Source organism: Nomascus leucogenys, chromosome 6 (assembly GCF_006542625.1).
Source record: "Nomascus leucogenys isolate Asia chromosome 6, Asia_NLE_v1, whole genome shotgun sequence".
Lineage (NCBI taxonomy): Eukaryota > Metazoa > Chordata > Mammalia > Primates > Hylobatidae > Nomascus > Nomascus leucogenys.
In genome coordinates this window covers 66620321-66764499 of record NC_044386.1, presented here as the reverse complement: position 1 = coordinate 66764499, position 144179 = coordinate 66620321, and the positions used below count along the sequence as shown (strand labels likewise).

The window sequence follows — 144179 nt, the reverse complement described above, 5'->3', positions numbered from 1 at the left end:
GAGAGGATAAGCACATTTCTTCTAGGACAGGAAGAAAAACCGAAGGTATCCAACAGGTGAGACACATGAACATGCCATGATATACAGAAAACTCTTTAGAAACAATTGAAATGTAGATGTGGGAGTCAGATAGATGGACATGAAAATATCACCTGTGTTTCTGCTACAGGGTGAGCTGGACTTGAAGGCCATGATTTACATGTGCAGCAACAATGGATTCCCAAATATGCCCGCTGCAAAAAACTTAGCTCCCCAATCAGTCAGGGCAGCGTCAAGTATGCAGGTTTCTCCTCTGGGTGCTGCGGAAGAGCAGAGTGAGATGTGCTTTTTGTAGGTGGCAAATCCCCAAAGAGGAAGGAGGAAAGGACTGGGACAAGCACCTTCAGCTTCTTCCAAGCTTACCGTCCTGTAAGCTACTCCTCTTTCCTGGAAGAGGAGGGCTTCCCGGTGGAGCCAGAAGCTGTAGACCCTTCCACTTGTAACATCAAAGTAGAGAAAAGAAATCCCCCTGACGCCACACATGCTTTTAAATAAGATGCAATAAACTCTTTGCTTATGATCACAACATATGCCCTAGTATTTTCCCGATAACCTCGGCCAAGAATTGGTTCTTTTTTTTTTAATTATTATTATACTTTTAAGTTTTAGGGTACATGTGCATAATGTGCAGGTTTGTTACATATATATCCATGTGCCATGTTGGTGTGCTGCACCCATTAACTCGTCATTTAGCATTAGGTATATCTCCTAATACTGTCCCTCCCCCCTCCTCCCACCCCACAACAGCCCTCGGAGTGTGATGTTCCCCTTCCTGTGTCCATGTGTTCTCATTGTTCAATTCCCACCTATGAGAGAGAACATGCGGTGTTTGGTTTTTTGTCCTTGCGATAGTTTGCTGAGAATGATGTTTTCCAGTTTCATCCATGTCCCTACAAAGGACACGAACTCATCATTTTTTATGGCTGCATAGTATTCCATGGTGTATACGTGCCACATTTTCTTAATCCAGTCTATCGTTGTTGGACATTTGGGTTGGTTCCAAGTCTTTGCTATTGTGAATAGCGCCGCAATAAACATACGTGTACATGTGTCTTTATAGCAGCATGATTTACAGTCCTTTGGGTATATATCCAGTAATGGGATGGCTGGGTCAAATGGTATTTCTAGTTCTAGATCCCTGAGGAATCATCACACTGACTTCCACAATGGTTGGACTAAAGAATTGGTTCTTATGGCCTATTCCAAGACACATTGTTGCTGTGGCCCTTCCCACATCTATTTCTCAGGCAGTGTCGCTTCCTTCTAACCCTAATATTGCTTTTAGCCTGAAATATAAATTCTGTTTTGTAACTGTAAACGCTATTTGATATAGCTTTGAGATTATACCTTCCCAATTAAATGATTTGACATGTGAAAGCACTTAGCAGAGGAGCTGCACGCCCCATAAATATTTGTGACCTCTCCAGCCCAATTTCCCCAAGCCTGCTTTTCCTTTTTAGGTCCTTGGCCTTCGCCTGCTCCTCTGCAACTTCTTTCCAACATCATTTTGTAGGCTGAGCTATTCTGTTTTTGGAAACTTTGCTCTTCAGTATAGCAGTCCTTTCTCATCAACCTTTCAACATTGGCAGATGAAATCTGAACTGAGTACACTTTGCTGTCATCTTCTGCCTTAAAAGTTGAAACTACAAACTATTTGACTATGGAGCTCTTCCAGAGGCTGCTGGTGAGATGCCTTCTGACTGTTTTTACCCTGTTACTCCATTACATTGTCATCATCGCATCATAAGAGGAGGATCTATCAGCTTTGCCACACCTCTTATACTTTTGAAAAACAGAAATTATCTATGAGAAAGTTGACATTGGAGGTATTCTCTTGGTCAGATTTCCTTGTTTTCTATTGTATAAATTATCTCACATTGACTTTATTTTACCTTTCCCTTATTTTCAATCCCTAACTTTATATAATATATATATATATATGTGTGTGTGTGTGTGTGTATATGTATGTGTATATATATGTGTATGTATATATATATGTGTATGTATGTATATATATATGTGTGTGTGTGTATGTATGTATATATATATATATGTATGTTTTGAGATGGGGGTCTCACTCTGTCACCAGGGCTGGAGTGCAGTGGCATGATGTTGGCTCACTGCAACCTCTGCCTCCAGGGCTCAAGCAATCCTCCCACCTCAGCCTCCTGAGTAGCTGGGACTGCACGTGCACACCACCACGCCTGACTAATTTTTGTATTTTTTATAGAGACAGGGTTTTGCCATGTTGCCCAGGCTGCTCTTGAACTCCTGAGCTCAGGTGATCTGCCAGCCTTGGCTTCCCAAAGTGCTGGGATTACAGGTGTGAGCCATTGCGCCCAGCCTATTCTTTTAGATTTCTTTTCCTCCAAAATGCATGCCAAGGACTCATGAAATATATTTCCTGATACTCGGGAACATTATTTGCATGGGGGCTTACCATTTACCAAATGCTTTTGCGATTCAGAAATGAACCTCTATAAGACAGAGTTCTTAAATTCTGCTCACTTTGATTCTTAGAATCAATCTGAGCTAGAAACAGGTCTCACCTAGTCTAGATACTTCTAAATACAAAACCCTGAAGTGTTTTTATCACTCAGATATGAGGATAACAATAGGATTTTTGAGAATTGGTTGACCATACACTCAACATACCTCTTTTCTAAGGCCCCATGTGACAGTCAATCACATAATCCACTAGGGAACTGATGATAAACTTTTACCATCTCTGTGTCTTCTCTGGGTCCACAGTGCTCTTGGCCCCAGCCATGTGTATCAGGACACTTCTTGCATTGGGATTAGCTTGAAGAGCAGTCCTCCCAGGGGTGTGGCTTCCCTCCGGCATCCTCAGTTTAACACCAGCTGTGTACTTGCTCATGGCAGCTTCGTCTTCCTCAACCTAAGTGCCTTGTGTCTGTGTTGGCTTTGCCTAGTTCACTCCTTAGATGGCAGTGGACTCAAGAAATGTTTCAAATGTTTTCTAGCAGGAAGCTTCAGTTTCTTCTTGGAGTCTAAGGAGATGTCTTGCTAGTAACATGGTTGGCTTCTTCAACCACTCATTGCTGAGAGCCCTGATGAGAACCCAGTGTTCAGTCTCAGCACTCTCATATCAGCCGTCACCTCCTGTGCTGCAGTCTGCATCCTGGAACTGTGCTGGTCACCTCGGGGTGTAGGAGGGTAATTTAGCACATTGAGGATGGCAAAGCAGGAAAAAAACCTTGCATCCTTGATGATGTTGAGTCACTGAATTAACCAACAATGGAATTGTTCTACCTCTGGACTTCTGTTATGTGCTTTAATACATTTCTTTGTTTTGCTACTTTTAGTTGAGTCTTCCGTTACTTGCAGCTGACAACATCTTAACTGATCATCTTCCCTGAATGAACATCAATATTGGAAATAATCTCTGCCTACTTTAATTTCTATAACATGTTAGCTATATTTCTATTACGCAAAGCTTTAACCTTATGCTACCATGATTTGCATAAACATAATTTTCCCTTCATAAATTTGTACCTCTGATCTTAGTTAATAGTACTAGTCTCTATAAAATGTGCTCCAAGTACCACTTATCCCATGAGATACTCCATAAACACAAGGTTCTGTGGTCACTTAAGTTTGGGAGACACTGAGTGCTATATGCTTCCCTGGCAGAGTCACAATATATCTTGGCACGTGGAAATTGTTAAGGATGATATTCTACCCCTCGTTAGATGTGGGATGAGCTTTGGTTAGTTGTTTAGTGAGTTAGCTTATGAGACCCAGTTTCCCTACTTGTAAAACAGGTACAAAATATGTACCACACAGCATTGCTATGGGAACCTGAAATAATGAATATAAAATATTTAGCCCCCTACTTGGCCATTTCCCACAATGCCTTTGGCTTGAACCATGTGTACTTGAAGCTTCTTGCTTCATTAACCCATATTACTACATTATTAATTTGTGTCTATATACTTGCTCACATATCACTTTCAGTTCCAGAAGTTTTCTCAAGGACTTTGCTTCCTTCCAATTTGCTAAGAGCTCTGAATGCATAGTAAGTGAGGCTCATATAAGTGCTTAATATCAGTTATTATGATTTCGATACTACTATTTGCATATTAAAGGCTCTGAGAAGTCCTGTAGAAGAGAGATCTATTACTACTTTAGTTCTGTTTAAGCCAGAACTTCCCAAAATTATCTGAGGATACAGCCACTTTTCACACAATACCTCCTCACATTCAGCAGGAGCATTTTATAAGATACATAATTTGAGAAATGTAGCCTTGTCCACATCACCCAGGCAATAAGCCTGGCAGTCATTCTATGCAAATCCCTCTGCTTCACCATCTCACCTGCCATATCCAGTCCATCATCAAGTTCTTCTAGTTCTTCTGATCTACTTCTTAAATACCTCTAAGATTCAACCACTCCTTTCTACCCCTACTACCACTGCTCTGGAACTCCCATATCTTTGCACAAACCTAATGGATCTGCTTGCCTTTAGTCTTGCTCTCCTTAAACCCCACCTCTCCCTGCACCAGAGGGATCTATCTATGCAAATAGGTCATTCACTTCCTTACTCAAAATCCTTCAACAGCTCCCAAACCCCTACAGAGTAAAGTCCAGTTTCGTCCCAAGGCACTGGGGTCCTTTTCTGACCTGCATGCTGCCTCCCTCTCCAGCTCTGTATCTCCCAAGCCCTGCCTTCTACTTTACACTCTTTCTACACCAATCCCATCATGCCCTGCTGTTTACGATTTGTGAAGTTCTTTTGTCACAGAACTCTCTTTCTAACTTGCTTCATCTGGCTCTTCCTCATCCTTCACAACAGCTCAAGTAACACCTCCTTGTGGTCTAAGATCACACCTCTAGTCTCCCACAGCAACCTGTGCATATTTTTATATTGTTACTTGTCCTGTTTCACTCAAAGTATTTTGCATGTAAAATCTCACACATTTGAGTGTGAACTCTTCAGATGCAGAAACTGTGTCTTTATTCCCCTTAGCCCACCTCACTTGCCTTTATACCCTTAGTGCAGAAACTCATTAAATATACAGTGAACTGAGCCATCCTAACCACCAGATTTTTACTGTCTTCATCCTGCAACTGAAAAAAATTAAGAGATTCAGGCCAAAACAAATGTCTAGTTGTCCTCTGGGGTAGCCCTGACCCCCATTTTCTGCCATGGCTGCAGCCAACTGGGCTGGGGCACTATAGACTCAAAGACTTGAGCCTTGCCTCTGTTTGAACCACATGTCAACACGGCTTCCTGCAGCAATGCAGAGTGACAGCTGGGCTGTGCTGACTGGAGAAAAGATGTCAGGCTAGCTCCCTGCTACACTGCAGCTTCAGGCTGGCTTGGGATGAGTGGACTTAAGGAGCCAATCTAGCATCAGCTTTTTCTGCCTTGAGGGATGTGGGGGAAGCATGGAAGGAGAGGGAAAAGGTGGCCTTGAGAGCCCAGAACCAGCCCTACTGGGGGATTCTATAGGCAACTTGGAGCAGGTCCCTTCAGTAGACATCGGCCTTTTGCCACACTTAGCATCATCAGAAGCATTGTATTCTATTTAACTGTAATGTGAAAAAATCAATGTAATTGAAATGCATGCAGCTGGACTGCTATTCAGATTAGGCAAAGGAGTCAGCCTGTATCCTAAGTCAGGATGGATGGTAGACCAGCTCTGACAAGGCTTCTAGGCACAGGGGATATACAGCAGCATCAGCTTTATCAAGTCTGATTTGATTAGTTTCTCCAGTCAATTTTATGCAGTCTGGCCACAGGATATATCATCTTTCCAACTTTCTGCTCTGCTCTTTTTCTGTTGATTTAAAAATGGTGACATTATTTCCCTGTCAAGTGGTCACAGAATTTACCTAGTGGTGTTCTTGAGGAAAACCCCTTGTATCTGCCATCCTCAGATGCTGAATGTCTTCTTCGGCTAAAAGAAAACTTACCTGACTCTGTAGCAAGAGGATCATTTTACTTCTTTCTTTTATCCCCACAGAGAGTCCCCAACAGTCTTTTGATCAAAGGAAGAGACATTTCAGAATGGTGTGTCCTGGCCTTCTTCTTAGACACACTTAGAAATATGGTTCACATGTCTAACCATTGAGAACCATGCGATTTTTCTGAGCTCTAAAGCACCTTAGAGATGATCAAGTTGGACCATTTTATTTCACAAATATAGAGACAGAGGGTCAGAGATAAGGGAAGTCTTTAACTTGCCAGGGCATCCAACAGGTAGCAATGTGCCTGAGAGGATGTAGTAGAGATGTATATGGCTTCCATGAACTTATTCAAGAAAAACTTAAATCTGAAAAACAGAGGAAGATTACCCTTTAAACACCATCTTTTTCAAATAGGACTCACCTTAAGAATTCTAAGATTTCCAGTTTCTTCATTTAAAAAATATGATTCAATTTACCAAAATTACATTGAAGAAGAGCAAGTCAAGAGCAACTCTTTCCAACTAAGACACTTTCCCCTCCTTCTTCCCACTTCCATTGTAACTACAGTTATTCTAACTCATGAGTGGCCCCACGTTCTTACTGCTCCTCTATCAAGATTGCCCTCTGTGGTCCTTTCTAGCTACAGAATAGATCTTCTCCATCCATCAGTCTCAGAGTTGGTTTCACTCTCTGAATGTCCACTGATACCTAATCCAGCCTATAACGATCTTGTCCTTTTCTGATCATGGATGCATTCACACTGAACAGCTATACCCTAATGCTCCCTGATTCTTGATGTATATCATGTTTCCTAAACTAGACTGGAAACTTCCCCTGGACGGGGAATACAACTTATTTTTTACAGTGGTTCCATTATACTTAACATGGCATTGGTATATAGTAGACACAAGTAGTGTGCTGGTAAACTAACTCTCCAAAGGAAAAGAAAAGCCCTGATTTGTAATATTTGCTACCAACATGATATCTTTGAACATTAAATTGTAAGAGATGCCCAGAATTGACTCTATCAAGCTTATACAAGCCCACTCTGGCACACAACTGGTAGACATTAATAAACAGGTGTTTAGCCGATTGTGCACACATAATTGTGTGAAGTATATTTGTCAGCAAGCTTCATGTTGAAAAAGAGACCATTTTTCAATATTTAGCATATAATTTAAACAACTAATGAACATATTTCTCATTCACTCATTTAAAAGTTGCAGAGCATTTACAAATGCTGCCAATTCTGGTCCAGGCACTAGCCTCATGGAACTTGAAGTTAAATGGGAAAAACAGGTATTAAGCAAGCAAGCAAACAAACAAAAACCACAGAGGAAATTATGTAATTATAAATTGTAGTATTCATTATGAAGAAATTTCAGCATGCTAACAGAGTTCTTCTCTATCCATCAAAGGTGATTGAGTTAGATTGAGGAAGTGAGAATGGAATATTTGGTGTAGGCTTCCCTAAAGAATTAACATTTCAACTGCCACTGGAAGGAAAGATGAGCAGGAGTTATGCAGGTGAAGTGGAAGGGAGGCAATTCCAGAAGTGTGGACAGGGTGTACAAAGAATCTGAGGCAGGAAGGATCTTAACCTAAAACAAATTAAAAGCAGGACAGTGTGGTGGGAGAGCAGTGTGTGAAAGACAGAATGGAAGGAGAGAAGGCTGGAGAGGTGGGCAGGGGCTGATCACACAGGGCCTAGGAGACCGTGTTCATGAGCTTGCATTCTATTATAAGTTCTATGGGAAAGGATTTGTTATTTTTGAAGAAGGAAGTGATAAAATGTGAATAATGTTTTAGAAATATGACTGTGGTTGCTGTATGAATTAATGGGTGGGGTGGAGGTAGGCGGCAAAAGTGGAAACAGGGAGAGCTACAAGAAAACTTTCAGAGTAGAGAAGAACGATGATAGTGGCTTGGCCTTAAGCGATAGCAATGCAGACAGAGTAAAGTGAACTGGCTTAGGGAGCTACCATGTGGATAGAGTTGCCATTTACTTGGGTGGGGAATACTAAGGGGGTATCTTTTTCTTGATAGGAGGGAGACTATCTCCGAACAGGTAAAGATCAGTTAGAGGATGGTAAGCCAGTCAAGAAGCTAAAGGAGCAATGGTGGAAAGATTGGAGGAACAGCCAAAAAGGTAGGTGTATTATCCAGAGAAGCCAAGATCAAAGAGTGTTTCAAGGACAAGGGGGTGAGCAACTGTGTCTAAAGCAGCTAAAAGATTGAGGAAGATGAAAATCAAAAAACCTCCTTTAGAGTTGGCAGTGTGGAAGTCATTGGCGACTTCTGTAACAAGTGTGTTTTGGGCACAGTGGTGGGTGCTGAAGGCAGACTAATACAATGAAGACGGCAACTCTTTAGAGAAACTAATCTGTGAAGAATAGAGGGTGCAGTAACAGGAGGGGATGTGGGATAAACAAAGGCATTTTTTAAAAAGATAGACATACCTCAGCATATTAGAATGCTTGGGAAAGGCTCTGGTAGAGAGGGAATGATTGATGATGCGAGAGAGAAAGACCTGAAGGGTTAAGTGCCTGAAACATCAGGCGGAATAGGATCTGATCACAAATGAGAGGATTGGCATTTGATAGTTTTCTACCAACCAATATGATATAGAGACAACTTTTGAAGAGTGGCTAAAATATTTATGTACTTAAAGAGAGATAGGGCCTTGTGATTTCATGTTCTGAATTTCTTCTCACATGCAGAGATTTAGAGTGCAATTAGAATAAGGCTGTTTAGCAGCCAAAATGGACCTATTTTTTTAAGTGTTGCTTGCTTGTCTTTTCGCTTGCCATTGAACACAGCAATGTAATCCAGAGTTTGCATACAAAATGTAAGGGAGTGTATGCCCCCATTGTTGGGGTAATGGAAGTTTTCATCATTCCCCTTGTCAACACACAGTATATAATTTGGGAAGGGAGGTTGAGAGTAGCGCTGATAGACTGGTAGGTTTGGTAAAGAAAAGATGAAGGAACTCCCTTCTGATGGCTTCTGTTCTCTCTGTGAAGTGCAAGTTGAGGTCATTAAACTGGAGTGAGAAGACCAGATGAAGGAACTGGCGATATGAGGAGAAAGGAGAGGGTTTGACATAGACATTACAGAGAGTGAGAGACAGAGTTTACTTTTTTCAGGGTAAGAGTAACCAATTTAATTCTTCGCAGTCAAATCTTCATATTTTCACTGATCCTTTCCTCTGCGTGCAGGAATTACATTTCTGTTGTTGTGCAGGTTGTCTGAGAGGAACTTCCTTCTCAAGTAATGTAGGACCCCTGGAAACGTGTCTATAGCTTCCCCAAAGAAGGCCCCTGGGTCTCAGGAATGAGTCTTCTTGGGCATTACAAGTGTCACTCATCATTTGCTCTTTTGTGCTGCTTGGACCCTCACTCCATGGGTTTGTCTCATCTCTTCTGTGGCGTGCTGCAGTGCACACTGCTTCTCAAAGGGTCATCTGAGGACTGGTGCCCACCTGCAAACTGTTTGTTACCCATCCTGACAGGATAAAGAACTGACACCAGAACAGAAATCAGCTATGTCACTAAGCATGCTGTTTAGCTGAGATTGTTTTCAGAGCAAGATTTTTCTCGATGAAGGAAGCAGCTCATGAATTTTCATCATGATGCAAGCTCCTTTTCTATTGGAGAGCACCTTAGCCAGTTCCCTGAGAAGTTACTTCAAGTAGTGCTCCTCTAGTGCAGTGTTTTTTAAACCAATACTGATGTGCTACTTGGCTGTGAAATCAATTGAGTGCAATCAATTCTTTTGTTTTTAATGAAATAGAATAGAAAAATCAGTGGGCATTACGTATAGTAATTGTATGTGAAGTAATGGTAAATGTTTAATGAAACTTTTCTTTCAATCACATGTATACAGATGTGTGTATTGGGTCACTGTGGAAAATTATTTCTTGCTGGAGGTTGGGACCCAAAACAATTGAGAAACACTAAGTATGTATTATCTCCTATCTCAACCAAAATCCCCTTGGGCCACCATGCTCTCCTTCCTCACTAGATGTTGCTTGTATGAAGCCATTTACTGTGCCTCCTTTCCAAAAACACATGTCCCATGCTGGACCCCAACATGAAGCACAACAGTGACATGTCACAGTTCACTTGTCTCTCACTAGAGAACAAGCAGAGTTTCTCATTTTCCTACAAAGCTGGGAAATTATTTTGATCTGTGTTTCTGCAGCAAAAATAAGCCAAAAATAAGGTTGCGTAAGATCAGTCAGCAGGGATGTTTCCAAGTCTCAAATTACAGTCTTAGAAGAATTTGTAATATGAAATTCAAAGACATCTTTATCTGGCTCAGGATCAGCAAGGCTTACCTTGCTATTCAGTGTCTAAACAGGGAGAATCCTGGTTTGGATGGGTGGAGGGCTGCTGATAGACAAACTCCAGGATTCTCAGTTACATTTAAATTTCAGATTAACAGCAAATGATTTTTTGTGTGTAAGTATGTCCCATGCAATATTTGCAGTAATGAAGAATTCTTTGTTGTCTAATTAATATTTTTTAAAAGTAAAGTATGTCCCAAGTAATATTTGGAATAATAAAAAATTATTGTTTATCTGAAATTTAAATTTAACAAGGCATCTTGAATATTTATTTGCTAAATCTGGAAACCCTAAAGGGATGGGAAGCTTACACAATTTGCGAGAGGAGTCCTCTTTAAGTAAGAGAATACCAAAATACCTTTCATTGAAAAATTTTCAAGAATATATAGCATTGTAAACACATCTCCTGGAAGAAATGTTTAGACCTTGGAAGAGGCTATGAAAGTGAGGGACTCTGACACTTCTGCTTCATGAGCTCGATCGTAAATTCACCTGCATCATGCCTCAATGCAAGGAGGAAATCTGTATGTCAGCCTAAGTATGGCAGATAGGGAATGACTTCTTCCCTCTTTGTTGGGGGAGGGTTTTTTAATGGCTGTAGGAGCATCAAGTAGTAAAGGAGAGGAAGAGGTAATCCTCTTTCTCCTATCAGCCGAGGAAGGGAAGAAGGAAAAAGGAAAGAAGGGAGGAAGAACTGAGGAAAAATGCTCTGCCCAAGAATCCCCTCTCCTTTTGCATCTCCACTTCCACCGCAGACCTTCTCCCACTGTAAAAAGAAAGGCACACAGCTAACCATTGTCAACCCTAGCAAGGCCCATTGCTCTAGGGAGCAAAAACAGATTCAAATAAGAAACACATTCCTGAGAGAGAGCCTGAAAGAAAGCCAAGAAAGGCTGGCTGAGGAATATTGAAGAAGGTGGCAGCTTCATGCCATCCTGGTGGCACACCCTTTTCTCTCGAGCTCTTTCTCTTTCTCACAGTTGGGAATCAGAGGGAGAATATTGTCAAGAGGAAATGTATATTCAATAATTTATTTGAATTTTTTAAACTACTTTTACTCTGACACAAAATAGTGCTGATTTCCATATTAGTTTGACAGTGAAGATTTGGTTTGTCAATTAGATTATATGGTGGATATTTTCAGTGCATTGAATGTACTTAATCTTTAGTTTCTAGGTTTTAGTGAAAAGATCTTGAAAGCACATGCACCATATGCGGTATGGCGGAAACCACATGCTTTGCAACTGTAAAGGTGTGTTCAAACTTGTAAATTTAAAAGTTACAGGGGGCCAGGCTTGGTGGCTCAGGACTGTAATCCCAGCATTTTGGGAGGCCAAGGCAGGCGGATCGCTTGAGCCCAGGAGTTGACACCAGCCTGGGCAGCATAGGAAGATCCTCAATCTCAAAAAAAAAAAAATTAGCCAGGCATGGTGGTGCATGCCTGTAGACCTAGCTGCTCAGGAAGCTGAGGTAGGAGGACTGCTGAAAAAAAAAAAAAAAGAGAGAAAAAAGAAAAAAAGAAAAATAAGTTACAGGGATCAGGGGCATATAGTTTTTCATCATTCTTTTGGCAGGTACATGAGGAAAACATCTTGACACACTGCCTTAGGCTTTGTTGCCTGTTAGGATATTTCTGTTATTTTAAGGCTACCTCTATTGATCATTTCAATAGCCTGATAAAGGGACTGGAGAGATACCTCTTGGATGAGACATCTCTGAGGAGCATCTCAATTGTGATAAAACGCATTTCTTCATAAGCTTTTGATTCTGATATTTAGAAGCAAACTAAGGAAGTAAAAGGATGCCAGCAATAGCTTCCCTCTCTCTAGGGGTAATGCCACTTAGTTGTGTATGTCAGGAGTTGCAGTAGTCCTGTGCTTAGGCGGTGGTCCTTTTCATTTCTTCTGACTGCATGATGAAGAGATTTAGAGCAAAGATGTTATGTAACAGTAAAGGATTGTTTTGTTGAAGGGCTGCTTGCTCCTTACCTGGTTGGTCTTACACTGAATGCATCCCTTTTCTGGCCCTAAGGCTGGGATTCCACCAGGAAAACAAAATATATCCACATCACACAGGGCACATTTCATTTCTAGTACTGCTGGATATCTACAGGATGCCACCTACACACGAAAACCTATGGGATATTTTATAAGTTTGAAGCCAGCATACTTTCTGGACCTCAAATACCAGCAGTCAATGAAACAGAAGGCTCTGTGTCCTTGTGTGCTCAGATAGTCACTGGGTTTTCATGAAGTTTCTCTGAACACTTATTGCCCTGGCTCTACCTGATCTTGGTGAGGACACCAAAAGCACATTGACTATCAATGCCATTAAGGAATTCATTAGCAAAGGGTCAAGCTTAAAGTAAGAAGGTCCCAATGCGGATTCTTGGCTAATATGACTCAAATGCAACTTTTGCAGTTTCTCATCATTCAACATGTTCCTCCAACAGGATTCAGTCCTAATGAGTTATTGATGGAAGAGAAAAATCCTACTACAGTGGAAAAAATGGGAGTTTTGGAGTCAGGCTCTGGTTAAAACCTTGGTTATTAAATATCTTTGGATTTCAATTTTCTTCTTTTTAAAGAAAAATGATTATCAGCATAGTTGTTCTGGGGGTTAGAGAAGTTATAAGTATTTGGTCTAGTGCTTGACGCATAGCAAAGGATCAATAAATAACTGTTATTACCCTTGTAGTAATAATTATCATCAATATAACAATAACTATCATAAAAATAACCATAGATGAAATGTCAAGATTTGTTTAACCATGTTGAGAACTAGAAGAGAAGCACTATTGTGATAAGCAATAAAGAGAAATAAGATTATGGAGAAAGTCATACTGACTGATTTTCATTCCCCATTTTATTCTTTTTATTCCCCATTTCAACACGTATCACATTTACTGAGAAAAGAAACCATCATTCAGAAATAAAGCCCAGAGGGCCACTTACCCAAGGAGAGCTCATGCCCAAATCATGTCTGGCCGGGGAAGAGAATAAAATTTTAACATGCATTCCCAGGGGCCAAAAGCTGATCTCTCCTCCCACCGCTGGGTAAGATGATAAAGGTATGGAACAGCAGGCGAATGTGTATCTGTTCTCCAGCAGAAAGCAAGTCAAAAAGGAAGCAGAAACAGTCTACGAATGAAATTTCTCATTTCCCTTAGGGTGAGCTCAGAACTGAGCACATTCCTTATTGAACACTCACCTCTCAGCGGGGGTCAACATGTTCAGATGTGCCATACCCAGGATGATTCATCGTGATCAAAGAGAACAATGTGATTGTGGTAAATCCCTTTATCACTGTAGCTTATTATTACCAAGAACTTGAATTGATTCAAGCTACAGACTTGAATAAACCTCATGATTAAATAAAATAAACCTCACTGATTTTCCGAGGTCTCCAGTGAATTAAACCAAAGCAAAGTTGTCCATTCAGATCCCTGCCCCCACATAAATAAACTTGGTGCACCATTTTGAATCTACCTTTTAACTTATTAAGGAAATCTAAAATCAGATCACTATATTTTCTAAAGGACATCCAAACAAAATTAGCTTAAATTACTACAGAGATGTCGTAGTAAATATATTGGTAGTCTCAGTGTTGTGCTGGCGAATGTTTAATAGCTGGCTCACTGGGGAAAAAAGTGTATATTACACATGTATACATATATACGTATATATAATTTTATATGCCATATATAGTGTATATACTAATATATATTAGCATTTATATATAAGATATAAATTTAACTGATACAAAGGACATGCAACATATAATTTATGAATAATAAAGTGTACAATACTTTTTATTATAAATTCCATAAAGCCAATTGACTCTACAGAATGCTTTTGTTGATTTTCGTCTGAACACTTGTATTCATAACCATTCTGTGGTTGCAGTAAACAAATGAGTGTGGTTCTGATCTGAATGTTGGTCAATATTTTTATTTATGTTATTAAATACTATGAACATTAAATAAGGAAGACTTATGTCAAACCTTCACTCATTTGTCAATAATGTGAGCCATTGCTGGTTCAGATAATGACTTTTGAAAACTGAAAGAATAATTTTTGTGCCATTCACAATTTAATGGCTACAGGCACAATATACTTACATATTTTAATCTGCATTAGTATCATTTTCTCTATCAATACCTTAAATCTAGACAATCAGCAAAACAATAAATCAGGCCATGATTTGTATTATCTGACCATTTCCATGGTGTAAATATTTGCACTATAACCTTTTTCAAAAGGCCAATGTAGACAGGAGAATTGCTTGAATCCAGGAGGCGGAGGTTGCAGTGAGCCAAGATCACACCACTGCACTTCAGCCTGCCAATAGAGCGAGACTCCATCTCAAAAGAAAAAAAAAAGGCCAATGTGATGTCACTGAACACAGAGTTGGAAGAGATGTGCAATAGCTCACTATTCTACAGTATTTTCCCAACACATATACACAACTATAAATAGCATCAAGAGCATAGATAATAGTATGTGTAAAAATCATTAGGAAGTGATGACTTTTGAGTGTTATCTTTAGCATACTTTATTATAAGTAATTAATTTAAATATAATTTAAATTTTCTTTTTTTTGTATTTTTGAGACAGGGTCTTGGCTCCGTCACCCTGGCTGGAGTGCAGTGATGCATACTTGGCCAATTTGCAAATTTTCGTGGAGATGAAATCTCACTGTATTGCCCAGGCTGGTTTCAAACTCCTTAGGCTCAAGCGATCTGTCCACCTCGGCCTTCCAAAGTGCTGGGATTACAGGTGTGGGTCACTGCACCCGGCCTAATTTAAGTTTTGATGACGACTATGTTTATCTACCAGCATTAAAAATTTCTGAATTTAACAACAGGGACTTACAAGCCTGCACAAGAACTTCCAGAACAACACTGGCTGTTTATACAATATTTGTTCTCCCTTCTTCCTTTTTTTTTTTTATGCTTGAAGATCTCACCTCCTTCATCATCACCACTGATGACTTGGAAGATGACCTCACTGCCAGTTCTGCAGCCCACCATTGTAATTCCAGTTCCCTTGTATGATTTGAGAAAGGCCATTTAACTCAATTCTGCCTAATAAGGTGTGAGGTAAAGTCCATTGGAGGAGTTACAAAAGAAGTTTCCTCATTTCTAGAAAAGAGGCACAGGAAGAGGTGGCCTCTTTCCTTTCTCCAGATATTGTCATGACTTGGTGGGATCAAGGAATACCAGTTTGTGGGTAGCTCAAGTCCTGTTTGGGAGATGAGGCTAACTCACAAGAAACGAAGACAAACACAATACAGGTTATACATGTCTGTTTTTACACTGAGTAGTAACGTACTCTCTGAATTTAACAGGATTTCAGACGAAAGTTTGATGAGCAAGGCCAGAGTCACCAGAGAAGGCTCATGGAAGGAGTGTGATTTGGTTCAGGTCATAAAGCATAAGTGAGGTTTGAGAAAAAAGGGAATAACAATTCATGTGAAGAAAAAATATGGGGACCAGTCATGGTGGCTTACATTTATAATCCCAGCACTTTGGGAGGCCAAGGTGGGTGGATCACCTGAAGTCAGGAGTTTGAGACCAGCCTGGCCATCATGGAGAAACCCAGTCTCTACTAAAAGTACAAAAATTGGCTGGATGTGGTGGTGTGCACCTGTAATCCCAGCTACTCCAGAGGCTGAGGCAGGAGAATCACTTGAACCCTGGAGGTTGAGATTGCAGTGAGCCAAGATTGTGTCACTGCACTCCAGCCTGGGCAACAGAGACTCTGTCTCAAAAAAAAAAAAAAAAAAATGGGGAAAGGCATGGTAAGAATCACTACAATATGGTGAAAAGTTTGGTCCTTGGAGACAGATCTGAGTTAGAATTCCTGGACTACCACCAATTATGTTACCCAGAGCAGTTTATTCAGCTTAGCAAAGCTCAGTTTCCTCACCTGGAAATGAGAAATAATATTAGTACTTACACCATAGCATCGTTTTAAAGAATGAACAAGGTAATGCATGTAAAGTGCTAAGAACAGTGGCTGGCATACAATAAATATTCATTAAGTGATAGTCTTTATCACTGGTTTTGAAACTCATGTTATTATAAGTTTTACTCCTCATAAGCTATTACTAGGAGTTCAATGTATTGATGGGACAGTAAAGAGGACAACTGAACTAGATGAGGGTAAGTATGCTGTGGAATAGTAGGAAATAATATTGAGAAGTAGGATGGGGCCAGATTATAGCTAGCTTTAGCATCTCTAGTGTTTTGTTTTTTTTTTTTTCCAAGATTTGGGTCCCTAAGCGAAAAGCCAGTTAGTGAAAGTGAAATATGACACCATCAGCCTGCCCAACAGCAGTGCTAAAAGGATTCTATTGCATTGCCATGACTGTCCATATGAAGCTGCCTGCAGCTGCCCTTTTGGAGGTTGTATAATGGATTTCTAAAAGAATGCTGCCAAGGAAACTTATTGAAATTTTCTTTTTGTATATACAGATCAATTCTATAGGTAGAACCTTGACATTGAGAGCTGAGATTTCACATATGTTATTCTAAGTCTGTGTGCCAGCCTCTGTGGTCAGATGAATATAAGACATATAGAGCAGGGCAATGAAATGTTTCTGATTAACAACAATATGTTGTAGAGATATGTAAGTACCTCCAGTACACATCCTGAATCTGTCTACTTCTCTCCTCTCCATCTGGTGCTACCACCTTACTCCAAGCCACCATCATCTCTTAGCTGGACTGGTTTTCCAGCCTCTGTTCTTCCCCCACTAAAACTCATTTTCCATTTTCCAGTGATATTTTCAGAATTTTAACAAGGTCACACTTTTCCCCTCATCTAAAACTTTGTAATGACTTCTTATCACGCTTGAAATGAAACTCAAACTTCTTACCCTGGCTTATAAAACCCTTCCTGCTCTTGCCCTTGCCTTTCTTTCCATCCAGTTATGGGAATGATTACAACATAGTTGCAGTCATACTTCCCGTCACTTTATTTACTATACTTCAGTGATGCTGGCATTTTCCTTGTCAAGCTTATTTTCACCTGAGGGCCTTTGTACTGATTATTTCCTTGCCTGACATGCTTTTCCCCAAATCTTTACATGACTGACTCTTTGTTGTTCAAGTCCCCACTTAAATGTCGACTGATTTATTTGATTATATTTTTCTCTAATTTTTCCAACCACTATCCCTACCCTCTATTAAAATATAAGCTCTGTGAGAGAAATGATCTCATATATCTTGTCCTGTGACTATCTCAGCATCTGGAACAGAGATTGGTACATGATATATTCTTAGAATAAAATTGTTGATCGATTGGATGAACGAGTTGATGGATAGATGGTTCAGTCTAGGTAGATACAACTTGTCTTCCAAGGATTCTCACACACATACATACACACACTCGTACACACACACACACATGCACGCGCGTGCACACACACACACGCTGTCTCTTATTTTTAAAGTCTAGATTTTTCTCCCTCCATGCCACCACCCTCTTTCTTCCTTCCTGCCTCCTTTATTTCCCTAATAAGTCTGAGTAGAGATTTATCTATTCTATTGATATCTCAAAGAATCACTTTTGGTTTTATTAAATTTTGCTATTAATTTTTTGGTTATTTTATATTCCATTAATTTCTAGTTTAATTTTTTATTATATCTGTACTTCAATCTACTTTGGGTGTAATTTGCCCTCTATTTTCTATTTTCTTAAGGTGGAAAGTGGGGGCATTGATTTAACACATTTCTTCTTTTCAGAGTTGTGTTTTCCCCTGAGTTTTATTTTTAGGGACATCCTACGGATTTTTATATGCTGTGTTTTCATTTTTAGCCAATTAAAAATACTTTCGAATTTCCCTTTTGATGTCTTCTTTAACCTGTGAGTTACTCAGAACTACATATTTATTTCCCAAATATTTGGGGATTTTCCAGAGATCTTCCTGATACTAATTTCTTTGTGTTCACAACATACTTCGTATGGTTTGAGCCATTTTAAATTTATTAAGACTTGCTTTATATCTCAGAATATGCACTACATTGGTAAATGTTCTATGCACTATTGTTAGGTGGTTGGCATATTCTATTAATATCAATTAGGTAAAGATGTTGATAGTGTTGTTTAAAATTTCTGTATCTTTACTGATTTTCTGCCTACTTATTCTATCAGTAATTGAGAGAGGGCTATACTTTCACAGAAGGCAGGTTTGCACAGACCTAGGAAGCAAAAAGGCTGAAGAAAGAGGCTAAGGAATGCAGTTTCTTAGAAAGACATATTTAAGGCCAGGTGCAGTGGCTCACGACTGCAATCCCAGCACTTTGGGAGGCCGAGGCAGGCGGATCACGAGGTCAGGAGATACAGACCATCCTGGCTAACACAGTGAAACCCAGTCTCTACTAAAAAAAAAAATTAAAAAAAAATTAGCCGGGTGTGGTGGCAGGTGCCTGTAGTCCCAGCTACTCGGGAGGCTGAGGCAGGAGAATGGCGTGAACCCGGGAGGCGGAGTTTGCAGTGAGCTGAGATCGTGTCACTGCACTCCAGCCTGGGCGACAGAGTGAGACTCCGTCTCAAAAAAAAAAAAAAGAAAAGAAAGTCATATTTAATAAGGACTTAAGAACAGAAGCCATGTCTGTGTCTAGGGTGGCAACAAAACAAGATGGGGGATCCCTAAACCAAGACCTCCCAGACCCAGGGCTTATATACAGGGAGTGGTTCAGAAGGGATGTGTAGGACAATTGAAGTATGATAGCATCAAGGTTACTTGACGTAAAGGCAGGATTTATGGTAAGTACCTGCTGTTACACAGGAACAATAGATTAACTGGAAGTCTTAGAGGCCTTCCTGGAACGGGTTAATCAGAACCCAACATAGTGGTTTACTTTTCAAGATGGAGTTTCTTTAGCATCCACAAACATAATTGTGAATTTATCTATTCCTCCTTGAAATTTTATCACATTTTTTGTTTCCTGTCTTTTGAAGCATTATTATTACATACATAAACATTTAGGACTGTGATGTCCTCTTGATTAAGTGATTCTTTTAAAATTATAAAATAATCTTTTCTCTGCAATCTGAATCTGAAATCTACTCTGTTTGATATTAATATGACCCTTCCAGATGTTTTTTAATAGGGAGAAGCATAGTATATTTTTCCCCTGTCTTTTACTTTTAGCTTATTTGTGTCTTTTTATTTAAGATAAGTTTCTCATAGGGAGCAAGTTAGATCTTGTTTCTTTTATTCAATTTGACAGTCTCTGCCTCTTAATTCGGGTGCTTAGATCATTTGTATTTAATGTGATTATTCATATGATTAGACTTAAATCTCCTACCTTGCTATTTTTTATTTGTCTGGTCTGCAATTTATTTCCTTTTTATTTGCTTTAGTTTGGAGTAGTTGAGTAGTTTTATGGCACCATTTATATCTTTGGTTGACTTAATAGCTACAATGTTTTGTTTGTTTTAGAGGTTGCTTTAGATTTTATAGTATGCATCTTATCATAGCCTACCTTTGAGTGGTATTATATAAAGTATAAGACCCTTTCAAGTGTATACTTTTTTTCTTACAGGCCCTTGTGCAATTTTATCATAGATTTTTCTTCTTTATATTTTTTAAACTCCATACTACATAGTTATTATTGTGTTTAAACATTTAATTATTGTTATAAACTGAATTGTGTACCTCCTTCCCCATAAAAAATGTATTTGCTGAAGCCCTAATCCTGCGTACCTCAGAATGTATCTGGAGAAAGGGTCTTTAAAGAAGTGATTAAAATAAAACAAGACCGTTAAAGTGGGTCCTAATCCAGTTGGACTGATGTCCTTATATGAAGAAAAAATTTGGACACAGAGACACTAGGGATGCATACATACACAGGAAACAGCAAGAAGGTGGCTGTCTGTAAGCAGAGAGGCTTCCGAAGAAACCAAACCTGCTGACACCTTCATCTTGGACTTCTATCCTCTAGAATTGTGAGAAAATAAATTGCTGTTGTTTAAGCCACCCAGCCTGTGGTATTTTGTTGGCAGCCCTAACAAACCAGTATGATTATCTTTTTAAAAGATTTAAATGATAAGAAACAAATTTTACATATTTACATATGTAGTTCTCATTTCCAGTGCTATTCATTTCTTTGTGTATTTTCATATTTCCATTAGGTAGCATTTTTCTTCTACTTGATGGATGATATGGTTTGGCTGTGTCTCCACTCAAATCTCATCTTGGATTGTAGCTCCCATAATCCCCACATGTCATAGGAGGGACCTGGTAGGAGGTAATTGAATCATGGGAATGGGTTTTACCTGTGCTGGTCTCATGATAGTGAATAAGTCTCACAAGGTCTGATGGTTTTATAAAGGTCAGTTCCCCTGCACAAGCTCTCTTGCCTGCTGCCATGTAAGACACGCCTCTGCTCCTCCCTTGCCTTCTGCCATGATTGTGAGGCCTCCCCAGCCATGTGGAACTGTGAGTCTATTAAACTTCTTTCCTTTATAAATTACCCAGTCTCGGGTATGTCTTTATTAGCAGCGTGAGAACAGACTAATAGAGTGGACTTTCATTACATTTCTTATAGACAGGTCTGCTGGTAATAATTATCTTCAGCTTTTATGTGTCTGAAAAGACCTTTATTTTACTTTCATTTTCAAAGAATATTTTCACTGGGTATAGAAGTCTAGGTTGAGAGCTTTCTACTTTCATTTCTTAAATGATGTTGCTCCACTGTTTTCTCACTTGTGTTGTTACTGAAAAGAAATCAGTTGTTATTCCTACCTTTGTTACTCTGCATGTAATTTGCCTTTCTTTCTTTCTTTCTTTCTTTTCTTTCTTTCTTTCTTTCTTTCTTTCTTTCTCTTTCTTTCTTTCTTTTCTTTCTTTCTTTCTCTCTTCTTTCTTTCTTTCTTTCTTCTTTCTTTCTTTCTTCTTCTTTCTTTCTTTCTTTCTTTCTTCTCTTTCTTTCTTTCTTTCTTTCTTTCTTTCTTTCTTTCTTTCTTTCTTTCTTCTTTCTTTCTTTCATTCCAGGATAGGGAATGCCCAAGCATGAAGGCAGAGAGAAGTGGTGGGGAGGGGGGATTTGCAAGAGAAGATAATGGGGAAAGATCTCTCTGGGGGTCAGGGGAAAAGAATGGTTAAGAGCATGTACAGCCTGGATTTGAATACCAGTTCCGCACTTACCAACTGAGTTATCTAAGGCAAACTAAGTATCCTCTCTGGACCTTGGTTTCCATTTGTATAAAATGGTGATAATATTTTCTACTCCAGAGACTTGGCATCTGAGTTGAATGAAATGATTAATATTTGTAAAGTGCTGTAACATAGAAAAAGGTATGTGTAAAATTAAGTAAACCATTAGAACACTAAATGACTCATAATAGATACAAACCCCTTTCAATTTAAGCAGAATTGGATTTTGTTAAGAGGATATTGGCTAGCTCATAAAATGTCTAGGAGGAATAGATGGGCAGACCACAGAGCTGGTCCCATGAAGACACCACAGGCACAAAGGGCACAGATACTATAGATGCTGCATTTTGCTGGTGCCATGATGTGGGACTCAGGATGTTGCCAATAGAAACTGGAGGTAGCTGCCTCCATTCTCCCCAGCAGGGATCCAGTACCCTCCCTGCTTTCTTGGGTAACCAGCCTCTAATTTCGTGGCTGGGGTGGGTGGAGACTCATCTGAGGTGGAGGCTCATGTCTGGGGTGGAGTAGGTTAGGGCTTACTCATAGCTACAAAGGAGCTTCTATAGTGGGAGGTAAGCTCTGCCTCACAAGTTTAGGGATTTCCCACTTTGAGAAATGAGACTTAAACACTGGGAAGCCTAAAAGAATGCTAAATGGGCAGAAGCCACCAAGGAAGAAGAACTAAAGAATATTAAATGAAAGAACCAGCAAACCCACATACAAAGTATAGGCTATTTATAAATACTTATGGATCAGATCTGGGTGAGAAGTTGTTATAAGGGATTACAAAATGGATTGAAAAGGAAATAATCTAGAATTCCTTAAGGAAGTCAGAAATAGTGCAGTAGAAATATTGTGTTTTCAATATTTCACAGGAAACTGTGATACTATTCTTAACCCATCATAAGGGTCATGGCCAATATTCCTATAAAAAAATACAGGTTAACCAGCGAAAATCATAACACATTTATTTAACCAAAGTTTTACATGACATGGGAGCCTTGAGAAATGAAGACCCAAAGGCTAGGAAGAACTTTCTGTTTTTATGCTTGGGTTTGATGAAGAATGGACAGCTGTATAAAAATGTGACTGGACAGAAAGGGTATAATCCGAGAGCAACAGACTGAGGGGGAAAGCAAGCAAGACCTGTCTGTTCAGCTTCTTCTTGGCCTCTCTGTGTAGCATTTCTTCCTCCTGGGAAGGGGACCCTCTGGAATGAGAGTCTTCAAGGGAGAAGGGAGAGAATGGCCTTTCTAGGTTTTATGGGTTGCCTTAAGAAAGAGGAGTTCCAGTTTCTATGACCCACCTTGGGGAAGGGGAAGTGTGGCTTCTATGACTTACTCTGGGGAAGAAAGAGAAGCAGGAGACAGGAGGATGGGAGAAGATGGGAAAGACCTTGGTTCTAAGGCCTTTCCAATTTTCTTCAGTTCAAAGTACTCAGCATGCTAAAGGGCCATGCTTTGGGGTATCGTGTTCTGAGCCCAACACAAACGTAAGTTTTCCATTGTTAATTTTTCTCTACTTTCTCAGGGTCTTCATTCCTACATTTTTACAGCCCAGGCCCTTCATCCATTGGAACTCTCCTCCCTTACTCCCACCCTAAGCATTATTCTACACCCCATTTTTGCTCTCAATCAACTATTGATTCATTTTCCTGCAAAGGTGTTCACCAATAATTGAGGTGGCCGCTGATAAACCATCAATGTGTGGAATTTCCGGGGGAACATTTACATTTCAAGAGAAAAACAAAGCCTTTAAGCTCTGAAGGAATGACAAAATGTAGGAATAGCATTTTGTGGCACACAGTTCTCCCTGGCTCTCTGGAAAATGGCTCCAGCTAAGACATCTGCCTACATTGCCAATTCAGCTCTCTAAAGTCTCCTTCCTTGTGGATGGCTGGTTGCAAATGAGGCATACCCATCTATACACAGAAGACTTCTGAGGGTCATGCACTGAGCAAATGCCCCTCTCAGGGTGCATGCACCGACCCCTACCTTTCTTTTCAGCCCCTGTTTACACGATTGCCTTTTGCCCTATGAAGACACAGTCTTCCCTAAAGCCTAGTTCACCCCATTCTTTCCTTTCTCAAAGGTTAAAAATAGCACTCTCTTCAATGACCTCAATAATTTAGAACCCATGAATAAGTCATTTGCCCAGGAGACTACATTGGGGCTTCTATTTTTACCTATAATCTCTCACCAAGCAAAATGACCTCTCTCATGGAGCCAACAATGACACCCGTTGCTCTTCTGGCTTCCCACAGAAAGGCACAGGCAGAGCCTGCAAAGTAGTCTTTCCTCAAGGACAAGATGGACTGATGGGTGTCAGTGACTTCAGAATGTGAGTAACTAAACATGAACTTAGCCATGTATGCCTTGCTCAGAACTCCTGGAACTGCCCAGAGCATATTCCAAGAGGAACACATTCTATTAAATGGGGCAGGCAATTTCTGCCTATACTGGCCCTCCTCTCCGGCCCTCCATCTTTGAACCTCAATAGAAGAGCAATATGAAAGCCCCTCAGGCCCTTAAGCCCATGCGATTGCTCCTGCATTCCAACAACACCTCTCTTCAACTTATATTCCCTTGCCCCGTCAACTCTTTACTCTGAGCCAATCCTGTGGTCACTGAGAAACACTCCACCTGAAGTATTTGGGCCACTAGTCTACAAAAATAAGGTTGACTTTCTTCCCTCCATATTTCCATACCCAGGGGTTGTCCTAGTTCCCCTTTTCTCAACTATCCATAGGATTCCCAGCCTAAGTATTCTGAAGGCACCTCTAGCCTCAGCCTCCAAGGGACCCATTCTCACTTTTCATTAGCCTTTTGCCCAAAGCCTTCCATGCTGTTTGTGCAGCACTGAGCTATCTCAGTGGGAAGCTACATGAAACCCTGTCATATGACCTCATGCCCTATGAGTCACAAAATCATTAATTCATTCTCACTATCTCCCTCTGGAAAAATACCCATTTCTCTTCCTAAACCTTACCCCCTGCCCCTGCCAAAAGGAAGATATATATATTTCAGAAAGTGAGAAACTGCTTCTTTTACAGCCTGTTGTTTTCCTTTATAAAATAAATAATTTTTTGTCTCACATTTCATGAAAAGTTACCATGTGGCAGGTACAGTGCTTAATGCTTTATTGAAGCGTCTCACTTACTTTTCTCTAAAAATCCTCTAAGGTAATGTTGTTTCCCTCATTCTATACAGGAGAAAACTGGGGCACAGCAGCTTGTTCACAGGGGCAGAGGCAGGATTTGAACCTAGGAAGTCTTTCTCCAGAAACTATTAATCACTAAGCTCTACAGGACATAAGATCGTACCCTCTTGTTGCCCTTAGTCCACAAAGAACCCTGTAAGTAAGTTCCCACTTTTTCCTTCGAGAAGACACAATGACTTCCTTTTAGTCACATCTTTGGTGGGCATTCCTTACTTCCTATCTGTCCTCTCTTTCTACCAATTTAGGCAATACCATCGTGGACATAGAAACGGGCAAAGATTTCATGACAAAGACACCAAAAGCAATTGCAACAAAAGCAAAAATTTGACAAGTGGGATCTAATTACACTAAAGAGCTTCTGCACAGCAAAAGAAACTATCAACAGAGTAAACAGCCTACAAAATGGGAGAAAATATTTGCAAACTATGCATTTGACAAAGGTCTAATATCCAGCATCTGTAAGGAACTTAAACAAATTTACAAGAGAAAAACAAACGACCCCATTAAAATGTGGGCAAAGGACACAAAAAGACACTTTTCTTTTTTTTGTTATTTTTATTTTTTTAATTTTATTACTATACTTTAGGTTTTAGGGTACATGTGCACAATGTGCAGGTTTGTTACATATGTATCCATGTGCCGTGTTGGTTTGCTGCACCCATTAACTCGTCATTTAGCATTAGGTATATCTCCTAATGCTATCCCTTCCCCCTCCCCCCACTCCACAACAGTCCCAAGAGTGTGATGTTCCCCTTCCTGTGTCCATGAGTTCTCATTGTTCAATTCCCACCTATGAGTGAGAACATGCGGTGTTTGGTTTTTTGTCCTTGCGACAGTTTACTGAGAATGATGTTTTCCAGTTTCATCCATGTCCCTACAAAGGACATGAACTCATCATTTTTTATGGCTGCATAGTATTCCATGGTGTATATGTGCCACATTTTCTTAATCACACTTTTCAAAAGAAGATATACATGTGGCCAACAAGCATATAAAAAAGCCAAATATCATTCATCATTAGAGAAATGCAAATCAAAACCACAGTGAGATACCATCTCACACCAGTCAGAATGGCTATTACATAAAAAGTCAAAGAATTGCAGATGCTGGCAAGGTGGTGGAGAAAAGGGAACACTTATACACTGTTGGTGGGAGTGTAATTAATTCAACCATTGTGGAAAGCAGTGTGGCGATTCCTCAAAGAGCTGAAAACAGAAATACCATTAGACCCAGCAATCACATTATTGGGTATATACCCAGACGAATGTAAATCATTCTACCATAAATACTCATGCATGCGAATGTTCACTGCAGCACTATTCACAATAGCAAAGATGTGGAATCAACCTAAATGCCCATCAATGATGGACTGGATAAAGAAAATGTGGTACATATACACCATGGAATACTATGCAGCTGTAAAAAAAGAACGAGAGCATGTCTTTTGTGGGAACATAGACGGAGCTGGAGGCTGTTATCCTTAGCAAACTAATGCAAGAAGAGGAAACCAAATACCACATGTTCTCACTTATAAGTGGGAGCTAAATGATAACTTATGAATACAAAGAAGGAAACATCACCAAGGTATTAGGCCCAGTAGTTATCTACCCATAGGAGGAGGGAGAAGAGCAGAAAAAACTATTGGGTACTGGACTTAATACTGGGTGGTGAAATAATAGGTACAACAAACCCCCATAACACATTAACCTATGTAAGAAATCTTCACATATACCCCTAAACCTAAAATCAAAGTTAAAAAAGATAAAAAAGCACAAGAAAAAAAAAAAGAATTAGCAGGAGTGAATGCTCTTAACTGAGAGGTCCCTGGTCTAAAATTCTTAATTAATTGCTGTGGGCCTCACTGAGCCAGAGTACCTTCCATTGCCAATTCTTTTTTTTTTTTTTTTTTTTTTTTGAGATGGAGTCTTGCTCTGTCGCCCAGGCTAGAGTGCAGTGGTGCAATCTCTGGTCACTGCAAGCTCCGCCTCCGGGGTTCACGCCATTCTCCTGCCTCAGCCTCCCAAGTAGAGTAGCTGGGACTACAGGCTCCCACCACCACACCCGGCTAATTTTTTGTATTTTTAGTAGAGATGGGGTTTCCCCGTGTTAGCCAGGATGGTCTTGATCTCCTGACCTCGTGATCCACTGGCCTCGGCCTCCCAAAGTGCTGGGATTACAGGCATGAGCCACCGAACCCACCTCCATTGCCAATTCTAACCATCTGAAACAATTGTTATACGTGTTCATACTTGGTGAATTATAATAATCAACACTACCCTTCAAATTGCTTTTCTTATTTCTTTGAAAAGTGGAACTGAAGTTTTTCCATAGTGAGTAGTTCAGGAGAGTCTAGCCTCTACTTTTGACACATGGATATATTTTCAGTAGGTATGATCAAAAAGAGAATCCCAGCTTGAGTTTGTCAGAGAAGTGTGGCTCATTAATTCATTCACAAATATTTATCAAGTGCCTGCTATAAGCTAGATGCTGGATTGAATAACCTTAAAAATCCCTTCTGATCTTGAGAATCTATAATTCCAGGAGAAAGGTGAAGTGAGCCTAGAAGAATTCATTGGATTTTGTAGAGTGGAGACAAGAAGGGATACCTTTCTATATCATGTTAGTGAAGGATAACAGTTGGACAGCACTGGCCTATCCTGGTGGGGGTGAGTAGATCTCTCTAGTACAACAAAAGAAACTCTCCAGAAAATTCTGGGGAAATGTGTTTGGATGGGTAGTCTGGGCTAGGTTATTGGATGCCCTTGGAAATCAGGCAGGAATCCCACCTTGGTGCTAGAGACAAGAGAAAGTCATTGTCATCATCCTGAGCTGGGGAATACTGTGAAGAACATAGTTCTTAGGGTGAGAAGTCAGTGGCCACTTGCGGTGAAAGCAAATCTTTCTTCTCATTATACAGCCAATTGAACGAAAATGAACATTCCCAATTAGAGAAGAAAAGTAACCTCCCGGTGGCCTAGATGCATAGCACAGAAACAGACACAAGAGGCATTTTTCTCCCCTTTCACAGTTCTTAATTTTCTGTGTAACCCTCCTGTCTCAGATCTGTGATGATGTGGTTTGCTAGATGTTCCCAGAGCTGCTAATAAGATGCGGCTATAATCTATTCACTGGATAGCCTTCGCTGGAAACCAGACTTCTCTCCTAAACCCCTGCATTTCCTGGGTGCCCGCGGGGGTTGTGCAGTGTGGTCTGAGAGTGCCACAGGGACAGGGCAGTCCCCACCCAGTCAAGTCATCACTCCCCATTAGGCCTTCAGGGAATGGAAAGGACCTAGGCTTCTCACTGACACATAGTCAGAATAAGCAAGAAAAAGCCATGCAGAAAAGGAGACAAGAATGCCTGCAGACAGAACTAGTTTGAAAACAAAGAAGAGAAAACCAAGGAGAGATTTAATTACATAAAGAGCACCTGACCAAAAGCGTAACCAAGCATTTCTGTTCAACAGCAACAAAAGACATAACAAGAACTAAACAGACTTAGAGGACAGCAGGACCGGAATATTATCTTCACAGGTGAGCTTGCTTCTTAGTGATGGAGTTTAGGATCCATCACCCCAAAATATAACTGTAGCAGACAAAAATATGCCACCCCAAAACATTCCTCTTTGGCCTAAGGATTATTTTGAGCAAGTGCAGACACAGGGGAAGCTCTGAAAACAGAGTAGAAGTTACCCTTTTGTATGATAAATTTACATCTATAAAGGAAATCTCCACTTCTCAGAATGTCTTCTCTCACCAGGAAGACAGGGACAACTAAATCACTAGACTCTTATCAATGGAGAAGGTACCACTACATCTGCATGACAAACCCTACCCTTTTACTGTCCTTTTCCTTGCCTTCTCCCAATAACCTGCCTTTCCTCACATCCTTTTTTCTTTATTTCAGCAAAGGATAGTACTTCTTTATTAAATAGTCTGAAGTCAAAGCCGCTTCTTTGAGATTTACTCTTGGAGATTTCCCTATCTCCTATGATACAGGAGGTATACATGTTATTGAACTTCGGATCATCTGTTTTGTTACTGTGAGTCCATGAAGAACTGTGAAAAGTAGAGAGAATATTATATTTCCTCTCTTCTGTTAGCAAGGCCCGTTAACAGGTAGGTGATCTAAGAGGCTGTGAGTGTGAAATCAACCTCTTTAGGTCATTAAAAGTAGCTCCGATTTATATTTGCCTAGAAGTGGACTAAGAAATGACTTATTGGAAGACAGCAGGGTAAACTAGTCAGGCTTTCCAGGTCTTTCCTAATAAAGTGTTAAAAAAACAAACAAACAAACAACCAAAAAACCTTCAGCTGAATTAAATGTAAAGTAGTTTAATTGAGCAATGAACAATTCGTGAACTGGGCAGGCTCCTGAGCCAGAGTAAGCTGAGAGACTCCAGCGCAGCCACATGGTGGAAAAGATTTATGGACAGAAAAAGGAAAGTGACGTACAGAAACAGAAGTGAGGTACAGAAACAGCTGGATTGGTTACAGATTGACGTTTGCCTTGTCCGAACATGGTTCAAACAGTTGGCTACATTTGATTGGCCAAAACTTGATAATTGACATAAGTGTAGGCTACAGTCTGTTTACACCTTCACTTCTTATAGTTTGCAATACACAGAGAAACCTTTAGGCCAAACCTAAAATACGTAAGGAGGCAGCTTTAGGCTAAACTTCATTTAACACAAGTAATTATGTCTTTTTCTTATTTGAATTGAATTCATTTAGCCCGAATTTATTGAGAATGGTTAAGGTGTGGGATGGTTTTTGTGTGAGCTCTTGTCCTTGTACCTCCACTTTCTTCCTCCCTATGCTTGAGATTTCCCCAGTTGCCCACCTGTCTGCCTCCGACTCATATTTGACCACTCCAGGTCTCAAGAAATCTGCCTTTCTTTCGTATTCTGCACACAGTCTTTGCTATACATTTATGCAATTAAGTAGAAACTGTTTTTTTTTTAATTGTTGGCCAAGTATGGGTTTTTAATCCCAATTTGTGGCCAATTCAGTAAAACAGAGGCAATATTTTCTGCTTTGTCATTTTCCCCAGTGTTCTACGCATGGTGCTGCATTCTAGTAAATTTTTACTGGTTGACAGCAAAAGAAATATCAAATACATTGTATATATGTAATTTAATATTTATTGAGCATCCACCATGTGTGAAGCACTTTAAAGTCTTTGTTTAGCAATGCTCTTGAACACTAGCACTTTTAGAAAACAGTTTATAGTGTAAATTAGGATTTTGTTAACCAAGTGTTTTGTCACAGGCAAGTTGATTTTTGGAGCATGAGCACACACAAGTAACTGGTAAACACAATTTAGAAAATAGACTCGGGCCAGGCGCGGTGGCTCATGCCTGTAATCCCAGCACTTTGGGAGGCCGAGGTGGGCGGATCATGAGGTCAGGAGATCGAGACCATCCTGGCTAACACGGTGAAACCCCGTCTCTACTAAAAATACAAAAGATTAGCCGGGTGTGGTGGCGGGCGCCTGTAGTCCCAGCTACTCAGGAGGTTGAGGCAGGAGAATGGTGTGAACCCAGGAGGCGGAGCTTGCAGTGAGCCGAGATCGTGCCACTGCACTCCAGCCTGGGCGACAGAGCAAGACTCCGTCTCAAAAAAAAAAAAAAAAAAAATAGACTCCTGAATATTGAAGGACTGAGTTGTAGGAGAAATTGTATTTGAAAATTGAGCAGAAGAAACCTTGATTTTAAAAGATAACATCCGAAAGTATTGTGTATGCAGTGCATGCATGACATATCTGTCCTGACACTTGCATTATGTAAATAAAGAAAAACTGGTGAACCCAAGAGGATGACAGTGTTGTTGGTTTAGGATCAACAGTCAAAGGAGCACAGAGGCTGGGAGCAGTGTCTCATTCCTGTAATCCCAGCACTTTGGGAGGCCAAAGCAGAAGGATCGCTTGAGCCCAGGAGTTCAAGGCCAGCCTGGGCAACATACAGAGACCCTGTCTCTACAAAAAATTTTTAAAAATTAGCCAGGCATGGTGGCGCACACCTGTAGTCTCAGCTACTTGGGAGGCTCAGGTGTGAGAATCACTTGAACCCAGAAAGTCAAGGCTGCAGTGAGCTGTGGTCACACCACTGCACTCCAGCCTGTGTGACAGAGTAAGACCCTATCTCAAAATGAAAAAAGGATACAGTGGTAGTTTGCCTTGTTGTCTAAGACTTTTGGTGCCAAATTGTTATGCAGAACTAGGAACCTACAAGTAAATTCTCAGAAACTGTTTTGTTTTTAGAACAAAGAATAAAAACATTTGATCGTGGTCTTGATTTTTAAAAATCTGTCTCCTTAGGTGTCATTCTTTGGAAATATGCCATAAAATTTGCCATTCTTATTTAAAGAAAAATATAATGACTATTGAGAAGAGCATGGCAGTCTCTCCATTAACCTTGTGAAGTAGCAAAGTTAGGAGGAGACTGGGGTGATAAGCTTAAGACTTCATAACCAAGGCATAATCATTGTTTTATTAGTGAGGATTTTGTAGCTTACCTTAATTGCAGTCAAATTGCCTCAGAAAGGCTAAGCTTACTGTGAAAAAACTGTAGAATATTCTAGTGTCACATTATAAATGGATTACAATTACATGATGAATTAGACTACAAATATCCTACAATGACAGGAAACACTTTCATCATCAATGATTCAGAGGCCTTTAAGAATTTCACAGTACTCTAGAGTTACACTGCTTCTGTTTGAATCTTGAAAACCTGGACATTTAAAACATTTTTTTCATTGAGGTAAAATATACATATATAATTTACCGTCTTTACCATTTTAACTGTACATTTCAGTGGTAATAAATACATTTACGTTCTTTTATCTCCCCCTCTTCATCCATTCCTCCCTCCTCCTCTCCCTTCTCCCCTTCCTGGCCTCTGGTAACCACCAGTCTACTCTCTGTCTTCTTGAGATCCACTTTTTTAGTTCCCGCATTTGAGTGAGAACAAGGCAATATTTGTCATTCTGTGCTTCGCTTATTTCACTTAACATAATGGCTTCCAGTTCCGTCTATGTTACTGTAAATGATAGAATCTCATTCTTTTTTGATGGTTGAATAGTACTCCACTGTGTATATATATATATATATATATCCTGTTTTCTTTATCCATTCATCCATTGATGAGCACTTAGGTTGATTTTATTTTAGCTATTGTGAATAGTGAATAGTGAACAGTGAATAGTGCTGCAATAATTATGAGAGTGCAAGTATCTCTTTGATATATCTATTTCCTTTATTTTGGATATATACACAGTAGTGAAATTGCTGGATCGCATAAATTTCTGTTTTTAGTTTTCTGAGGAACTTCCATACTGCTCTCCATAGTGGCTATATTAATTTACATTTCCACTAACAGTGTATGAGGTTTCCCCTTTCTCCACATCCTCGTCAGTATCTGTTATTGCCTGTCTTTTTGATACAAGCCATTTTAACTGGGGGTGAGATGATCTCTCATTGCGGCTTTGAGTTGCATTTTTCTGATGACTAGTGATAAAACCTGGACATTTGAACTTTCTGGTTATTTGGACATAATTACAGTCTTATAATAAATCACAAAATGGATGATTAAACGAAGTAGAATTTAGATATCTGATATGCTTTTCCTATTTTCCAGGAAACAAGGATTTAGCTTCCTTGAGGGTCTTTATGTGTTTACATTGTTGTTTTGTAATGATGTGTTGCTATGCATGTTGTTATGTATGTTGCGTAATGATATGTTGTTATGTAATGATAACAGTAATAATATTTGAGTCTTTCCAAACTACTTTATCAGTACTTCCCAAATTCTTTCACATCCCAGCACACATGGAAAGCGGTAACATGTAAATAGCACCCTAGAAAAATACAGGAGGTTGCTAGGGCTCTGGCCTCCCAGTTCCCCTTCTCGCTGTCTCAGAGGTGAAAGAGACCTGTCTATGTCTCTGCTCACCTAGAACCCATCGGAGTACCTTGGTAGAAAAGGCCTGGAAGTGCCAGTTTGGGACCACCTCATCCGTGGTCCTCTAACTATCATGCAAATTAGTTCTTCCGGTGTCCTTGCACTCACAGAACCCTGCCCCTTGGGTGAGGGAGGGACTCCAGGAGCAGAGAGAAGATGAGCAGCCTCACGGAAAGGAGGAGCTGGCATACATTCCCATGTGGAGTGAGCAGAAGTGCCAGCTGTTGTCTTCAGGGAATTTTGCTGACAGTATGAGAATGGGGCATGATGTCACAGGAACCTGGCTTGGCCAGCACAGCATGGTGTCCAAGGCAGCTGATCTGTTCATCCAGATTGAAATGATCTCTTCCCCTGCTGCTCCCACCCTCCCTTCTCCCTGCCAGTCTGAGTGATAATTGTAAAGCCATGCAGTTCCTTTCAGAAGTAGGCCATGGGAGCCAGGGCTGGGTGTTTCGTGGCTGGCATGTTGCAATTATCACCAAGGATGGCTCTGATGACAGCATAATACATGTGGTGTTTTGTGCTAAAAAAGTCAATGCCAGTGGCTGAAAGAGCAAATCTTTCCAGAGATGTGAGCACAGCTTCAACATGACATAGTATCTGTGTGGGCCTCGACTTCTGGTCATTTCTCTTCACCCTCAAGATTATTCCTACAAAATAGACCATTGACCCAGTCCTCGGGAAGCCATAAATAGAGAACATTCCTCTCTGTTCAGGAACTCTTCTTAACAGAGGGATGCTTTATAAGACTCTGCCTGTGTCAGAGTCCAGAATTTAAATTTATCTAAACTTGAGAGGAAAGTGTTATCCTCAGAAAAGAACTTTAAGGAAGTTCAAATCCTAAGTTTACCACTTAGTAGCTGTGTGACTTTGGGAATTTCAATGAACTTCTCTGACCCTTGGTATTAAAAAAAAAAGTACGATACTCACTTCAAGACTTGCTAGAATTACATAACTAAACAACCATAAGTAAAATACTTAGCACAAAGTCTGGTCCAAGGAAAATGACAAAAAAACAGCAGAAGTTGTTGCTATTGTCATATTTATAGTTATTGTTGTATCTACCACTTGTGTTTTTAGGAAGGAAGCTCTATAAAAACATTTTTACACATGCTTGCTAAATTCTTTTTAGGACTGACCAATCTCATGATTATCATACAGATAAGTAGAATTATGACAGCAGTTGTAACCTCTTCAAAAATCTTACTATGTCATGTTGGCGAGAAGATTGGACAAGAAATCCCAAGCAAGAAAAGGACAATTCAGGACACACACCCCCTCCACCACAGAAACCTATAGACTCAAACATTTCCTCAAGACACCAAGAAGTTTAAGTATTCTTTTGATGGAAAAGTTTTTAAAAAATGAATATAATATATATGTATTCTTGACATTTTTATACCAAAGGCTATAGCTTAACCTTTTATATTATTGAACCACATAAAATAAGTTAACTTTTCATATGGCATGACTATTTTTATTTATCTAACCATGAATTAGCAACCTCAAAAGCCTTTGCCTTATTCATTATTCAACAGTAAGTAGCCGCTTCTCACTTTGGTGTAGGTTATTAATTTATAGACTGCCTTTAGCTTAAGTCAACTGATGACAAAGCACAGTTCCAGAAGTAGATTTTGAAAATAAGCAGGTTACAGCAGGAGAATATTTGTCAGCTTTAATGTTTACTCAATAATTCAGTAAAAGGAAACAACGAAAAGGAAGTTACTGTTATGCAGAAAAATATCTTCTTTACAGTTCTATTCAATGATTAAGTTTTCATTAAGAAGTATAATTTCTGCAACTTAGCTGACAATGATGAAGACTTTGGTGTGCTGGCTATTACAGAAGGCAGATTCAAAATTTGTTTAGAAATCACAGAGCAACAGTTTTCCTGTTACAAACTCAGAGAACATCCACTCAAGGTACGAATGCATAAAACCAAGAGACCAGGCCTATGTTATCCCTCCAAATTAGCATTTATAAAATGGGTTTCAAGGATTTCCACTCTGTTATTATTATTCTTCCTCCTCCTTCCCCTCCTCCTTCCCCTCTTCCTGTTCTTCTTCTCTTTCTTTTTTATACTGAACACTAAGACCAAAAAAATTACAATGTATGTTAGCAATCATCTTGTCCAGTCATAATTTTACAGATAAATGGCAGTGAAGCCTAGTGGTTATGAGTGAAGGCTCAAGAGTCAGTCTTAGTCTGCCTGAGTTCAAATCCTGGCTCAGCTGCTTTCCAACTGTGTAACCTTTGGACAGGTGATTTACTTGTCTGTACTTTATTTATTTGAGCTGTAAAATCAATGTTACAGGCTCTTGAAAGTATTTACAGAATTGGGTTATTATGATAAATAAACGAGGCTGTACAGAAGTATTAGATGTGTTATTACAAATGGGAGAGCTGAGGTTGTGAGCAGTTAAGGAATTTGTGTAGGTTCCTCAGCTAGTCAGCAGTGGAGTCCAAGTCTTTTTATTCCCAACCGAGACTCCATATTCTACAAGTGAACAGTATGGGAGTGGACATAGATACTTTCTGCCTAAACAGCATCCATTCCTCCTTCTTCTGGTAATAGCAACCTAGCACTTTCTTTGGAGAGCCACCTGACCCCAACTTTTAGTGTATGTACATCAACTTTATGTGGGAAGAGTGTGAGGGTGTCACTCAACCCAAGCCTGGCCAATCAGAGGATTCCATCACCCTGGCCATAAAGTTTGGTTCAGGAGGGGAATGTAACTTCAGATCAGTGAGATGCCATCCAGGCTGTCTCCTGGAACAACTGGGAAAAAGATACCCTTTTTCCTTTGGGGATGTGACTGTTAAGATGTAAGTTCGGAGACTCCACTAGCCATCTTGCTGCTAAGAAGGGAAAGCCTAGGTAAAAAAGAAGCCAACAGAGAGGGAAAGATAGCTCATAATTGGAGAGAGAAATATTCCTGATGGCATCTCAAGTGTGCTTGGATTGAGCCATACCTTTGGACTTGTCAGTTAGTTCAGCCAATAAAGTGGCTGCTGTCACTTGCATTGAAAAATACTGACTTACGCAGGCATTTAAAAAATATACCACATAGTTCTCACTTCAGGAACCAGCTTGAGTATTTCCTTGTATGAAAACACTCTGAAACCCAAATCTTCCTGTTACAACATGAGAGTAATTCTGGCAGTCCTCCTTACTTCATGATATTTTGATATTGTCTTGGTTAGGTGAGAAATATTGGGAAGCAGTATAGGGTGGGCGTGGAGTCAGATTTGAGTTGGAATCCCAGACCTTCTCCTAGTCATCTCCCTTCTCCTTGGCTAACCACTTAATCTCTGTAAGCCTTAGTTACCTTTTCTGAATAGACTTATTGCAAGGGCTCAATAAGATAATGCATGCAAAATACTAACATTAAGAAGACAGTAATGATAATGATAAAATGACTAATGTTTTTTGATGTTAACTGGGTGCTAGACTCTGCTGAGCACTTTAAATGAGTACCTCATTTACTACTCATAATGACCTTGTGTGGTAAGAGCGCCATTCCTCATTTTGCAGTTGAGAAAACTGAGAGACAGAGAGGTTAAGCATTTTGCACAAATCTGGACAGCTAGTGAGTGATGGAGCCAGAACTCTTATTTCAGAAGCCAAGCTCATGACTACATTGTGAAATTGCATCTCATCTTATCCAATAACAATTAGATGTTTAAGTTGTTGCTACTGATGACTGACTCCTGACAAAAGTTCAAAAGTTGACTTTGATTCTGAACTAGTGATTTTATTAAGAGACAGAGTCTTGCTATGTTGCCTAGTCTGGAGTGCAGTGGCTATTCACAGGTCCAATCATAGTGCACCACAGCCTTGAGATCCTGGGCTCAAGTGATCCTCCTGCTTCCGCCTCATGAGTAGCTTGGTGAAGTAATGATTTTGAAACAACTAGGCTGAAAGGCTCAAGGATGAATAGTGTGGCCATAGGGTCTTCTCTAGAGGAGTTCAGAAAGTCAGGAGTGGAGTTGAGTGAGAAGAAACAAGTGTTATTTTGGGAAAGTTATGGTAACCTCTCTGAGTTTTGGCGTCCTCATCTATAAAATGGTTTTACCTGTGCCCCAGGTTTTTGTAAGGGTTAAAAGAGATCATTATGAAAAGCACTTAGCAGGTTGCCTGGGGATCATCATTACCATCATGATCATTATCACCAAGAATGCCTGTACAAAAGGGCAGATCTTGGTCTGAAGTTTACATATACTCACTGAATTTGGTTTTCCTTAGTGATCTTTCTTGGTGAACAGATCTCGTCTTCACAGTTTAAATGAAAAGCAAAGCAAAACAAAAACAAAAACGGAAATGAAAAATCTGCAACCTGAGAGATTCTGTTTATTAGCTGCCTCCTAACAGCAAGCAAAATAGCCCAGGAAGAGCTTCTGAAAAAAAAGACTGAGGCGGGTTCTGCGTAAGTGCCTTTCCCTATGCACTGCTCTACATCTCTGCGGTGGACACATCACATAGAGCCCTGAGAAATCACACGGGGAAGAGAGCAAAATGTCAGCACAAGAAAGCTACTCAGTAACTAAAGACCAACTGTGTCCCTCATACAGTAGTTCTTTCTAGACAAAGAGCTCACTGGGCCTTGACCCTCCCCAAATGTGCCTAAATGGCCATTTTTAGGCTCTTGCTTATATTTCAGTGAAATGGTCTACACTGGGGGCCAAATACAGCTCCATCTCCCTGTTTTGCTCATCCGACCTCTTCCAGGTGGCATGTTCATAAACAGACTCCTCCTCCCAGATGAATTGCTGTCCTTGTCCCCTCTTTTCCTTACCCCCTCCACTCAACAGCAGAACAGCAAGGGACAGTACCTTGGCACCCTGCTTGTGATAAGTGACCATCTCCTGGTGAGTGCTACTCAGGGACCAAAGCTCTGCCTGCCAGGAAAAGTGTGAAGATGAGCACCCTTGGTCTTGTTGGGTGGAGCAGAAAGGAGGACTATAGGACCCACTTTATGTGTAGTGTGCAGCATCTAACTGGGAGATTGAGAGAAAAGGGTGAATTGATTCTAGTTGTTTTCAGATGACTTTTTTCTATTCCCTCCTTTCTCCAGAGATTCACAGTTTATTTCTGGTCATCTGCTCCACCTGGGACAGGTTTATAACTCCCCTTGAAGATAACACCAAGAACAGAGGGTGGACAGTCTTGAAATTGGAGTTGTGCCTGCTTCTCTTGTTCACCTATCACGGGAAGACAAATCTTGTGGTCTGTCCTGCTTGCCTTGGTGACATACTTTCAAAATTTACAAGTACTTTATTAGTAAGAATAAACAACATAAACAAAAGTCCCTTACTGGGTGTCATGTGCCTTAGAATAAAACTTAACAGTTTTCATCTGTTGTCTTTTCGTCTTCTTGGTGATATAAGGATAGGAATGAAAATTTTAAGAAGCTTTACTGGTGATCCTTTTTATTGTGAAGTTATATGTAATTATTGTCAAAAATAAGTCAGACAATATATAAAGGCATAAAGAGTAAGAGACGACACAAACAATCCCACCTTTCAGTGTTGAGATTTTCAAACATATCAATATACATATAAATGCATATTACCCCCAAAATCTTATCTTTGTATCCTGCTTTTTATTCAAAGTATTCTCAACATGTTAAAATATTAAAAAACTGTCTTCCATAGTATTCCATTGTATAGAGGTACTTTAACCAATTCCCTATTGATAGACATTTAGATTGTCTTCAAATGTTTTTTAAATGAACAATTTATCAAAAAATCTTGGACCTGATGTTTAATTATGTTCTTAGGAGGTATTCCTAGACTCTGGATCAAAGAGTTTTTCCACTTGCAAACTGCTTTGTTAACTATAACTAAATTAACTTCCAGAAACTTTTTTTTCTTCTTAAGTTAGAATCTCACTCTGTCACCCAGGCTGGAGTGCAGTGGTGCAGTCATGGCTCACTGTGGCCTCAACATTTTGGGTTCAAGCAATCCTTCTGCCTCAGCCTCCTGAGTACCTGGGACTACAGGTGTGCCCCACCATGCTCAGCAAATTTTTTGTAGAGACAGGTTGTACAGGCTGGTCTTAAACTCTGGGCTTCAGGCAATCCCTCTGCCTCAGCCTCCCAAAGTGTTGAGATTACAGGTGTGAGGCACTGCACCCAGCCTCAGAAAGGTTTTAAGAGAATCGAATTACTTTTCACTTTTGCATGGACCAAGGCATGGAGACATTCCATGTCTTGCTGAAGGTAATTCAGTTACTCACCAAGGTGCTTACAGATCCATCTGTTAAAAATCTTAATGTTTTGGAACTAGAGAGACCCACTGAAATCGCTTAATCCAAATCTACCATTTGTGTAGACAATTGAGGAAGGAAGGTGTATAATTCTTTTTAAAAAAATTTTTTTTAGATGGAGCCTCACTCTGTCACCCAGGCTGGAGTGCAGTGGCATGATCTCAGCTCACTGCAACCTCCACCCTGCGGGTTCAAGCAATTCTCCTGCCTCAGCCTCCCCAGTAGCTGGGATTACAGGCAAGTGCCACAATGCCTGGCTAATTTTTGTATTTTTAGTAGACACAGGGTTTCACCATGTTAGCCAGGCTGGTCTCTAACTCCTGACCTCAGGTGATCCTCCCACCTCAGCCTCCCAAGGTGCTGGGATTACAGGCATGAGCCGCTGAACCCGGCCATGGAAGGGAGGTGTATAATTCTTGAACCCAGGGCTATCTGTCTTCAGTCCTCCTTTGAATTGGAGGATGGTGTCTGCAACTTGACATGATGCCATCCTACCAATATAATGCTTTAAGCTCTAGATTTTTCTTTAATGGGGTTATATTTTTCTGGCATCACAAATTCAACCAACCCTACCCTGTAGACCACAGACAGAATGCAGACAGAATCTCAGATCTGGTGCCTTAAAACAATTTTTTTTTAACCTGGAAATTTTTCTCTTCAAGCCCCTTCTGGATGTAAGATTCAAGAATGCTCTTTAGATAGTTTCCTTAGAATCCTATGTGGTTAGTAGCTGGCCCTTCCTAATGACCGCTAGGCGTCAGACTTTCCCATCTCTCCTCCAACTGTGCTGCTTACTCAGTAATTAACTCATTTGCTTGGAGTCATTAGCTCTTATCTAAGGGGACTTCTTTGTCGTCATGTGAACATGGTCATTATGATGCAGAATCCTAGCAGATACAGGACTGATTAGGTTTGCCTGTCTCCTAGTTACCGCTTTTCAACAGGGCTCTTCCTTGCAAATACCAAGCCTTAAACCAAGGGGAAAGTAGAAAGAACGACCAACAACCATGCCTTTCACCATTCCCAAGTGAAGCCACAGAATGCGACTTCCTGTCGCTGCACTGCACAGATATATGTACCCCCATTGCTAATGGGGTGCTGGTGTGCGCAGCTCTGAGCACTCTCCCTCATTCATCTTAAGGACAACGCAATGCCAATGCAGTTAACAACAGGCTCTGAATTCTGTATGTCAGGTAGGTTGAAATAGAACAGCATGTCATCAACCATATATTCAGTGTCTGTCACACACAGGGCACTACACTTGAAATCCAAAAAGGGATATTTTCATTCATTTGGTCAGTCAACTATTCAAAAAGTATTTTTTTAACATCTGCCAGGCGCTAGGGATCCTGTGATGAAGAAAATGACATGTGGCAAATACAACAGCAGCACAGCTTGAGTAATGCAAGACCACTTTCACACCACATCCAAGTCCAGGCTGCTTGGCCCCTCCTGCCTTAGAAGAGGCTGTATAGATGGGATTAAAGCCATGGCCCAGGTCTCCCACTCAAAGTGACTTTTTGCCTGCAAGCTATGTCATCTTCTTGGAGGAACTGAATGTTATAGACTCATCATTTCCCCACCTCCTTCTCTCCCTACCTGACAACATCCTTGAGAGAAAGAGACAAACAGCAACTTATCTCAGATAGGGAAGAACTGAGACAGAGAAAGTAGAAGAGGTTTTTTCAAGTCACATAGAAGAACAGAGGCCAAACTAGAATTCCAGACTCCATGAGCTACTTTATATGGAACGCATGGACATGGTTTTCAACCAAGACACAGATACACAGATAATAACACCAGGTAGGGTTTCTTTTTCCTTCCCTCCTTCCTTCCTTCCTTCCTTCCTTCCTTCCTCTCTCTCTTTCATTTTTTTTTTTTGACAGGGTCTCACCCTGTTACCCAGGCTGCAGTAGCAGGATCATGATTCATTGCAGTCATGATCTCCTGGGCTCAAGCGATTGTCCCACCTCAGCCTCCAAAATAGCTGGGACTACAGGCATGTGCCACCATGCTCAGTTATTTTTTTTTAATTTTTAAATGTTTAATTTTTTCTTTAGTAGAGACGAGATCTCACTGTATTGCTCCTGAGCTAAAACAATCTTCCTGCCTTGGCCTCTCAAACTGTTAGGATTACAAGCATAAGCCACTGTGCCTGGCCCTAAATAGAGTTTCTTAGCAAAAACAGCCACTTAGCAAATATTAGGAGACTGATGAATGAGAACGGAATGCTTCACTTTGTGAACTAGTTTCCATGAAACATAGTATCCTGCCTATAATGGCTCTGAGAAACTCTCATCCTGGAGACATCTTCTCACCTTCCTTTCCTAAAGAAAGACATAACATTTCTTGACAGGCACTGACTCACCCGGGCAAATGCATCAGTTGTGATTTCCCACAGCATATGTCAAGCCTTTGTTGAATCGCTTCAACCAGAACAACAGCCTAGTCCCTGTACCTGAAATTCATTTAGATCTACTTTAATTTGTCCAAAAAATCACCATTACCGGAGTGTGTCTCCCTGAAGAAAAAAAAGGATGTTTTCTGGTTATTTGGAACTTTTCTTAACACTTCCAGGGATTTTTTCTTGTTGTTAAATAATAACATCTCTACAAGATATGGCTAAAACAATGAGACAAATTTCCCAAGACCCACAAAAAATTCATTTATCTTAGATAAATCAACCTTTATATTCCCATTTTACAGATGAAGATGTATAACACAATATGGTCCCCACTAGGTATTAACAAAGGGCCTATCTGTACATAGAGATAGTCCAAATTGTAAATGAATTCAGTAGAATCAGAATTGGATTTCTTTATTTATTCACATAGTCACAAAATATTTGTCTCTTCAGTCCTTCCTCAAAAGAAGGATGCTCACAACTTGACATGGAGTTTGTCCACCTTGACATCAGCTTATATAGCATCTTGCAGGAGCCTTTTGTACCTAGATAATACCCAAATAACCCAGATAATGATAATCTGGGTTATTTTGGCATCTCTGCCTGGGGAATCCAATGGAGAAGGAGAAAGATTAAGCCAAGAAGAGAAAGAAAATATCCTAATTCCCTATTCAATTAATCTTCTCAGTAGCTTTAGACGTTACAAATTTACCTAAATGAAGAGCTATTCCGTGGTAACTATGAGAACCAGTTACACCTACAATAATGATATAAAGCTGTGATCTACAATAAAGAAGAGCTACAATGAACTAGACCTTAAACTTTAAGCATTTCTTGCTACATGTCTAGACCTCTGCATAATTTCCCCACTATGTCTGATAAGCTTATCAAACATAAGCAGTCTCTTTTTCTGATTTTTGTCATAAGATCACTTTTGAGTAAGTTCAGGTGGTAGTGTGTGATGATAGCACTTGGGCATAGCCACTGCACTCCAGCCTGTGTAACATAAGAGACCTCAGCACTGAAAAAAAAAAAAAGGCAGTAAAGTAAAAATTTATTAAAAGAAACGTAAGACATCCCAGGCCAACAGGCAACAATAACATTTCATTTGTGATAAATGCATTCTCCCTTTTCCTCTCTGTAAGCACACACTATAAATGAGAATTGCTCTTTTTTCTACACTTTACTTTGAAACAGTTAGCAAAAAAAGTTCTATTTCCAAAACAAACAAACAAGCGTAATAACAACAACAAGAACAAAAACATCAACTATCAGCATCTTGCTAGTTGATGAGTCTCAGGCCTTCCTTTTCAATGTGCACTGTCAGACGCCACCCAGCTCCACTCTAGAGTCTTCTTCCTCTTCCTAAGAAATGCTTAGAGTGGCTCTGGGAGCCACATTACTTTTATTTTTCTGTGACTCCTAACAAGGGAAATGACAGCAATGACTCACTCATCCAACCCAATGCCAGGGCAGCACCTCACCTAACAGCTTTGCACCCGGGCTGCCGGCTCCCTCTGGATAGTCCAGCTCTCATCACCTGAGTCACCCGAAAAACTGAACTGGGCAGCTCAGCTCCTGAGTAGCCATTCCACTCCTGTTCTGAATAACTACCCAGAAATCACATTAGCTTCCGTTGAAAAACAAGATATTTGCATTTTATTTAGAGGTAGAGACCAGCTTCTGAGGGTACAAGAAGAGAGCACCTGCAGCCAGGCAGGTACTTTAAACATGTGGGCATTGAGATATCCAAACTCTTAATTTCTCAACTAAAACCACATTTTGCCCTGGGAGCTGTGGAGGGTTTGGAGATGGGAGCTTGCATTCTTATTTGGGACACTAAGCTAAACTAGCAATAGGAGTTTCTAAAATATACTCCTACCCAGGACTCTACATCACCTACACCATCCCCACTTCTGTTAGGAAACTAAGTGGAAATCTGTGTATCTAATAAGTACCTAGAAATCGACTCAGATTATTGCTCGGCCTAGCTTATTGGCTCCTCCTGACCTTATAGGGCCAAAACCTCAACAGCTCATCACAATTAACTAATAAAAGTAGTTCACCAAATACAATTTTTTTTTTTGTGACAGCCACTTAATTGTCACTGGATTAGTTTATTGAGAGTTTGTTCCCTGGTGTTTAGAGAAGTCTATTCACTCATTCTGTTTTGCAACAAACTATACTCAGTATCACTCTGTACTCAGTGCTATGGGAGATAAAAAGAATTGTGGCCCATGGGGAGACCACAGTCCAGTACAGGCTGCATTCACTTATATAATATCCGCTATTCAAAATGATACCAACCATGGACAATTAGGTGACCTGGAATGTGTGAAATGTTTCTGTAGATGTATGTAAAAAAAAGTCTGGAAGTAGGCATAACAAGATGTTCTACTGAGATGAGGTTATGTTTGGGGAATGGGAGTATGAATAATTTTTATTTTTCAGAATAAATATATAATATTTTGAAAGTTATGTTTTAAAGCTCAAATATTAGCTAGGCATAGCAACTCACACCTGTAATTCCAACACTTTGAGAAGCCAAAGTGGGTGGATCACTTGAGCACAGGAGTTTGAGACCAGCCTGGGCAACATGTCAAAACCCCATCTCTACAAAAATACAAAAATTAGCTGGTCATGGTGGTGAGCGCCTGGAGTCCTAGCTACATGGGATGCTGAGGCAGGAGAATTGCTTGTGCCCAAGAGATTGAGGCTGCAGTGAGCCGTGAGCACACCACTGTACTCCAGGCTGGGTGACAGAGTGAGATAAACAAACAAACAAACAAATCTCAAATAAAAAATAAGATTTTGGTTGATGGAGCACTTTCTTACTGCTGGGACAACCAGGAAGGTTTTGTGGAGAAGGGGCACATGAACTCAACTGTGACTTCAGAGGACGTTAGAGGGTAGAAAAGGAGATGGGGAATTAGGTGTGTGGCAGGGACAGTATACTTTTTACTTGAAAATTGTGAATACCTCTGATGACAGTGTGGAGTAAAATGGGCATAAGCTGACATGAGCCTAGAAAAGGAAGTTGGAAATTTATTGGAAAGACTCTTAAGTGCCAGGCTCTGGAAACTGGATGTGAGTTAGTCGTCAATGGGATCACTGAAGGTTCTCTAATAGGGGAGAATGTGATCAAAAGAGTGCATTGGGGAGGTTAACATAGGAGGTGGCCAGGCTGCCTTCTGAGAGGACAGAGACTAGAGGCAGGGAGGCTGATGTGGAAGCTCCTCTTAGCATCTAGGACTAAGTTGACAGAAGCTAGAGCTCAGTGATGCTTGAAGGAATGGAAAAAAGGGAGGCTATTAAACACCAGGAAAAGGGCTTCACTCCAAGGCACTTACTTACGAGCCCCAAGGAGAGAAAAGACAAATGTAATTTCAATATACAATGTTTCGTAACAGTCATGAGACTAATTTTCAGATGTAGTTTATAGAATTACCCTCTTCATTATACAGGCACATATAAAAAAAGGCTATAATTCCATTGTTGATGGGCTATCATCTGTGAAGGCACGCACAGGAGTGGAAGAGCCAAACTGGTTCACAAATGTCATGAGCACATCAGAGCCCAGAGGAGAAAGTGTTCCTAACTCTCAGGTCTCAATGGAATGTCCTCATTAGGTCACAGCACAAGGTTTTCCAAGCTGGGGGAAGGTCACTTTCCCCTCAAATGATTGAAGTATTCTAAATGCTGAACCATGCAATGCCCTGAGCACATGTAGCAGATGGAGCAGAGGGGGCAGGAGGGGCTTTTGGAAAATCCACTTTTATTTCAGTAGTTTGATAATAATTGTTCCTATGAAGCATTTACAAGCTAGACTTTTCACCCATCCCAACACAGAGATGCAGGCAAGCAGTACTCACCTTGCTGGAAAGAGGCACAGACTTTCTGTAGCCTCCTTAAGAGGCTTATAAAATATTTATTCCAATAAGCTGGTGGTTAAAACTAAAATTCTTAAGCTTCTCAGAAATCATCACATTCAGATGCACATCACTTTAGGTGAATCTAGTCCGAATTTCTCCTTGCCTTTTGTCACCATTTTCATGTTACTTTCCCCCCTTCATTTTCTGATAATGCCCTTAAACTTGGAGTCTTTTCTGTTTACCCCAATCTCTACTTCTATGATCAGTTATCATTTACCTTAACAGAAGCTGGTGAATTTGGTAGCAACCAGAATAATTACTCCTTTAATACTAATTTCCATACAATGCATTTTTGTCAAATGAAAAGAGGAGACAGCATGGCCATACTTGCAACCAGATGCAGACATGAGGCAGTTTATGTATAAGGACTTCCTTGATAAGTGTTGGTCAAATATACATAAAAACTTGCAGATGAGAGATGACCAAAGGCACGGAACATCTCAGGTAAAGCACATGCGCGGTATGTGGACCTGCAGCCTCTGCCCCCTGCAGGTTCTGTGGAATCCTGGAGTTATACAGTAAATACGGTATGCTCCCTCACTGTGCAACCTGGAGAAAGACAGAAGCAAGTGTAAATGTGGTCCGAGTTTCCTGAATAAACACTGACGATTAGGACCTCAGTGAGAGTCTTGACTTGGTATAACTAGATATGGCTGTGTTAGGCTTATTTGCCTAACGATACATTGAAAGAATAGATCCATCCGTTCTTTAGAGTCAACAAGGACTGTCTAGCAACTTCCAGAAACTCTTGGGCTCCCCAAGTAAAGCCACAGAATGCCACTCCCTATCACTGCACTTTGTAGATATCTATACCCTCTTTGCTAATACGGTGCTGTTGTGGGTAGCCTTGAGCACCACCCCTTATTTATCTTAAGGACAATGCAATGCTAAATCAGTTGACAGCAGTCTCCAAATACTGTGCAAAGATGGTTAAATGTAATAGCACATCATCAAGCAAACATTTATTAAGTGTCTACTGCATATAGGGTGCTGCACTTGAAGTCCAGAAAAGGGTATTGACAATCTGTCAGTTGGCCAATTATTCCGCAAGTGTTTATTGAACACCTCCTCTCTGCCAGGCATTAGGGATCTTGTGATGAAAAAAAAAATAAGGAATCTACTGGCAGTATAGCTTGTGCAATACAAGAATACTTATATGTCACATCCATGTCCAGGCTGCTTGATCCCTCTAGCTTTAGGAAAGTCTATATAGATGGGATTAAATCCAGGACCCACGTCTCCTAATCAAAGTGACTTTCTCTGGCAACCAATGTCACCTTCTTGGAGGACCTTATTGTCATAGCCTCAGCACTTCTCTTCCTTCTCTCCTTACCTTGTAGCATCCCTGAGAGAGGAAGATAAATTACACTCTCATCTCAGACACAGAGGAACTGGGACAGAAAAATATGAAATAGATTTGCTCAAATCACATAGAAGGACAGAGGCCAAACCAGAATTTAGGTTCCATGAGCTGCATTATATGGGACCTCTTGAAAAATGGTTTTCAACCAACACAGAGTAACAGCAAACAATGCTCTCCAAGTTCTGCCATCTAAGTGATGTTAGATAAATAACAATTATGTGGGAAGGAAAGTGAAGGACAAACAGGTTAACCAGACAGAGTTAACTTGATAGATTAATCCATACAGAATACTTCATAGAAATGGCTTGAGTTCATTCAAAGAACCCAGGGGTAAAAAGAGTTTGAGTTAAACTACAGGGAAGGTGGCAAAGCCTGCATCCAACAAAATACCTCCAGTGAGAGCCTGAGACCTGTCCATCATTTTTTCAGACCAATAGTGCTGGTCAATGTTTTCCAGATCAAAACATGATCAGCAACATGAATTAATTCATACCTTAAAACCTGTTGTTCGGCACCTTGCTGCTCTCCCCCTGGATTGACTCAGTATAAAAACCAGCTCCAGCTTGAAAAGTTAAATGTGCATAACAATCATTTCTGAGAACTGTTTTTTGTAAATGAGTGATGGAAGTCACGTGTGTACAAACTGACACGTTTCCTCGCAACTGAACTGTTTCTATGGCTCAAGAGGTTCAGAGCTGGTGCACGGATGTGCCCTCGCTGCCTCCAGCCTTCTCTGCCCTGTCCAGCTGCCAGGACTGCTTGGACAGACACTGGAAAGTACATGGTGTTTTCTGCCCTTCAGCCCTCCCTGATGACCATGCTGTCCCTCGTCTTTCAAAACAGGACCCTGCTGTTCCTCAGGTAGAAACCTCACGGTCCCCAGCACATTGGAAGTTCTCACGTGCAGATCATTGTGCTGAGTGTACTTGCATGCATTTTCCCTTTAACGTGGAATGTTTAACTATTTGATCCAGATTGCCCAGGAGATGCAGTAATGTGATCGGCAGGACCAGGTAGGTTTCCTGGAGGACAATTGTTTTAAGAAAGAGTTAAAAAGAAAAACAAAAAAAAAACCAGAGCAGAAATGGGCTGCCCTGAGCAGAACTGCCAGAAACCCTGGAAAGGTTTACCAGACTGCTTGTTGCTAAAAGTATGTCTAATGTTTACCGATAAACATGTTTTCAAGCCTAGGAACAACTTCTGAGAAAGAATCAAGCAATATAAAATGAAACCTAGTTTTTTAAAACAATCAAATTGCCTTTCATTTGAATGGCCAAGCAGTGGCTTTCTAAGGAGAATAGAAGATGACACATAGAGTGTGTTTTTGAGGGTGCTGGAAAGAAGATGCCTCTCCTTCCAAAACAATCATATCCCTCTTCCTCCATCCCCATTCTGCCAAGGCACCTGCAATTCCAGCCTTAAAAATATAGCTCCTCTAAGTTTCACCTTTTTAGGCTTCTCTTTTAACATATATAACCTTTCAAAGGGCACCCCCCCCCACCCACAACTGACCCCTAAGATCTTACTGGTCATGACTTCTCCAGCTTGCTTTCAGCCCCAGTTCCATAAGGGAGCTCTGGGTATTTGGAATGGGGCCGTGGATAGCATGACCTGGGAGGAAAAGTGAGTAATGAGAGACAAGGAGACCCAGAAAGGAGATGAGGAAGGCTGAAAGAAACACCCTTCCTGGCTCCCTCTAGGGCAGCCCCATGCTAAGCTAGGCACGAATCGGCAAAAGTGGCTTGAAAAAATCCCTTTTTTTAGAATAAAGCACACAGCCTTATTTCTACATGAAGTCTTTGGATGTTTGATTCTGACGACTCTTCTGAATTTCTCTAAGTTATTATTATAAGGCAGCATAAACTTGAAGAAGGTGTTTGAATGATGTCTATGTCCCGTGTGTGCACACACGTGCATAAGCACTCGCATGCTTGTGCAACTGCTCCCTCTGAGGTGAGGTTGACTTCCCCATAGCCTCTGAAATAAATTGAGACCAAGTTTTGCAACAGTTAATTTACTATAAATAAATACTCTAAGCAACGTGAGTAACTTACCAGACTCTTCACCATAAATGTCCTGCATGAAAATTGAGCCCTGTTTGACACCTCAGCTATTTTAAAGATATGCATACAAATTCCTCAGCTCTGCTAATCTGTAAAGGCTCAAATGTCCTTGCTTTTAGGCTCTGTGGGCTCTCCTGACAAGGAAAGTTGGTGTCAGGGAATCAAGAGGGGGAGCTAAATGTCAAGAGATTATTATTTCTAGTGGTCACCTTGTTAGACATTTATATTAAAATCCTGAAGAAAATAACACATACATGCAGAATATTTACAAAATGGGAATAACTACAATGGCTGCGGAGAAATTAGCCCATTTCTTTTCAAAGCATCTAGCTGTGACGTTTTAGAGCATAGGCCCAAAGTAAACCAAAAACATACTAGATTAATCTCTCTGTAGAGCACCGAACAAAAAGGCTAGGTTTGATTCTATAAACAAATTGGCTAGCAGACACAGATGAAAATTTTATATAAGTGACACCCCTTATGCAACTCCTTGATAGAATTTATAGATCTTATACAAATCTTTCATCCTCTCTCTCACACCCCATCCCCACAAAGATCCAAATGTGTAAGCCATTAAGAAGAGATTCATAGATATGTTTTGGAATGAATTAAAGCTGGCTCGTAATGTACAATCCCCTTGAGTAGAATATGAGGCTCAGGAGAAACCATTATTTCTGCCTCTGTCAAGTGCAGAATAATTGAATATTTTCAGATCCAAATTCCAAAAGGTTAGTCCTTAGGTAAATTAAATGTCAATTAATAAAATAGTGAAATTTTTATTTTTATGCAGATACTGTAGTTGCGGGAGTATGAGGAGAGAAAAATCTCTAAGAAATCTGAGCAAAATAAGAAGCCTGAATCACAGATGTTTATGAATGATAATCCTGGACTCTTACCCCACAGGGTGTCCATCCTGAAGGCTTGCCTGATTAGCTGGAGCTGGGGCATGTGAGGTTGTGTGCTCTATTTCCTTACACCATTTTCACTGTGACAATCAGCACTGTGGGGTGTTCAGTGTTGAGGGTGGGTGTATCTCAGCTTGAATTAGTGAGAGCGCTTCGCCTGAAGGTATGGGATGGAGACAGGAAGTTACAATGTACGTATCCAAACGTCACTAAGAAGGCTTTATTGCATTCCTTACTTAACATTTTGTACTTTGTATATAGGCAAACAATTTTATTAACTTTCTCTTTCTCTCTCTCTCTCTTTTCCCCCAATTAAACTTTGTGTGGCTGGTTAGCTGGTCAGAATTATAGTTCTTGATTTAACCTTAGAGAAATGGAGAAACAGAGAGGTTAAATGATTTGTTCAAGGTCACCAACAGCAGAGCTGGATTTAGAAATGACTGCTTCTTGATTATCTGAGCACTGAGCCAGTCTGCCTCTCCTTGCTTTAGCTTAATTGTCAAATACCTTTATTTGGATTAGTTTTTCTTTCAGGTTTCTGTCTGCACACAAAGTGTACATGGATTTTGTACCTCAGCCCCATTGCTGAAAGCAGCAGCTTGCTATTTCTGGCAGGCAATTCCATCCTCCTCTGGAACAAAGCCCCATCAGGTCCCAGACCTGGCTTTGTAAGCTGGTCCCAGGTGCTGTGTGGGGGATGGATGTGTGCGTGTGTGTGTTATTTGTGCGTATAAAGATAATCTTGAGAGCCCAAATGGGTTCAGGACCCCTGTGAGGGCAGCGTCTTTGCATCTAATCCTATCCACAGGAGCTAAAGTCACAGCAGCTCAGATAAGGGTCACGTTCCAAGCTCTTACATACTGCCCTGCCCTTGTCCCTGCAGAGGCCCCATGGGGTATCTTCAAAGGGGAGCCTTTGGCTGACAAGGTGACTTGTCACCTGCTGCATTTGGGCCTACTCAGCAGAAAGTGCCTTCCCAAGGTGGCACAAAGGGTATAACCCTTTGGACGCAGTGACTCATCTGTAATCTCTAGCTGGCTGGGCATTTAAACCAAACCCACTTTATAAGACCAAAGTGTGTGTAGTGGGAGGTCAGTCTGGGGGCAGAGACTATTCAGGTCAATGGGAGCGTTGGGACTGGAGCCTAAACACACATTCTGTCCCCCTGACCTTCTCCAGCAGCACTAGATGCTCTCTCATAATCTTCAAGCCTTTGGCTCATCTTTTCTCACTGCCCTTTTCAGCCACCATTTTAATCATCTGCCTTGTGGCTTTTCATTCCTGCTGCCCAGTGTCACTCAACCCCTTCTCTTTCCCCAGCCTCCTGAGCCAGGGCCAAAGGTTGTTTAAGGTCCCCGAAAATTAACTTCAGTCTCCTACAAGGTGAACTGTTGCTTTCTGATGAAGCCTCACGGCCCCGATGAGCCTGTGAAAATATTCCACACAAAAATAGCCCAGTGCTTACCGTGAGAGACACGAGAGTTTCGGTGCACTCAGTCCCAGATGGATCCCTCTAGTTTTCTCCCTGCTTACAAGATGCATTCACTCATTTCCAGAGCTGTCCAGTTCTTTCAGGTGATTCCTGGGTCATTTTGATAATGTCTCTTAACTCAGCACAGTTAGGTTTGTAACATTTACTGAAGGCTACAGACTGGCTCTCTCCTGCTTGCTCACACCAGATGGGGTGAGACAGGACAGTGAGGAAAGGAGAAAGGGCTCTCTGCTGAAAGGATGTATGTTGTCATGAGTAGTAGGATGCACAACTCCCTGCTTCTTCCTCCAAAGCTCTGTCATTTAAGGGCCAGCCTTAGGAGCCTGGTATCAGTGAATATTGAATGGAACCTCAAGGCCACCCTGAGGTGAGCTCAAACTCTTGGGGGTACCTGCTGTTCGGACTCAGTCTCCAAACAGTCCTCCAAACACAAAATGACCCTAAGGTGGGTCCCTGAGCAGCTCTCCTAGGTTGAACTTGATCATCCCTAAGCTTCAGAACCAACCCACCAAGAAGAAAATCATAGAGCCAGCAATCAGCATCACTCTGTTGGAGGTTTTCCAAGTGTCTTGTCTGGGCTATTTTCAGGACTATCCACTGGTGGAGAGCACTGTCTCCTCGATCAGTCACAAGGTTAAGGGCTACATAAGTTACTTTGGGATATTCTATTTCCTGGTCCAACACATCCACTCACTCATTCATTCATTTATTCGTTTCTTGTGGATGGATTGGAGCTGCCCATGGTCAGATTGCTACGTTAAGTGAGGTACAGAAACTCTAATGCACGAACAAGAGGCTTTTTTGGGAGAAAAGATATAGACATAAAAACTTACCAAATGAGGTGGGAAATAATAAGTATCTAAAGTGAATAATAATAATAAACAATAGCCAACCTTTATATAGCACCTATTACATACCTGGCACATTGTGTGTGTATGTGTGTGTATTTGTTTTATTGGGAAAAAATACACATAACCTTTTAGCACCTTAACCATTTTTAAGTGTGCAGTTCAGTGACATTAAGTACATTCACCTTGTGGTGCAACCATCACCATTATCCATTTCCAAAACTTTTTATCTTCCCAAACTGAAACTCTGCGCCCATTTAACAATAATCCCTGTTTCCTTCTTCCCCCGGGACCCTTGCAAGCTCCTTTCTGTTTCTCTATGAATTTGACGACCCCAGAAACTTACATAAGTGGACTGGTACAATATTTGTCCTTTTGTGAAGTCGAAAGCACTTTGTATGTATTAACTCATTTAATCATAGTAATGGTCCTATGAGGTAAGTGAAATCATTACCCTCCCCTCTTACAGATGAGGAAATTAAAATAAATACAGAGAGGTTAAACAAGAAGTAGAAATTAAATATTCAGAGGGATCAGAGAAAGGAAAAGATCTCCCTTAATTTGGTTCTCTGCCCCCAGGAGTCCATGAACCAATTAAAAGGAAGCAAACAGTCTCCTTGTTGGAGGCGCCGCCACCTTGCAAGTCCATCTCCGTTTCTACACAAGGGCCGCGCAACTGGAGAGGGCCCTTCGGCAGGAGAGAAGAGGGAATGTGCTGAATGAGTTAAAGTGCCCTTTGTCCACCCCGCCAGCACTCGGCGGGCGCAGGCTGAGCTGGTGACCCGGGCAGGACCGGAGCCAAAGGATTAATCCATCACAATGAGACGTTCTATTCTGGGCAGGCGGCGCGAGCAGATGCTGGGCGCCGGCGGAGGCAGGGTGCAGGGCTGGCGCTCACGCAGGCCGCCCGCACCCTGCGCTCCACCCAACCCTGCTCCCTAATGAGGAGAGAGGAGCTGAACCCAGGCAGCCGCTCCCTGTTGACGCCTTAGGCGTTTCAAAACTAGACTGGCCGGAGCCGATGGAATGTCTTGGGTGGGCCATTCTGAGAAACCCAATTTTCTTGCTTAGGCTATGTTTAGAATCCAGAAAGTCACTTCAATTACCCCACTTTCCTTACAAATCCAATCCGCTTCTTACCTCTCACTCCACCCTCCAGCCTCCCCGCCACTCCACTTGCCCCAGAATTTTTCTGCTAAATCCACTCCCCAGTCCACTCCACGGTGGAACTGGGGACTGGAGTAAATTACCACCCCGGCCTCTCAATTAGGAAAAGGAAATCCACTCAGTCTCAGGGAATTTTAGGGGCCGGAAATCTAATTTTTTGATGTGAAAGCAGCACTTCTGTGACCTTATGGAGATTATGGCCTGGCCGGCCAGCCCCACTCCCATAATCTTTTGACTGTTTGATCTCCTGCTTACACTGGACTGGGACAGAGCAGCCCAGTGACTCATTCCCAGATTGTACCCTCTAGCTATGCCAGGGAGGAGAGGAAAAAGAAAGAAAAACAGTAGTTAGATACTGTGGGTTAGAAAGCCCAATTTTGCAGTTGCTCTTTAAAAATCAGACTCAGTGACATTACAACACTCCTTTGGAGGTATCAGTCCCTTCCAGAGACAGAAGTATATTTTGGGTCATGGAGAAGAGCATTTTGCAGGTTATATTAGAGATTCTGCCAGAATATTTAACAAATCTAAAGTCTGCTTGCTTAATTTTTAGGCTATGTTTTCCCCCTAGCTTTATTAGGGTACAATTAACAATACAAATTGTATCTATTTGCAGTATACAGTGTTTTGATATATTTATACCAAAGCTTTAAATATCCGAGAGGGATGTTACGATGACATTTAGAAGGGTAAAGGATTATCTCTATTTTTGTGGGTATTCTTGGCTTGGTTTTAAAAGTGGTTTGGATTATTTCCCCCAAATTTTCTAATTTCTTAATCCTTCTAACATGTCTGCCTAACCCGATTTCTTTTTTTTTCTTTTTTTTTTTTTTTTTTTTTGAGACAGAGTTTTTCTCTTGTCTCCCAGGCTGGGGTGCAGTGGTGCAATCTCGGCTCACTGCAACCTCCACCTCCTGGGTTCAAGCAATTCTCCAGCCTCAGCCACCCGAGAAGCTGGGATTACATTCACCCACCACCATGCCCGGCTAATTTTTGTATTTTTAGTAGAGACAGTGTTTCGCCATGTTGCCCAGGCTGGTCTCGAACTCCTGACTTCAGGGGATCCCCCACCTCAGTCTCCCAAAGTGCTGGGATTACAGACGTGAGCCACCTTGCCCAGCCCCAATTTCTACTTACTGTTTTTCTCTGCTTCTATCTAGACCATCCATTTCTCTAAGACTCAATGATATGTCATAGAAGATCTTTGGCCAAATGTCAGACTTATATCTTACAGATCCCAGAGTAGGGATAAGTACTAAAGCTTCTAAAATGCTCTCACTCACATGCTTCATCAATGCAAATGATAGTTTGAAAGACCAAGAGCTTTTGGATTCTACTTGGACTTCTTTTGAAGGGAGACTTGGGCTCATCCTGCTGGCCTCTGCCCTCTGCTAACCTCCCAGGACTCCTGACTGGGCCTATGCTGGAAACCAACCATACAAGATGAATGTCTTGCCAAGCTGGATGTGGAAGCATATTTGGTCCTTTGAAAGTTAATGATCAATCCAGACCACAAATGGATGACAGTCAAACACTGCCTTGGGTGGGCTAATGGCTTGTGTTTCAGGACTGAGAACTCATTAACAATCCCCTGCTGCCTTGTCTACTCCTAACGATTGGCCTCCACCTCCACTAACACTCCGCCCTTCCCTTGGCCCTTGGCTTTTTCTCTGCTTCAACTCCAGGCTTTCTCTCTCTCTCTCTCTCTCTCTCTGAGCCTCGGCTTCTCTTACAGACTCTATCCCACTCTTATTCCAAGACACAGAACCCCTTCTTATCTACCTGAAGCTATAGTTGGTCATTGGTATCATGGAAAACAGGAGCTGACTATGCCTTTAAAATCATTTATTGCAGTGATTTTTAAACAATGTTTAAAGGAGCCTTGAGATTCCTTGGTGGCAAGCAACAGAGGCCACCGAATATGTGTATGTATGTGTGATGAGTACTCATAGCAGTGAATATTTGGAAAGCAGAGCCTCCAAAAGTCCCTTATGCACACATGCATACTTATCAATCAGAACAAAGGACTGGTATTTGTTTTATATATTGGGGTACTTCATTGCTTGATTTTTTTTTAAAAAAAGATTCTGTTATTTAAAGAAAATAATTTAAATATCACAGTGATCCCATCCTGCCCCTTCGTTATCTGCAGGGGCGCCCCTGAGTGTCCCCAGGTGAGATCTCCATGCCTACATTACTCTACACAGAATAACTCTCTCCTGGTTCCAGTACCAAATAAAGAGGACAGAGCCTCATGAGTCTATCTGGGCCAAGGTGGGTTATTGCCAAGAATAACCTGGCATCAGGGGATTCAAACTCTTTGCCTTCAAGCTCTGGCATTCCAGTAAGGGCTGACTTGGAACTGTCACAGAGAAACTGAGCAGGCGGGGACAGTAAATGCAGTCTAGCACTTGTTTGGAACTAGAGCATGGCTCAAAAATGATCACAATGAATAAACCTTGCTATCAGCTTTCTTTAAACAAATATACACACAATGCTAAATCCTTTTGCATTAGGACTTGAATTTGATTGTACATTCTTGGATACCTAAGAATCTCCCAATACTGCTCTAGCTTGTAACTTTTTTTTCAGAAAGAGTATTTCCTCAGATGTCTAGATGTCTGTATATAAGTGAACATAATTACTATTTTTAAGAGGAGGGTGACTATGTTCTTCACGGTTATAATACCTCCAAGAAACTTACAGAGAACACTATGCATACTTACATGAGATTAAATTGCAATCCCTAAGGGAATCCCAGACTCACTCTGGATCAACAGTAGTTGCTAATATGTTTAATGCAGACTACGAGAATTACAATGATCATATTAATACTATTTATGGAGCACTTCTATGTACCAGATGCAATGCTATGTACTGTATATGTAATCTTCACAATATTTACATGAGACAGGTTCTCTGTTCTTATTCTACAGAAAATAACACTGATGCTAATGTTCAAGAATAAGCATATCTAAAGTTAAAGGCTTCAATGTGGCAGGAGTAGGAGTCAAGCAAAATTCATCTGACTCCAAAATGAATATTCTCAATTGCAATGCTAAATACTGTTATGCTGCTCCTATTGGAACATGGGACACAGACCTCACTAAATGGTGGTGATCAAGGTGAGAGAATATGAGAGGACAGACAATAACCTTATCTTGAGTTAAGCTTCCCTAGGCTTCTACTCTCAATGCCAAGAGATTCCTTTCTCAACTAATAATGATTCGATGAAGTGCAGCATGAGCTCAAGAGATTTATTTTGGATCAATGAGTCCGTTGACATGTCCTACTGAAACAGTCAAATATCTAAGGCATTGCTCAGACCCAGCTGCCAGTAACCTGCCTTTGAGCCACTAAGCCATAAAAGAAAAAGATCCCAACCAACACGCGCTAGGAGACACCCAAGCCAAATCAAGTAGAAACAAGAGACTCAAGAAATATGGATGGCATGTGAATAGCTCATATATTCAGCTGTTGTGCATTGAGTACATAATTTAGTGCTGAGCTCTGGCATTCCGATGCACCTCCTTCCCCTCCCCACACCCATCCGTCCCCATCAACCAGTTGTCTGACCAACTGCAGAGACAACTGGCTGGTCTCTCCTTCTCTCTCGCTCTCTCCCCATTTTTATATATGTATATATTTGACTCTGAATACACACTATATGTAATTTTTACTTAACTAACATGGAAGAGTAGCCTTTATGGTAGGTAACTAACGACCTCATTTCTTAGGAGATGAAAGAAGGAACAGATACACCTACCCCTCTGCACACTAACTGTCCTGGGGTCAGGGCATTATCCTAGTGGGGTCCATTTAGATGTGGTATAGATCAGTGAATCGCAAATTTTAAAGTACAAAAAAAGTCCCCTTGGGATTTTATTACAATGCAGAGTCTTATTTGGTGGGGCCTGGGATTCTGCATTTCAATCAGGCATCCAGGTAATGCCACTGGGGTTGTCTGAGGATCATACTTTGAATAGAAAAGGACAAACATAAGAAAAAGAAGATGACAGTGACCAGAGGAACGTGGGCGAAAAGAAAGAAAGAAAAGTCCTTAAAAAACACTCCTGACTCGCTACAAAAAAAGGGAGATTAAGAGAAGGGAGAATGGAGGCTCTGCCTATTTTGACAAAACTATGTCTAAGAGAACTGCAGGAATCTAAGCCTCAGAATTTGTAGGCTAATTCCAGAATGTCTTGATCCTATGTGGGTTATTGACATGGAATGGCCAGAGGAATGTTTCTCAATCCTGGCTGTGTTTTAGAATCACTAGAGTGTTAAAACCATATTCATGCTATGTTTCTATCAAAAGAAAATATCTGGAAGTGGAGTCCTGGCTTCAAGTTTGTTTGTTTGTTTGGATCTCTCCAGGTGGAGAACCCCTGGTCTAACTGTTCCATGTGGCAAAGGGTATTCTGCATTTTAAAAGCCTGAATTAAAGAAGTTCATAGCTGAATCATTCTCTAGCTGGGACAGGGCTAATCCAGAAGTTTGATTCAGTGGAACAAATTGCCCTACTTAGGTGAAAAACTGAAGCTTGCACATTTTTCAATTTGGGGATTGCTGTATTCTACTTGCAGATGGTTTTCAGAGTGATACCAGGTGGACTCACGAATAGAACATTCTCAGCCCAAGTCTGGTCACAAACCAGATATAGATGTTACATGATTTATTATAAGGAATTGGCTTATCCCATTATAGAGGCTGAGAAGTCCCAAGATCTGCAGAGGGCAAGCTGGTGACCCAGGACAAATATTGGTTGTTCCAGTCCCAGCCTGAAGGCCTGACAACCAGGAGAGCCAATGGTGTAACTTCCAGTCTGAATCTGAGTCTAAAGGCAGGAGAAGACCAATATCTCAGTGCAAAGAAAGGCAGAGAGAGCTTGAATCTCCCTTTCTCATCTTTTTGTTCCATTCCGGCCTCCAATGGATTGGATAAAGTCCTCTCATATTGGGGAGGGCAATCTGCTTTACTCAATCCACTGATTCGAATGTTAATCTCATCCAAAAACACCCTTGCAGACACACCCAGAATAACGTTTGACCAAATACCTGGACACCTTGTGGCCCAGTGAAGATGACACATCAAATTAACTATCACATCATAGGATCTCATGGAAAGATGATTTAGATCCAGCTCTACTACTTACTATTCATTAAGAGAGGCTGTCAGGGAAGACAGAGCAATTTGCAACTAGACTGAAATTTACGCATTATCTTGGGCTGGGCGTGTTGGCTCATGCCTGTAATCCTAGCACTTTGGGAGGCTGAGGCAGGTAGATCATCTGAGGTCAGGAGTTCGAGACCAGCCTGGCTAACATGGTGAAACCCCGTCTCTACTAAAAATACAAAAGTTAGCCAGGTGTGGTGGCAGGCACCTGTAATCCCAGCTACTTGGGAGGCTGAGGCAGGAGAATCACTGGAACCTGGGAGGTGAAGAGTGCAGTGAGCCGAGATCACGCCATTGCACTCCAGCCTGAGCAACAGAGCAAGACTCCGTCTCAACATAATAATAATTATTATTATTACCTCAAGCACTATCTTTAAAGATCTTCTGACAGCAATGTTATCAAATAACGTGTGTATGTATATATTCCACCAGCCCCTTAATTTGGTCTAGCTTCTAGAATATCATTATAAACCATGAACCCTCTGCTATAGCGAGAATCCCTGGATGTTGTTCCTGCCCTGTTTATTCTTTAATATTCTCCTCCCCATTCTCCACCTAAATCCTACCAGTCCTCTAAGGCCAGCTTATATTTCACCTTCTTCATAACAAATGTGCTACTAGTCACTCTAGCTCATGATAATCTCTGTTTCTTTGGGCTTCATGGCTCTTACTACTGTTATAAGGCTTTCTTGCCACTTTATTACAAACTATCTGATATTTCTTGTATTGAGGCTGGAAGTCAGAACAATTAAAAGCTGGAACATTGGTGTCATATATGCCTAGGTTCAAATCTGACTTTGTTATTTATTAGTTATATAGCCCTGGGTCTCACTTTGTTGCTCAGGCTGACCTTGTTGCTCAGGCTTGACATATATATATATATATATATATATATATATATATATATATATACCTTCTCTGACTTTCAAGCTGTGCATTAGTAGAATAAGAATGACAGTGCACAAGTCAAACTCATAGAAGCAGAGAGTAGAATGGTGGTTGCCAAGGGCCAAGGAATGGGGAAAATGGGGAGATGTTGGTCCAAGGGTTAAAAAAAAAAGAATGCGGCGGGGTGCGGTGGCTCACACCTGTAATCCCAGCACTTTGGGAGGCCAAGGTAGGCAGATCACGAGGTCAGGAGTTCGAGACCAGCTTGGCCAACATAGTGAAACCCTGTCTCTACTAAAAATACAAAAATTAGCTGGGCACGGTGATGCACACCTCTAGTCCCAGCTACACAGGAGGCTGAGGCAGGAGAATTGCTTGAACCTAGGAGGCGCAGGTTGCAGTGAGCCAAGATCGTGCCACTGCACTCCAGCCTAAGAGACAGGGAGAGACATTGTCTCAAAAAAAAAAAAAAAAAAGAATGCGCTGTCTTGCAGAGAAATAGTAAAGGTTAAATGAATGAGAATAATGAGAGAACAACTGTATTTCATCTGTGACTCACATGGTCCTATTTCAGAGTTGTGTGATGAACAATGAACACAGTCCAGTAAGAAAATATTAACTTCAAAATAACTCAAATTTTTAACTTACCTTTCTTTATACCTGGAAGGAATATATAGTTCACAACAAACCTTTTATAATCCTCTTTCTTTTTCCATACACTTCCCTTATGCCCCACAACTGCTCAGAACTTTCTTTTCTTGCCTTCCAAGTAACTTCTCTCCCAGCCCCAGAAGGCCAGAATCTTGCGTTCTTATCCCTACCCCTTTCTTTTCCCCTCTCGAGGTCTCTAAGTCTGGCCATTCCTGCAAATTTGCAGAACAATACAGTCAGATCTGGCAAAGGCTAATACTCTCCCACACACACTCAGAGGCTGAGAAAGAGGGAGAGACCAACAAACAGAGGGAAAAGACCAGACATGTATTATTTTTGTTCTGCCGTATGTGTAAAGAATTTAGAGGCACCTGGCACATAGTACAAGCCCCTCAAAGGGCAGCTACTACTATTTTATTACTGTATCATATTACAGAATGAAATCAGAATTACGTTTCCTTTCTTTACAAATATGTAGTCTGCTCACAGACTTACTGGACTGTGCTGGTTGTTCTTCATACAACTCTGAAATAGGACCATGTGAATCACAGATAAAATGCAGTTATGCTCTCATTATTGCAAGCTTTTTTAGGGAAAGAACTTTAGAACTTTTTCTTATACTTTTATACAACTCTCTACCAGTGCTGCCTAATATAACTTCCCGCAATGATGGAAATGGTCTACCATCTCTGCTGTCCAATATGGTAGCCACCAGCTACATGTGACTATTGCGTACTTGAAACGTAGCTAGTGCAAGTCAGAAACTGATTTTTCTATTTTATAGAATGTATTTAATTTACATTACAAGTTCCATGTGGCCAGTGACTACCATATTGGACAGAGCAGACAACACCTACCACAATACCTTGCACGAAGTAGATACTCAGTAACATTTATTGACTGGATGGATGAATTAGTGATTAAATGAACCAGACTATAAATAATACAGTTACAGTGCTGATACTTTTACAAGTAGATGATTTTGCAAGCTACTTCTCTGTTGCTATACACTCTAGAGTAGTTTTCTTGCCACAGGAAAGACTAGCAAATGCTGAAACAGATAAGCAAGATTCTATTTTTAGGTCTCATTTTTTTTTTGCTCAGTATAAATTCATTCTGACTCTGAGGTCAGCCTCTTTTGTTTTTCAAACATAAAAAAAATGTAATGTACATGTTTTATTTAATGGTGAGTTCTCGTTATGACATTTCCCTTCAGGAATGAAAGAGGAAGAGATCAGTTATTGTCAGTGCAGCCACAAGCAAATTCAGCCATCTTCTTCAACACTGAAGAGAAATGTCAAAAAAGATTAATCATGCATTAAAGACAAATGGACATGTTATATATCTCATATATTGAAGTACTGTGACATATTTAAACATTTGTAGACCATTATTAGATAGTCAAGAGCTTGGCAGCCTCTAAATAACGTTTATAGTAGTAGCTCTATGATCTCACCCATCTTAAAACAAAGACGGAAATATTTCATTGATAATTCATCTGAATGGTAGTTTGGTTCTTTGGGGGTTTTTTGTTTTGTGTGTTTTTGTTTTGTTTTCATCTTGTTTCTGACACAGGGTCTCACTCTGTCACACAGGCTGGAGTACAGTGACACAATCATGGCTCACTGCAGCCTCAACCTACCGGGGCTCAAGAGATCCTCCCACGTCAGCCTCTAGAGTAGCTGGGACTATAGGTGCACATTACCATGCCTGGCTAATTTTTGTGGGGTTTTTTGTTTGTTTGTTTTGTAGAGATGTGGTCTCACTATGTTGCCCAGGCTGGTCTTGAACTCTTGGGCTCAAGCAATCTTCTCCCCTCTGCTTCCTAAAGTGCTGGGATTGCAAGTGTGAGCCACCACACCTGACTGGCAGTTGTTTTTAAGAATATTGACCCTTAAAAAAAAATCTTTGTATTGTTGAATTTGCTTCTTCATCATTTTGTGTTTTTAAAGCATCACATTTGAACAAGGCCTTATTGTTTTAGATCCATGTCTTCTTCCTAGAGTGACAGTTAAAAAACCAAGATAGATGAAGTCATAAGGAGATGATGAAGGACAGGGAGAGAGGAGGAATGTGATCTTCAACCTGAACAGAGGAGTTTGGGATCTTAAACACAGTGTAACCCCACAACATTTTACTAAGTGAAATGGACACATATTGTGTGATTTCACTTAAATGAAGTATCTAGAATGGGCAAATTCATAGGCAGAAAGCAGATTGGAGGTTACCAGGGACCTAGGGTGAATGACAAACGAGGAGTTACTACTCCATGAGTAGAGTTTCTGCTTAGAGTGATTACAAAGTTTTGGAAATAGATAATGGTGATGGCTGCAGAATATTGTGAATGTAGTTAATGCCACTGAATTGTACACTTAAAGACGGCATATATGGCAAATTTTGTGTTGTATATATTTATCGTAATTTTCAAAAACAGAATTGGTAGTTCAGCAGATCTCACATAAAAGAAAAGTAACACTTGGAGAGGTCAACAGCCAAGTTTAACCCCAAGTATTTAGCCCAGCAAAGTAATAATAAAAACCTCTAACATCAGGACTTTGATTTTGACAACTAACATCCTGTAAGGAAATAAGGCTGTCCTCCAAACAACTGCAATGAAATAACCAATGGCATACATCGGAGGCAGAGGAAGGGATGGTAATAGGGTTTGAGGAAGGCTGCTGGAGGGCACACTTCACCTTTGGGTGATATACTAGATTACAACTATATCCTCCCACGAACATCTCATAGGGCCACTGGCAGAAAAAGAATGATGGGCTGGAATCAGTGAACTGACTTAATGTGGCATTTCTTGAGTGGTGTGTGGCTGTACTGTGATATTAGTACTAGAAAGGACTCTCAGCGCCATTTTTTCATCCCTTTAACTTGAAGCAGGACCACAGTTAAGCCATCTCAAGCTCAGAACTTACACATTTTCCGAAGACTTCCAAAGTGATACCGGGGGTATCTATTTTTTATTTTATTTTTTTGAGACAGAGTTCTTGCTATGTCGTCCGGGCTCGAGTGCAGTGGTGTGACCATGGCTCACTGCAGCTTCAGCCTCTTGGGTTAAATTGATCCTCCCACCTCAGCCTCCTGAGAAGTTGGAATTACGAGCATGCGTCACCTCCCTTGGCTAATTTTTGTATTTTTTGTAGAGATGGGGTTTCGCCATGTTGCCCAGGCTAATCTTGAACTCCTGGGCTCAAGCAATCTGCCCACCTCGACCTCCCAAAGCCCTGGGAATCCAGGCATGAGCACTGCTCCCGGCCCCACGGATGTCTAATCCACATCTCCTAGATGGGAATTTACTCTCCTCCTTTTGTCCTGACTAATTAGAAGTAGACAGGAAGCCACCATCAATTTGTTGCTAACCTCTTAAGTTTCCCATCTGTCTTTCACAACCCAGATCCTAGAAATGGCTAAAGTGCTTCAGGAAGGGGGTAGGAAGGGGGTACTCATAGTGCCTTGCATTTCCTGTAAGTAGCAACCAGGGTTCGGGCAGGAAAGCAGAGCCAAAATGATTATTACAGGAGTAACGAATTGAATATAGGAACGAGGTGATCCACAAGTTTGGGAGGATCTGAGTAAAGTCTGGAAGCAAGAGTCAGAGGAGCAGAGCAAGTGTCACCAACCGTGCAGCTGAAGCGCTGACATGGATGGACATGTCAGGACTTGCAGGGAAATCTGAGAAGCCAGGCACGTCTAGCTGGCAGAGTAAGGCCATAAAGGAGGAGCTCACGGAGAGGTCTAAGGGAGGCCGTGCTGCCTCCCTGCCACTATGTGGGCCACGGCCAAGAGCTGTGGAGGGCCTGGTGCCACTGTTGGTCAGCAAGGCCAGAGACAGAGAAAATGACCCAGAAGCAGAGCAGAAGAATGCAAAGACCAGCTGGAACCTGCCAGACATCTCTGATTCTACCCATTACCATAATGACCACACAACCTTCTATGAGTAACAGCTGCTGCTTTCCTTCTGTCTTCTAAATCTCACACCAATTTCTCCCTTGACTGACTCTAACTCTGAACCATGTAGGTGCCAGCGTAACCAAGTTGAAATGGCATAACGTAGCACAGTGTATCACCTTTCTATGTCTTGCAATTAATGTCTAGATTTAAGCTTAAATAAAGGCATTGAAAATGTTCCTTAAATCTAAATGAAAATAGTTCTTAGTCATCCTATTCTTACCCTATTCAGGTGAATAAAATATTGAAAACTGACTCTTAAAAATCATGGGTATTTCACTTTTTCCCTGCTGACACTGTTCATTTACTTCATGGTAATTGATGGTAGAAAAAGATAGCATTTTGTTACTCCCCATCACATCAGGCAGAGTTACAAGACTATCATTCCACATTTTCAGTTCAATTGTAAAGCATTATCTATCAACAAATTGAGCAGTTTCTAAATTGGCTGTCTTTACATAATGCCTAACATCCAGAAGTATTGTTTGCAGTGATAAAAGCTTGGAAACAACCAAAATATCTATCATTAGGAGAGTGGTTAAATAAATTATGGAACAAACATGCAGTGGAATACTATACAGCCTTTGGGAAAAAATAAGGCACAGCCCTGATTATGGAACCTTCACAGTGTTTTTTGTTAAGTGAAAAAGGCAACGTGAAAACAGTGTATGTGGTACCATTAAACAAAGCGGCACGTAAAATACATAGATGCATATATGTACATATAATGTGTATTCCCTCCAGGGAAAGTGAGTGGGAATGGAGGGGGAGAAAGAATGTATAATCTTTGAATTTTGTGCCATATGTTTGTGTTGCTTACTAGATAAATTGATAGATAGATGATAGATAGATAGATAGATAGATAGATAGATAGATAGATGATAAATAGACGATAGATAATTGATGGATAGATAGATAGATAGACAGACCCACATATTAGCAATGGTCTACTCTCTGATATAGTATGACCTGGCTTATTTTACCTTTAAATCCTCTGCTTTCAGCATCAAGAACGCCCAGGAGAAAAAAATGTTATCATAATCTGTATCATAATTAGAAAACCAAATTTACATATTGGATCAATGTGCCAAAGTACACACATAGAAAGACATGGAAAAAATATACTACTTCCTCTGTTCTGCTTCATTTCATTCCTCAATATAACCAATATTTTTGTATATGTTCGTACATTTTGTCACATGAATTTAGAGATGATGCAAATTACCTGTTATAAGTGATTCTTCTTTGAGACACCACCTATTCTGAACTACGGAAAGAACTTCCTTGCTCTCATCATCAGAACCAGTTATTATGGGGGGAGAATATTGTACTAATCTAGGTCCATTAAGAGGCTTATTCTGCCCCCTCTACTTTTCCTGGACCACCTGCTACAGAGGATTGGATTTGCTGTAATTCATTTCCTCTGTCTAAATTACATTTCCCTGTTTCATTCCACACAGATGTATTACAGGTGATCAACTTCTGAACTCCCTTGTCCAATAGCCACATGTTCTTCCTTGAATGTAGCTGTCCAAGGTTAGAAGCAAACTGTATTTTGCACAAGATCCTACTCTTGTGCAATATAAATCAGAGCTTCAAGAGAGGAGCGGGTCAGCATGGGCTTTAGGTTAGCACTGATTTCCTGGGAACTGAGAAGAGCTTCTCTCTTACACAGGCTCTGTCTCTCCCTTTCTATTTCCTTCTGGTCCTTTATTAGCTAATGTCCATGTTCAATATACTTGGCAGTGGTCATTACAAAAAGGGGTTTGGCACATGATCAGGGAACAAGGGCTTTCTCCTTTGGTACTACATCAACCATCTCTTGATTAATATGCAGAATTAAAGGCACTGAAAAATTGTTAGATTGGCATTTTAAAAAATAGTTATTAGATTTCTTTCTTACAAGAAATTCTGGCCTTTCCTTTGTTTCTTGCCATGGCCTGTCTGTACGCAAAAGGACACCCACTCTTCATGAACCCCATTCGTGGCTCTTCCACTAGCACTGCACAACCCTCTCAGTTGCTTGATGAAGAACAGCACCTTGGAGGTGAGGATTGTATTGGCATATCCATTCAGCTGCATCTTTGATTCTCAATCCAATCTATAGTTTCTGATTATTCGCAGTGTGAGAAGCTGACTTACTATAGCTGTCTCCATTAGGGATGGCTTATTTAGGGATCATTAAAAAATAGATGAGACTGATGCTCTGACCACCAGCATTAGTATTTTACCACACCTCTCTTCTTCCTCAGAAAGCTTTCGGAGACTAGGGTGAATGTCACTGGTTTTACACGTCTCTTATTATGATTTCTTTTTCTCAGCCTATTCCAGCTGCACTAGGTTTCTGGCTCTCCTTCTAACTCAGGGCTTTGGCACTTACTATTCCCTCTGCCTGGAATGTTCCTCCCCAAAAAAGCCACGTGACTCCCTCCTTCACTTTCTTCAGGCTGTTGTTCAAATCACTTTCCTATTGGCTGCCCTGTTTAATATGACCCCCTGCACTTCCTATCCCATGTAATGCCTTTTTTTTCCTCCAAGGTCCCTCACTTCATATGTTTTAATTTTTGTTATTGTGTCACTCCAAGTTCCAAGAGGGCAGGGATGTTTGTCTCCTTTGTTCACGGCTATATCCCCTTTGCCTGGCACACAGTAGGTACTCTGGAAGGAAGGAACAACTTAATTGTTGTAATTCCAGTTCTCCCCCCTTTTTTGATGAATGGGCTAACCTGATACAACGCCCTCAAGACCCAAAGATGGGTCAGCACCAATACTTCATGCCATTAAGACATGGGTCAGGTGCCCATACTTATCTATCAACTGCTAGTCTGTTCAAAGCATTTTGTATTTTGACTCTTATCATTTTGTCTATCCAGTAGCATCACCATTCCATCCCAACCATTTCTTGGAGACTTCCCTCCCTTCTTCTGAGAACTTCTCCTTGCCAACTCCATCCACACAGCCACCATAAGAGCCTCTGTGTTAACACAGAGTGGCTCCAGCTCTTGGGCCGCATTGTTGGGTACAGGAATAGACCTCTCACTCAAGCGAAACCAAAGACCTGCCTCAGAAAACTTGGAATCCCTACCAGGAGATCCAAACTCAGCCTGGTTGTTCTACTGATTTGAGAAAATATAAGTCTGGGAGCTGCTGTTGGCAAGCCACGTTTTCCTTCATGGAGACTGGCAAACAAGGAAAGCTGGTCTGCGGCAGAGACAGGAACAAGCCTGCAGAGAGGCACAGAGATGTGAGACCAAGTGTAGTCCTGAGGCCCTGGGAGTCCCTGATTTCAGTCCTCAGGAGAGTCATCTGTGCTTCTCTCCTTGAATTATTAAATGCCCGTGTAATCCTTATACTGCATTCTCCCTTTTTTCTTAAACAAATTAAAGCTAATTTTATATCACTTGTTAAGAAAACTTTACTAATTCATTTAATGCTGACAGAAGCCTGATGAGGCAGCTCATCTTTCTCTGACTTCAGAAATGAGGAAGACTTGGGAAGGTTACGTTTTCCTCCAGTTGCTGGAGGAAAGTGGCAGAGCTGGGATTTGATCTCAGGTCAGCCTGATTCCAGAGCATGTATTAAGACTTCCATTCTGTCATTCAGTCAAGTCCAACCATCCTGATGATTTGTCTGTTAAAAATGATTTATTGGCCGGGCACGGTGGCTCACGCTTGTAATCCCAGCACTTTAGGAGGCTGAGGTGGGTGGATCACGAGGTCAGGAGATCAAGACCACAGTGAAACCCCGTCCCTACTAAAAATACAAAAAAATTAGCCGGGCTTGGTGGCGGGCACCTGTAGTCCCAGCTACTCCGAGAGGTTAAGGCAGGAGAATGGCCTGAACCCGGGAGGCGGAAGTTGCAGTGAGCTGAGACTGTGCCACTGCACTCCAGCCTGGGCGACAGAGCAAGACTCCGTCTCAAAAAAAAAAAAAAAAAAAAAAAGACTTATTATGGAGTTTTTACACATACAAAATAGAGAGAATTGTACAATAATTCCCCATGTGCTTATCAATCAGCTTCAATCATTATCCACATTCAGCAGTCTTGTTTCTTGAAGGCCTTTTAAGTGGACCCTCAGAAATAAAAAATGAACTTTGTAGGATTTCAGGCATTGGAGTGGGGTCTATAGTATGGTTGTGCAAGGGTTCTCTTGTTCAGTCCATGGAGAATGAGGGAAAAAAAAAGAAGCACTGTGTTCAACAGGCCCAGCCATGGAGAGCTGTGCTGTCTACAGTTCTATCAAAGGCAGGAATGTGGACTGGATGCTGGTGGAATGGGGAGGCAGGTTTCCAGCCCCAGTGGAAAGTACAAAATATTGGAAGACCCTTTAGAGTTAAAAGAAATGCAAATTAGCACAGCCGACTTCTCCCACCAAAACAAATTGCACGTTTGTGATAGCCAAGTAAGATTAAAGCTCAGATGTCACCATCTGAGAAACAGCCTTGAATCAGGATTCATTTGTTTTGACCTCGCTCTGGTCCTCTCTGCTCCTAGTTAATGATTTACAAGTGACACCTTGGAAACAGCTAAGGGGTCCTCTCTCCCTGTCCTTTTTCAGGGCAGGAAGTAATCCTGTGCCTGGGGACAATCCCATCACCCCTTATTAGAGCTGCACCCAGGACACTGTTGGAGCTGACCAGAGCTTTGTTTAATGAGATGGCAGGTCCCCAGCCTGACACTCTGCTGACAGCTGCTGTTTCCTTTCTCTCTCTCCCTCATGCCAGAAGGACATTTATGTAAGCACCACTGGCTCAGGACTGAGTAGAACAAGTTAAGAAATGACAAGGCTAGACTCAGCAGGATGGTGGCGTGCATTCTCCCGTACTGAGGAAGCACAGCCCAGAACTGCCAAGATGAGCTTGAGTCACTCTCAGGAGATTCCCGTCCTGGGGGTTTCTTCTGTCATGCTCTTCGGTGCCCACGACTTTATTCCTGGGATGGAGGCAGCTGCCAGCCCTAATACCTAGCTCACAGGGGAGTTGTGAGCATCAGATGAGATTGTGAATGAGGAGGCATTTTGTTAACTGCAAAATGCCATGCAATTTTAAAGGACTGTCATTTCCACTACTCTTCTCCTTATACCTGGACACTTGCCTCCCACACCCAGTTGTGCCTCCTTTTAGCCTGAAGTTCAAGTCTTTTTACTGAAGAGGAAAGCTTCATTCAGGATCTATTTCTGAATGACAGCCACTCCTGCAAAGAATCTACCAATATTTATCATTCACATGCAAAAATGTGTCATACATATTTAGCAAGCACCCCATGAATTTCTTGTGCCTAGCAACCAAAACAGAAAAAGGAACATATGGAATCTGTGGTTGTTTGATACCAATTTGATCTGAATGAACAAACAAATTAGCCCATTTTTCCAAATATGAACCTGGTACCACTATTATTGCCTGTGAGTGGAGATAAATATGCTCTTGCTACTTGTATTTTATTAGCTATTTCTATTCTTTCAAAATGCAATATTTATTCTTGGGAAAGAGAAAGAACCACTGGATCTAATACATGTGTCTTTGGACACTCCAGAGCACTTCCCTATTCCCTGCCTTTTCCAAGTCAAAACATTTGAACTTCAAGATTCTTTCCTCCCTACTGAGCACATCATATCAGGCATCACAGCAGTCACAATTTTCTCCAGAGGAAAGCATACGGCCCTTAACTCCACCTCAGGCAGTGAACCCTGTGGGAGGGTGTGAATAGAAAGAAGCCAGAACAAAAAACATCTTTTCTGCTGGGCTCTTGTCTGAAAGGTACCTCTGCTCTGAGGAGGCAGGTTTCAGCTCTACATAAGGAAGAATTTTCAAGCAATCAGGGTGGCCAGAAGTTAGAATGGACTCTCTCAAAGAGAATCAGTTCCTCACCAGCGAGTGTGGGCAGCCACTTGGAATTGATACTGTACAGGGAGTTTGAAAGTACAAGATGCTGGGCTAGTTGCACAAAATGGCCCTGCCAACCCTAGGAGCCTATGGGTCTACAAGAGAGCTGAACAGTTTCAAAACAAAACACAGGAGGTCTCCTCTGTGATATTGTTTGAATGAAATGGAAAGATCCTGCTTCTTCATTGACACCTGAAATTCTGTCATCAGTAATTTCTTCCTTTGAGTCAAGCATTTCTCTTTTCCTGAGGTCTTTTCCTTTCTTTGGGAAGGCATAATAATTTTACAACTTCATCCTCGGAAGAAAAGTACTTACAAAGATCTTCTTCCCCTTCTTCTGAGAGAAAAAAGATGGAACCCCCTAAAAATTACTGGGTGGGAAGCAAAAGAAGAAAGAGGAAAAGGAAAAGGAAAAGGAAGGGAGGGAGGGAGCGAGTATCCTCTTGCAGAAAGAACTTTGATAAACTCAGTGTGCCAATGGCCACATCCGATCACCTAGGATATTATTGATACTGATAATCATTATTAAAATAAATAATGGTTTGAGCATTTAATAGGTATCAGGCACTGCGAGGAGCTCTTAACAAACAGAATCAAACAAAACTTCTAAGAACCCAGTGAGGTTTTATTATTCCCATTTTACAGATCTGTAAACTAAGGTTTAGCAAGGTTAGGTACCTACCTAGATCACATAGCTAGAAAATGGAAGAGTCAAGAAGCTAATTCAGTGTCTGATCCACAGTTGGGATTCAGTAAATACTTACAGAATGAATACATCAAATTTTAATCAGAGAGAGATGATCATGGGACACTCCTGTATCATAAATCACTACCATTTTTGTAGGGCAGTTTGACTCTAAAACCTGGGCTTATAACCACTCTCCAGCTGCCTGTCATCCTCCTATTTTTCTCATTTAATGACTTCAACCTTAGAGATCCCCCAAACACATGCTACATGTGAAATCTACCCTAAAAAAAGTATGCGAACAAATGAAATTAAAGTTTGCCTTCCACTTTTCTTAAGACATTACTTTTTCTACCCACTACTGACCTCCCTTTTCCTCATTCCTTAAAAAAGAAATTGTTACATCATTGTATTTTCTCACCTATGAAAGTCTTAGTAAGTAGCAGCCACCCTCATTTCAACACCCTGGGACCCCAGGAGCGCCAGAGAGAGGTGTGGTAAGGAGAGCAAATATATCAGAGTGAGGAATAAATGCCTGCCGAGCTCATTAGCACCCAGGCACAGAGAAGGAGCCTGCTATTTTTATCAAATGTACCTTCGCTTAAATAAATTGCAGAGAGACTTGACAGAAAAAGGGTTCCTTTGGAAATTTTTGTTCCTTCTAATAAAGACAGACTATCTTGTATGCCCTTTCTAGCCTGGTAGCTATCCTCACCTGTAACATGTGGGATTGGAAAGGCACCTGCGTACATTACATTTGCTCCCTCATGAAATCTCTGTCTCAGCCACTTGCTTTTCGGTTCTAGCCCAGGCACAACCCTGATGGGAAACATATAAAAGCTTTGTAGCTCAGGTGGAGTGCCACCTCCACGACCAGGAATTAGGGCTTTGCCTCTTCCCTGTGATTCACCAGTGGAGTTTTGATCACTCAGTGTAGTTCCAATGATATGATTCCTTTAGCCGAGACTAGTTCATGACCCAATGCATGAGCTGAATTCAATTTTATTAGATGAGAATTGAATTACACCCACTTGCTTTCTCATGCACAACTTTGCCAGCGTTTTAGGGATGTTCCAGGATTATTTCCTAGCCTGGTTGTGCATCATGCCCATCCTCAACCCTTGGGCCAAGATATTTGTCTTAAGCTCAGGAGTCATAGCCACCTAGAGCCTCTGTGCTGACAGCTTATACTTACAGAATTAGCTCCCATTACTTAAACACACACACGCATGCACATGTGTGTGTGATACTTACTGATTGTTTTCAATAAAAGACAAAAATGAGCCTAGGCCAGGCATGATGGCTCACGCCTATAATCCCAGCAATGTGCAAAGCAGAGGTGAGAGGATCACTTGAGCCTGGAGTTCTATGTTCTCCCTGGGCAACATAGGGAGACTCTGCCTCTATTTGTAAAAAAAAAAAAAAAAAAAAAAAAAAAAAAACAACTAAAAATACTTTTCCCTCCACTCTTCCTCCCAAAAGCAAATTTCAGGAGACGTTCTGTGACTTTTTGTCTCATAAGCTAGTTTTTCCAGAATCTCCAAAATTAGTTGCTTCTTGAACATTCTCATTAATTACTAACATTCTCATATTGACTTTTTGAAGATTTGGCAAAATATATCAACAAATTTTAAGACATGCCTACTCTGTAATCCACCTATTCTAAAGATGCAATCTGGTAAGTCTGCAAAGATTTTCACTCCTCTATTGGTATCATAGCAACAATTGATAACAACCAAAGTATCCAAAATTAGGGATGTGCTCTAGTAAGTTGTGGTACCACCATATCATAGGACATTTGTCTACTAGTTAAAACCATGTTGTTAAAGGTATTTGTTGGTATAGAAAATATTAACCATCTCTTTTTTTTTTTTGAGACAGGGTCTCACTCTCCCAGGTTGGGGGGACTGGCGCCATCTCGGCTCACTGCAACCTCCACCTCACACACTCAAGTGATTCTAGTGCCTCAGCCTCCCAAGTAGTTGGGATTACAGATGTGTGCCATCACACTCAGCTAATTTTTATATTTTTAGTAGAGCCAGGGTTTCACCATGTTGGCCCTACTTGTCTTGGGCTCCTGGCCTCAAGTGATCTGCCCACTTCGGCCTCCCAAATTGCTTGGATTACAGGTGTGAGCCACCACAGCCAGCCTTAACCATCTATTACTAAGTGGAAAAAAGGTGCAAAACAGTATGTACAGAGAGGAAACCTCTGGAAAAGTAACCTCTATGGTCCTATGTGTATCTGTCTATCTAGTAGAAATTCTTACAGGGGTATACATCAAAGGACAGACACAAGTTAACAATAGTTCTCTTTGGGTGATAGAATTTTGTTCATTGTACTTTTTCTCTGCTCTGAATATTCATTATTTTTTAATTAGTGGGAAACAAATGATCTTTTTAAAAGAAAAAAGTGCTGCTTTTTATTTCCTCTCTTGTCTCTGAAATCCTGGAAATTAGCTTAGAAGAGGATCACAGGTCAGACCCGGCTGCTGCTCCAAGATGTTCACTTCAGCTTCCACTTGGTTTTCACTCTGTTCTAACTGCACTGAACAAATCACAGTTCTCAGGAGACTAAGACCAAACTCCTTCCCTAAAGATTGGCCTGCAGTCTCTTTTTAGAATTTTGTTTCCTTGCAATCTCTTTAGAAGTATAGAAAACCACTATTTGAGAATATATGCATTTCCTTCCTAACATTTCTAGATTTCTCTCTTGACAATCTAAAGTTTAGCATTTGATGAGTCAAGAAACCATGTAGAATGGAAAGTATACCATACTAAAAGTCAGAGAATAAATACCGTAAGTCAGAGTCAAAGTATACCATACTATAAGTCTGTCTTATCTGTATTAAAACTAATTGTGGTTTTGGACGAGTTGCCCAAACTGAGACCCAGAGTTTCTGCTCCTCTAAAGAAAAATGAGTACCACCCACTCTGTCTACTCTATAGACAGAGGTTGCAAAAACCAAATAAGCTAATACATGAGGAGAAGGTACTAGATCTGTTCAAATATCTGCTATCACTATCATGATTGCTATTATTGTCATTCTTGTTACTATTACTGCTCTCTTAACTAAAGAAACAAATAGATGATATTGCAATTTGACTTTACTTTCTGGAAAAGGAGAAAGAATATTCTGGAAGTCCTGGCCACCAAGTTATCCTTGGCCTATGGCATCAATCGAGATCCTTTTTTTTGAGATGGAGTCTCACTCTGTCACCCAGGCTGGAGTGCAGTGGTGCAATCTCTGCTCATTGCAAGCTCCGCCTCCAGGGTTCACGCCACTCTCCTGCCTCAGCCTCCCAAGTAGCTGGGACTACAGGCGCCCACCACCACGCCCGCTAATTTTTTGTATTTTTAGTAGAGACGGGGTTTCACCATCTTAGGCAGGATGGTCTCGATCTCCTGACCTCGTGATCAGCCCACCTCAGCCTCCCAAAGTGCTGGGATTACAGGCATGAGCCACCACGCCTGGCCTGAGATCATATTTTTATACATTGTTATAAAAGACAAGACTTGCCTTTATAATGTCAGATGCATATAGTCTGCTTGCTTCTTAGGAAGAAGACCCTTGAACTCTATTGATCATGCTCTTTTTCATCTACTCTTAGCTGCCCCTCACCTCTGCCTCTTTTCCCTGTAAAGAAGGGCCATGCTCAAGCTATTTCCTTTGGTTTTCTCTTACATATCGTCTGTGCTGTTTGTGCTAGCTCAGAGCTAAACATGTAAAAGTACTATATTCAGTAGATATGTGCTAAAAGAATAAATACATTCGCTGAACACCTTTTAGGCAAAGCATAGTGATGGAAAAAAAGCAGGGGAAGAGAGAAATTTCTAAACAGCACTGGGAAACATTGACCAATAAGCATGCAGCACAGGACACCCGCAGGCTCCTGGAAGAGAGAGAAGACCCCACAGAGAAGCTGCAGTCAGGATGGGTGGGATTCATGGGTCCTCTTCAAGGTCTTGGGGATCCTGAGCTCTATCTAGGACCACCATGCTGGCCAGGGTTCCGGAAGAAGCAGTAAAGAACTTGGTTTCTCGGGGTGGTGACAGAGGGAGAGCTGCCCAAGGTGTTTCTAGAGATAAACACACACCCAGAGGTAATCCTCTGACCTAGACTAAGCCCAGGAACATAAGACCTCAGAGCTAATGAGCCACGTACCTACCCAAGGCGAAAGCTCCTTCTCTCGCACTGTGTAACTCATGATTCTCACCACCCCCGGTTGGAGAGATCTGGACTAGGAGCCAGGGGGCCTCTGATTTTGCCAGCCACTGCTAATAACCTCTTTCCAGCCCAGGTCAACCTTCCTGAGAATTTGAGAAGTCCTTTATCTTAATCCTACCCTCCCTCAACTTCCATCTAACCTGGAATTCCTTATTCCAGCTTACTTTCCAGATCTAAGTTGTAGCTACAAAATGAAGGTGTAAATGGGATGACCTTTCCTATCCATGTCAAGTTCCATGAGTGTATATTTTTAGTTACTTCTTCAGTCAATAAACTTGTGTGAAGCCGTGCTATGTGCCAGCAACTCTAGGTACAAAGATGACAATTATGTGGCACTGCCACAGAAAACCTCACTGTCTTATGCCTTGCAAAGACACAAGAAGAGAACCTTTGGTGGGGCAAAGGGGGCGGGGAAAAGTTCCTATGAAGGCAGTCCTGAGAGAGAGGTAGCGGACCAGTATTCCAGGTCTTCTGAGACCTCATCTAGCAGCTTCCTGAAGGCAATATCATGAAGTGTTAAACTTGGCTTCAACATCACACTGCATGGGCTGGAATCTGTCAAGTGTCTGGTGGCTGTGGCCAATGAGGTTGTGAGAAATGGACCAGTTCACAACATATACCTGTCAAGTTGATATCACATCTAGATATTTTGTTTTTCTCATCTGAAAAAAAAATCATATAATAGCAATTAGCATTCTCTTTCCAGGGCTATGTGTGGGGGTTGAGTGAGGTAATTCATGTAAAGCATGAGATCTGGAACATGGTAAATATTTAGCACATACTCGGCTGTTTTTGAGATAATGAACAGAATCTTTAGACTAGATTTCATATAAAAAGGCTTCAGATATTTCTTTTTAAAATTATCTTTCAGAAAATAAACATATGGAGGAAAGATAACATAAAACTGTACAAAAAGGAAGGAGTTCGTTGAAGAAAACAATCATTTGCAAAAAGCTTGGCCCCCACCTGGAGACAGGTACAACAGATAAAGCTCCCCAGATCAACTGTCTCAGAGGTATCAAAACTCACCAATTCTATATTTAGGCATCCATATGTTCCTGCTGCCAGAGTTGCCCATAAATACAAACATTTCAGGGCAGACAGCAGCAGTTTTCAGAAAGATTTCCCTTTTAGGAGAGGGAGATGCTACAAAGCTTAATCGGTTCTAAGTGATTCTCAAATATTGTATCAATTTACAGCAGAAAGGTCACCATGAATAAACATGAGGATTCTGTTCAGTGTCTGGGATTTAGCAGACTAACTCCCACTAATGTTAATGGGGCCGTGCTGCCAAATCCCCAACCATCACCCTGCATATTTGCTCCAATCCCTAACTTTTGAGATTGAAATGTCTTTTCCAAATCAAAGCTGATCCTGAAACAGGCCCAATGATCCTCTGCATGGTTAGACAGGGACAGTGTGGCTGAAGCCTGGGGACATGGCAGTGCTCAAAGAAATGGTATTAAGAGGGTTTGTTGGAGCCAGGCATGGTGGTGCATGCCGGTAGTCCCAGCTACCCTAGAAGCTGAAGTGGGAGATGGCTTGAGTAATCTTGAGGTTTTGAGGATGCAGTGAGCCACAGTCATGCTACTGCACTCCAGCCTGGGCAACACAGCAAGATACTGTCAAAAAAAAAAAAAAGCTTTGTTGAAAGACATATCTTCACATTGTCTACCCAGTTCAGCTCAGCTTCCTTTGCCTGATGTGCAACACAGTCCATTCTCCAAACTCACCTCCCATGACTTCTCCCTGTGAGCTCCAGACAAAAAAAGATTCCCCAGTTCTCAGCCAGAGGTGAATGTTTATGTTTTTCCTACCCACTTCTCTCTTCTTTGGGGGGACCCACCTCAATACCACCTTGTTGGTGAAGTTTTTTGATACCAACCTGGGATCATCATTGTTTCCAAACACTGCAGATTCTCAGCTCCATGAGATAAGCTCACATCTCTCCAGCCTCCCTCATGGGCCCAGGAGTATTGGCTCGGCTCCTTCTAGCACAGCTCACATTTTTTGGACAGCTTCTCCAACCTACTCCACCCACCTCTATCTGCTCTGAATCTAACCTAGGACTCCATGTCTCAGTCAGGTTCAAGATGAAGTGGCTCCTGCTGCAGACCCTGATCAACACCCAGACTTTTCATATTCAGAAAATCAAAACCAGGTCACAGCTTCCAGGAGTCTACCCAGCTTCTGCTGATCTGCTCAGAGGGCTGACTGGCCCACAACATCTGCTCCCAGGTCAGACCAGGCTGTCCACAAGGCAAGATCCAGGATACCCAGCTGCTGTCCACCACAGTGTGATGGGCTGGCACAGGTACTGGCCACACAAATGGCAGATAGCACTGGCCATTCATGGAGTGGCACCTGGGCTGCATGATGAGTCTCAGAATTATTTCACCCCCTTGGCAAAAAAAAAAAAAAAAATATAATATATATATATAATATATATATATATATATAGAGAGAGAGAGAGAGAGAGAGAGTAAAGAAAAACTTTCTTGGTGGTAAAGTCATTCCATGCTTTATTGATAAAAACCTTTCCTATCCTTCCACCTCCCCAACTCACATGTACACACAGCGGATGTGTTGTTTCCTTCCTTGGAACTCAGAATACTTTGAGCACTGATTAAGGCATAGATCCCATTCTGCCTTCTAGGGTTGTCTTATTTTTCTCAGGTTGGCTGCAGGCCTGGTGAGAGTAGGGAGGGCATCATACCTGTCTGTATATTTCCTGTAATACCTCATACAGAGCCTTGCACACCATCAGGGCTCAGGAAACCACTGGATTGAAGGACTTGCTATTGCTTGGTATTTTTGGAGATTTAGGCCTTTTAAGAAAAGGAGTTGAAAGTTGGGGAAGTGGAGATATATTTACAGATGATAGATCCTTTATGTATTAAGTTAGATAAACATGTTTTAGAAAACATCCCTCCTTTTCGGAGTCAGGAAGAACTGGTCCATTTCTCACAATCTCATTGGCCACAGCCAGCAGACACTCAGAACACTGGCCGGGGTGAACAGTGGATCTGAGTCACATCAGTAACTCATGTGTTGACATTCAGCTCCACTGTCCTCTCAGAGGCCTCTGCATTTATTCACTGTCCTTACCTACAGCCGTTGTTACCCAAAGCTGACAAGAGCCACTGTGTACATTTTAGCCTTAACTACTGATTTAGGTTCAGTTCAGCCAGGTCTGTCTTAGTTAACACACACTCCATCTTGAGGGTAACCACTAAATGAACATAAACCTTTGGGCAGTCACAAAGCTGACTCTCCGCATCTGACTCGCTGTGCCTGGTGGGCTGTCAGAGCACTGGCTGCAATGGGATTGATAATTTATCCTTTGCTTGCCCTTATTGTTTCCATCCAACCTGCAGGAGGTCTGGAAGTATCTAAGGCAAAGGACAGCCTGTGCTCACTCTCTCCACTTTCTCACAGCCCACTCACAAATCTACTGGGTGTGTTTGAGTCCTTTACCTAGCCTCTATTTTGCTCTTTCATCTGGTTAAATACGTGGTAAAGTTGAATACTAATACCACATCTCGTTCCTGGAGATTCCACCTCCCTTACCTTTATGACACCACCCTACAACTCCGGTTTGCTAACTGGCTCTTTTCAACCTCTGTCTTAGGTGCCTCCTCCTCTGTCCACTCCAGGTTCTACCCATGGTCAGCCTGTCTTGCCACCATGAAAGTCTCATCCGTGGCCACTGCTCTCACTGCTCAAGCCCTGAAAATTGTGGGTAGTCTTCCATCCACAGCTTCTCATTACTAATATTCTCATCACTAATGATTTAAACAAGGGCAGCTCTGCCATGAGAGCCTCCCACTTCCCTTTTCCTTCTTTCATAATTTATCCTCCAAATACCAGATTCTCATAATCTTATGCTAATGCTCTGACTCAGTTGATCTCAACCTCATGAGTGTGAAAATTTAAAATACTGACACCCAGCCTACAGCATCAGAGATTGTAAGGTAGGAGGTCCAGAGTGGGGCAAGGGCATCAGTGTTTTTACTGTACTATTTTTCCACTATTATTGACATAAATATTGCTCTTTGGTCTGAGAAGTTGCTTTTTCATAGCCCTTCTCAAAAGCTGAGACTTGGGTGTTATTATCCCTGTGTTTCCAGGGTTCCAGGCCCTGCAGCAGGAGCTCAATATTTGTTTATTGTCTTAAGTAAGGTATCCATACAACTGGGTTTGCCCAGGACAGACCCAATTTCTACCCATTGGTCTGGTGTTCCATCCAGTTAGCTACCGTGACCCTTTCATTCTCAAAGATGTCCCATTTTGTACAAGAAATCATGTAATCCCCTTAACAATAAGGGTACCTAAAGATGTGAAAATTGGTGTTATGGGCTGAATGGTGCCTCCCCGCGCACCACCAACACACACACTGAAAAGTCATATACTGATAGCCCTAACTCCCAGTACCTGCCTTTATTTGGAGACAGGGCCTCTAAAGAGGTGATTAAGTTAAAATGAAGCTCTAATTCAATCTGACTGGTGCCCTCATAGGAAGAGGAAATTTGGACACACAAAGTGACACCACGGCTACAGATGCATAAAGGAATGACCACATGAAGACATCGTGAGAAGACGATCACCTGCAAGCCAATGAGAGAGGCCTCAGAAGAAACGAAACTTGCCAACACCTTGATTTTGGACTTCCAACCTCCAGAACAGTGAGAAAATAAATTTCTGTTGTTTAAGCCAGCCAATCTGTGGTATTCTGTTATGGCACCAGCTTTAGCGAACTAATACACTTAATAAAATGTAAAGAAAACAAAACCGGCCGGGCGCGGTGGCTCACGCTTGTAATCCCAGCACTCTGGGAGGCCGAGGCGGGCGGATCACAAGGTCAGGAGATCAAGACCACGGTGAAACCCCGTCTCTACTAAAAATACAAAAAAAAATTAGCCGGGCGTGGTGGCGGGCGCCTGTAGTCCCAGCTACTCAGGAGGCTGAAGCCGGCATGAACCCGGGAGGCAGAGCTTGCAGTCAGCCGAGATTGCGCCACTGCACTCCAGCCTGGGCGACAGAGCGAGATTCCGTCTCAAAAAAAAAAAAGAAAACAAAACCCATGTAAATGATATTTTCTAAGTTCCATCTAAATAAAGTTTTCCAGCCTTCCAAGATGAATGCTTACACTACTTTTTCAGAAACCCGCTGTCTTGAGTTTAGATCTTTTGATTTCTTCAACTGTACTGTAAAAGCTTTTCCTTAATGTCTTCACAGGATGTGTTTAGCTTTCATACATTCTGAGTCTATAAGACCATTCCCAGATGAAACACTGAGACAATGACAATCAATGTTGTATATGATTACAATGGGTAAAGCATAGTTTCTGTCCTCAAGGAACCATGCCCTGATCTAGAATTGTCTCATCTCCACACAGCAAGTTACCAGCAAAGTGACTTTTATGAGGACTCAGAGCAGGAGCACTAAGCCAGGCTGGAGAAGGGTTTAGAATAGGTTCACTGGTGAGGGGACAGCCAAACTGATTTTTAATGGGTGCAGAGGAACACATCCAGTGAAAGAAGGTAGATGGACCGGTATTCCCTGCAGAGAAAAACAGTTACAAAAAAAAAAAAAGAGAGAGAGGTGAAAAGGTAACAGTGTTCTTTCTAGTGCTTTTAAAACCACTCCCACCTGGATTTTAAGTCCAATCATTTTTCTCTGTCCACAGAGGTCACAGATAGTACAACTACTATCCTTCATATTTTTTACCCTTTAAATATTTAAGCACTTACAAATTACAAATTCTGCCCTTTCAGCTTTTCTTTCTTCAGGTTAAGCAACTTCAGTTTCTCCAGGCTATTCTCCAAACTTTTAAACCAATTTGATGCACTGCCACCCACTACTTAACCAGTGTACACACATACATGCACACATGCAAACACATGCGCTCACATATAGCTGTGCACAGGCCAAGAGGGCCTGCAATTCAACAAATGTCTCTTAAATTTAAGAGGCTATATCAGTGATGTTCTCTCACAAAATACAAATTAAGGTCACATCTATCACATAGCTATGTGAACCGTAAAATCATCAGTGTATTTCCGTTATTACATAGAAAGCAAAAGACCAACACCAATGGTCATTCTGAGGGAAGACTCTATACTCTGAAAGAAAGTGTTTTCTTCTCCATTGCTGACAATTGAATTAATAATTTTGCCATGTGTAGGTGTTGGGAAACATCACAGAACTGAAATAGATCAACCCCACTCATATGGGATGCATTTCTACCAGGAAACACTACGGTTCTTTTAATCCTACATCAAGGCATAAATACAACAGACCTTGTTTTCCACACAGATTCCTATTTCTTTCACACCCAAGCATATGCTAAGAGCTCTCAAGCAACACTCTTCCTCCATCTCTGGGAGACGTCTTAAAACATTTTTAGCTTACCAAACACAAAACGGAGGAGGATCTGTTTCTTTACTCAAGGATAATCATCTTCAACTGCTTATTTATACTGCAGATAGAAACCTATAGATTGAAATGAACATATTTTCATTCTAAAGTTGGCATCTGTGCTGCCATAGTTGAGATGCAACAACCGTGTTTGAAAAGCAATCGTCCAGGAAACCCCACGTTGCTTCGCAATGTTCAAGCCAAGTGCTCATTGGAATTAGAAGGTGAGTAGCACTACAGAACTGAGAAAGAACACCAGCCTGCTGAAATAATGGGACCACATGTAGACAGAAACTACCAAAAATGAGAGTAAAATGTTGTGGCTAAAAAGTAATGTCTTGACATGTAAGTAAAGGATCAATCTCCTTTGAAGAACCCACTAAGAAATGGTTGATTAAAAGTCTAGAACTGTGCTGTGTAATAGAGTAGCAACTAACCCTACATGGCTATTTAAATTAATTAAATAAAATTAGAAATTCTGTTCTTGATTTGCACTAGCCATGTTTTAAGAGCTCAGTAGTCACATGTGGCTAGTTGTTGCCACATTGGGCAGCATGAATAGAAGAAATCCCCATCATTACCGAAAGTTCTACTGGCAGCGCTGGTCTAGAGAGATCTGCTTGACTACCGGGTTAGCATTGTGTTAAGCATCAGATTCTGAAGAGATCATGGAAAGAATAGCATGCCCACCAAGTGTAATAATTAATCCATGGCAGGAAAAAAAAATGTGGTGGAAAGAAAAAAAAATTCCACTCCTGGAATGGGCTAATATGATGTAGTATTGACATTTGTGTTATAAGAAATAAGTAAGGAAAGTTTTGAGCTGAAATGGAAAGGAGTTAATAAATAATACAATTTGAATATCTCACCGCTCCCTTATGAACATTCATAAAACATTGATTTGGGAGAAAATATCCATGAAAAGTCTCTCTTCATCTGTTAGTGGCTGATTGAATTTTATTGGTCATTCCTCAAATATTATTCAACCATCACTTACTTCCTACCCCCAATGTTTTGCTGTTATAACATTTTTGATCATGCATTTAAATAAATATACCCCCAATCAAAAAGTGCAGACTCTTCCCATTTTACAAAAAAAGGCAAGAACTTTATTTTAAACAAATTCTTAGTTGTGTGTTACACCATGTCCATATCTAAATCAAAAATGATAATGATAATTCAAAGGGAACAAAGCGCTTCATAAAAGCACATTACCCAGATATTTCTCTTGGCCAATATTTTAACTAAATACAAAGTGGATATGAAAGGTACAGTATGGCACTTAAATAAATAAGAGCAAAAAGAAGGAAACATATTGACAGTCCAATGCAATAGGTTTTTGAACCTTTGGTATATGTCTCAAATAAGTCACCGTAAACATATGTTAGCCAATAGTGTTTAGTTCCAGGTCTTTTAAGCCAGTAATTTTGTATGTGTGTGTGTATGTGTGTGTGTGTTTCAAAAAGTAACTGAAAATATAATAAATCAGGATTGACATGGGATGATTAAGGTCTGTGGTGTAAGCACACAGGTAAATTCAAATCATGGCAAAATGACCGTGCAGCTGTGTTGCACAACAAAACTATGTAAGAAAATGAGTGAGATACACCAGTTACAAATGCTGTGGCTCAGGTAGACACTCTTGATATTAACCAAAAAAAATCTCTTTAATGTTAACCAAAGTCCACAAGCTGGAAGGCAGAAATATCCTGACGCTCATAAGCATGTGCCTAACAGTGCAACAACAATCTCACAAAAGTATTGTAGTTGCATATTGCAATTCCCTCCCTCCCACCCATCCCCCATCCCTAGTAAACAGCACCAGTGCAGTTTGAGTTAGAAAATTGGAAATATTGAGACATTCCTAAGGTTTTCATCATGACTAAGGGCCAGTCAGATGGGGCTCTAATGAAAACCTCTGCCATGGCCGTTCTCCAATAAGCACCCCATGTAATTCCCTCTAAGTTTGCAAATAAACCATATTAGGTCTAATGTAAGGCCAGATTCTGAAAAAAAAAAAAAAGCTGGCATGCTATTCTGGATTGAGGGAAAGGGGCATGCTGGTGGGGGAGATACATGAAGGGTGCCTCAAGGATGTTTGTCCCATGGCTCAGGTTAAAGGGATGGGTTGAGATAGGTCACAGATTTTATATCAATGAAGTACTCAACTCACACCATTCATCAGAATAAAGAGCGCAGCAGGGCTAAGTCCTACTTGGTAGCTGTGCAAGTTCAGCATTATCAGGATCAGGCTGGGCCATAAACAGAAAGGGCCCAAAGAAGTCTAATTGATCCATTTCATCACTCTACCCAATTGTCTCTGTGGAACCAATTAGGTGATATGTGAAAATGGTTCCACTTTTCCTCCTCTCCCATTGATGCAAAATCTCCTTTTATCCAGTCTTATCCTACATCTTAATGGTGAGGGTCACATAAATGAGGGTAGATACAGCCACCTCTGAGCAGTCATCTGCCTTGGGGCTCCTTGCCGTCCTCCAGACCTTCATGAAACCTGCCCTCTCACACATAGGCAGAGTCACTGGACTGAGTCCTGCCAAAATTGGGAACACTGACCCTTGGCAGGTCCTTGTTACGAATCTCATAGATTGACTTTCTCTTGGCCTGAGCCCCTCGCACAGCCAGCTTGATCTTGCGCCATCCCAGGTGGTTGAGTTCAGCCAGGTTGAGCACAACACAGATGCCACTTACAGCAAACATGAACACTAGAAAGACAGTCTTCTCAGTTGGCCGGGACACATAACATTCCACCTCCTTGATGCAGGGGTAGCGGTTACACTCATACAACCCTGGGACACTAAAGCCATAGAGAAAATATTGGCCCACCAGGAACCCAATTTCCAGGGCATTTCGGAACACTACTTGGATAATGTAGAAGCGGGAGATGCCTTCCTGCCTTCTGAGCTTGGATTTTGATGCAGTGCGTAGCCCTGATGGGTGTGGAGTCAGCTCCTTAACCTCTAAACAATCTGGCTCTGTCTCCTTACTGGTGTTCTCTGTGTTCTGTAGCACCCCATTGACAATAGCATTTTGCAACTTCTTATCTTCTCGTTTGCCCCCACCACTGCCCCCACCCCCAGTTCCTCCAGGACCTCCTATGGACTCAGGGGGTTCTCTGTCCAGAGCTAGGAAGACAGTAGAGTAGCGGCGTTCTCGCTGCTTGGCGGACTGGTGCACAGAGTAGGTGATGAAGCAAAGACTGGGGGTACACACCATTATGATCTGGAAGACCCAGTAACGTATGTGGGAGATGGGGAAGGCGCGGTCATAGCAGGCCTGGTTACAGCCGGGCTGCAGGGTGTTGCACACAAACATGGTCTGCTCATCATCGTACACCGTCTCCCCCACAATGGCCACAATGAGGATCCGGAAGATCACCACCACAGTCAACAGAATCCTGAGCAGAGGAACAGGGAGGGAGAGAGGTTCTCACGGGCTGCGTCACTGACAGGAAACCCCTGCTCCTCCCTTCCCTTTGCTGGTGTTTACCAGTCGTTTGACTGGGGAGCTGTCCATCCCGGGCTGGTACTGAACTGGGAATCTGGGAAAGCTTTTTGTCTCTTCCTTTTCTGCTGAGTGCTGGTAGGCTGGGAATATTTCATATTATAGAGATCCCAGGTACACACAGCTCCATACACTGGACATAGTCTACTTGCAACAGATAGATTTCCTCTCTATATATAGAATGTATAGAAACACAAAACACACCTTCACTCTGGATATGGTAAATGCACACAGAATACCTTTACAGAAGGTGCATGCTTCAAGGTCTACACACAGGGTGTGTATGAAACTACTCCATGTGTATATTTTGTTTATTCTCAACATGAATATTAAATTTAATGCTTTATATAAGCAGATGGCTATGAATATATATTCATATATATTGAACTCATATATATATAAAGCTAGGTAGATAGAGACATAGATATAGATACAGACACAAAAATGGCAATTGGGTGTGTAGGCTCGGTAAGTTTACACCGCCAAATAAGTTTGGTTTAGTAATTATTTGTTGAGAAAAGAGGCATCTGCTCTGAAGAGCAAATCCATCTCCCCATTTGCCCTTCTCTGTCCAAATGCAATCCTGCCTTCTTTGTAGATTCTATTTAGGGAACCGAATGGAGATTGGCTCTGACTCTGGAGAGTGGAGGGACCACGACTGAGCCAGCGGCTCCTTTTCTGATGTGGGAAGAGTGAAGCCCCAGTGCTGCTTGATGGGGAAGGGATGGGCAGCTGGTCAGGAGTGGCTAGAGGAGGGGGGCATCGCGGGGTGTCGGGTAATCCCTCATCGCCGGGAACGCCGGGGCCTTGACCTAGGACGATGGGAAGGAGGCAGAGGATGGACTGGGGATTGGAGCGGGGGACTCAGTCCAGGTGTGAGAAGGGACTCCCGGGGCCGCCCGACGGGGCCCGCTGACCGCCGGCTTGGCGCCCTTACCTCCCGATCATAGTGGAGTGCTGCTGCACCGCGGCTTCTAGCAGCCTCTCCAAGATGGTCCATTCCCCCATCGCTGTGCATCCGGAGGCAGCAGACAAAGACTGGGCAGCACCGGGCACGTTCCCGCTCCTGGCCCCTCCCCGGGCCGCACCTCCAGAATGGGAGTGAATTGCCTCCCAATTAAAGAAGCAATTTTTTTAAAAATCCTAGAATCCCCCTTTCCTTTTATTGTACTTAAAAGAGAAGAAATGGGGAAAGAAATCCAAGCGCGTCCCGACCGATGGGGCAGTTGGCGCTGTCCAGAGAGAGGGCACGAACCTCGGGCGCCGTGCGGGGTTCGGGTCTGGATCCCGCGGACGCCGGGACGAGGGGCGGGGCGGGGTGGCAGCCTGTAGGTCCTCGAGCGCTCGCCCGCCCAAGAGAGGTCTCGGCGCCGCTCTCCGCCGCAGGTTGGGGGCCGGGGGAGGGTCCGGGCACCCGCTCTGTTCCTGCTACTTCGGCGGGCACCTGGCGCTCCGGCGCGGCAGCCTGCGAGGCCAGGGCGGAGCGCGCGGAGCCGAATGCTGGGCTCGGGGATCCGCGGCCGCCGCCTCTAATCCGCCCTTAAGTAGTCTCCGCCTGCGTCACGCCAGGTCGGCGGAGGGGAGCAGAGCGCGCCGTGCGGCTGTCGCTGCGCGTCGGAGCCCGAGGGGCCGGGGACGCGCGCGGGGGGAGAGGGGCAAGAGTCCTGGGGGCCTGGCGGGGAGCGGGGCAATTTCGAAAAGAAGGACTGCAGCGCCCCTCGGGGCTTCTCGGGGAGCCCAGGTAACCTCACCTGACCGCCAGACCCAAGCAGGCGGAGGGGCAGCCGGGAGCGGACGCGTGGGTGAGTGGGGAGGGGAGTGAGTAGGTATCTTCTCTTCTCTCGGTGCATCCCTCACCTTTTAGCTTTTTGCCTCCGGGAGACAACTGAAATTCCTTCCCTAGATGGAGATATTGGCTGAGGGAGGGCGAGTGGGGTAGACCACTTTTAAATCTCCCTTAGGGGACAGAGTGGCTGAGAGTGCTTCTGCAGAGTGGCTGCGGTTCGGTGCCTCTGTGGATCCGACAGTGAAGTGAGAAAGGCTTGATGGGAATCCATTTAGGCTGAAGGGTAAATGCAGGTGTGGAGCTGTCTCTCGGTATAGGGGTCAGGGTACACGAGCGCATCTAACAGGTGCCTCGCAAAGAGCGAGTGGGGTGGCCATGGTTAAAGGTCTCGCTTCGCCTTGCCCTAACCCAGATGCTCGGCTCTTTTTAAATTATTATAATTATTTTACTAATGGGAAGGGCGGGCGGGGTACTCGTCAGGTAAACTGTGATTTGATCTGAATTTAAGACCCAGTATTCTGGTAGCAGAAACAGAGCCACTCACAGCCTCACCCTGCCCCCACTTTCCTTACTGGGTTTGGCTTTCTCCCCTCAACCAGCCGATCCCGGTTTTTAAAATTCACATTGTATTGTCAGTTCTGTCTAGAGCAACTACTTAATTGGTCGCTGAAAAATGGAAACAATCTCACTAAGCTGCTAATTATCCCAGGGGTCAGTATTAAGAGACACTGTAGCTGGGAGTGTTTGATGTAAATGTACCAAAAGTCCATTGGGAAAGTAGTTGTCATCCTTTTGAAAACACGACCTTGAAAGGGTTGCTAACTTGTCCTAGGCGTATAAAGGGACTTGTCCTAGGCATATAAAGGGACCTAGCCTTAATTATCCACAGGGATCATAGCACATATGTGTATTACATAAGCCACACCATGGTGAGCCTTCACTTCTGGAACAACCGAGGTGGTTGGGTAGTTGGTGGCCCAGGGACTGGGAAGAAAGGTGCAGGGCATGGCCCTCAGTCCACCCACAGTGTACTTCTTCATAAAATGATGTTTAAACACACAGTCTAAGCTTTGCTGCCAGAAAGATCACTGAAATCCTCTGCTAGGGTTGACACCTTTACCCCAAGAAAGCAGCCTTTCACTGCAAAGGAGTAAAAGAGTCCACTAACAACGGAGAGAGGGATAAAGTGATTTATTAGTTTCCTTCTGAACACGCAGGAGGTTCAAGGGTGAGGACGAATGGATACCCTATTATCCACTGAACACGGGGGAAGTTCAAGGGTGAGGACGAATGGATACCCTATTATCCGGTTAGCTTCCAGATGGAATGGTGATCCCTAGACCAAACTTGGTGTGTTTTCCCAGGTTTCCCTTCTACTCCCCTTGGCCCTAGGTCCCTGTATTCCCTTCTTGTCTGGCAGACTCTCATATAGTAAATGATCTTAGCCAAGAAGTGAATGAGTAAGTCCAGAGGGAAATCTGTTTAACATCTTTAAATGTCCCAAAATAGGCTGCACAACTCAAAATTGTCATTTTATGTGTTGGCTTTCCCAAACCACTAAAGATTATGATCCTAAGAACATAGACTGCAGGAAATGCAGTTTTCAGACACTACGCTATGACTGAATTGTTGATCACTTGTGTATTATTTTGAAATATACTTTAATATGCCATATAGATTCCACATATAAACATGTGTAAACAACATAGGTGTATAAATGCACAAAGATGCATATATATAGAACCTGTATTTTAAAACTCATCAGTTGGACTGTGTAGGCTACTTTTAAATAAAAATCTTAGTCTCACCACCACACTTCAGAAATAACCATTTTTATTTTTAATAACCACTCATAAATTTCACAGTTACTACATTGTACTTCCTCCTTCAAGTCCAGTCAACTCCATTTTCAATTAATAATTTGTTCTGATAAAACAAATGGGCATTAAATGTGAAATGGTTCTCTGTGGATCCGGGCATCTCTCAGTTTCCTCAGGGCATTGTATCTTCTTGATAGATTCTGATTATCTCAACTCTCCTCTGATTGAAAACCCCCATTTAAGGCAGCTGGGAAGTTCTTTCCATTACATCTTATTTAAGAGCCATTCTGTTTATTAAAGTAATAGTTTTGGATGAAAAACAATGAAATTCTTAGAATGCTCATAGAATAAACTTTGCTGCACAACAGACTGTCTGGGGATCTTCATTAAAAATACAGATGCTGCAATCCCATCCCAATTCTGCTAAATTGAAATCTATGGAAACAAGATTGAGGTAGCTGTATTATTAACAGGTTCTCATCTGCGGCTCCAATAACAAGAAAAACCTGAGAACTTTTAGTTCCGTGACTATTAGGGCAGGAGTGAATCCTAGGGATGAGGAAATCTATCATCCATTTGTTTCATAGATGTTAAAACTGACCCAAAGCTTAGATAGCTTGCCTAAAATCATATGGGTAGCAAAGGAAAAGCTATGAAGAATGTGGCATTCAGAATCCTAGAGAAGATCAAAATTATTTAAAAGTATGAAAAAAATGTGATATTTGAAGAAGAAAAGGGGAATTAAAGTGGGAACATGCTCACCTCCAAACACTTAGAGGAAAAAAATACCTAGATTGTTGACCTTGCAAATCTATGTCTTACCAAATAGTATTTTCCATTAACAGAGCAGAGAAATATTCTCCACATCTAGTGGGAAAAACTGCAAAGGCTTGGAGCAAAGGGTGTGGTTGAATGTTATAATGCAGGAGAGAATGTAGAGTTACTAATAATGATTCCATTTACTACATAGGGATGTCTGGATTTGTTCTTATCCTTATATGTGCTCAAAATTTCATTCCCTTCTCAACCACAGACTCCCAGGTGAACCTTTCAGCTTTGCAGCTTCAAATGTTTTGTAAATGAGACCTCATAGGAGCTTTGTATATGTTGTAAGAATGAACATTAATCTACTGACCTCTATTCTACTGGACTGTAAATTCCTAGAGATCAGAGAGCATGCTCATATGTCATGGTTCTTTTCATAGCATCTTTAAACTCAAGCATTTGTTGAAAGAGAAGGTCAGCTATTCTGGCTCTCTATTCCCCTCAGCCTGGCAGAACTGCACTTCTCCTGAGGAGAAGTGGGTCCTGGGTGTCCTCCACAATCACAAGTAATATTCAAGTCAGAAAGGAGAAAGGGGATCCCTTTGCGAAGTGAAAGTTCCTACACACTTAGGATAGCCTGGAACCCTCAATAGAAAGCCTTCTTACTGACCACCAGCCCCCTGCCCTCACTTCCATTCTTCTTTCACTACTGCAGTCCAGACACCCGCTGAACTAACCGGGGGAATGCTGCTGAGCAGGTAAGGCTTGGGCTGCAGCATCAGAGAGGCAACCCCAGCGAGCTGAGCTCAGTCCTGGATACATCTGCCCTGGGAAGGACCAGCATCTGTAGCCTCCTGAAATTTGTGTGGCATGGGAGGGACTGCATTCGATTTGGAATTGATCTCTGTGTTGAACTCTCCTACATTTCATTCACAAACAGCTAGGATTAACTGAGCTTTATCTCCCCCAGTGGCCTACGTACATCTGTTTCCTAATGAAATCATCAAATTGTCTTCTTAAGGGGTAACCCCAACCTGTCTTGGGAGACTCAAAAGAACATAAGTGGCAGATGGAATCTATTTTTCTTTGCTGCAAAGTGGTTTTTCTCTTTTTTTTCTTTCATGTGTCCTTCCCTATGTACAAGCCTCAGTTCAAATGTTTAGGAAAACACTTGTTTTTGCTGTTCAGACAAAATTTATGAAGCAATGTTTCCAAAGAGAGTAGAGCTGTCCAACGTACCAATCTTAAGTAGCCCTAAATATAGTGGCTTGCTTTGTGGTCTAAGATTCTCCAGAATCTGCTATCTTCAAAATTATTTTGCCATCTCATGGACCCAAATGCTAAATCATGTCTTAGGCCCAAGAGATTATGTATCCAAATGGTAGGGAAATCTAAAGTCTTCTGCCTGCTAGTTCTTTGAATAAAAGAGTATACATCCTTTAAAAAAATTACATATACAAATTCCCCCATTCCCCGACTACCTTATATATAGAGAATATACCTATGTGTAATAATATCTCAGAGATTAATGTAATATGGTATTGTGGCCAAAGCAGATGTGTGAAATCACAGCAAATAAATTAACACTGCATTAAGAATCAAATCATCCCTGCTGACACATAATCTTTCACTTTTATATCAAGTCGTGATTCCCATTCACATCAGGAGCTTCCCAGAGGGGCTCATTAAACCTGCACAAAGAGATTTCTTTGAAGTCAGTGCTATTCCCATGAATAGCATTCAGCTACAGTGCAGAAGAGCGAGCCTGCCTGCCTGGTGTCTAGGCACCCTTCCCTTCACTCTCATTGTTGCTGTCCAGCCAGAGGCCCAGCAAGGCAGGATATAGCAGGGCTTCCTGCTGAGTGCCTTTCTAGTCTGTATGAAAGAGATGAGGAAATTGCAGGAGAAATGCACATCGGTAGGACCTGCCCTTGACAGAACTGTTAAGCTGGGAGAATATATTTCTTTTCCCACATGTGCTCTTCCTGCTCTTCTTCCGCATCAGAGTGTACTGCTACAAGAGCTAAAAGTTGAATCCATCCTGGTGCCAAGATTATTATGAGGAATTGATATTCATCCCAAAGGAAACTTCTCTAAGATGTGAAGCTTATATTCAGGGTTCCTTCTTGTGCTCATAATTGTATGTGGACTCCCCTGGTTGCCTGATATCTTGACTCCCTGAAATTCAGCTAATTTCTGTTTTTGCTGGGACTCTGGGAGCTCAGGCATTACTCAGCACAGAGGCTTTTGTATTTTTCTAGTTCTTGTCAACTACTTGCCTTCTGATCAACTCTTAGGCACCAACAGTCAAATCTAGTGTGAAGAGCCTCTTGTTTCTGCAGCTGAGGTGAGGCTGGAAAGGAGCTACCGCTCACTTATCACTCACCTCATGCTCAGCCAAGGGTTTGTTACGAGCATGGACTCCAGCTTGCCTGTGTGATCTGGTTCAGTCATCTCTGACCTTCAGATTCTCACACTGTCTCTTTTTGGTATGTACTCATCATTCTACCTTGACTATAGACTGCCTTGGTCAACTCTCTCCTGGAACTTACCTTGAATTCATATCTTATTGACCTTGGAGCCTCCCACCATTGTGCTTCATGCAGTCCCTGCATGTCACTCCACCACCATAAAGGAAAGTAATCCGATAAACGAGCGCACACCAGAGTGTTAATAACCAATAACCACTTAATGTATTATCCTTCTCAGAAGAATTATCCTCATTTAAGTTGCAAAGCCTTCATCCAAAGAAATGAAATTTCCTAGGTAGTTTTCCAAACACTATGCATAAGGAGAGAATAGCTGTTTGGGGGCAAGGGTGTAGTGTTATGAGCCCTCCCAAATGACACCACACAAGCACTTGCTTCTTTTATTGATCGACAAAGTGCTCCTACTTGTGGAAATACAGAAATTACACAAATGCAATGATTCTTAAACTTTACTACACCATAGAATCACATGGGGAGCTTCAAAAAATCCCAGTGCCTAAGCTGTACCCCAACCAATTAACTCAGCATTTCTGGAGGTGAGATCTATGCTTTAATATATATTTTTAAAACTCTCCAGGTGATTTCAATATGCAGTCACGTTTGAGCACTAATGCAATAATATATGCTACCCACTACTCAGGCATAACAGCCTTGCAGGGCTTTTTCCTCATGCTGGGGATGGTGCTTCCGGACACAAAGTCCAAATTTCATTCTGAAAATGTGTTCATGTGGTTCTGTATGTACTTAATATAATCCATACAGGCTAAGTAGTTAGTTGCTAAACTGCAAACACCCATCTCATTTCATCTCAGTCTACTCCTGGCCATCTGGTCCTCTGTATTCCCATTACAGGGCCATGTGTGTATTAATGAAATGATTGCATCCGATTACATCTTTTATTCAGAGGACAAGAAGAACGGTCCATGGATTTTGTGCTCCAGCATCACTGTTTCTGTCATGATGTCAATAATTACATTTTTCTATTTTATGCAGAAGTGGGATGGTCTTCCATTAAGGTAAGAGTATAAATCAAATGTGTTATTGCTTACAATACAATTTCAGTACTGCTGTCTGGGGTCTATAGAATAGATATTTCAATCAAAAGCATAGAATTTCCTGAGCCAGATACTTTTTAGTGGCCTCCATTTTAAAATGTCTGTTGTATAGTTCATAATAATGACCAAGTTGTGACAACTGATACAGAGGAGGAATCCACTAAGAGCTGAGCTAGTCACTTTTTTCTCTAATTTTGCTAAACTTTATCTCTACAACAGGTCAGATGATAAGAAAGCTACATGTCTAGACTGGTATTAATCTGTCATTGATTGGTAGTATAGCGAATGGTGTGGGGGAAGGACTAACTTCTTAACCCAAATACTTTCCACAGCCTTTTGTGTTATTGTTGCAACCAAGGCAATTCTCTTCCTAAGGAAAATTATAGTGCCAGCTGTTCAAATAAAAACAAATTTTCCTTCTTGTGACACTCGAATGAACAAATAATGAATAAAAAATGGATGAGTAAGTTAACAGCATGGTATTCTCTCTTATCAACTAGTCACATTATCTCTTACACCTCTACCTTTCTGGAGTACACATCTAAAAAACTGATAGATGTGCATGTATATCTACTGTGTGTGCACATGCACCTCTACAACCAAATTCTTCCAGCCCATTAATATTTAATCTTTACAGATACAGATTCTTAGCCCTCTTATTCATTCATTTGTTGAATGAAGATTTATTCTTTGCTTACTATGTGCCAGGGAGATATAGCAGTAAACAAAACAACGTGGCCCCTGACCTCATGGAGTTTAGAATCTAGCAAGAGAGGCATAGACTATTTAATCAAACATTAATTAACCAAGTAATCTAAAGTACTAAAGTGTAATTTTAAAACTGTGGTAAGTAACTACTGTAGATAGCTCTGAGATGTGCAGCCCTGAGTGCAGAATGGGGCAGGGAGGGGCTGACCTACTTTCTGGGGAAGGGTTAGGGACTGAAAGGGAATCTTCAGCTGAGCTCTAAAGGAAGAGGAAGCCAGATGAAAGAGGTGGAAGAAGAGCTTTCTGAGCTGGAGGAACAGCAGTAAACAGGCCCTGTGGTAGGAAAGAGTCGCACATTCAAAGAACTGCAAGGTCTCTCTGGCTGGTTCACAGCAAAGGAGAAAGAAGTTTGAGACAAGGCTGGAGAGACAGGCAGGGCCATATAGGCTAGGATAGAGATGTTGGCATTTTTCCTAAGAGTAATGTGCAGCATTTGAAGGCATGTAAGAGGGAAGTGACATGACATTTGTTTCTTAAAGTTCAATCTATTTGCATTACAGTTAGAATAGATTGGAGGAGGTTGGCAAGAGTGCATGCAAGAAACCTAGTGACAATACTACCGTTGCTAATTGGTTATACTCAACTTCAAGCACACCTCAGAGATCGTTTGTGTCCAGAGCACTGCAATAAAGCAAATAGCGCAATAAAATGAGTCACATAAATTTTTGGTTTTCCGGTGCATATAGATGTTATGTTTAGGCTGGACATAGTGGCTCATTCCTGTAATCCCAGTGCTTTAGGGGGCCGAGACGGGAGAATTGCTTGAGCCCAGGAATTTGAGACCAGCTTGGGCAACACTGGGAGACCCTGTCGCTACAAAAAAAATTTAAAAATACCTGGGCATGGTGGCACGTGCCTATATTCCCAGCTACTCAGGAGGCTGAGGTGGAGCATCACTTGAGCCCCAGAGTTTGAGGCTGCAGTGTGCCATGATCATATCTCTTGCACTCTATCCTGGACAACAGAGTGACACCGTGTCTCAGAAACAAAACAAAACAAAACAAACAAACAAAAAATAACACTATGTTTACACTATATTGTAGTCTCTTAAGTGTGCAATAACATTGTGTCTAAAAAACAATGGATATTTCTTAATTCAAAAATTCTTTATTGCTAAAAATGCTAATGATCATCCAAGCCTTCAGCCAGTCATAATTTTTCTGCTGCTAGAGGATCTTGCCTCGATGTCGACGGCTACTTGCTGATCAAGGTGGTGGTTGCCAAAGGTTGGGAAGGCTGTGGTAATTTTTTAAAATAAGACAAAAGGCCGGGCTTGGGGTGGCTCACACCTGTAATCCCAGCACTTTGGGAGACCGAGGTGGGAGGATCACCTGAGGTCAGGAGTTCGAAACCAGCCTGGCCAACATGGAAAAACCGTGTCTCTACTAAAAATACAAAAATTAGGCGGGTATGGTGGCTCACGCCTGTAATCCCATCTAGTAGGGAGGCTGAAGCAGGAGAATCACTTGAACCCGGGAGGCGGAGGTTGCAGTGAGCCGAGATCACACCACTGTACTCCAGCCTGGGTGACAGAGTGAGACTCCATCTCAAAAACAAAAAACAAACAAACAAACAAAAAAAGCGATGTTTGCTGCATCTATTAATTTTTCATTTCACAAAAGATTTATCTATGACATGCAATACTGATAGCATTTTACCCACAGTAGAACATCTTTCAAAATCGAAGTCAACCCTCTCAAACCCTGCCACTACTTTATCAACTAAGCTTATGTCATTGTCTAAATTCTTTGTTGTCATTTCAACAATGTTCACAGCATCTTCACCAGGAGTAGATTCCATCTCAAGAGACTGCTTTCTTTGTTTGTTCATAAGAAGCAACTCCACATCTTTTCAAATTGTATCATGTAATTGCTTCAATTCAGTTGCATCTTTAGGCTCCACTTCTAATTCTGGTTCTCTTCTATTTCTACCACATCTGCAATTAATTTCTCCACTGAAGTATTGAACTCCTTGAAGTCATTTATGAGGGTTGAAGTCAACTTTTCCTAAACTCCTGTTCATGTTATTTGACCACCTCCCATGAATCATGAATGTTCTCAATGGCATCTAGAATGATGAATCCATTGCAGAAAGGTTTTCAATTTACTTTGCCCAGATCCATCAGAGGAATCACTGTCTAAGACAGCTATTGTCTTATGAAATGTATTTCTTACATAGTATGACTTCAAAGTCAAAATTATTCTTTGACTCACAGGGTACAGAATGGATGTTGTGTTAGCAGACATGAAAACATTAGTCTCCTTGTACATCTCTATCAGAGGTCTTGGGTGACTATACACATGTCAATGAGCAGTAATATTTTGAGAGGAATTAGTTTTATTTGGTTTTTTGTTGTTGTTTTTGTTAGATCTACTGATCTCAACACTGGGCTTGAAATTTTCAGTAAACCATGCTATAAACTGATGTTTGGTCATCCAGGTTTTGTTGTTCCATTTACAGAGCATAGGCAGAGTAAATTTATCATAATTCTTAATGGGCTTAGGACTGTTGGAATGATAAATAAGCATTGGTTTCAACTTAAAGTCACCAGCTACATTAGACCTTAACAAGATAGTCTGTCCTTTGAAGCTTGGAAGCTAGACACTGACTTCTCTCTAGCTATAAAAGTCCTACATGGCAGTTCTTCCAATAGAAGGCTGCTTTGTCTACATTTGAAATCTGTTGTTTAGTGTAGCTACCTTCATCAATGATCTTAACTAGATCTTCTGGATAATGTGCTGCAGCTTCTACATCAACACTTGCTGCTTCATCTTGCCTTTTTATGTTATGGAAATAGTTTCTTTTCTTAAATGTAATGAACCAACCTCTGCTGGCTTCTAACTTTTCTTCTGCAGCTTTCTCACCTCTCTTAGCCTTCATAGAATTGAAGAGTTAGGACCTTGCTCTAGATTAGGTTTTGGCTTAAAAGAATGTTGTGGCTTGATCTTCTATCCAGACCACTAAAAGTTGCTTCATGTTAGCAATAAGGCTGTTTTACTTTCTTATCATTCTTATGTTCCTCGGAATAGCACTTATAATTTCCTTCAAGAACTATTTTTTTGGGGGGTGGGGCGGAGACAGAGTCTCACTCTGTCGCCCAGGCTGGAGTGCAGTGGCGTGATCTTGGCTCACTGCAACCTCCACCTACTGGGTTCAAGCGATTCTCCTGCCTCAGCCTCCCGAGTAGCTGGGACTACAGGCACGTGCCACAATGCCCGGCTAATTTTTTGTATTTTTATTAGAAACGGGGTTTCACCGTTTTAACCAGGATGGTCTTGATCTCTTGACCTTGTGATCCACCCGCCTCGGCCTCCCAAAGTGCTAGGATTACAGACATGAGCCACCATGCCTGGCCCCAAGAACTTTTCCTTTGCATTCACAACCTGGCTGTTTGGAGCAAGAGGCCTAACTTTTGGCCTTTCTCAGCTTTCGACATGCCTTCCTCACTAAGCTTAATTATTTCTAGCTTTTGATTTAAAGTGAGAGATGTATGACTCATCCTTTCACTTGAACACTTAAAGGCCACTGTAGGATTATTAACTGACCGAATTTCAATATTCTTGTATCTCAGGGAATAGAAGGCCCAAAGAGAAGGAGAGAAATGAGGGAAGGGTCGGTTAGTGGAGCAGTCAGAACACACACGTTTATAGATTACGTTCACATATGGGCATGTGTGGGCATAGTTCATGGTGCCCCAAAACAATTGTAATAGTAACATCAAAGATGATTGATTGTGGATCACCATAACATATGCTAATAATGAAAACATTTGAAATAATTATGCAAATTTACAAAATGTAATATAGAGACATGAAGTGTGCACATGCTGTTGGAAATATGACACCACTAGACTTGCTTGATACAGGGTTGCCACAAACCTTCAATTTGTATTAAGCACAGTGTCTGCAAAGTGCAGTAAAATAAGGTATGCATGTAACACCCATATGCACTTAGCTTCCTTCCCTTGAGGACTAGAAACACCTCGAGGATTTAGCCTTGTCTGCTTCCAGGTAAATAAGGGAGATGACTCCTCAGAGCCATCGTCAAGCATCGTAATTATGTAGGAAATAAATAGGCCCTGATTATAATGGTCAACATAAACACCTTCATGATTAGTTGAATCTTAAGTGGCAATTACTAATTGCAATGCCTTTTTCAAACATGTTTTTCTCTGGGTGCAGTAAACACATTGTGGAAGGCAGTCCCCTGGTATCTAGCAATTTTAACGAGGCAGTAAGAGTGGGCTCCCCAATTAGGGAGGCCAGGGCTTCTGTGCACCATTTTTTCCCTTAGAAATCCAGGTTTTGCCTGAGCTCTACAGTTCGGTCAAGGCCAGGGCCAAGTCTAGGTAGAAGGTGGGGTTTGTTGGAGGATAAAGATCATGTTGAGACATTAATGTGTGGGAATTTCCAGAGATTTTGGTCATTCCTTTTGAATAAAATTACTTATAGATGACACAGTCATCAAATAGGACTAAGGAGACCAATACTGCTATTTGTAAACAAATCCTGAACAGAACAAAATAAAAGCTGTCTCCTTAAGAATATATAGATGTTCTCCAAATTTGGTGTGATAACTCAAACAATTTCTGAGACTCTTGTTTTGGTAAGAAAATCCTCATTACTTGAAAAATCACACCTAATTTTTTTTACTGTAAGTTGTTTGTGCCAGTTTCATTATCCAATTACTTTTCATTATTGGATTCTGAAAATACGTATTTTAATGAGTCTGATTTAAAAGAAGGAGACAAAATGATTTGCCCCTATGTCATGTAGAGTTTCTCGCCAACTCCGAGCTGGGATTCAGGTTCTCCAACTTACAAGTTGGGAGATTTTCTTGTGTTGACCACTAAATAGCCAGTGACTTTCGGTTATTTACAAAATCAAATTCCCCTTCAAATAATGAGTTTGCCTTTACTGAGGATATTTATAAACATGTTTGCCAGCTCCAGAAAGAACAGTGGATGAGTTCCTAAAATGTTCTATGCAGAGGCAGCATGCTGTAATATGTACATGACCTTCCAAATTGTACTCAAGAGGGGCTGCTTTGAAGTATGTGGTTATGCACACCATCAAGCTTTACGCGTGTTGATGAGATGGGGCGGGAGTCCACGCAGGCTTTTTTGATGAATGGACAGATCATACAGGATAGGTTTACCTTTCATTCAAAGTGTGTTTCCTAAGAATAGTATTACTAACAATGTCACCACCTTATGTTTGCTTCATACCTTAGTATCTTAGCATTTCCAGAGCACTTTTTTCCCCTGGAAAAACTTATTTAATTATTGATGTGTTATTTCTATAAGAATATCTTATTTCATTTAGAAGATCTTGGAACTATGTCCTAAAGTATTATACATAATTGATATTTATCATTTAGTACAGTCTTTAAAACTTCAAGAAACCTGGATGAGAAAAATAAATTACCTAAAGCAAAAAGTTTAGATACATATGTGCTAAGTGTAACAGATATTTAATATGTTTAATCTATGCAAAGAAGACAGGTTTTGTTTGTTTGTTCATCCCTCTCTTCCATATAATTTTATACATCTTGCCAACTACTGGAGAAATAAATGCTCAAGCTACTACTAGTTAAATGCATAAACTGCAAGAACTACTGCAATCTCTCTGAGGGTCATTCAATGCCTATTAATCCAGAGCACTTTTTAAAGCACTAATATCATGTCTAATCTCCCTAACAATCCTTGAGTATGAAACATAGGTCATCATCAAACTGGACATTGGTGCCCAATTATGTATCTGCAGCCCAGAACTCTGCTGAGCTCTACATGATTGCCCCACAGATGCCTGGAAGCCAAAATATTGATAACAGGACTCATTATTTTCTTCCACAATTCTCTCCTATTCTGTCGTCCCCCAGATCCATTCTCTGCCATTCTCAGCCCTGCTCTGTGTCCTGGGAGGCTCACCTTTACAGACTGCAACTTTGGGTTTGCGTTTGAGTTTGGCTAAGTGGAAGTCCTAGCAGAAGATTGACAGGTGGAAGAGGTGCAAGGTCAGGCATTTACTCCTCCCTTTTTCTTGAAGTTCTGGCTCCATCTCTTTGTGACTAGTTTCAGTTTCTTCCATGGGCCCCAGGTCTCACAGTATTCAGGTAATTCTATTTATTTCCCTTGTCCTTGTGAAGCTTTGGGTTGTAAAAGCTTCCTACTGTTGCTAGACCTTGGGTATCTCAGTATTCTTTGTTGGTTCCCTTAAACCTGCCCACACATCTATAGAAAGTTCCTTGATTGAAAAGTTTCTTCAAAAATCACAGCTGAGTGAGTCATGTGTTCCCTGCTGGAACTCTAACTGATATACACCCATCCTTACTTAGTTTATTTTTATGCCAGCCTGATTGCACAAAATATAACCTAATTGCTCAAGCTAGAAATCTGGAGGTCCACTCCTACTTCCTCACCCATATATGAAGGCTTTATGACCTGTTTATCCCCTAAATATCTCTAAAAGCATTCTCATTGCTCTCTTCTCTTTATAACTTATTTGGCCCAAGCCTTTCAAAATAGCCTCCCTATTTATCTTCTAAACATCCTTCATACTGTTAATGGAATGGTCTTTCTATAATGAAATCTGGCCAACTTATTTGCATTTCATCAGTGGTTCCTACAGCCTTCTGGAGAGGTCAGACTCATTAGCAAGCCAATAAAGAAAGTTGCTGAAGATCTGGCCTGTACCTATCTTTCCAGCCTAATTACCTGTCCTCTTGCCACATACTCCTTACATTCCAGCCATAGGGGTCTTTGTGCAGTTCCCCAAAACACATGCTATGCCCTCTGCAAGGAATGCCCCTTCCTCACCTTTCCCACGGGCTGGCCCCAGTTCATTGACCTCAAGCCTCCTTTCCTGCTGTAGCCTCAGAGGGGAGCTATGGCATGAATGAGGGCAACTGTGGACAAAATGGTGCTGCAGATAGGTTGTCCCTGCTCTCACAAGTTCCAGACCAGTTCTTGTCACAGGAATTTGGGCAGAAATCTTAGCAGGAACTAAGCACCTCTGTGGCACTCTCAAATCCACCTGCCTGTCTTCATCTCTGTCACTGCCCTCATTCAGGTCACTTATCCTTTCTTCCCTGAATAATTCATTTGCCTCCCCACAGGCCTCCCTGCTCCCAGTCTCACTCCCGTGCACCCTTTGTGCTGCAGAGTGATTGTCCTGCATTGAAAGTCCAGTCCTTCCTCTCCTATTTATGGTTCACCATTAATATAAAACTTTCCATGTCTTTAGCAGTTTGGCCTTACATAAAATGGCTCTTGTTTATCTCTTCAATTTCATCTTTTACAGCTCCTCCTTGAGCACCTAAGTTTCATTCATACTGAACTAGCCACAGTTTCCCAAATTCACACTGGTAGTATGCCTCAGGGCACCACATGTGGTGTGCCCTCTGCCTAGGAAGCCTATTCTTTAGCCTTCTCCTAACCCCTACTTCTTCCTCCAGACTCAGGCCAGCTAGCTATCTAGGGAGACTGTCCTGCTCCCACCCCACCACATCCTTGCGTATTTGTGTCAGGTGCTCCTTCCAGCATGTAATTTTCCATGCCATATAATAAACGTCCTCACCAATAGACTATAAGCTTATCCAGAGCAGGAATTGCTTTTGTTTTGTTCTGTTCTGCTTTGGTTTTACTTTTATCTCCTTCAGTACCTAGCATAGGCCCTGCATGTAATAGGCACTCAAATATTTGCTAAGTGAAGCTTTATGAATAAAGCAGCCATAGGTTGCCAGTCCGGGAGTGAGAGATTTCATGTCCCGGTTTTTCCATGACCAGCAGAATCCATTCATTAACCCTCCCCTCAGGCAGAGCCTTCTGCAGAAATCCTTTCTGACCCTTCCTCTTCTTCTTCAGGCTTGGTGCCCCTTATGGGGGCACATGTTACTGTTTTGAATTTTTTATTTGTATAGACTTAGGTACAAGTGCAGTTGTGTTACATGGATATATTGCATAGTGAAGTGTGGGTTTTTAGTGTAACCAGCACCCAAACAGTAAACACTGTACCCAATGGGTAGTATTTCATCATTCACCTTCACCCCCCTACTACTCTCCCATTTTTTGGAGTCTACAATGTCTGCTATTCTACTCTGTATGTCCATGGGAGGGCACTTGTTTTTGAAGAGGTAATTTAATGGGATCATGAAAGATTTGGGCCTAAATTCTGCTCTGCCTCTTGTTTCTAGATGTACAACTCAAGTTAAATTACTTAACTTTTCTGGGCATCGGCCTCCTCCACTAAAAGGCCAGTAGTATCACTGGGTTTCTGGGAGCATCGCATGACATATTTCCCGGCACATTGTAAGTGCTCAATAAATGTTGGTCTCCATTCCTCCTTTGTGCTCCCTCAGCACCCTGGTCATATCCCGTCAGCTCTCTGGTCTGCCTCCCTCCTTGAACTTGAAGTCTAGAAGTGTATGTTCTAGCTCTGTTTCCACAGGACCCATGGGAAATGCTCAGTGACTGTTTGGGGACTGAATAAAATTTCCCATTTTACTGGTGATCAACCTGAGGCTTAGAGAGACTAAATGACCTGCTCAAATCATGCGGCAAGAAAATTGTTAAGCCAAGAACCATGACACAAATCTAATGCTTCAGCCAATACTTGTTTCATACAGTATTAAACCATGAGATGAATGTTTAGTGTAAATCTATATCCATGCAATAGGATCTGTGCACATGTACACAGGTATGGCCTGACAAGAGATATCAAGTACTAGACACAGTCTCACTTGCCCACGTGGAAGAAGTGGATTCGGTGTTTATCTCTATCAGCGCTATCCTGCCCCACCACATACCTCACCTTTCTGGTTCTACCATCTTCCTAAAATAACTACAGTACAATATAATTTGTTGAACAGATAGAGTTTATATTATGGTATATCTATATAAACAGTGTTCACAACTTAGTAGTGTTATATTCCTTAATTTTTTCTTTCCTGTGCAAAATTCTGTTCTCCCTGGTATGAAAATTTCTGTTTGTGTGTATGCTTGGTTTTCTAAGGACTTATCACTACTTCAAACCCCAAATTTTCCTCTGTTGCCTCAATCACCTCTCAAAATATTTGAATACATCATGTTCTACCAGTTACATGTTCATGGAGAAATATCTTTTGCAACATTCTGACTTCTTCAAACTGGCCTGATTGACTTTCTGTGTAATTTATTTTTTCTTGATATTCTCTCTTGTTTTGGTGAAGCAGTTCCTCTGGTAGCTTTTTGAGAAAGAGTCCATGGGAGGAACATTTTAAAGACCTCTCACATCTGCAAGTGAATTCAATCTACTGTTACATAATCATTTCCTTCAGAATTTTAAAGGCATTCTTCCACTGTCTTCTAACTTCCAATGTTACATCTGAAAACAAAGTCATTCTGATTTTTGAAATAGTGTATGCAACTTTTTCTTTTAAAGCTTTTATTTTCTTTGACCCCAGTATTCTAAAAATCTCATGACAGTATGTTTTGCTTGGTGTGAATCTTTGCTTCATCTACTGTGCTAGATATGAAGGGGGCCCTTTAATTAAACAACAACAGCAACAACAACAACAACAACAAAACTCATGCCCCTCAGTTCCAGGAAAAGTTGTTGAATTATTTGTTGCTGATTTACTTCTAACCAACACCTCCATTTACTCTGTTCTTTCCTTCTAGAAGGTATCACTTGAATCTTGGTCCTCCTGGTCTCATCCTCTAATTTTTATCTTCCTTTAATCCTCCATCTCTTTGTTCTGCTTTCTGAGAGATTTCCTCAGCTTTTTCTTGCATTTCGTTTGTTGCATTTTTAAAATATCTATGGTCACATTTTTAATTTCTGAGAGTTCGTTTGCATTGTCTTTTCTTGCTCTCAGGATAATAATATAATATTTGATGTTCTCATCTCCTTTTATAGTCTGTCTTTCCTCTAAACTTTTTAAAATGTTTATTTTGATCTCTGCATTTCACATTAGAGGCTGTTCTCTTCAGATATCTGCTGACTTTTGGTTGTCAACTCATGTTTAGGAATGAATAAAGCACTAAGAAACTGATAGGAAATCTGAGAGCACAAGACAGAACTACCAACTATGGGCAATATAGGGCTATGGTTCTTGACAGCAGGCAAGACACTGGTGATTGTCACAACTCTGGGAGATAGTACTGGCATCTGGTGGGTAGAGGCCAGGTATGCTGCTAAATATTTTACAATGCACAGGACAGCCCTCATAACAAAGAGTGATGCTGCCCCAAAGGTCACTAGATTTTGTTGAGAAACCCAAGTGTAGAATATTACAATGGGCCATTGAGTTAAGTCACCCCTGATACTAATATTTTTTATCTTTCTCCTGGGCTGATTAGATTTTGCAGGCAAGAACCTACCAGTCTCCTGCCTAGAGGCTATAGCCTCAGCTCCCACCATTCTAGAAGCCCGGAGGGAGAAATGGGCTGGTGGTTTCAACAGTCCATATGTAAAAGTCATTTAATCACTCTGTTACAATACTGTCTCCTCACCATCAACTCTGGCCACTATTTTCCCAGTCCAGAAGCCCTCTCCAGAGGTGAGACATCTAGTTTTCTATTGTGATAGAAGAAAGGCAATTAATTGTCTACATGGAGTGGTGAAGGGGATATAGAACTTGAATTTCTTCCTCAACGGACTTTCAAACAATCTTCCTGTTTTTAGTTACATCCTTAACTCCTCCTCAGCCCCAGTTCCTGAACCTTTGGGACTGGCAGATTTCTGTTGTATAAAACAGACTGTACCTCAGCCTTTTCTACAGCTGCCTGCTAAATCATTATCACTCATCTATCTGCCTTCCAGCTTTCCATTCTCTTTGCTCTTATAGATTTGTGGCTTCTTAAAAAAATGTATTTGCTACCATAATAGTGAGGTTTCTGAAGGGAATGAGAGCAAGTGCATGTGCTCTCTTCTCCATCTGTTACTTGGAGGTCCCACAATTTTATTTTTCATGCTGAGCATTTACTGGTGTTTTCCAAAAAGGAAATCCTAAATACAATAAGCCCATCATCAAATGAAAACAATGCATCTATACTGAATACCTGCCACATACAGGGTAAAATGTCTGCATTCTGTTGAATCTCTCGTGGCCAGTTTGGAGGTGCATGTTACCAGATGGATTTTGATGTCAGGAGTGATTTGGTTGCTTTTTTTCTCTTAAAGAAATCTACTGATTACAAATATCAGAGGTTAATTCGGAGCTCCTATCAGCTGCAGGATTCAGTGTAATAGGAGCAGAGAAAAAACTGTTTTAACCAAAACCCAAGAGAAAAGAGAAAATAAGAATCCAAACAGAATCTGCTAAAAATAAAATAGCAGAGTGTGGACTAATTGACTCATTGAGTTCTGTGTGAAGAGAATTCAGATTTCGCCAGCTGACCAGCTCCCTGAGCAGCTGGAAAAATGACTTTAGCTCAATGTCACTGGCTGTGTTCTCTCCTTAGAAATTTGATTTTCACTGTGGTCCTTTGAAAGCTGGTGATTCTGGAGGAAACCTGGATTACACTCTGGATTTCCATCCCATGAACAGATGCTGCTTGCAATGCCAACTGAAGCATCAACTCATGTTAAAAAAAAAAATCTGCGTTGAAAGCAGAGAGGGGATGTAGCCATACTTCCCAGGTACAGTGCGTGCCAGCTAAGATTCTTTCACACTCCAGCTTCAAGTCTTACATGAAGGCAGATACTACATTCCACCACTGGGAAGGAGAGAAAGCAGGATTAAAGGCACATTTGCATTGAAGTAGTGCAAATAAATGCAACCCAGAGCAGCTGAAACCTGAGCCCAGAATGATGTGACTCCTCCATTTGAACATCTAAGGGGACTACTTTTATGGTGCCATGGCAACAGCATCACCTTCCATGGTTCTCTTGAAGAAAATTTTGCGGAAACATAATCAGAATATATGAGGATTTGGCACTGATTCGATGAGCCAGTGATCAAAGTATTCATTTCTTATCACATTTTGTTGTGCAGCTTTTAACTTTTAAGAAATTATCCAAATAATATTCAGCATAGAAAAGTTAGAATATGCAAATAAATAAGGAAAACTACCAGTAGTCTCTCTACTCAGATACAAGCACTGCCTTGCAGTTATTTTCCTATGCCTATATACCCAACTATATGCAAGAGGGAGGGTAAAATAAAGATTCTTTTTTGAGACAAAGAAGGAAAGGGTTTTCTACTCACAGACCTTCACTGAAATAATTACACAGAGCTGTCAGTCAAGAAAATAATTAAAGCCAGAGTGGGATGTGAGGAAAAAAATTATAAGGAAAGAAAGGTAACCTTCTTTCAAAAAGAATCTATTGTAAGTATCTAATGTGAGTGAAGTGAGAATAAACACAAGACTATCATAACAGAAAGAGCAGAGAAGTTAACTTTAGATGGTGTTGAGTTAAACATATATTAAGTGCTTAAGAGCAAGCACTAGAAGAATAGAAATAGAATGGACAACTTCCATGCTAGTTGAGAATGAAAATGGGGGATGAGAAGAATAAAGAAAACAATTCAGTGGAAGTGAGAACATTAGTCTTCTTGAGCTGCCATAATAAAATACCATGACTGGTGGCTTCTGCAACAGACATTTATTTCTCACCACCCATATGGTGACTCTCCCTAAACCCAATGTCATTGACAAAAGCAACACCTACCAAAGAGGAGGGATAAGGACGTGGCTGAGATTCACTCAGCACTTAAATCCCATTAAAGCAAAGATCAGACTAGAAAAGCAGGGCACAGACAGAGCGCCTGATCCCTGGAAAAGAAGAGGTCTAGAGTTCATTCGACTTTAGTGTTTAAGAGTGAAGGGTAAGCTGTTCAGTCGTTCAACAAATAGCAATCCAGGACCTGCTAGGGAGGAAGATAAGAATTTCAAGACCAAATTATTCATTCGAAAGACATAAAGAAAATACAGAATAGACAGCACTTAGATCTACTATAAAAGAACCTCAGGGATGTCATTTTTAAATGCTTTAAAAAAGAGATCCAGAAATCCAGAGGTATTATATATGTGAAATTTTCACTGACGAGAAACAAAAGTTTGTGTTGGATGAACTGCTCCCTAAAAAGCCCATCTCCTCAGCTCATGGGAATGTTGCTATTTGTGCTGAGTGAAAGGGCATTTCCACTTCTCCAACTGCAAAAGCTGTATTTCTTTCAATATTAAGGTTAATGAGGGCTGGGCCCTGTAATCTACATGAGTAGGTTAATTCTCATGTGTCCTAGATAGTTGAGAGAAAAAGAGATTTAGAACTTCAGCTGAAGGGGAATGCACAGACCGCCATGCCGGAAATGAAGGCGTGCAAAGGCAGCGAGGAAAATCACTCCATACCGGGGTTGCGCCACCTCAGCTTCTCCACCTGTAAAGGAGGCATGCCCAACTGAGCCCTCCCTCCCCAAGGCATGAAAGGGACATGCCAGTTCACAGGCTTCAAACACTTTCGGAGAAGAGCAGTTACAGATATCATTCAAGGTTTGATGATATTATAGTAAGAGAACTCTTTTATCAAAATTAACAGAGCTGCCATGACATTGCTGGAAGAACACAAGCATCTTGAGTATGTTTTCAGAAATGGGATGTGCTTTGAGTTGATCTCCTGTCCCGTTATCAAGAGTATGATTTGCAAGATGCCGTTAGAAACATCTTTATACTACTAAGTTGAAAGATCAAAGTTTTAAAACATTACAATTAAATGAGACTATTTCAACATGTTTGTTTAAAATGAGCACACATTGTGCCCAAAGGAAAGAGTGTGACCCCTGTCACGACATCCTTTCTCATTCAAGGCTGTTTTTGACACTGTCATGATGACAAAGGTGAGGGTAAAGAAGGCAGACGTAAGAGGTTCCTGTGTGTTAACCCTCACAACAAAGTCCTCACTGTTCCCTTCAAATATATAGGTGCCTTCATTGTTAAAATCAAAGCTGATAAACAGCATGATTTTGGAGTCATTCACTCTGGCACCGCCTGGCTCTGTGCTAGATAGACACTTTGTGCTAGAAAACCATGGTGTGAAAAAAAAGGCCAGTAGTAGAGACAAAAACAAACTAGATAAGCAATCAAATAGCTTGAATTATGGTTAATATGAAATGCCAGAGCAGATGAGACTCATCTACAGTGACAGAGGATTGTCTGGGGTTAAGGTACAGAAGATTGAATTTGGAGGATCAGGAGGAAATATGGGAGGTGATTTAAAATGTACTATATTTTGACTGGGATGGAAGTTATATATATTTGTCAAAACTAATTGAATTGCCTACTTATAATGAACACATTTTCTTGTGTATAAATTACACCTCGATAAAGTGTAAACACTCACAGAAAATTATGTGACACATGCTGTGAAGGAGACAAACCCAGATAACATAGCGGTGTGGAGTTGAGGTCAACTTAGATGAGGTGTCTCGAGAAGTCTTTTCTGGCAAATAAGATTCTCTGTTGGAAGGAGTATTAAATAAAATTTATGGGACACTGTTGTTTTGGACTGAACTTCTGCACTAGGCCCCAAGACACCAGCCCAAACCAGAATGGAGTGAGTCACTTGTGCTGGGTGCTACGTAATCACTGAACTTACAAACAGGCCTGTTTTTTCAAGAAAACAGGAGATTCACAGCAAGCAGTCCAAAGGGGTCCAGTCAACCTCAGCTGGCATGATAAGAAAGTCTCCTTTGCCTTAACCCCATGAAGAAAGTAGCTTTGAAATGACTGATCTGTGTTTTATTCCTTGTTTCTGCTTTCTTCAGCCTTCTCTGCCTATAAAGCTCACCTCCTCTGCTCAGCTCATCAGAGCACCTTTAAATTTCATAGATAGGGTGCTGCCTGATTCATGAAGTCCTAATAAAAGCCAATTCTATCACTAAACTCAATTTGTTAAAATTTTGTCTTTTGACAGGAGGAAAGAGCTCAATGCGGAATCACATAGGCAAAGGCTGTGATTATTTTCCTTGCAATAGAAGACAAAATCTGCCATGTTTATTAAAATGAAAGTCGTATTTTTACTCCTCCCTGGAAAGAAGGTATATGCAACCAGACCATCCCACCAAAGTCCTTCTAGGTAGGGGGACAGGAGAGTATTAGCTAAAGAATACAAAGTTTTTTGGGGGGATTGATAAAAATGTTCTAAAATTGACTGTGCTAATGGTTGTTACATTTATACGTGAATATACCAAAAGCAATTGAATTGTATGCTCTAAATGAGTGAATTGTATAGTGTGTAAATTATATCTTAATTTTTTAAAGTTTGAAAGGTAATATAATTCTCTGATGAGCCAGGTTAGGATGTGAACTTTAGCCGTGGACTAAAGCAAAGTACACAGGAAAAAAAATCCTTCATTTTGACTTTCTTAGCATCATATATGTTGAAGCAACAAAATGTAACTAGAGAAAATTTAAATATATTTTCTATTTCATTCATATGCCAAAGGAAAATTAAACTCCCCTCCCTCCAAAAAATGGAATAACCTTACCCAGTAAGAGACTTCTATTTTTGATAGCATGGCACTTTGGATACACTGAAGAACCCTCTCAAGTGAAATAAAAATTCTGGGTAACTTTATTATTATTATTATTTTATTTTTTTTTGAGACGGAGTCTCATTCTGTTGCCCAGGTTGGAGTGCAATGGTGCGATCTTGGCTCACTGCAACTTCCGCCTCCCGGGTTCGAGCATTCTCCTGCCTCAGCCTCCCAAGTAGCTGAGATTACAGGCACGCTCACCATGCCTGGCTAATTTTTGGGTTTTGTTTTTGGTTTTGGTTTTGAGACGAAGTCTTGCTCTCTCACCAGGCTGGAGTGCAGTGGTGCGATCTTGGATCACTGCAACCTCTACCTCCCGGGTTCAAGTGATTCTCCTGCTTCAGCCTCCCTCGAGTGTAGCTAGATTACAGGCACGTGCCACCATGTCTGGCTAATTTTTGTGTTTTTAGTGGAAATAGAGTTTCGCTATATTGGCCAGGCTGGTCTTGAACTCCTGTCCTCGAGTGATCTGCCCGCCTCCCAAAGTGCTGGGATTACAGGCATGAGCCACCACACACGGTCACATTTATTATTTTAAATGTATTATTCAGCTGGCATAAAATAAGCTAAGGGCCCTAACAAAAAGTGAAATATTGGGGAGGTGAATATCTAAAGCTGAAGATAATAGTGAGAATAGGCTAGGTCACACAGTGGTAACAAACGCGATCTCAGTGATTAATATAACAGCAATTTATGTTTCATTCATGCTTCATCTCTGCAGGGGTCTCTGGTTACTCTAATTCTGTGTGGACCCTGGTTGATGGAAACTTCAACCTTTGACTACTGAGTGAATTTTTTTTATTTTTTATTTTATTTATTTATTTATTTATTTTTTAGGCAAGGTCTCACTCTGTAGTCCAGGATGGAGTGCAGTGGTGTAATCTTGGCTAACTGCAACCTCCACCGCACAGGCTGAAAGGATCCTCCCACCTCAGCCTCCTGTAGCTGAGACCACAGGTGTACCCCACCATGCCTGGCCAATTTTTATATTTTTTATTTTTTATTTTTGTAGAGGTGAAGCAAGGTCTCACTATGTTGCACAGGCCGGTCTTGAACTTCTGGACTCAAGTGATCTTCTCAGCTTGGCTTCCCAAAGTACTGGGATTACAGACATGAGCCACCATGAGCCACTATGCCTGGCCCTGCAATTGATTTTTAGTCTTTGTATCATGCTTCATTCTTTTCCAGTTTGGACATACTTTTTTTTTATTTTTTATGTCTTCCTATTAAGATGTATATTTAGAGCAAATACTCATCAAGTTCTTTCTGATGAATACTCCAACCCTACCAACCTACAGTTTTCTTTTTAAAAACTAGAATCCTTATACTATATTTCAATGATGGAGCTCCATTTTATATATTAAAATCAAACCAGTTATTATAACACAATGGAATTGACACTCTAGGGTAATGGATATAAAAGGGAATCTGGCTTCTCTTTATTGTAAGAGTTACACAGTTTTAAAATAAGTTCCTTCAATTTCAAAGGAGACTCAAATGGTGTGAAAAGTGCTTTCTAAACTGAGAATTCAGAAAGCCAGTTTAGATTTCTTGAATAGGCCCTGTGGTGTAAGGCCATGGTAATTATTAATGGAGCTCTTTAAACCCTGTATCATATAGTCACACTTTCTTGCTTCATAAAACGATTTAGATCAATCTCTCCTTTGGAAGACAAAGAAGAATCTGGCTCTACATTCTTGGCCTTTAGAGTTTGTGCTACCTAAATTGTCTAGTTGCTCTTGGACTACATTGTTCCGTAAGGATCTCCACTAACTAAACCATTCTGGACATAAATGCTGGAATTCGCCTTCTTTAAACATCATTCCAGTGGGCCACTTCTCTTCTCAGGAAATGTCATCATTTCCTGAGTAAAAGCACATATTCTGTCATATCAAATCCAAATTTCCACACTTGTCTTTCAAATTCTTACACATCGCACACACACATACACACATGTGTATGTACAATGTATAATATATATTATATATACAGTATATAAATATATTTAAATATAGTAATATTAATATGATTATAGAGTATTGTTTTATTTATATAAATTTATAAGTGTATACTTTTTACATGTAAATATAAACATAAATTATTGATATAATTTTATGTATATAAAATTTTACTATATTTTTAAACATTATTTTTATCTGTTCTCTACTTTCTAAATGAGATTTCATTTCTGAATTCTAACAATCTATATTACTTTTTAAAAATATAATGTCAACTTGTATTTTAGATTCAGGGGATACATATGCAGGTTTGTTACTTTGGTATATTGTGTGGTGCTGAGATTTGGGGTACAATTAATCCTGTCACTCAGGTTGTGAACATAGTACCTGGTTGTTTTTCAGATGATCCCTCCTCTCTCCCTCCGTCTCCCTTCTAGTAGTTCCTAGTGTCTTTTGTTGCCATCCTTACGTCTATGAGTACACAATGTCATTGAGAACATGCAGTATTTGATTTTCTGTTCCTGCATTAATTCACTTAGGATAATGGCCTCCAGCTGCATCCATGTTGCTGCAAAGGACATTATCTCATTCTTTTTTACGGATGAGTAGTATTCCATGATTTATATGTGCCACATTTTCTTTATCAAATCTGTCATTGATGGACATCTGGTTTGATTCCATGTCTTTGCTATTGTGAATAGTTCTGTGATGAACATATGCATGCATGTGTCATTTTGGTAGAATGATTTATTTTCTTTTGGGTATATACCCAGTAATAAGATTGGCAGATCAAATGGTAGTTCTGTTTTAAGTTCTTTCCACACTGACTGAACTAATATACATTCCCACCAGCAGTGTACAAGTGCTCCCTTTTCTCTGAAGCCCCACCAGCATGCATAACTTTTGACTTTTTACTAGTAGCCATTCTGACTGGTGTGAAATGGTACCTCATTATGGTTTTGATTTGTATTTCTCTGATGATTAGTGATGTTGAGCATTTTTTCATATGTTTGTTGGCTGCTTGTGTGCCTTCTTTTGAGAAGCATCTGTTCATGTCTTTTGCCCATTTTTAATAGGGTTATTTGTTTTTTTACTTCTTCAATTGTTTAAGTTCCTTCTATATTCTAGATATTAGACCTTTGTTGGATGCATAGTTTGAGAATATTTTCTCCTATCTGGTAGGTTGTCTGTTTACTCTGTTGATAGTTTCTTTTGCTGTGCAGAAACTCTTTAATGTAATTAGGTCTTACTCATCATTTTTGTTTTTGTTGCTACTGCTTTTGAGGACTTAGTCTTAAATTATTTCCCAAGGCCAGTGTCCAGAATGATGTTTCCTAGGTTTTCCTCTAGGATATTTATATTTTGAGGTCCTACATTTAAATCCTTAAATCTTTAATCCATCTTGAGTTAATTTTTATATATGGTGAAAGGTATGGGTCCAATTTTATTCTGCTGCACATGACTAGCCAGCTATCCCAGCACCATTTATTGAATAGGGAGTCCTTTTCCTATTGTTTATTTTAGTCAACTTTGTCAAAGATCAGGTGGCTGTAGGTGTACAGCTTTATTTATGGGTTCTCCATTGTGTTCCATTGCCCTATGTGTCTGTTTTTTTTTTGTTTGTTTGTTTTTTTAACCAGTACCATGCTGTTTTGGTTACTGTAGCCTTATACTATAATTTGAAGCCCAGTAATGTGATGCCTCCAGCTTTGTTCTTTTTGCTTAGGATTGCTTTGGCTGTTCAGGATCTTTTTTGGTTCCACATGAATTTTAGAATAGTGTTTTCTCTTTCTGTGAAAAAATGGCATTGGCGATTTGATAGGAATAGCATTGAATCTGTAGATTGCTTTGGGCAGTATAACAATATTGATTCTTCCAATCCGTGAGCATGGAATGTTTTCCATTTGTTTGTGTAATCTGTGATTTCTTTCAGTAGTGTTTTGTAGTTCTCCTTTTAGAAAACTTTCTTCTCCTTGGTTAAATGTATTTCTAGGTGTTTTAAATTTTTGTGACCATTGTATGTGGGATTGTATTCTTGATTTGGCTCTTGGCCTGGCTGTAATTGGTGTGTAGAAATGATACTGATTTTCGTACATTGAGTTTATATCCTGAAACTTTACTGAAGTTCTTTATCAGTTCCAGGAGCCTTTTGGTGGAGTCTTCAGGGTTTTTGAGGTATAGAATCACATGAGCTATGAAGAGAGACCTTTTAGCTTCTTCTTTTCCTATTTGGATGTCTTTTATTTCTTTCTGTTGCCTGATTGCTCTGGCTAGGACTTCCAGTACTATGTTGAATAATAGGAGTTGTGAAAGTAGGCATCCTTGTCTTGTTCTAGTTCTCAAGGGGAATGCTTTCAGTTTTTGCCCATTCAGTGTGACATTGGTTGTGGGTTTGTCCTTGAGGGCTCTTAGTATTTTGAGGTGTGTTCCTTCAGTGCCTAGTTTCTGGAGGGTTTTTAGTCATGAAGGGATGTTGTATTTTACTGAAAGCTTTTTTTGCATCTATTGAGATGATCATATGATTTTTTATTTTAATTCTGTGTATGTAGTGAATCACATTTATTGATTTGCCTATGTTGAACCAACTTTGCATCCCAAGAATGAAGCCTACTTGATTGTGGTGAATTAACTTTTTGATGTGCTGTTGGATTTGGTAGTATTTTGCTGAGGATTTTTCATCTATGTTTAGTGGGGATACTGGCCTGTAGTTTTATTTTTTCCTGTGTCTTTGCCAGATTTTGGTATCAGGGTGGTGCTGGCTTCATAGAATGAGTTAGGGAGGAGTCCCTCTTCCTCCATTTTTGGGAATAGTTTCAGTCTGATCTGGTAGAATTAGGCCACAGCTTGCTAAACTCCCTAATAATAAGAGCTATCAGACCCCCTCCTAACTCTGATTTACAACCCAGTTCACTACAACTCTGACTGGGCAGAGGACCAGCCTTATAAACATTCTCTTCAAACGAAGACCATAAGCCAGTTTTGGCCAGTATGTAAAGGTTATGTGCAAACTCTCTTTGTGTCCTATAGTTCGCTTTCAGTGTAAATACCCAAATTTCACTTCATTTTAATGCTAAAACCCTGTCCAAAGTGAACATGGGATGTATGTTACATATATGTTTACCCATTGTGCATATCTTGGCTCCTTCATAAATATAGATAGCTTCCCCGCACACCTGCTAAATATGTATGACATGGTTGTGTAATATGGACTGTGTGAGTCATAAAACCCAATCTGCCCTTTCCTTCCTCGAAGACAGTGTACCTTTGGTCCAGAATGGAGACTATTTCTTCCTGGTTTGCAAACTGACATCTACAATAAAGCTCTCCTTTCTACTATGTAGCCATCCTGGTGGTCTTTTAGATGACAGCCCTTACCCACTGTACCCTAATCCTTCCCACTTGTTTGAAGATGTCTAAAATCCCACCTAGTCATTTCATTCATTTGAAGTGTAATGCAGATCCTCCAGTAGGTGTGATCACATAGGCTGTTCTCAATTCAAACTTTAGTTTAAATATGTTTCTAATACTTCCCAGAGTTAAAGGAAAACAGATATAATATATAGTGGGTGGTGTTCCACCAAAATGCCTGCATAATACAGGAAAAACTTATCACATGCACACACAACCCTTACCCAAGAGGTGTGTTCAGGCACTCATGTTTTTTTCCCTGAGCCGTAGCAGCTCCATATTCTTATTTCTCTTGGCAACTTTTTGCCTTCTTTGCTTTCTCAACCCATCTTGGCCACCATCTGCTATGTGTCAGTTCCAGAGACCACAAACAACTAACAGCACCACCTGTGCTTCTTAGTTCCAGCTAAAGACAGGAAAAAACGTCTGATTGGTTGCTGGTCTTTAGATATACAAGTCCTCATGCCAGACATATTCCCCTCTGGTTCCATTAGACCTGGGGCCATGCATGAAACAGACTTGTCTGCCTAGGGCCATTCCTTCAGGAGGAGTTACATGAGTAAATCTGTGTGGGAGAGATGGGTACAGTTCATTTATAAGGGGGAACTGAAGAGATAGAGAATGCAGAATGCCTGCTGTTCCTGATGGTTTTGCAGTTCTCAATTCCCATTTCCTATGAAGTCTAACTCTATATCTTCAGATTTTAGGAGTTCCTCTATATCTCTTTAATAAACTCCCTTCCTAACTTAACTCCCCAGTTTGAGGAGAGTTCTGTTCCTTGAGACTAAGAGCATTGATCAGGATCTAGAGCCAAAGAACATGAAGCCCAAATCCCTAAAAACACAAAAGAAATCCCATGAGGCAGCGGCATGGCACAAAGCCAGGAAGTTGAGTGGGAGTAGGAGTAGGGACAGTGTTTCTCCCTAAGTGCCTGCTCCTGCACAGATTCAGCTGGAAGGAAAAGGAGTTAGTTGGAACTCTTGGCTTGTGGGATCAAATTCTCTCATGTCAACTTACTTGAACAATAGTGAATCTACTTGTCCATCTATGCTGATTCCATATATACAAAGGGAAGAGAGGAAAGGCCAGGCTTTTGAATGTGGATGAGAAGGGGATGGGAAGAACAGTGGGAGTTGAAGAGCACAGAAAAACAGCAGGCAGATCCTTTTCACATGGCCATCAGCCCAACTCTCTGTTGATTGTTCTCACCTGTATTATGTGTGGGTGCACACACTCACATGCACACACGTAGCTGCTGCTCCTCCTGCCCACACCACGACTCTCTGTAATTTGTCTTCCAGGTCTCCAAGAAAGAGACTTTGTGTTCCTCTTTGCCTTCCTTCACATCCTGTTATAAATGCCCTTTAATTTTTTTCTTCCCACTGAGCTTTCTATTCCTTCATTTTTCCTATTCATTTTTCCTCTTCTCAAGAGAAACTCAACATAGAGAAGCCATAACAATGTGATTTGAAGAGACTTACATAGCCCACCTCTGCCCCTCTCCATCACCTCCCAACCCAGCCTCCAAAGTTCATGCTAAGAAGAAGGAAATGGGGAGGGAAGGAAAGTAAACTTAATTGAATAATTCAGCTCATACTGGGCATGGTGCTGAGTGTCTTACGCACATTTTGTTCCATTCTCATGACAACTCTGAGAACATGATTTTAGTTAGCCCTTCTTTCCTGAAGAAGCTAGGTGATTTACTTAAAGACCACTCAACTCATCAGTGGCAGAACTAGAATTTAAACTCAAATCTTTTTGACCCAAAGTCCATGCAACATCAATCCTTTGGGCTAGTCTAATAAGAAACTATACGTAGAAAACTTTTGTTAAATTATGCTTGTGTTCTCTGGCAGGGAGAGCTGTTGGAGCGTTCCCTTGGGAACATAGTTTAGGTAAGAGATTGCTTAATTGGCACAGTCTGCTCTTTGAAGGATGCAGGTAAAAGTTGGATGATATGGTTTGGATCTGTGTCCCCACCAAATCTTATGTTGAATTGTAATCCCTAATGTTGGAGGGCCTGGTGGGAGGTGATTTGATCATGGAGGCGAATTTCTCATGAATGGTTTGGCACCATCCCCCTGGTACTGTCCTCATGTTAGTGACTGAGTTCTCATGAGATCTGGTCATTTAAAAGTGTGTGGCACCTCCCTGCCCCTAGCTCCTGCTCCCACCATGTGAGATGCCTCACTCCCCCTTTGCCTTCTGTCATGATTGGAAGCTTCCTGAGGCCTCCTCAGAAGCAGAAGCTACTACGCTTCTTTTACAGCCTGCAGAACCATGAGCCAATCAAGTATCTTTTCTTTATAAAATACCCAGTCTCAGGTATTTCTTTATAACAATGTGAGAATGGACTAATACAACAGGTAAGTTTCAATTTGTGACTGGAGTGACAGGAGTGACAGGGAGAATGTCCGAGAGGGCCAGCATTTGGTGGAAGACACTGGAAAAGAAGTCTAAAGTGTACATCCTAGAGTTCAAGAGGCCTTAGGAAAATTTCAGTATTTTGCCTAAGGCACATTTGCTCTTAAATTTCCTACACAATGCCTGTTTTGTCATATCCTGACTTCCACGATGCCTCCAGGCCACTTGCAGTAATAGTTCCAAAGTTCCCCAAGTCATCTTCCTGTGTTAAACAGTTACCCTGTTGACCCAATTCCTTGCTTACAATTGACTGTAGAGTTTGCTTCTCATCTACTATTTAAGCCCTGTTTTAATTCCGCTTTACTTCAGCCTTCCCTTGGGGCGGTTTTCTTTCTGTCTGCCCTCTTTAGTCCTGACTTCCATGGATATTACAGTAAAACAATGCAGGAAAATAAGCAGACAATGATGCTGAAGGACATGCAGGCCACCCCTACTTAACTCTCAGCTGACCCAGCTCCCCTTCACTTCCAGCCTCAACCAGGGAGGGAGGGGGCCCAGAACCACAAGAACTCAGAGAACTGTAGTTGAACTGAAGCTCTTTATCCCCCGAGTTAACCTTTCTTGCATCTACCGCACCCAGGGCTAATGAATGAACTTCAAAGAACGTCTTCAAACATCAAGTTCATCAGTGACCAGAGGTGTACTTTTGCAACCTCTCCAGGAGCTTTGTTTTGGATGTCTTCCTACCATGAGTTTGGTTACCATAGCAACAGCCAGAGAAGCTCTGCCTGGAAGAGAGATTTCTTGTATAATGAGTCTGGAAGACCTTAAGGTGAACATAGACAACTTTTGCTGTTTTAGGCCTAAAAGACCTACATTTTTTCCCTCCCTATTATTTCCTGGTATATATTTATGGCATTTATATCGTATTAACCATAAAATGAATCTGACTTATTATTTCCTTTTAAAAATCCAGATAGTCTGATCATATAGAGATCACTGGGTTCCTGGGTCCTGAGGCCACACTGGAATATATTATCCAAAGGCTCTCAGTCTTGCCTCCTAGTTTTGTTTGCATGAAGTCATTGCTCTTCTCAAGTCCTTCTCAGGACCTGTCAAATCAAAACTCCTGAGCTGGAAGGTGGGAGTCATCCAACAATCAGTTCTTCCCCTGCAAGCCACCAGAATTTTCTCCTCCTCTAGCTCACTGGGCGTGGTATTTGCACTATTTTGTCCTCTTCCTTTGGAGAATCACCCCTCCCCTGCTAAATAGTACTGATCAGCCCCTGCGGTAAGAATGGTATGACTCAGTTCCTAAGCCTGACCAGGCTCAGACACTTTCCTGGGACTTCTGCCAGTACTATATGGGAAGGTATTCTTTTGTCTCAGAGGCTGCTAAGTTGGTAAATCCTATATTACCTATAGGATGGTGGAGAAATCCTATATTAGTCTGCCAAGGCTGCCATAACAGAATACCATAGACTTGGGTGACTGTATTAGTCTGTTTTCATGCTGCTAATAAAGACATACCTGAGATTGGGCAATTTATAAAGGAAAGAGGTTTAATTGACTCACAGTTCAGCATGGCTGGGGAGGCCTCAGGAAACTTACAATCATGGTGGAAGTGGAAGCAAACACGTCCTTCTCCACATGGTGGCCAGAAGGAGAAGTGCCGAGAAAAGGGGGGAAAAGCCCCTTATGAAGCTGTCAGATCTCATGAGCACTCACTCACTATCATGAGAACAGCATGAGGGTAACTGCCCCCATGATTCAATTACCTCCCACTGGGTCCCTCCATGACATGTGGGGATTATGGGAACTACAATTCAAGATGAGATTTGGGTGAGGACACAGCCAAACCATATCAGTGGCTTAAACAACAGACATTTACTTCTCACAGTTCTGGAGGCTGGATGCCTAAGATCAAGGTGTCAGCAGGCCCCTTTCCTCAGCTTACAGATGGGTTGCCTTCTGGCTCTGCCCTCACTTGGCTTTTCCTCTGTGCTTGTACTCCTGGTGTCTCTTCTACCTCTTAGAAGAACGTCAGTCTTATTGGATTAGGGCCCCACACTTAGGACTTCATTTAAGCTTCATTACTTCCTTAAAGGCCTTGTCTGCAAATACAGTTAGGGCTTCATATGAGTTTTGAGGGAACACAATTCAGACTGTAATAAATTCTATGGGAGAACTGGAAAGAAAGGTGGAGACCCAGTCACATTGTTCACATTGTATCTCTGGATACAGTAAGTCAGCCCTACCCCTCTGAATATTTTATTTTCTTCAGTAATATTTCTTTTCTCTCCACCATACTCTCTTAAATATTTAAACACATCTACATAATAGCCATTGTTTGGTCAAAATAAATGAAGAAATGGTGTTTGGAGGTATTAGAAACTACAAACGATACTTTATTATAAATTAAGAAGAAATATAATGTATATAGTTCTTTGTTTATTGCACTTTAACCAAAGACATAGGCACTATCCACATCTCAGTTATTGTATACATATGAAGATTACCTTAAGCAAACACTTTTGTCTTAGTACCTTCCTTAAGCACAATTTTTAAGATTCAATTGTTCTAATACTTTATACCCTATAATCAAGCAGAGATGAGAAGACCTCAGAATTCATCAAGAATCTGGGTGCTTACCTCTTCTGATACAAATATCAGAAGCTGATTCTTAAAACTTCTACTTTTACATAGAAATAAAAATATCCTCTCCATTTCTAATCACAAATGGAAAGAACCAGAGGGGATACCCAAGCCAATCATCTACAGTTAAAGCATTAGTACTGTGTTCAGAGGATACAATTCATAATATTTATGCACTCAGTTGTACAGAGGAGAAGAAAGAGACACAAAAACTAGTGAAATCATACCTCCCATGCATGGCTTTTAAACCAATTCAACTGTGCTATAGGATACAATGGGGTGGTGGGGGCAGAGGGCATGTCTGCAATAATGTTTGCACCTTATCTAAATAAAATGCCACCAAATTGATGTATTATTTAGCCTTTATTGCATAGAAGGCCTTCTATTTGAATATGCTAGATACAGAACTCTAAACTCTAAGCTTTTTGTTCACAGAAAATGTGCTCTCAGGCATCTTTGTGTCCCCTGCCCTTAATACTATGCCCGACCCAGAGTCAGGGATCGAAAGATATTTTTGGTATGAATGGGCGTAAAGACACACATATGACCTTGAATGACAATGGCAATGTATTAAAATTTATTAAAGATGTCTGATGAGTCCAGAGTACTCCAGATATTGAACCCAAATTCGCAAAAGGCATGTGATAGAATGGGGTTACCCTTGATAAACTATAAAGTTAGAAGATTATTTTAGAGACACCATCAGAGTAGATGTCAGAAAATCCCTGAGTTCCTGTCTTGCATATTCCACAAATAAAGTTTATAACATTGCACCAGTTGCTTAATCTCTGTGTCTTGAATCCTCATCAATAAAGTTCAATTAAGTCTATTCAAACACTTGTGTGAATGCTAACAGTTCACTGGCAATTAATTTGAAAACAAAAATCTGTAAGGCTTCTGCAATCTAGTTGAAATCTACCTTTCCCAATGGATTTTCTAAAATTCATCAGCACCTACCAGCCTGCCCCATGTCTTGTATCCTGGCTTCTGCCACACTTCTTTCTGCTGAGATGTCCTCTCTGCTCTTCTCACCTCCCTAATTCCCGACCATTCTTTAAGACCCAGACCCACATACATCTCCTTAAAGCCTCCAGGCCCACATGCACTGGGGGATTATGTGTAGGTGTGTGAACTCCTCGAGGATGGAACACATTCAATTATTTTCAACGCTGCCCCTAACAGCCTTCCCAGCATACTTTGCAGAGAGTTCCGCATGGAGCAAAGCAAATACTGTGGCTCTCGCCTCTCCTTGCTCCCTCAGGACCTCGCAGCCTTCAGTTCGCTTAACCCAAGATATCAAGATTTCAAAGAAATGAAGAGATCAAAGGCTTCTGTCTCACAAGTTAGTCACTGGTCAGGCAGAAGTGTTTGGATCCTGCCTCCTCACATTTGTTTTGCACACACACAATTATCTTGATACGTTTAGAGGGTATTTGCAATGGGACATGGCTGGCCCAACTGTCAGCTAAACTTCATGTTTGTTTCATAGCCCCCAGGAAGACAATTGAAGAGTTCAAAGAACTGAAAAGTTAAGCCAATTTATTTAAAATAATCTTTGACTTTCTCATTATCGATATATGTGTATTTTCTGCAAGGTTACAAAAACAATTGGAACATATGTTAAAACAATTTTCAGTGTCATCTGCAGCAACTAATTCTAGAGAACTGTCTTATTCAATTTCATTTCTTACTTATATGGAACTAAATCTTAATCTGCTTTTCAGGTATGAAATATATTCATGATTCTGTCTCAAAATATGAAATCAAAAGCTAATATTATAACTCCCAGCTAACTGTTATATTAATTCATCTGGATGAACCTTGTGGTACTGAACTCTGACAATGCTCAGGGTGTCAAAGCAAACACCTGCCCCACCCCACGCCTACCCTAAAAACAAACGAGAGGCTTTTATAGGTTGCAAGTCCTGGTCTGGTTTATTTATAAAGCAATAAATATTAGAAGCACAAACAAATTGCACGTGTGTAAACAAACTGTACAATGATTGATGAAAGATGAGGGAAGGTGGTTCGGAAAACTCCAAGAAGCATAATACCATCATCCTGACTGGAAGGTAGATGGAGAGAGAAGGCACCTTAGAAGCATTTGCGGTGGACAATGGATGGGCCTGCCTCATCGTACTCTTGCTTGCTAATCCACATTTGCTGGAAGGTGGACAGAGAGGCCAGGATGGAGCCCCCAATCCAGACAGAGTATTTACGCTCAGGGGGAGCAATAATCTGCAGAAAGAAAACAAAAACTTCCAGTGAACTCTGAAGTTCCAAGCAAGGGAGCAAATAACACGTTGGGAGGATTCACGGAAAAAAAATTAGATATTAATTTGCTATAATGTGGGACATGTCATACCACAAGAAAATGTGGCCAATCAAGTTATATGAACTCACCTCTATTTCATCATTTATATTATTAAAGATATATTCTATTATTAAAATGGAATTTCTCCACTTATCTAGAGTATAATTTGGCAACAAGCTAAATGTATAGTGGAGCCTAGCCCAAAAGTTGGGGGCTTTAAAAATGTATTCGAAGATTTTGTTGCATGTGTGTATGTCTTTTTTTGGTCAAAGATTTATATTTATTCACTACTTAAAAGCATTTTGGAAGTTACCTATCTTGGGAAAAGTGCTAAGAAAATCAGAAAAAGTGGTAGAAAAGCTAACAGGTAAAGTTTGTAGGAGACAAGAAACTGAGTATGAGGGAAAAGGAATTAGGAATGTAGTTCTGCTTAGAATACCAAGACTTGCCTTGGATCTCCCACTCACAAAAGTTCTTTACCTTAATCTTCATGGTGCTAGGAGCCAGAGCAGTGATTTCCTTCTGCATACGATCAGCAATACCAGGGTACATAGTGGTACCTCCAGATAAGACATTGTTGGCATAAAGGTCCTTGCGGATATCAATGTCACACTTCATGATGCTATTGTAAGTTGTTTCATGGATGCCAGCAGATTCCATACCTAGGAACAAGTCACACACACACACACACACACGCATCACAGTGCATTCAGGTCAAGGTAGAGAGAAGAGAACAGAACTTCTTCTTTGTGTTGGGGAGATGTCACCATTTGTCTCTGAAACATATGTTCCCCTATAAGACACACTGCAGGGTGGAATGGGTGCCTCACAGTTAATCCACAATACAATGCCAAGAAAGGAGCAGCTGTGCTTAGTACCCGTTTCAAGTAAACACCTCCTGAAACTCTCAGATGTATGAAGATGTATTGGAAAAGGAAAAGATACACGTTTAAACTAAAATGAATGTAATTTTTGTTTATGGACTTAAATCAGATCCTGACAAAGTTCCTCATGGAAAGCATTGCTTAGGAAGGATATTTGTTGACATATAAGTGCGCAGTTATTAATATGAGTAGGAATGTTATTGCATTTAATGATGAGTAACTTGGAAAATCCAGCTACTTGGTAGTGAAACTTACTGGAATAAGTCAGCTCTTGTGAAATAGCCCTTTTCCTGCAGATATGTGATATGCAGTTACTACTCTGTGTCATCCTTTATTTTGAGATGAACTCAGTGTGTCATCCTTTATTATATCACTAGAGCAGAACATAGACTTTCCCTTTAATGAGCCATCAGGACTTGAGGTTGAGCTGTGTGGGAATCCAAACTATGACTTCTTTTAACTCAAGGGCTTCTTGAGCCTTCTAGATTTTACTTTGGGAGACCCTAAGATTTCCACGGAAAATCGTGCCTCTGCACCAGACCCTACAACTCACCAATGAAGGAGGGCTGGAAGAGCGTCTCAGGACAGCGGAAGCGCTCGTTGCCTATAGTGATGACTTGGCCATCAGGCAGTTCATAGCTCTTCTCCAGGGAGGAGGAAGAGGCAGCTGTGGCCATCTCATTCTCAAAATCCAGGGCGACATAGCACAGCTTCTCTTTAATGTCACGGACAATTTCACGTTCAGCTGCAGAAATAAAGAGTATCACAGTCATGCTCTGAAGCAAGAAGTCAATTATAGGGAGGTAGGCAGATTCAGTGAGGGAGGAGGAAAGCAGACCCACACTGTGGCAGATGAGACACACACACACTCACCAGTGGTGACAAAGGAGTAGCCACGCTCAGTGAGGATCTTCATGAGGTAGTCAGTGAGGTCCCGACCAGCCAGATCCAGACGCATGATGGCATGGGGCAAAGCATAGCCCTCATAGATGGGGACATTGTGAGTTACACCATCCCCAGAGTCCAGAACAATGCCTGCCCGGGGAAGTAGACAATAACAAGGTAAATTCCTGAGGACGACACCACTGCTCTAGCCATGGCAAAGCCTGCTTCCAATCTTGGCTAAGAGATGCTAGCAATGGGCATTGATCCAGATAAAATTAGATTCCTTACACACAAAGAATAAAAATGAGCATCATGAATACTAAATCTGAAGCAAACTGCAGCTCATCCTTTTAACTATTACAGTAGAAAAAATTCCCGAGGACACTTTCAAATGACAATCTTTCTTATCAGCCATGAGCACATTATGTAAGCACCCAAGTGTGTTTTTCTTTGCTCCTATTGAAATTACATGTTTCTCTCTCTTTTGACTCAGACCCTGTAGGGAATGTATTCTCCTTAGGGATGCTTGCCCAGGTGATGTGATGGTTTAACACATAACAATGACTGCTGCACTCCAAGTTGCTACACTGTGCTGAGTTTAAATAAGGGAAGGACCTATCTCCACAAGCTATCAGCTCCAACAGTAAGTGTGCTCTGAAACTAACCTCAGGGCACTACTGTTACCTCTTTCTCTTAGCACAGACCTTGCTAGGGAATGGGAGGAAAGGTATTATCCCTTTTTCAACTGGGGGATCTGATTCACAGCAAGGTCGGTGACTTGGGAATGTGATTCATCAGTAACTGTCCCCAGAGCCCAGCATACCTGTGGTACGGCCAGAAGCATACAGGGATAGCACTGCCTGGATGGCCACGTACATGGCAGGGACATTGAAGGTCTCAAACATGATCTGAGTCATCTTCTCCCGGTTGGCCTTGGGGTTCAGCGGGGCCTCTGTGAGCAGGGTGGGGTGCTCCTCGGGAGCCACACGGAGCTCGTTGTAGAAGGTGTGGTGCCAGATCTTCTCCATGTCATCCCAGTTGGTGATGATACCATGCTCGATGGGGTACTTCAGGGTCAGGATGCCTCTCTTGCTCTGGGCTTCATCACCTACGTAGGAGTCCTTCTGACCCATACCCACCATAACTCCCTATGGGAAGAAAAAATGAGAAAATCATGCTCTCACCATGTCAGGAATATAATCAGTGTCTTGTCTATTTATATCTAACTGCCCAAGTCAAGGAACATATTTAAATACCAGAAATAACAAGCAATAGGATTTTACCCCAATTTAGAAGAATTATTTAAAAATCAATCTTCTACCTTCTCCCTACTCCCCCAAAGATGTATAATTCTATTGTTGAGAATATAACTCAGGAGAGAATGAAGCTATTTCACTGAAGAAGCGGAGCCTCACCTCACCTTAAAAATATCATATGCCTTCATTAAATTATTAAGCTCATCACCCATGTCAACTGGAATATAGATGACTGCATTTTGGAATGACTGAATTAATGACACATTGTATTTCTCCTAAGAAAAAGATTTTGACATTCAAGTGAACACATAATGATGGGCTGATATGCCATCCTCACTCCAACAGTGAAATTCAGCCTGTCCAGAGCTGTCCTGGAGTCATTCGTCAGCTCTGAGGACTAAGCTCTCCTCCTTTGCAGCCTATCTGGCCAGGCATGTGACAAACTCAGAGAGCATGGCATGTCTTTTAATAAACGAGGTGGTATGTCGCTATCACCATGGCACTTGCTGCCTCTGTCACGCCTGGCTTCTAAAAATGCAACAGCCAGGAAGGAGATAGATTACACCTTTGGGGAAGCCTGTAAACTGGCTGCGAACATGAGAGAGGAATGTGGATTGGGTCCTGGTTGGTTGGGAGAGGTTATATTGTTAGAAGTTAGGGTTAGATGAACCCCTGTTAGAAGTTTTAAACAGGACTGAAAGGGGAGGACAAGGAAGAAAATGAAGTATACAAGGCAGAGAAGACACTAAAGACTAAAAGTCCAAAAGGCCATGAGTGGAGAGAAACTGGTGGCTTTCACACCAGGGAGTGGGACCCTTTTAGAGGCCTGCCACTCGGGTGTACATTTCTCAGTATGTTGGAGTTTTGTGTGGTATTGCTTGCCTTGGCTTGGATTTGAAGTCAATCAGCCTTTTCTTAACTTGGCCTAAAGAGTTCATCGAACAAGAGGGTCAGGTGAGAGCCATTTCCTAGATCGCTGGACTGAAGGGGTCCCGAGTGGGACTGGGGGCTCGGCGGGAAGTTTACCTGGTGCCGCGGACGGCCCACGATGGACGGGAAGACAGCACGGGGCGCGTCATCGCCCGCAAAGCCGGCCTTCACCAGCCCAGAGCCGTTGTCGCACACCAGGGCGGTGGTTTCCTCGTCGTCACACATCTTGGCACAGCTTCAGGGGGTTCTGCAGGTTGAGGAGGGGAGGGCGGACCACATTCAGCTACCTGTGCAGCTGGCCTTCTCCGCACCCAGAGGAGAGGACAAAGCAGAAGGGGGTTGTAGGGACTGGACAGGGGGTTGGGCGGGGAACCCTCCTGTCACCTCCCTTCCCCTCGAATCATAAAAGGGAAGGAAGAAGCCGCAGAGGAGACTGGGGACAGAGAAGGGCAGAGGAATCCACCCAGGCTCCCTGGCCAGGAGGTCCACCTAGGGTGCCAGGTGCAAGGAGGGACCCAGGAAACCCAGCCCCTTAGTCCTCCCCAGCCCTTTAACTTTCTTCCTTTTCACGAACTGGGAACTCGATCTCCAGCCCTGTGCATATCGCCATGCCTGTGCCCCAGATGGAGGAGAAAGCGCACGAGAGTAGGGACCCAAAAGCCCCTTGTGGAGCCACAAAATTCCCCTTCTTAGAGCCCCTGCGAGGTCCTGCGAGGACCGACGCCCAGGACAAAACAAGTTAGAACCAAATCAAAAAGTGTGGGCTTTTAAAAAAAAAAAAAAAAAAAAAAAGGCAGTCGCAGAGCGGCAGGAGCTGGGGCCTTGGCTGAACGCGGGCCGGGCTGGCCAGGTGGCGGCGCGGGGCTGGTGTCCCGCCCCGCCCGCGGACCTGGCGAGGAGTGAGGGCGGAGGGCCGGGCGCTGACTCACCGACTGCTGGGCGGGTCGGCTCGGCTCCGGCGGCGGCGGGCTCTGGGTGGCTGGCTCCAGGAGGGCCGCTTTATAGAACGCTGATGGACAGGGTCAGTTGGAGCAGCCGGGGGCAGGGGTGGGGGGCCCGGTCTGCCACCTTGCCTTATTTGGTCCCCTTCGCACCCGCTAGGACTGCAGAGGCCATTCATGGAGCCAAGGGCAGGGGAGAGGATCAGCCAGGGAGCCCCCAGACCATGTAAGGAAGGGGAGGGGGCAGTCAGGGGGATAGCCAAATAGGGAGCTGGGGAGGGGCAGGCGCTGAAGGGTAGGGGCAGGGGAAGACTAAGTGACGCCAGCCCACCCCTCCCCCTTTCTGGGGTGTGGGTGCTCCCTGGATGGGCTGTGGATTCGGTCCTCCGCAGCAGCCTCGCCAGTCTTGGGGACAATAAGCCACATGCAGTGGAAAGGCTTGGCGCCCTGCCCTCTGCTGAGGGGTCCTGACAGCTGGGCCAGGGCAGCAGGGGAACAACAGCGGCTTCTCATCTTCCAGGGCTGCCACGAGCACAAAGGACACCACGGCAGCACATCTGAGTGGCTGCAAAAGGGGCACCGGGGGCAGGGCACCCTTCTGGTCTAGTCCCTGGCCAGCCTGAATGGCTTTACTCAGAGAGCTGGGGCTGGGCTCATCTAGGTCAGAAAGCTGACATTAACCAAGGCCACCCGAGTTCCAACCCATGCATGGATCAGGGTCTGGCCAGGGAAGAGGCAGAAAAGGGTTTCTGTGAGAGCTTGGCCAAGTCTTGCTGGAGAAGGGACCAGGTTTACCCCAGCCCAGTTATTGGGTAGCTCTCATCCATGCTGCGGGGTTTTGCTCAAATTCAGACTCTAGTCTTCAGGCCAGAAAAGGATCCCCTTCTGCCAAAGTGAATAAAGGAACAAATGCCAGAAGCAGCTTGCCCATTTGATGGTGGGGAGATGAGCATCTTTAAACTGGGGTCAGAGGCCCTCATTCCAGGTGGAGACAAGACTGAAAAGGCAAATACTTTGGTGGAGAACATAGCAGCAACTTAAACTATAAGAATACACCAATCCTTGCTATTCAAAGTGCAGCCTGTGGACAAGCAGTATTGTCATAACCTGGAAATGAGCTAGAAATGCAGTATCAAGCGCCACCCCAATCCGCTTTTCAGCAGGATCCTCATTTGCTTGGTATGTACATTAAAGTGTGAGAAGCATTGGCATAAATCACAGATATCGTCTCCTCTGTGGAAAACAGATTGTGCAGGATCTTGAACTTTTGAGAAGGAAAAAGAAAAATGACATGAAATGAGGAGAGGGGGAAGGAAGAGGGAGATGTAAGAAGGACACAGATCACTAGTTTGCCCTGGGGTGCCCTGCATTCTCAGTTCTTGACTGGAGCTTTGATTTTTAATGCTTGTGTTTTTCCTCCAGTTCACACCAGTTAAAAATAGAAAACTGGGCACTGGCATCTCTCTCTAGAGTGGTCTTGGGCTGATATGCTGAGGAGGCCTGCTGATTAGATACTTGTCCCGACTGGGGAATGCTGGGCCCTCCCCTCTGAACTCCCCAACCATGTTTGGGTTGGTCTGGAGAAGAAACGCGACGGCAGCTGTGTGGTGGGGCCGGGTAAGAGACCTGGCTGAGATTACTCTGTGCAGCACAGCAGGCATTTTACAGTGAAAAGGTTTATTGACAGGATGCCAAGAGTAGAACTGCCTTGTCTCATGAAAATATAGAAAAACCAAGGAAAAGGAGAAATGGGACTGGTGTCAGAGCCAGACAGACCTGGGCTCAAATGCTGTCTTTATCACTTACTACTTACTATCTGTTTGGTCTTGAGCAAGACACTTAACCGTCCCAAGCCCCAAGTTTTCCCTCTCAAAAGTGATACCATAACACTTCTTGCAGAAGTTATTGTGTATTGTAATAATTAGAAACAAACGCTATAAGTAATATGGAAGATGATACAAAGCAAATTGTATGTGTAATAATGATACTTTTGGAGGCAGTAGTAGCTCTGCCTTTTAAAGAATCAGGTTGATTTCATTCTTCATTGATTCAGCAAATCTTTGCAGGACAAAGATTTGTTAAGGATTCAGTGCTAGTTAAGGATTCAGTGATAAATAAAACAGAGCAGGACTCATCCTCCATGGCAATTACAAAAAGTCAGACAGCTATGGCACAAACTGGGAAGGAAGAAGAGGTATCAGCAGGATAGTCACAAAAAGGGAAGGGGAGTCTGAAAGAGTTTCCGAGAAAGCCTTCCCCAGGAAGTGTTGTTCGTTTTTAAAAGTAGAGCAGAACTGAAGTTTATGAACATTTGTGTGAGAGAAAGAGTTTCTACATGGGAGTGGCCGATGAGAGACTCCCACTTTCACTGCTATAGGTGCAAAGACTCTCAGGAATGGAAAACCATGTTTATTGACCTCAGTCCTTCTCACAGGCTTCGGGGGCCTAGGAGGCCACTTCCAGCCCCCTCATCTCAGGACCATTGGCTCTAGTGGGAGGTGGGTAGAACAGTGGAAGACTCACAGCAGTTTTGTGAAACAATATTCACCCTTACAATGTTTGAAAAATATGCTTCCTATTCCACTCAATTTTATTGCTTAACACTCAAAGCAGTGTATTTTCATATGTGTTATGTGTGTAGCAAGAAAGAATGCTTATTTCTTAAAGATTTATGATTGTTTGATATTTACTATTTGTATTACTGCTTGATTTCCACATTTTACTTTATTTTATTTTATTTTATTTTTATGTATTTGTTTGTTTGCTTCAGACAGGGTCTCCCTCTGTTACCCAGGTATAATCAGGTGTAATCAGGTGCAGTAGTATAATCCAGGCTCACTGCAGCCTCAACCTCCCAGGCTCAGATGATCCTCCCACCTTAGCTGATCCTCCCACCTCAGCCTCCCAAGCAGCTGGGACTACAGGCACATGCCAACACACCCAACTAATTTTTGTATTTTTTGAAGAGACGGGGTTTCACTATGTAGCCTAAGCTGGTCTCAAGCTCCTGGGCTCAAGTGATCTGTCAGCCTCAGCTCCCCAAAGTGCTGGGATTACAGGCATGAGCCACCAAGCCCAGCCTTGATTTCCACATTTTAAAAACTTTGAACCGTATTTTATATATTTTAAAATGTAAACCAACAGGAAAGTAAGATTTCATGACTGAGTTTTATTTAAACAACTTTTTATGGATCCACTTAATTTGAAAATTGAGATTGGCTTTTTAAGCATATAAAAATGACATCTCAAAACCAAAAGAATCTCAAAACCAAAAAAATCACAAAACAAAGAAGAAAAAAATGACATCTCCTCTTTAGTACATTCTAGAATTTTTTTTATTATGGTAAACTATACATAATATCAAATTTACTATCTTGACCATTTAGAAATTCACAGTTCAAAAGTGTTCAGTGCATTTACATTGTTGTGCAGTCTCCCATTGTTATTTTTTAATTGCTAACTGTGACTAAATTGTGCTTCCTGCAGTTTGAGAAAGACCAGTTTATATTCTATGAGGTAGGCAACCACTGAGCCTTTTTTGTCCGAGGTCACACAGGTGAGCAAATGGTAGAGCGACAATTCAAACTCAGGCACCTGACTTTAAGCCCTGTTCCCAACCACCACCAAAAATACCTTCACATATACTTGGTCTGCTATTTCGCAGAATGTGATGCTAGAACGGCCTCCAGCCAAATTACCTAGACTGCCTAATAGAAATTCAGATTCCCGGGTTCCACCCTGGAAAATTGAATCTGCATTTTAAATGATCCCTCACCCTTCTCCCCTAGGTACGTTTCTTTGCAGAGTGAAAAACTTAGCCGCACTGCTTGGCTGTTCTCTCTGAAGCCCACAGAGCTTTGCTGGATGCTGCCCAACCTGGCAGTGCTGGCTGGAGTCCAGGTTGGCTGACCTTGTAGATCCCAGTGGGATGGCAGAGCTGGGGCGGGTCCCCAGGGCTCTGGAGGGCCAGCGAAGCCCTTCTCGGCGTGGACTGGCCATGAGGGAGACGTGCAGGGCAAACTGAAGGAACAGAAGGTGGGACAGTTCCCACTGCCCTTGCCTCGGGGGAAGTCTGTTTCATCCACCATCTGCTGGGATCTGGAAGGGAGCGGCCCAGCCTCCTCCCCGGCACTGGGGGATTAGCAGTCACTTATCTCAGCTGTTCCACCATTCGGAGGTGTTACAGTATTTACAGAGAAGCCAGAACCAGACAGAGCCACACTTAATTCCTCCCCATGAGCCCTCCCCATCCCCTCCTGTCCCTCCTGCATTCTGTGTGCTGGGGTAGGGAGAGCCTCGGTTTAGATCCGACCAAGGGGGAGGATCTAGCCTTCCTAAACATTCCTATTTTCTTTGCCTACACATTTGTTCACCCCCACTGCCCTCTGGCTGGAGCTGGGTTTCAGTTTTCATTGAAAGGAGAAAGTGACGTGATGGTGAGGGCTGCAGGCCCCCACACATCCTGGTGTTCAGAATCCAATATATGAGGCATGGCTAATCTTCACAACATACTTCCCCATGTTTTATATGCAACCACCAAGGGGATTAACCCAGGCAGAGGGTATTTGGCCCCAGATGGATTCTGTTCTTGGCAGGTCCCAGCCATCACTGTCTTCTAACATGATAGGACCAACTATAATGAACCATTTAATAAGATTCAGAAAAGGAGGACAGGGGAAGGAGGAAGGGGTACGGGGGAGGGAGAACATAAAAGGGAACATAGGAGGGAGATGCTTCTCTGGATCCTGGTGACCACATTTTTTTCTTTTTTTTGAGACAGAGTGTTGCTCTGTCCCCCAGGCTGGAGTGCAGTGGGGCAATCTCAGCTCACTGCAAGTTTCAAGTGATTCTCCTGCCTCAGCCTCCTGAGTAGCTGGGAATACAGGCACGCATCACCATGCCTGGCTAATTTTTGTATTTTTAGTAGAGGTGGGGTTTCACCATGTTGGCTAGGCTGGTCTCGAGCTCCTGGCCTCAAGTGATCTGCCCGCCTCGGCCTCCCAAAGTGTTGAGATTACAGGCGTGAGCCACCGCATTCAGACTAAAGACCACATTTTCACTCTCCTCTATCCTGGTGAAGTCAGGGGAAAGAATCAGAAAGGATTTCTAGATAGCCTTTTAAATTCCTTAAAAGGAGTTTGTCTGTCAAGAATGAAATGCTCACAACCATGGATTTCTGCTTGGAAGGTACTGCTCTTAACTCAGATTTGACTTGCTCTGCACACTGGCAGTGACTTTATTTATGGAGTTTCAGTGTTTCAAGCATTACCCGGAGCAAACCCATCTTTCCTGGAGAGCCCAACCATGACAATGTCCGATCTAAGCCTGACCTGCAAGCAGAAGGGCTGGGAGACCTGCATCAGAAGTAAGAGCTGTGAGCTCGGAAAACCTCTTGCAGGCCGCTTTCACTCACCTGCGTCATGTAGAGCCCATCTCTTCCCCAGCAAAGATCAGGCACTCATCTGACACACAATATTGGTGATGGTATCACTAATCGTTGACATTTCCTGAGAATTTCCTAGAGGCTGGCACTATCCTGCCACTTTCTATGTGTATATGGTCAACATGGTCAGTTTCTAGATGAAGCCGGGCAGACTTCCAGCTGTAGAATCCATTTTTACCCAACTATTCTCTGTTTTTGTTTTGTTTTGTTTTTAATTTTTTTGTACATAGAGACAGGGTTTCCCCATGTTGCCCAGGCTGGTCTCTAACCCCTGAGCCCAGGTGATCCAGTTGCCTTGGCCTCCCAAAGTGCTGGGATTATAGGTGTGAGACACCGTGCCCAGCCCCAACTGTTCTTTGATATGATGTCACCAGCCTATATTGAGGGGCTGTGTAAGAGTAGGTCACCATCTGTATTGTAAGGACATTGTAAGGATGTTTTCATGGATGTTTATCATAGGACACAATCTTCTTTATAAGCCTCCTTGGGAGAATTCCCTGTCTGACTCCAGTACCAAGGGCAGAAGCACATCTACCAACCAACTAGTTTGTTTTGATTTGTGTTCCCTGAATCTAGTGACCAGCTAAGGTTTCACTTTTGGTGTTGGCTAAGAAAAATTTTAGAGAACCACATATGTGGCCCAATTGTTACAGCGATTATAGAGCATTTTGATCTGTTTTACACACCCATCTCTATTTTTTATTTTTATTTTTCTTGTAATTTTAGTTTTCATTTTTCTCTCTCTTTGTAAGCTGGCATAAATCTTGTGTGGGACAAAACAAAGAATGAACGAATAGATAGATAAGAATGAATTTATAGGAACAATGGAGAGAACATTTGAAATTACAATTGGGATGGCCATTTTACAAGTAGCTAAGAGTCCACCATGACTTGCGTATGTATCTGTAGTTTTATCCATCCCAGTGAAAGCACAGGCCAGGTGTGGTGGCTCATGCCTATAATCCCAGCACTTTTGGAGGCCGAGGCAGGTGGATCGCTTGAATCCAGAAGTTCAAGACCAGTCTGGGCAACATGACGAAACCCCCATCTCTACAAAAATACATAATTAGCTGGGCATGGTGGTGCACGCCTGTGGTCCTAGCTACTCCAGAGGCTAAGGTGGAAGGATTGCTTGAGCTCGGGATGTCCAGGCTGCAGTGAGCTGTGATCACACCACTGCACTGCAGCCTGAGCGACAAAGCAAGACCTTGACTCAAACATAAATAAATAAATAAATAGCATATATTGCTTAATGCAAAAAACCCATTACCTGTAAACTATAATGTCATTTTGATTTCCCTCTTAACATGGTAAGTATAACTGGCAATCTAAAATAATATTTCCCTCATTATTAATATAGTATGTGTTTATTGTGATAAACTAGGAGAAACAGTGAACAGAAAAGTACGAAGAAAATAATGTGTCTAGGGGAGTTTGTAAAACTCTATATTGTAACCTCCCTAAAATAAAACTAAATGTGGCATAAAATTCATAAGGCCTTGGCTTCCATATCTACTTATAGCTTCTGGGCTGAGAAAAGACAAACAGCCTCCTATTCTGGTAGTCTGCAAGAATGTCCACTTGTTCTTCAAAGAGAGACATGCAATGCAAGGAATTTGCATTAAAAGCATTTCTTGGTCCTACTATTATAAAGTAAATTATCTCTAGTCAGCAGCTGGAACTAAAGAATGTCAAACTCAGAGCAGACTCTGCCCTTGGGATTATGCCATCTGTATATATCCCACTTATATATTTCAGAGGGTGGGTTTCCAAGTCAGCTGTTGAACTGTTTCAAACTTGTAGTTTAAAAACTGGTCTATCACGAACATAAAACTAAACCATATGAATATACTGCTGAAGGCTTTGTCTTCATGTGGAGAGTCTGAAAGCACTTCTTTTAGAAAAACATCTTTACAGCTCTTTTATGATCAAAATTGTTCTTAATTAAGACTACTAATAACCGGTTCATCTTAACCACCTCTTATTTAATTTCATAAATTAAAAATAATAATAACATAGCCTTTATCTAAAGCTAGCACTGTGTACCTACAGAACTTGTATGTACAAAATAAAAACACTGAAAAGCCTTCTTAAGCCGTTACTTGTGCGTGAATGCTGGCACCCATCCAAATAAGTAGGCCTGTGGCTTATGATATTCCAGAGAGAAGAGCCAGCCTTTGAGGACTGAGAAGAGAAAATAATCAGCCATTAAACTATGATGTGGGCCTTGAAAAGTGATCAGAACAACCTTGAGCATGACCCAAAGGACAGAACAGAGTAAAATACTACATCATCAAAGAAATACCCGCAATGGTTGGGTAACCCTAAGGTGAGAACATTCTTTAAGGATGAACAAGCAAAGTACTCTCTATTCAGTTAACGTTTTTGCAAACTCTCTTTAAACATGCAATTTTCCAGTGAGAGATTCTAGTGAATTTAATATTACAGCACACTACTTATAGTTTTCACAAAACATTCACACTGGGCTCATTCCTTCACCAATGTATGTAGCCATCTTCTTTCTGTGTTCCCTGTTCAATGATGATAAGGAGTCCAGAGCCCCTCTCTTGAAGTTTCAGAGGGAGAGCCCTGAAGCTTTAATTTGAGCTGATCTCTTAGACTGGCATAATTGAGCATTTCTGGTGTCCACTCAAGGGTCGCATCACTAAGCTGCTGACTCAAGGTAGTGGGCGGGGCGGAAGAGAGAGGGTTGAGGGTAGAAAGAGGGTGATGGGGGAGTGACCTACAACACCTCTTTCCTCTCATTTCTGTCTGAATAGAAAACTGAAAATGCTGAATCAGAAGCACAGACAAATGCGGGTACAAGGGGCTCAGGCTTTGCTTTCATACCTGGCAGTGCAAAACTTTACACTAAGTTTATTTTGTCCAGCTCAGAGATATGGGACCCAAAAATGATAAGGGAAAAGGCAAAAGTGATCCCATGAGGCGGAAAGCCTTATGTATTAGAACAGCTTCAGTGTTCTGGGTCCTTCTAAAAGTGTGTACACCTCAGGCCTAAATATCAAATCCTAAAATATTATTCCATAATTTACATCTTTATGTAGTCAGATTTTTCCTTGATCTTTCTGGAAACTAACTCTTATTTTGACTAAATTTGAAAGGTTAAATGTTAAATTTGCCTACTTTCTCACCTGGAATATGTTTGTGTGTATCTGAGAGAATCAGTCATGAATGAAAAGTTTATTGTTTCTGTTTCCTACATTTATTTCATTGCGATGTCACAAGGATAGATTGAGTACATCTTTCCAAATCATCTGATTCAGTCACAATCACATAAACAGGGTTTAAAAACCTTAAGGCTGGTATCGGGCAGCAGCTAAGAATGAGCAGATGTTCTTTGTTTTCTCAGATATTTGTGAATGTAAATGGTCCAGATAACATCTCATAATCACCACACTGAAAGTGTGAAATGAATGTACCTTTACAAAGAAATGTGGCATGATAGGAAAATATAATGCTCTATTCTTAGAGCATGTGTCATTTCCAATGAAGTATCTTTTACCCTCCTGGTCTCCCTGAACACTATTTAAATTCTCAGCATTAACCAAGAAGACATTCAGATCTCAGCAACTGATTTTGAACAAAGGGTTTCAAATAATTTCTTTGGGAGATTCAAGGATTGCTTTCACCATAGAAATTCAAATGTGTCCCAAGTCTCTCATTTTGCAAACAACTTAGCAAAATATTACAGATGAATAAACTCTTTGATTTGAAACATCATACTTTCTAACTAAATATAATCAAAATAGTGATGCTTATCATACAAATATAGATATGAACAAAAGGAAAAAGCCAATTTTGTGGCTAAATTGGTGTTCCCTTGAAATCAAGATGTGGTTTCTTCAATTTCTTCATTCAATCAATATTTATTGAATGCATTCTCTATGCAAGGCATTGTGCCAGGAACAGTGGGAAATATTAGAGTGCATGAGATGGTGTATGCACACCAAGAGAATGTTTTCATTCTATTAGATAGTACCTAAACCCAACAATCCACCACAAAGATCTGTGCTAAGCAGCACGAAAAGGTATTAAACAAAGGCTGAGGGTCTGGAAAAAGGGAGCGAGCCCTTCTCATGAGGGTCCTTGGGCAAGACTTCATAGTTTATGGATTTTGAGCTGAGTCTATGAGGGCTAGTTGATGAATAGATTATGTTTGTAAGCTTTTGCATTGTTTTCTACCTGAATCATGTTGTTGATGAGGAAGACAAAAATATGTTGTTCCCTCTTAAAATAATTACAGTTCGTTCAACAGATACTCACTGAATGCTCACTGTGTACCACATGCTGTACTTCCAAGAAGACAACCTCCAGGTTCCAAGTAAAGTCAGAAATAAGCACGCTGCTGAAGTTGCACTGAACTGGTCCTTTCAGATGAAAAGTATGTGAAATGTGTGTGCTTGTGTGTATATTTTAAAGGGTAACCACATCTTATTCTTCATGAATTGAAAGCTGGAACAGATCCAAGAGAAAGCTCTTCCCTACTTTTCCTAAGTCATTTGCCATGATTGGTTTTCAAAGTCTTTAGGGAGTGAATGATTTCAAGTTCTACTGTTTACATAAATCTTTGACTACTGAAGCCTATTTCAAAAAAATCTAACCAAACAAACCAAAACTCTTAACCATGGGAAGAGTACTGAAGATTAAGGGAGGAAGGAATTATTACAGTTTCCGTTTTTTACTTAGGTATTATTTGAATATTTTTCCAGAAGCATATATTAATTTTATCTATTAAAGAAAGAAAGAAATCTAATGTAACATCCTCTTGCTGAAAGTCAAGCATATTTTGTCTCATATTTTTGTCTCATAACATACACATACTTTAAGAAAGACATTGCATCTCTGACTATTAAGGCTCTTTTTCACCAGCACTGTTATTTTTAAAACTGTCTTCATATTTGGTCTATAATCTAACTCTGTTCCAAATTTTTTTAAATGCAATAAAATTTCTTTTAGCCAAATTGGTTAGGAGTTTGGTTTCTAGTTAAGTTGAAAACTACCATTGTTCAGAGAATTAAGTTCATCTTGATATGCCCACACAGAACTTCAGAGAAGATCATTTAATTTTCTTTGATACCGTGAAGTTATTTCCAGAATATTCTCCTTTGGAAAACTAATTTTTGTCACATACTATAGCATAATATATGTGACAGATGTAGACTATTGGGCCAGACAAAATTATAATATCCTGGAAAGCTGCTTAAATGAATTCGCTGTTAGTATCGACATACCTGTTACCTATTTATTTCTTTTAAAAATCAAGTATAGATCATGCTTCTGGTTCCAGTCAAGATGGAGCACTCCATTTCTTGCAGATGCTCCCTCTTACAACTGTGGCCATAACACAACAAACAGACCTAGGGAAACTCAACGGAGGAAAGAAGGTGGACTGCCTAGGGATTTGGGGACTTGAGAAACAAGCTGCTGGTGAGTTCTATAAGTTTCGTTATTGCCTCTCATATATCTCAGACAGGGTGTTGCAGATGCCTCCGACCTAGAGCTGCCAACAGGCACAGACAAAATAAGCTCTAAGAAAAGTCTGTTCCTCCTAGTCAAAGGACCAAGAAGCCAGTGCCCTTGCAATAGGAAGCCTTTTTGGTAATACTTGCCCTACTTTTGCCAAGTACTAATGGGAAAATTAGATTCCCTTCTCCACAGTTTCAGTGAGATGGAGTTGGGAGCTGATCTTCCTCCCCATCCCCTGTCTCAGTGGCATCAGATGGTGGTGCTCTGACTCCCTTGCCCTGTGGTATTGGTAGGACTGATCAGGGAGCTAGTCTTCCCTTTCCTGCCAGCAGAAGCAGCCAGTGCTCCTATTCTCCCACCAGGGTAGAGTCAGCAAGGAGCAGCAGCAAACTGAACCTCTAACCCCCACCCAGCAGCAATGAGACTGAACAACTATGTGCAAAATAGAGCTAATGGGCACTCTGGTCCCCACTCCTGCCCTCACCCAGAATCAACCAGGCAAAATGAGGGGGTGGGATGTGGATTCTCATTGCCCATCTATTCCCTCCATGCCCCCCACCACCACCTGGGTTTCAGCAGCACCAGTGAGAAGCTGACCTTCTGCAACTACCCTGAAGCCACAAAGTTGTGTGTGTTAGCCCCATCCTTCTCCACTTCCTGGTAACCATGAAGCCCAGCAGAAAGCTGAGTATCAGGGGAACCCGCCCCCAAGATTTCAACGTAGGTTCTTTCTATTTTCGATAAGTGTTGGCCAGCTGAGAAATAGAGAAAGAGTACAAAGAGAGGAATTTTACAGCTGGGCCACCGGGCGTGACATCACATATCGGTAGGACTGTGATGCCCACCTGAGGCTCAAACCAGCAAGTTTTTTATTAAGGGTTTCAAAAGGGGAGGGGGTGTAAAACAGGGAGTAGGTACAAAGATCACATGCTTCAAAGGGCAAAAAGCAGAACAAAGATCACATGCTTCTGAGGGAACAGGACAAAGGCAATGCAAAACTACTGATAAGGGTCTATGTTCAAATGTGCATGTATTGTCTTGATTAACATCTTAAAAAACAGAAAACAGGGCTCGAGAGCAGAGAACCAATCTGACCACAAATTTACCAGGGCTGGGTTTTTCCCCACCCTAGTAAGCTTGAGGGTACTGCAGGAGACCAGGGTGTATCTCAGTCTTTATCTCAACCGCATAGGACAGACATTCCCAGAGTGGCCATTCATAGACCTCCCCCAAGGAATGCATTCCTTCCCCAAGGTATTAATATTCTTTGCTAGGAAAAGAATTTAGCAATATCTTCCCTACTTGCAGGTCCATTTATAGGCTCTTTGCAAGAAGAAAAATATGGCTCTTTTTGCCTGACCCCGCAGGCAGTCAGATCTTATGGTTGTCTTCCCTTGTTCCCTAAAAATTGCTGTTATTCTGTTCTTTTTCAAGGTGCACTGATTTCATATTGTTCAAACACACATTTTACAATCAATTTGTACAGTTAACACAATTATCACAGTGGTCCTGAGGTGACATACATCCTCAGCTTACAAAGATAACAGGATTAAGAGATTAAAGTAAAGACAGGCATAAGAAATTATAAAAGTATTATTTGGGAACTGATAAATGTCCATATTAAAATGAAATCTTCACAATTTATGTTCCTCTGCCATGGCTCCAGCTGGTCCCTCCGTTTGGGGTCCCTGACTTCCCGCAACAGCTGAGTTTTCATTCCCATTTGGAGACCAGGAGATGGTAGGAGTCAGTGCCTCACTTTCACTGGGAAGGTGTCAGTGGGGCCAAATGGGAAGCTGAGCTTCCTCCCACCCACCCCACTGCAGTGAGGCAGTGTGAGTCAGCACTCCATTTTTGCCAGGATGGTGTCAGGAAGCTAAACATACACATCCACCTAGTCTTCAATATCTTTTATTAGCAGGGGACTGCCTGCTAATAAAAGAAGATTAAATGTGATCCAGAATATAACAAAAAAACTGTCAGGATACAATTGAAAATCGCAACATGAATGAGAAAAGACAATTGACAGATACCAACATCAAGATGAATCAGATGCTGGAATTATCTGATAAGAATTTCAAAGCAACCATCATAAAAATACTTCAATAAGCAATCACAAATTCTCTTGAAACAAATGCAAAAAATACTGAGAAAATCTCAGCAACGAAATAGAAGTTATAAAAAAGAATCAAATGGAATTATAGAAGTGAAAAATACAATAAGCCAAATAAAAAACTTAATGAATGGGCTCAATAATACAGTGGAGATGACAGAGGATAGAATCAGTGAACTTGAGGACAGGTCAACAGATTTTACTCTAGCTGAACAGAGAAAAGTGTAGACTGAGAAAAATAAACACAGTCTCAGAGGCCAGGTGTGGTGGCTCATGTCTGCAGTTCCAACATTTTGGGAGGTAGAGGTGGGTGGATTGCTTGAGCTCAGGAATTTAAGACCAGCCTGGGAAACATGTGGAAACCCATCTCTACAAAAAATTCAAGAAATTAGCCAGGTGTGTTCACACATGCCTGTAGTCCCAACTACTTCGGAGGCTGAGGGGGGAGGGTTGCTTGAGCCTGGGAGGCAGAGGTTGCAGTGAGCCAAGATCATACCACTGCACTACAGTCTGAGTGACAGAGCAAGACCCTGTCTCAAAAAACAAAAACAAACAAATGAACAAAAACCATAAACAGAGTCTCAGGGACCTGTGAGACAATAACAAAAGAGCTAACATTTGTACCATTGGATTCTCAGGAGAGAGAAAGTGGGACTGAAAAAAGTATTCAAAGAAATAATAGCTGAAAAATTCCTGCATTTGGTGAAAGAAATATAGATGTTTAAGAAGCTTAAAGAATCTCAAATAAAATAATTCCAAAGAAATCCACAGTAAGACTTATCATCATTAAAAGTCTGAAAACGAAAGGCAAAGAAAAATCTTGAAAGCAGTCAGAGAGAAACAATACTTTACTTATAGGAAAACACCAATGCAAATGAGGACAGATTTCTCTTCTGAAACCATGGAGGCCAGAATAAAGTGGCACATTTTTCAAGCACTGAAAGAACAGAACCGTAAACCTCAAATTCTGTTTCTGGCAAAAACGTCTGTCAGGAGTGAAGGGGAAATAAAGACATTCTTAGATGAACAAAAGCTAAGAAAACTCGTTGGTAGCAAACCTATTATTTAGAAAAATGGCTAAAGGAAATAGCAGAAGGCTTAACACTTCAAAAAGGAAAGAATATTGGAATTGGTAAAAGAAAAAAATAGTGGTAAATATAATAAACTCTTTCTCATGAGTTTCTTAAATCACATTTGATGTTTAAGGCGAAAATTATAACATGCATCTGACATGGTCCTAATCTTGGTAGAGCCAATACTTACAACAATCATCTTTAAGAAACTGGGAGGGTAAAGAGATCTAAATGGAAGAAGATCTCTGTACTCTACTAGATGTGGCAAAATGTTGTCACCGGTAGACTGGACAATGATGATATCTTTGTATATTGTAATACCTAGAGTAAGCACTAAGAAAACCGTACAAACAACATACTTATGACTTCATTTTTATCGTATGCTCAAGATGACAAGATTACAGATTAATGATAGCCAGGGCTTCAGGAAATGGAAAGGAAGGGAAGTAGTTGTGGCTATAAAAGGGTGGTGTGAGGGATCCTTGTGTCGAAACTGTACTGAATTGTAGTGACCATATGCATCTATGTGTGTGATGAAATTGCTTATTACTAAATACGCACACAAACACACACACAGACACACAACTGAGTCCACATAAAAGTGGTGCTATCTGAATACACTTGATGCATTGTATCAATGTCAATTTCCTAGTTGTAATATGGTACTCTAGCTAGACCAGATGTTACCACTGGAGAAAACAAGATGAAGGGTATATGGGCTCTCTGGATTGTTTTATTATAACTGCATGTGAATCTACAATTATCTCAAAATATAAAAGTTTTGGCGATTAAGTATAAAGTGTGTGAAAAATCTAGTAATTTCAGTTTTTCAATCAAGTCGATTCTGAATGAATTTGTTATGCTTAGGTGATCATAGTTTATGAAATTTAAATAGCAGTGCTAAATGTATCCTATTCTCTATATTTAGAGAAAGCACATTGGCTGGTCCAGTAATACGTCTGGCATGTGGTGTCAGGTGCCATTGAGGCTGAGGAGATTCCAATGTATGCAAGCATGTTTGATGAATCAGGGGCTGATGACTATCAGAAAACTGTGGCATAAGGGAAGATCCCCAGAAGGAGAATTTACACCTACTTCAAGTAGAATCTGGCAAAATGAACAGACTGGCCACAGGACCTGAAGACTGGAGGGGAGTGACACTTCTAACTAATAGCATCTAAAACATCCCAGATGAGCTACTTCAAGAGTGTTTGTGAACATCTTGAAACAAAGGCCTATCTTGTAAACAAACAGAGCTGTCCCACTAAACTCTCCTGGCCTAGGGCCTCTTCTGGGAGCATTCAGAGAAAGCAGGACTTAGAGGATAGGGAGTTAAGCTTCCTGCCCTGGTTCAGATCTGCAACTGAGCAGTGAATGATTCAGCACCAGGAGAAGGCATCTGTGGGCCTGAATGTTGGCAGCCAGGAATAAGTGCAAAGGCTGTGCCAGTGATGGCCAGAGTGGACGGGACATGGCAGTGGAGGCTGGAGTCATAGTCCACACTTTACCCTCAGCATCTGAGAGATACACTCCTAAGGACTCCCGGAGCTGTGGAACAAGGCAGAAGTTATGTGAGAGATAGGGAGGGGACCAATGCCACTCAGTTTCACAGAGAGGGGTTATCAGGCAAAAGAATATAGGGCAGTTCTTCTGAATCTCACACACATTGGAATCACTTGGGAACTGATTCCTGGATCTTAGCTCTATCAATTCTGATTTAATTGGTCTGGGTGCATCTGAGCATTTTGGGAAGTTTTTAGTTTCCCAGGAAATTCTAATATTCAGTCAACGTTGAGAATCATTGATCTAAGCCTAGGGCTCTCCAACTTAAACTTACATCAGAGTCACTTGGAGGGCTTGGTAAGCAGTAAATTACTGATTCCATCCCTAGAGTTTCTGATTCTGTAGGTCTGGAGTGAGGCATGAGAATCTGTATTTCTGTGAAGCTCCCAGATGATGCTGATGCTGAAGGTCTGTGGAACACATTCTGAATGGTACTGACTTGGGTTAGGTATTTATTGAGATGACATTTGTACCCGCCATGTGGGGTGGGCGCTGAGGACATTTGGATCATGGAAACAGTATAGAGTAGGACCCAACACATAGGCTTATTAACAGCCTGAGCCTCATGCTGCCTCTGCTGCGTTCCAGCTACATGAACTTGAATAATTTACTCAAACTTTCTAGAGCTAATTTCCCCATGAGTAAAACAAGAAAATTATGGCAGCTACTCATAAGGTGATTGCAATTTTTTTTTTTTTTTTTTTTTGAGGCTGGAGTACAGTGATGCAGTCTCCACTCACTGCAACCTCCACCTTCCAGGTTCAAGCGATTCTTCTGCCTCAGACTCCTGAGTAGCTGGGATTACAGGTGTACACCACCATGCCCGGCTAATTTTTGTACTTTTAGTAGAGATGGGGTTTCACTATGTTGGCCAGGCTGGTCTCCAACTCCTGGCTTCAAGTGATCCACCCACCTCAGCCTCCCAAAGAGCTGGGATTACAGGGGTGAGTCACCATGTCCAGCAAATACTTAATATTTTAAAAGTGCTTTTATCACTGATAAACACACTACATACATTATAATAATTTAATCCCCAGCTAACCCTGTGAAGTATTATTTCTCCTGTTTCACAGATGAGGAAGCTGGGAAGTTGGGTTAAGTAACTTGCCCGAGTCACACAGGTAGTTAGGATTGGCTTAGAATCTGAACCCAGGCAATCTGAATCCAAAGCCCATATACTTCACTATTATACTATACTAGTGCAACAAATATGAGCTACTATGGATAGTGATTATATTAAGAATTAAATGTAATGAAATTCTTAAAACTTCAGTTCATTGTTTTCATGAAACACAAATAGAACACGGTAGATATGGGGAATTGCTATAATTAAATCTAACCTCAGTTCTCTAAACCAGTGTTTCTCCAAGTGTGTCTTGAGATTACCTACAAAGAAATCATCTGGAAACTCCCTACCTCAAATCTTTGGAACCACAATCTCTTGGGGTCAGGGCTACAGAATCTGAGATTTTAAATAAGCTCCCAAGGAGAGCTGGTTTCCCAGCTGTAGTCTGAGTCACATGCCTATAAATTAAACATATTTAGTAATCATTCTTTTCCTACTTCTCAGACTGCTCTAGTGTTTTTCTCAATGTTATTTTTTATGAATTTAGAATACACTATTTTGAGTAGCTCAAGTAGAATTGTCTGCAGTTTGAGAAAATAAAACCTAAGCTTTCATAAGTAGGCAAATAAAATAATAATCTGGCTTAAAATCAAAATCATTATGATATGTGGGGGTGAGGGAAGAGAGAGACCCTCTCATATTGTTTTATATTGTTTTATACTCAGAAAAGGAAAGAGAAGCGAAACTAAAGGCAGGTAGCCCGGCGCCTAGGAACCAGACCCGAAACCAGGCCTGGGCCTGCCTGACCTAAGCCTGGTAGTTAAAATTCGACCCCTGATCTAGCAACTGATGTTATCTATAGATTCCAGACATTGTATGGAAGGACATTGTGAAACTTCCCATTCTGTTCTGCTTCACTCGGACCACCGGTGCTTGCAGCCCCTGTCGCATACCCCCTGGCTTGCTCAATCCATCACCACCCTCTCACGCGGACCCCCTTGGAGTTGTGAGCCCTTAAAATGGACAGAAGTGGGCTGGGCGCGGTGGCTCACGCTTGTAATCCCAGCACTTTGGGAGGCCAAGGCGGGCGGATCACGAGGTCAGGAGATCGAGA

The 144179-nt window shown here is 41.5% G+C and overlaps 2 protein-coding genes and 1 long non-coding RNA gene across 3 annotated transcripts; 1 reads left to right on the top strand and 2 right to left on the bottom strand.

Annotated features, from left to right (window-relative positions):
* Positions 1-82021: 82021 nt before the first annotated feature.
* On the bottom strand, positions 82022-86044 carry GJD2 (gap junction protein delta 2). The gene is made up of 2 exons (XM_003272792.3): positions 85464-86044; positions 82022-84419 (listed from the first exon to the last, which is right to left on the bottom strand). The coding sequence occupies exons 1-2, from the start codon at positions 85532-85534 to the stop codon at positions 83525-83527; spliced, it is 966 nt and encodes a 321-aa protein (XP_003272840.1). The 5' UTR covers positions 85535-86044; the 3' UTR covers positions 82022-83524.
* An 85-nt stretch (positions 86045-86129) lies between these two features.
* LOC105739968 lies at positions 86130-143928 on the top strand. Its single transcript, XR_001115968.2, has 3 exons — positions 86130-86267; positions 108104-108265; positions 141365-143928. It is a non-coding gene; the product is annotated as an uncharacterized LOC105739968 (long non-coding RNA).
* On the bottom strand, positions 121023-126491 carry ACTC1 (actin alpha cardiac muscle 1). The gene is made up of 7 exons (XM_003272793.3): positions 126309-126491; positions 125476-125626; positions 124017-124341; positions 123182-123343; positions 122862-123053; positions 121905-122086; positions 121023-121348 (listed from the first exon to the last, which is right to left on the bottom strand). Exons 2-7 carry the CDS (start codon positions 125602-125604, stop codon positions 121205-121207), a joined length of 1134 nt encoding a protein of 377 aa, XP_003272841.1. The 5' UTR covers positions 125605-125626; positions 126309-126491; the 3' UTR covers positions 121023-121204.
* Positions 143929-144179: the final 251 nt, after the last annotated feature.

What these genes read in the sequence shown, in the direction of transcription:
- ACTC1 (XM_003272793.3), bottom strand. Translation starts at nt 125,604, where the DNA reads ATGTGTGACGACGAGGAAACCACCGCCCTGGTGTGCGACAACGGCTCT. An exon ending in TGCTTCTGGCCGTACCACAG is followed by an intron (nt 123,344 to 124,016) that starts GTATGCTGGGCT and finishes TTCCCCGGGCAG; the next exon opens with GCATTGTTCTGGACTCTGGG. An exon ending in CTTCCAGCCCTCCTTCATTG is followed by an intron (nt 122,087 to 122,861) that starts GTGAGTTGTAGG and finishes ACTTGTTCCTAG; the next exon opens with GTATGGAATCTGCTGGCATC.
- GJD2 (XM_003272792.3), bottom strand. Translation starts at nt 85,534, where the DNA reads ATGGGGGAATGGACCATCTTGGAGAGGCTGCTAGAAGCCGCGGTGCAG. An exon ending in CACTCCACTATGATCGGGAG is followed by an intron (nt 84,420 to 85,463) that starts GTAAGGGCGCCA and finishes TCCTCTGCTCAG; the next exon opens with GATTCTGTTGACTGTGGTGG.